This window comes from Microtus oregoni, unplaced genomic scaffold (assembly GCF_018167655.1).
Source record: "Microtus oregoni isolate MIOR12 unplaced genomic scaffold, Mior012 000005F_ref0000423, whole genome shotgun sequence".
NCBI lineage: Eukaryota > Metazoa > Chordata > Mammalia > Rodentia > Cricetidae > Microtus > Microtus oregoni.
The window spans coordinates 32399680-32521691 of record NW_024543064.1 but is presented as its reverse complement, the minus strand read 5'-3'; the positions used below and the strand labels follow the sequence as shown (position 1 = coordinate 32521691).

General features: G+C 42.0%; 10 protein-coding genes and 1 non-coding gene across 11 annotated transcripts; 4 read left to right on the top strand and 7 right to left on the bottom strand.

Moving 5' to 3' along the window:
• The first annotated feature begins 10827 nt into the window (after positions 1-10827).
• On the top strand, positions 10828-11815 carry LOC121448637 (olfactory receptor 2D2-like). The gene has a single exon (XM_041652797.1). It carries the CDS (start codon positions 10871-10873, stop codon positions 11813-11815), a length of 945 nt encoding a protein of 314 aa, XP_041508731.1. The 5' UTR covers positions 10828-10870.
• Positions 11816-23262: 11447 nt separating this feature from the next.
• LOC121448590 (olfactory receptor 2A12-like) lies at positions 23263-24225 on the top strand. Its single transcript, XM_041652718.1, has one exon. The coding sequence runs from the start codon at positions 23278-23280 to the stop codon at positions 24223-24225; it is 948 nt and encodes a 315-aa protein (XP_041508652.1). The 5' UTR covers positions 23263-23277.
• Positions 24226-33564: 9339 nt separating this feature from the next.
• Positions 33565-34512, top strand: LOC121448651 (olfactory receptor 2B6-like). The gene has a single exon (XM_041652816.1). It carries the CDS (start codon positions 33565-33567, stop codon positions 34510-34512), a length of 948 nt encoding a protein of 315 aa, XP_041508750.1.
• Positions 34513-45647: 11135 nt separating this feature from the next.
• On the top strand, positions 45648-46595 carry LOC121448665 (olfactory receptor 2G3-like). Its single transcript, XM_041652831.1, has one exon. The coding sequence runs from the start codon at positions 45648-45650 to the stop codon at positions 46593-46595; it is 948 nt and encodes a 315-aa protein (XP_041508765.1).
• A 4502-nt stretch (positions 46596-51097) lies between these two features.
• Positions 51098-52296, bottom strand: LOC121447836 (olfactory receptor 2A12-like). The gene is made up of 2 exons (XM_041651119.1): positions 52281-52296; positions 51098-52074 (listed from the first exon to the last, which is right to left on the bottom strand). Exons 1-2 carry the CDS (start codon positions 52294-52296, stop codon positions 51098-51100), a joined length of 993 nt encoding a protein of 330 aa, XP_041507053.1.
• A 12731-nt stretch (positions 52297-65027) lies between these two features.
• LOC121448612 (olfactory receptor 2A12-like) lies at positions 65028-65975 on the bottom strand. The gene has a single exon (XM_041652747.1). It carries the CDS (start codon positions 65973-65975, stop codon positions 65028-65030), a length of 948 nt encoding a protein of 315 aa, XP_041508681.1.
• A 10587-nt stretch (positions 65976-76562) lies between these two features.
• On the bottom strand, positions 76563-77550 carry LOC121448616 (olfactory receptor 2A12-like). Its single transcript, XM_041652750.1, has one exon. The coding sequence runs from the start codon at positions 77505-77507 to the stop codon at positions 76563-76565; it is 945 nt and encodes a 314-aa protein (XP_041508684.1). The 5' UTR covers positions 77508-77550.
• Positions 77551-79139: 1589 nt separating this feature from the next.
• LOC121448995 lies at positions 79140-79244 on the bottom strand. Its single transcript, XR_005974455.1, has one exon. It is a non-coding gene; the product is annotated as a U6 spliceosomal RNA (small nuclear RNA).
• Positions 79245-89053: 9809 nt separating this feature from the next.
• Positions 89054-90013, bottom strand: LOC121448604 (olfactory receptor 2A12-like). Its single transcript, XM_041652736.1, has one exon. It carries the CDS (start codon positions 89996-89998, stop codon positions 89054-89056), a length of 945 nt encoding a protein of 314 aa, XP_041508670.1. The 5' UTR covers positions 89999-90013.
• A 9926-nt stretch (positions 90014-99939) lies between these two features.
• LOC121447835 (olfactory receptor 2D3-like) lies at positions 99940-100884 on the bottom strand. Its single transcript, XM_041651118.1, has one exon. The coding sequence runs from the start codon at positions 100882-100884 to the stop codon at positions 99940-99942; it is 945 nt and encodes a 314-aa protein (XP_041507052.1).
• An 11141-nt stretch (positions 100885-112025) lies between these two features.
• On the bottom strand, positions 112026-113013 carry LOC121447834 (olfactory receptor 2A12-like). Its single transcript, XM_041651117.1, has one exon. The coding sequence runs from the start codon at positions 112971-112973 to the stop codon at positions 112026-112028; it is 948 nt and encodes a 315-aa protein (XP_041507051.1). The 5' UTR covers positions 112974-113013.
• Between the last annotated feature and the right edge of the window lie 8999 nt (positions 113014-122012).

Sequence of the window (122012 nt, the reverse complement as noted above, 5' to 3'; positions counted from 1 at the left end):
AAAGTAACTGGATCAGGAAGGGTCTGAATTCAAAATTCCTAAGACTATTAGGAGGTGGTGGATATCCTGGAAGGTGGAGCCTGCTTAGAGGACTTGGGTGCTGGGGTGTGTCTTTGAAGGGAGTATTTTGCCCTGACACTTTCCTGTTTCTGTCTTCCTGATTTGTGGCTGCCATGAGGTGAGGAGTTTTGCTCCAGCACACACTATCTGTCATGATGCTCAACCTCATCTGAGGACCAAATGACTACCGACTAAAAACCTTCGAAACTGTGAGCCAACATCAATTTCCCTCCTCTTTTGCTTTTCCCAGGTAGTTGGTACAGCAATGAAACATGTACCAGAACACATACGTACATGTGTTTTTAACACACAGACTCCATTTAAAAAGGTAGATACACACATATACATACATATGTATATATAAACACATACATATATACACATACTAGGTATCAGTGAGTAGAGTAGTTAGATTAAAATGATTTTTAATCTTAGTCATATTTTACTATCTAAAATTTTTGCAGTCATCACATGTTGGCTTTATAACAGAGAGAAGTAAACATTAATTGAAAATATTTGTTGTAAATAAATAATGATAAGTAAATAAAAAAATGGGAAGTCTCAGTTTGGATCTAAAATGTCCCCTCAAAGGTCATGTTCTGTAGGCTTGGTTGGCAGGTGATGGCCCTTTGGGCAGTGATTGGATTCTGAGGGTTCCGACTTCATTAGTGGATCAATCCATTGATGATTCATAATTTCATGTGCTATGGGGAGGTGTTAGACAACCAGAATTTGGAGGACAGTGAAGAGAGTGGGCCCTTCCTCATTTTCTCTCTGCTTCCCTACTATGATGGCGTGGGGATCTTTGTTCTACTGTGTGCTCCCTGCCATGATGTTCAGCCTTTCCTCAGGACCAGGAAACACTGACTGAGTGTTGAGTATGCTCTGGGGTGTTACTTCAGATGATGGTGACTCCAATGACACATCTTTTGAACCAAGCAAAGCAATGACATTAAAAACACACAGGATTGGAAAGATGGTACAGTGACTACAAGCACTTGTGGCTCAATTGTGAAGACCTGTGTAGACAGAGGTTTCTGTACAGCCTGGTCCTGTAGCCATTCAGTCCCAAAGGATAGTAGAGAGGGTGTCTGAAAGGGCCTTCCCCTTTAATCAGATTAGTGACTACCTTAATTGTCATCATAGAACCTACATCCAGTAACTGATGGAAGTAGATGCAGTGACCCACAACCAAGCACTGAACTGAGCTCCAGGAGTTCAGTTGAAGAGAGGGAGGAGGGATCATAGAAACAAGGGTAGTCAAGAGCATGGTAGGGTAAACCACAGAGGCAGCTGACCCAAGCTAGTGGGAGCTCACAGACTATGGACTGACAGCTGGGGAACCTGTATGGGACCACCGAATGTGGGTGACAGTTATGTGGCTCGATCTGTTGGGTGGCCCCTGGCAGTCACACCAGGACCTATCTCCCAGGTGCATGAACTAGCTTTTGGAAGCCCATTCTCTATGGTGGGATACCTTGCTCAGCCTAGATATGGGGGGGAGGGGCTTGGTCCTGTCTCAAGTTGGTGTCCTGGACCTTGTTGACTCCACAAGGAAGGTTTTAACCCCTCTGAGTAGTGGATGGAGGATTGGAAAGGGGGATGTAGGGGTGAGAGAAGAAGAGGGAGAGGGAACTGGGGTTGGTATGTAAAATGAAAAGTACTGAGAACTCAAGAACAATGGCAATGGGTTTCTGATCCTACTGCACTCACTGGCTTTGTGGGAGCCTAGGCAGTTTGGATGCTCAACTTACTAGACCTGGATGGAGGTGGGGGTACCTTGGACTTCCCACAGGACAGGGAACCCTGATTGCTTTTCGGGCTGAGGAGGTGGGGGGGACTTAATTGGGGGAGGGGGAGGGAAATGGGAGGCGGTGGCGGGGAAGAGACAGAAATCTTTAATAAATAAATAAATTAAAAAAAAACTAAGTAAAAAAGAAAATCTGTCAATGTAATCGACCATATAAACAAACTGAAAGAATAAAGCCACGTAATCATTTAACAGATGCTGAAAAGGCTTTTGACAAAATCCAACACCCCTTCATGATACAACTCTTGGAGAGATCAAGATACAAGGGACAATGTATCTAAACATAACACAGGAAATTTACAGCAAGCCTATAGCCAACATCAAATTAAATAGAGAGAAACTCAAAGCAATTCCACTAAAATCTGGAATAAGACAAGGCTGTTCACCCTTTCTGTATCTACTCAATATAGTACTTGAAGTTCTAGCTAGAGCAATAAGAGAACAAAACGAGATCAAGGGGATACAAATTGGAGAAGAGGTCAAATCATTGCTATTTGCAGATGATATGATAGTATATATAAATGACCCCAAAAACTATCAGAGGGATCTTCTGAAGCTGAAAAACACCTTCATCAAAGTTTCTGGGTACAAGATTGACTAAAAAATCAGTGTCCTCTCCATACACAAATGACAAATTGAGAAAGAAATTAGGGGAATAATATCCTTCACAATAGCCACAAATAATATAAAATGCCTCAGTGTAACTCTAACCAAACAAGCAAAAGACCTGTATGATAAAAAACCTTAAATCATTGAAGAAAGAAATTGAAGAAGATATAAGAAGATGGAAAGATCTCCCATGCTCATGGATCAGTAGGATCAACTTAGTTAAAATGAATATTCTACCAAAAACAATCTACAGATTCAATGCAATCCCCATCAAAATTCCGACAATTGTTTTTTTAGAGTTATGAAAACATCTAAAAGAGTGAATTTATTTTTATAGTTGAAATTATAATAAGCACATATAAGACATTTGAATGCAGGAATAAATAAATGCAATTCATAAAAATATAAAATGTAAAATGACATTTTCTAGTTTTAACATCTACCTGCTTCATTATTAATTTATTTTATTTTTCTTTTTAAAAAAGAAAACAAACTATCTTTTTCATTTTACATACCAATCCAAGTTCCCACACCCTCTCCTCCTCCCATTCCCTTCACCTATCCCCCACCCCACCCTCCATTTATTCCTCAGAGAGGGTAAGGCACATTGCTTTGGGGAAGGTCCAAGGCCCTCCCTACTATATCTAGGCTGAGCAAGTTATCCATCCAAAGAGAATAGGATACCCAAAAGCCAGTACAAGCAGTAGGGATAAATCCTGGTGCCACTGTCAGTGGCGCTGATGTCTGCCCCAGTCATACAATTGTCATCCACATTTAGAGGGACTAGTTTGGACCTATGCTGGTTCCTTTCCTTGTCTGGCTGGAGTTGGTGAGCTTCCATTATCTCAGATAAACTATTTCAGTGGGTGCCCCCATCATGGTCTTAACCTCTTTGCTCATATTCTCACTCCCCCTACTCTTCAACTAGACTTTGGGAGCTAAGCCTAGTGCTCTGATGCAGGTCTCTGCCCCTGTCTCCATCAGTTGCTGGATGAAGGTTCTCTAGTGACATTTAAGAATTCAAGACAGTCATCAATCTAACTGCAGGAAAAGGCCAGTTCAGGCACCCTCTCCTCTATTGCTTAGGGTCTTATCTGGGGTCATCCTTGTGGATTCCTGGGAATTTCTCTAGTGACAGGTTTCTTGCTAGTCCCATAATGGCTCCCTCGTTTAAAATATCTCTTTCCTTGCTCTCATTTCTGTCCTTTCTCTATCTCAACTATCCCATTCCCTCAAGTTTTCCTCTCCCTTCCCCTTCTCCTCTCCTTTCCCCCTTCCACCCTCTTTTCTCCCTCCCATCCCAAGCTCCCAATTTTGTTAGGCGATCTTGTCTATTTCCCCTTTCCAGGTGGATCTATCTATGTATGTTTTTATTAGAGTTCACCTTGCTGCTTAGTTTCTCTAGATCATAAACTAGAGGCCCAATATCCTTTGCTTTACAGCCAGTATCCATTTATGAGTGAGTACATAACAAGTTTATTTTTCTGGGTCTTTATCCATTCTTTGGTTGAGGGGCATCTAGGTTGTTTCTAGTCTCTGGCTATTACAAACAATGTTGCTATAAACATAGTTGAACAGATATCCTTGTATGTACTGTGGGGCAATGGTCTTGCACCCTGTAAAGTTTTGTCACTTGTATTGGTTTAATAAAACACTGATTGACAAGTTGCCAGGCAGGAAGTATAGAAAGGGTGACCAGAATAGAAGAATTCTGGGAAGAGGAAAAGATCAATCTGCAGTCGTCTGTAGGGCTAAATTATGCAGGCCCATATTCCTATATTGTCCTGTGGTCAGAGAATTCTGAGCGACCTACAAGGCACAATTTGCACCTGCCACACAGAAGGTAGTCACCTAGCTCTTTGATAGTGAAACAACCTGACACCCTTCTAACAAATGGTCAGGGTATGCTAATGTTGTTCGGTCCCTTCTATTGTAAATTAGGAGGGCACCTGGGGAAGAGGTGGTTTTTCAGTCTACATGACAAAATGGGCATGGACAGGATGTGACAAAATGGGCATAGATGGGATGTGACCTAAGTCATTCCCCTGCTACCTAGGAAACAATGCTAAACAAGTCTGTGTTACCTCTCCTTAGTTTACCTTGATATAAAAGCTGCTTGGAAAACAAACACGGGTGATTTCAGATGTTAGGATTTGAATGATCCCTGGAACTCCCTCCCAATCCTGTTGTGCGAATTGTACCTCATTTATTCCCACACCTCCACTCTGGTATGAGAAATGATTTATGTCTGGGCTGGTCCCCAACAGTCATCACCCAGACGCAGAGGAAGAAAATTTGAATGCCTCATTGATAAAGAGTACCAAGTCATGTGGCTCACACAGATAATAATTATGGATTAATCTGAGATGTAAGAGTTAAAAGCCTGAGCTAATAGGCTAAACAGTTTATAATTAATATAATCCCAAGGGAGTCTTAGCTGGGGTCATCCTTGTGGATTCCTGAGATGTTCTCTATTACCAAGTTTCTCCCTAAACCCATAATGGCTCCCTCTATCAGAATATCTCATTCATTCCTTTCCCCTTCCCCCAACTTGGTCTTCATGATTCCTCAAGTTCCCATCTCCCATTTCCCCATTCTACCCCCTCCCAGCTTACCCAGGAGATATTAACTATTTTCCTTCCTGGGGCCCTCCACATGTGTCCCTCTTAGAGGCCCCCTTTTTACCTATCTTCTCTGTGACTGTGTATCGTAGCTTGCTTATCCTTTGCTTTACATCTAATATCCACTTATGAGCAAATACATACTGTGTTTGTCTTTCTGAGTCTGGGTTACCTCACTCAGGATGTTTTCTCTAGTTACATTTACTTGCATGCAAATTTCAAGATGTCATTTTTTTCTGCTGAGTAGTACTCCAATGCGTAAATGTGCCACATTTTCTTTATCCATTTTTGATTGATGGGCATCTAGGTTGTTTCCAGTTTCTGTATATTACAAATAATGCTGCTATGAACAACTTGAGCAAGTGACTTTGTGATATAATTGTGCATTCTTTGGGTATATGCCCAAGAGTGGTATTACAGGGTCCTGACATAGATTTATTCCCAATTTTCTGAGAAACTGCCATACTGATTTCCAAAGTAGCTGTACAAGTTTGTACTCCCACCAGCAATGGAGGAGTATTCCCCTTACACCACATCCTCTCCAGCATAAGCTATCATTGGTGTTTTTGATCTTAGCCATTCTGACTGATGTAAGATGGTATCTCAGAGTCATTTTAATTTGCATTTCCCTGATGGCTAAGGATGTTGAGCAATTCCTTAAATGTCAAGCATTGGAGTTTCTTCTGTTGAGAATTCTTTGTTTAGATCTGTATGCCATTTTAAAATTGGATTATTTGATATTTAAGTGTCTAGTTTCTTAAGTTCTTTACATATTTTGGAGATCAGCCCTCCATCAGATATGGGGTTGGTGAAGATATTGTCCCATTCTGTAGGTTGTTGTTTTATCTTATTGACTGTATTGTTTGCCTTACAGCAGCTTCTCAATTTCAGAAGGTCTCATTTATTGATTATTGTTCTCAGTGCCTGTGCTGCTGGGGTGATATTTAGGAAGTGGTCTTCTGTACTAATGCATTCAAGGCTACTTCCCACTTTATCTTTTATGAGGTTCAGTGTGGTTGCTTTTATATTGAGGTCTTTGATCCATTTGAACTTGAGTTTTGTGCATGGGGATAGATGTGGATCTATTTGCATCTTTCTATATGTTGATATCTAGTTATTCTAGCACCATTTGTTGAAGATGCTTTATTTTTTTATTGTACAATTTTGGCTTTTTTTGGGTCAAAAATCGGGTGTTTATAGGTGTATGGATTATTATCAGGGGTCTTTAATTTGATTCCACTGACCAATATGTCTGTTTTTATGTCAATACCAAGCTGTTTTCATTAGTGCAGCTCTAGAATAGAGCTCAATGTCAGGGATGCTGGTGCCTCCAGAAATTTCTTTATTGTATATGATTGTTTTGGCTATTCTGTTTTTTTTCATATGAAATTGAGTATTGCTCTTTCAAGATCTATAAAGAATTGTGTTGAGATTTTGATGGGGATTGCATTAAATCTGTAGATTGATTTTGGTAAGACCGCTATTTTTATTATGTTGATCCTACCTATCTAAGAGCATGGGAGAGCTTTGTATTTTCTGATATCTTTCTCAATTTCTTTCTTCAAAGACTTGAAGTTCTTGTCATACAGGTCTTTCACTTCTTTGGTTAGAGTTACCCCAAGATATTTTATTTGTGGCTATTGTAGAGGGTGATGTTTCTCTGATTTCTTTTTCAACTAATTTATCATTTGTATATAGGAGGACTACTGATTTTCTTGAGTTAATTTTGTATCCTGCCACATTAATGAAAGTGTTTATCAGTTGTAGGAGTTCCCTGATAGCATTTTTGGGGTCACTAATATATACTATTATATCACCTGCAAATAGTGAAAGTTTGAATTCTTCCCTTTCAGTATGTATCACCTTCATTTCCTTTTGTTGTCTTGTTGCACTAGCTAGATCTTTGAGTACTATACTGAATAGACATGGAGAGAGAGAGAGAGAGAGAGAGAGAGAGAGAGAGAGAGAGAGAACAGCCTTGTTGTGTTTCTCATTTTAGCAGGATCACTTACCAGTTACTAATGTGTAAATATATGCATGATGGCCAATGTCATGATTGCAATGCATGCCACTGAACAGTTATTGAGATTACATGTCGTTATATAGTGGTTCAATTAGCAAATGTACCACATTAAACAACTACTATAACACAGAGCACAGGAAATGGAGTTGCTCATCAGGATGTGCAAAGTTCAGAGCTTGGGTTGCCTTTAAAATGATAAGAGTCAAACTCTAGCCTCAGACATTGCCTTTGCTCAGGTGATATACAGCTAAGCCGCTCTAGTGTTGTTTCCAATACAATTTTTAATTGCCATTTTATAATTAAATTTTACTATTGACTGTGTTTAAGGAGCAGCTCACAGTAATTCTTACTCCTTATCATTCAATCACACATAACAGAAAGACTTTTTAGTCCAGTCTTCTCCTTTTGAATCCTTAGGAAACCAAGACACAGACATCAGGCAGGGGTGGAGATTCCAGGGTAGGAAACACTGGACAGAACTTGTAGCAGGGTGGTGACATCATCACGTTTATTCTCTAGCCAGCCTAGAAGGGAAGGGATTACTATTGGAATTCCACAAGAGAGGCAACTGAGGCAGAATTACAGCAAGTTCAAGAGAACATACTCCAGAGCTTGATAATATTTGGACCCAAATTCTTATTTGCATCTAAAATGCAGGAGCCCCTCAGAGAGTTTTCTCACTACACTCTCATGGAGATGTCACTGCTGACTTCCATGCTACTATGTCATGGTTTTTGTTCAATATGTATCAGTATTTTGCCTATAAATGCATACATACCTACCCACATAATACACGTACAGCACATGTATGCCTGGTCTTTGGGAAAGTCAGAAGAGGGTACTAGATCCTATAGAACTGGAAATATAGATGATTTGAGTTGCCATGTCTGTGCTGCAACCCCAACTTAATATTCTGCAAGATTGGCAAATCATCTTTTTCTCATAAGTATCCCCCAACTCCCATTATTGTTATCTCTTTATTAGCATTAGAGGTTCTGGGTAACTTGCTTAGATATTACATGGCAGGAAATGGGGCAGTGCCTATGACTTCTCCAAAGTAGTCGAGGAAGGAATAGGAGTGTGACTCAAACATGGCTTCATTGAGGGTCAGGGTTCATGGTTTGGGCAGTAAAAGAGGAGTCAGAATGAGAACTTAAGTCCTTGACCTGTGTATCAGGTGAAAATATCCCACCTCCTTTTCCCTGAGCTAGCTGATTTTATTCCTCAATTGTCTAGAAAAGGGAAAAGGTCACCACTTCTCCTTCTATGGGCTGTTTCTTCCTGCTCTATGCCCAAGGGTCTCTTTCTAGTGCTCTTGTTGACAGCATTCAGGGATCATCTTAGCATCCCTACAGGGAACAGAGATGGCCCTTTTCCAGCTCCCCTAGGGAAGTTCAGAGAGGATGTAGGGTCATTAAACCTCAGCATCTGGTCCTACTGAGAATAGGTGGAGATGTTTCAGCTTGCCTTTGTTAAGCAGGATTGTATAGGTGCCATCTTCAGGAGCTGGGGCTGGCCTACTTGCAAAGGAAGTGAGAGATTCAGTCCTTTAAACAGCACCTTGGAATGTTTCTGAAGATTGAGTTGCCTAGAATCACTCTGGACTTAGTTGCTTTATGGGGTTTCCTCATAACAGCAAGAAACCGCCACTCAGTGACACAATCCCTGGATTTACAAGTGGTAAGGCAGTCACCGATGTTTGGCTCAGGGGTAGGGTTCAGGCATCTGTGGGTCTAGAGATAATAATTAGTCAAGCATCCATCTCCAGGTCTTCTGTGCATACATCTCAGACTCCTTAGACCTCTTCCCTCATTGGTTGCTTTTCTTTCCTCTCTTTATCAACCTTGTGTCCTTATGTCCTTCTTCCTTCCTCCCTTTTTTAATGAAATAAATATTTACTGAGTGTTTTTCTGTTTTAAATTATGATGCAACATAAAGATATGGAGTCCTGAGTTCAAAGATCTCAAGAGAAGCAAAAAACCATATCCATGAGAAAATAGCAATGGTCAGTGTCTTTGAAGGAGACACCATACCACAAAGGTCCAGCTTCATGCACTTTGTGGACTGTCAAATAATGATTTTTTGTTTTATTTTACTTTGTTTTGGGAAAGGGGGTGGTTAGCTTGTTGTAGCCTAGCTTAGCTTAATGTTGCTATACAGTGAAGAATATCCTAGAACCCCTGAACCTAAATCATCCAGATTTAAGCATTACCTATAGATTGGAGCTAACACATGTAGATTTTTTTTTCGTTTTCTGGCCTGAAACTCCATCCTAATATCTTTATCTGTGAGTTGGGCACGAATAAAATTGGGTCACCATCCTGATGGGACACTCTAAGCAAAATCAAAAACCATCCCTTTATTGTGTGCCAGGCTGTGTTCTCTAAAGTTGACCACATTTAGTATATGTATCCCACTGGATCCAGTTACTCTTGTCAGCACTAGATTCTGTTATTGTAGCCAGGCTGGTAGGGGTGTGGTGATGTGAGACTGAGAAAGGAGGTGGGCGCTGGCGCTGTGCTGTTCTTCTGTAGTTTCCAGATGTAATGATGCTGAGAGCCTCAGCCTCCTCAGTGCTCACTGGACAGCTGCCTGTGAAATGCCCTTGAGATGTGGTTCACTGTTCTATGGGAGCCTCTGCTGTTATGTTTGTGTTTTTCTAACTCTCTGTGTAAGTATTTTGGGTACCATTGCTTATTGTAAATTACCAGTATTTTTCCCTTGAAGGAAAGTGCTCTTTTAGAGAAATCTTACCTTTGCTTCCCCTAAAAGGACAGATAGACACAAAGATACTTATTAGGTTGAATCTGAAAAAAAATTGCTTGCTTTAGATTTACCACTTAAAGCTATATTTCACCCATAATTGATTGTTTGTGTGCAGAGGGAGCAGGGGAAAAAAGGAAGAAATGACTTTCCTGCTTACATACCAAGGTGATCCATCAGCATTCCCTGGGAAGATTACAGTATCTCCAGTGCACTGCTCATGTCACCTTCTGTCACTACTCATATTGTGTGTGCCTGTGTCTGTGTTTGTTCTGTCATCTTCATCTGGTTATTTACTCTCTTTTTTGCATAAGTCAGTGGTGTGTGTGTGTGTGTGTGTGTGTGTGTGTGTGTGTGTGTGTGTCTGGTCAGAGTCTGACATGGGGTGCTTCCTCAACTGTTTTTGCTTTATTCCTTGAGACATGGTCTCTCAGTTAAATTTCATCTAGAGTAGACACCTGTCTTATTCTGGGGATCCCCTGTCTCTCCCTTCCTGAGACGGAATAAGCGTGTGAGACTGTGCACATGTCATGTGTTATGTTCAGGTTCTAGGAGTTATGTGAAAAGACATAGTCCTCATTCTCCTGAGACATTTTTGTTTTCGGCATCATTGGACAGGTGAAGAGACTGAGACATGGGGAGGTTCAGTAACTTGAGAAGATGCACAGAAACTGAACAGTGTGCTCAGAACTCACACCCCACCTTTTCTTAATTAAATAGTACTATTTTTTATTTTATACATATGGGTTTTTGCCTACATACATGTCTGCAAACATGTGTGTGTTTAGCCTGTGGAAGTAAGAAGAGGGAGTTACATTGCCTGGAACTGGAGCCACAGACAGTTCTGAGCAATCTGTCTTTGGAACAGCAGTCAGTCTCTTAACCTTTATGCTACTCAATATCCGTTATCTCCCTGTTCTGCCTGTGTAGCTGGCCTGTGTCAGGTGACTCTTAGATGAATGTGATTCTCTTTCAGCCTCCACTATGTGGGTGATTCCAGCATACAACCAAACCCGGGTTTCTGAGTTCATCCTACTTGGCTTCTCCAGTGACCCCATGACCAATAACATCCTCTTCTTTGTGTTCCTTCTCATCTACCTGAGCTCAGTCATGAGCAATGGACTCATCATCTTGCTGATCTGCCTGGACTCACATCTGCACACTCCCATGTACTTCTTCCTCTGTATACTCGCCATGTTGGATATGGGCTGTGTCACCACCACCATGCCCCAGATGTTGGTGCATCTTCTTGCTTACTCTAAGACCATCTCTTTTGCTTGCTGCTGGATGCAGATGTATGTGTTTGGTGCCTTGGGTATAACTGAGTGCACCTTCTTTGTTGTCATGGCTTATGACAGATATGTGGCCATTTGCTACCCACTGCATTACACTGTCATCCTCAACTGGGGACTGTGCATACGACTGTCAACTGGATCTTTGGTCTGTGGTTTCCTCTCTGCTTTGTTACATACATTCTTTACCATGAGTCTACCATATTGTGGACCCAACAAGGTCAACCACTATTTCTGTGAAGGCCCTGCAGTGCTTAGCCTGGCTTGCATGGATACTCACCTCATTGAGATGGTGGACCAGGTCTTGAGTGTTTTTATGCTTCTTATTCCAATTTTCCTTATTGTGGCCTCTTACATTCAAATTGCCATGGCTATTCTCAAAATCAAGTCCACCCAAGCCCGCTGCAAGGCTTTCTCTACCTGTGCTTCCCACCTGACTGTGGTCTCATTCTTCTATGGTCCAGGCACTTACATCTACATGAGGCCCAACTCCAGCTATTTCCCTGAGCGAGACAAGCAGATTTCACTCTTTTACAATGCCTTTAGTGCCTTGCTAAACCCAATGGTCTACAGTCTGAGGAACAGGGACATAAAGAGGGCATTTCTCAAGGTGATGGCACATGGTAGGGTGGACTAGTGAACCAGGATCCAGGAGACGCTGGAGTGGATTATCCACTTTTTGGTAAAGGGACAGAATCTTAATTTTATTTAGCTGTCTTGTGTATTTGACAAACATAGTCCTTGGTAACTGGTACAAAGCACTATGAAACCAGGGTGACTATCTTGATTTACAGGATACACAAATATATAATACCTAACATGTCAGTAATCTTACTGGGTTAGAAGTGTAAATAATCATTTGTTGTTCATGCTTGTAGCTGTGGGTTGGGAGTGACATTCTTTTCTCTCACATCCATCCTGAAGGAGGAACCTTATGTCTAACATGTCATCCTAGAACCAGAAGGAAAGGAACACTGGGCAAACTCACTATGACTGAGCTTCTCAAGAATGACCTGTGTCTCTTTCTACACATTCTCTCAACCAAAAAGTAGTATGGTTCAGCCTGACATCAGGAGGTGGGAAGTTTTGTTTTGTCTAGAGAGAAGCAATACACATTCTTTGTCCATAGTTTGATGTGTTAGTTTCTTTACTTAGGAATCAGCAAGTCATGTGCATTATGTTCCCATAACACAACAGCATACCTATAAACCAATACAAGCCTGCTAACTGTGGATAGCACAGTAGAGACAGCAGAATGCTAAGTAGCACAGCATGTGTTGTTAGGACAGAGGTAAGCTGATAAGAGTGTGGAAAAGAGGTAATACAGCTCAGAGAATGAACTTCATATGTAAATTCAGTGTGGTCTATAGGGAAATCAGATATTGCCTCTTCTGTCAAAAGTGACAATGCTGGCATTGAAGGAGCTGGGGTCTCATTAGAGCCTTCCCAACTTTTCTCCTCACAGGCAGCCACCAAGGGCATGTCCAGCTGTTGACTGCTGACTGCTGGCTTTCTTTCCACCCTTGGATGGGACTGGATTACCTACTATCTTCAAAGTACCTCTTAACTGACCAATCAGCAGATTACTCTATGATTCAGTGACTGAATTATTCTTTCTTAAGGAGGCCTCAGACCTTCCAGTTCTATTCTGTGGTCAGGTATTTCTAAATAATGGGTACCCTTCATTCATAGTTAATATTCCTTACTATTGTTTACTGTAACATGAAGGCCTGCTTGTTGGGTTTCTGTTCTGCCCAGTTCCCACAGCTGGGAAGTCCCAAAGCAAATCATACAGAAAGTCTACATTAATGATAAGCTGATTTGCCCATTAGCTCAGGCTTCTTATTAACTCTTATAATTTATATTAATCCATTATTATTATCTATGTTAGCCACATGGCTTGGTACCTTTTTCAGTGGGGCAGGTCACATCCTGCTTCTTCAGTGTCTGGACAGGACTGAGGAGAAAGCTTCCTTCTTCCCAGAATACTCTTGTTCTCATTGCTCTGCCTCTACTTCCTGTCTTGTCCCACTTATACCTCCTGCCTGGCTACTGGCCAATCAGCATTTATGTAAAACCTAATTGACAGAATACAGAATTGTCCTGCACCATTCCCCCCCCCCCTTTTTAAAAAAAGAAAACAAGAACATCCATAGTCCATTTTTTTTTTTTGGGAGTGTGGGCATAGTATTCTAGGCTACTTCCTGCTGGTTGGGGGTGCTGATAATCTTATGAGGACCTAAAGAAAATTTTGAATTATGATCAAGTCCTGACTGGAGTATCCTGTAAGTCTTGATCATCTCAGGCAGCAGTCTTGAATCTGTTCTGGATGTAGAACTCAGATATCCAGGCCATCTGTCCCTACTGGAGATTTCTCAGGTGGTCTTCCTTAACCAACCTGATTTTTCTTTACTCAGAATGAATCCACAGCCTCTCATTTCCTGTGGAAACAAAAGCAAAATCTCTTCTCCAAAGTAACATACATTTTGACTTCAATTTTGAAGTCAAGGTATTTTCAAAATACCTATCTTGGATTAATTTAGCAGCATTTATAAACAAATATCTTTTAGCGGCTGTTGCTCCTTTCTCAGCATTCAAACAATTCAAAGAGTGTATAATAACATACAGTATCCAGATTCTCTGTGTGTTTTCCATCTTTATGCAACTGTATTTTAAACTCTATTTATTTTATTTTTAATTTTTGGCTCTTTGAGACAGGGTTTCCATCTTTATACAACTGTATTTTAAACTCTATTTTATTTTTAATTTTTGGCTCTTTGAGACAGGGTTTCTCTGTATCTTTGTCCTGAAACTCACTCCATAGACCAGGTTGTCCTTGAACTCACAGAGATCCACCTATCTCTGCCTCCCCAGTGCTGGGATTAAAAGCCTCTCTCAGGCTTTATGTGGATGCAGTTGTCCACACATTGGCACCATTTGTAAGAAGCAGGATGTGACCTGCCCTGCTGAAAAAGGTACAGAGCCATGTGGCTAACATATACTAGAATAATGGGTTAATATAAGTTATAAGAGCTAATAAGAAACCTGAGCTAATGGGCCAGTCAGTTTATCATTAATGTAGACCCTGTGTGATTTTCTTTGGGACCTAAAGACTGTGGAAACTGGACAGGACAGAAACCCCAACTAGCAGGCCCTCATGTTACAGTTTACTTATATATTTATTTTTGAGAATTATTGCATATCCTTGGCTAGCCTGAAACGTTCCACATTTTGATGATCATCTTGAGTTTTCAATCTTTCTTCCTTCTCTTCCCCAGTGCTGGAATTATAGGATGGGAAACCACACCTGGGAGAATTTTTGCTTCTTTAATGATATCCTTTGTTTTATAAAAGTTTTTACTTTGGTAAAATGCAATTCATATAATTTTAAAAAAAAGGCAGATTCTCCTATGTAGCCCTGTCTCTTCTGGAACTCACTATGTAGACAAGGCTAGCATTAAACTCAGAGATGCTCCCATATCTGACCATGTAGTGCTGGTGTTAAAGGAATTCTCCACTCTACCTGATCAAGCACTTTTATTTCTTGTTATTTTGCAGTAGCTCTAAGAAATTGGTTTTTTTTTTATCCAATGTCATGAAATTTTACTCCTGTTGTTTTTTTTTTTTTTGTAAGGTATGTGGCATAGGAATAATAGGATAAAAGGGTAGATTACTGATTCTACTTTTAAACTAAAAATAAACTATTAATCTCAAATATTTTACACTGGTATGGATTTCTTTATATTGATGGAAATACAAGTCTATTTTTGTTAGAACATACTATATATGTTTCTACTCTCATTTAAGGTATTGTACCTGTGTAGCTCATATAAAAACATAATGTAAAGTTCTAGTCCTTGATCGGTATTATTACAAACTGTTTAGCATAATTAAGAAATGCAGGTTAGTAGTTAGTCATATGTTACAATCAAAATTATAGTCATATTAGGTATGTTTTCAAAGTCAAACAGAGATATATTTTAGAAAGATAGGTGGTCTTCAAACTTTTCAGAGACCTGTATAATATTTAAGATGTTTGAATAAAATAAGGATTTCATAACAGTGAGATACATCTGCTACTGACAGTAACAAGCTATTTCAAAAAGGATGATGTGCAACAAAAATCTCCATATGGAGTTTGCTTTCATTATGACAAAGTTAGTCTCTCAGTAAGAAACTGCTCTTGCCTTGACTATTCAGAACATACTGTCCAAATTGAACAAGCAGCATACAAAAGAGCTTTGGAAAGAAAATGAAGGACAGTCCTTTAAAAATTCCTGCTTTACAGAAAAGTCTATCAGATATTTTAGGCCAGTAGGCTGAATATGAATGCCCCAAGGTTGCAGAGGAACCTTGGGAGGCTGTCCAAGCAGCCATCTGTTCCTGTCATTTCTATTGTTTTGGAAGTTGCTGCCTTGCACTTCCTGTTTATTCAGGTAACATTATACTCTGGTGTTTGATGCGGTTTCACTCTAGATAGTTACAGTTTTGTGGTTTTCTTTGTTACCAAGTTCAGAAAAGAAACTTATAGAAGAGATATAAAGTTTATAAGGTTGAGAAACATAAAAGTTAAAATTATTTCTCTAAGAAAATGTTTTAAGGTCTAAAAAGATATTTTTAGTTTTATAATACATGCAATAATAGGAAGTAGTTAAGGTATAAAACCTGGACTCACCAAGATAGGATTGATAATGGAATAATTTTTCTGAATTTGCCAAAAGCAAACGGACTAGACATTGTGAATGTAATTTTAACTGATAGTTGTTCTTATTATATATAGTTTTACTGTATTAGAGTTAAAACTATTCTTCTTTATTTAGACAGAAGGGGAAATGTTGCATAGTATTTAATCACACCATGTGAAAATGTGTCACTGTTTTATTCTGATTGTTTAATAAAGAGCTGAATGAGCAAAAGTTAGGCAGGAGAAGTTGTGTGAGATTCCAGGTAAAGATGGGGACTCTGGGTTATAATCTAACCCATGGGGGATTCACCAGTGAGACACTTAGGAAGTCAGACATAAGGTACTAAGAAGAGGTAACAAGCTGTGTGTCAAAATGTAGATTAATAGAAATGAGTTAATTTACATTATAAGAGCTAGTTGGAAATGAGCATAAGCTAAGGCCAAGCTTCCATAATTAATAAAAACTCTCCATGTCATTATTTGGGAGCTGGCAGTCCCAAAAGAAAATCTGACTCAAAAGACTGATTTTAGTTAATTTCATGTCTACTTAGGTTGGTAATCAAAATAACAGTCACAAGTATGTCTTGCTTACTGTGGTTCATCTTCCATAAAAGAAGGTAAGGTGCCCATTCCTATATATCTAGTATTTACTTTTTAAACTTTTATTTTACACCCCAATCCCAGTTCTTTCTCCCTCTCATCCTCCCACTCCTCCCACCTTCTCACTACCCTACCTCACCCAACATCTACTCCTCGGAGAGGGTGAGGCCTCCCATAACAAGTCAACAAAGTCTGTCACATCACTTGAGGCAGGACCAAAGTCCTTCCCACTGTATTTAAGCTGAGAAAGGGAATGGGCTCCAAGGAGCCAGTTCATGCAGTAGGGATAACTACTGGTTCCACTGCTAGTGGTCCCACCAATTGCCCATGCCACACAACTGTCACCCTCTTTCAGAAGGCCTCATTTGGTCTTATGCTGTTTCCTCAGTTGTCAGTCTGAGATCAGTAAGCTCCCACTACCTCAATTCAGCTGTTTCTGTGAGTTTTACTATCATGGTCTTGACCCCTTTACTTGCAATGTCATTCCTCCCTCTCTATGACTGAACTCCAGGAGATTGGCCCTGTAGTAATAAGAGCGGTGGGGCTGCATCCCCAGCACCCCAGCTGCCTGCTAGCTTATGCTCCGAAATAACAACACACAAACTGTATTCATTTAAACACTGCTTGGCCCTTTAGCTCTAGCCCTTACAGGCTAATTCTGATATCCCGATCAACCCATCTCTAATAATCTGTGAGCACCGGTCTTACTGGGAAGATTCTAGCATACATCCATCCTGGGTCGGAGCTTCATTGCGTGTGTCTGCCCAGGCGCAGGGAGCATGGCGTCTCTTCTGAGGCGTCTGCTCCCGAGAGGAGAGCTGTCGACTCTGAGCTCACTTCCTCTTCCTCCCAGCATTCTGTTCTGTTTACTCCTCCCACCTATGTTTTAATCTATGAGGGCCAGCCAAGCAGTTTCTTTATTACTTAACCAATGAAATCAACAGATTGATATATGACACTCCCACATCATGGCCCAGTGCTTAACTGTTTGTTATTGTCTTGCAGATGGTTTCAAAAGTGAGAAACATGAATTCTTGCACTTTGTCATTATTTTTAAAGATTGTTAGGCCTTATCTTAGTCACAAGATTATTGTGTGAAGAGACACTATGACCACGACAACACTTTTAGAGGAAGGCATGTAGCTGGGTTCCTGCTTACGGCATCAGCGATTTAGTCCATCATTTACCATCATGGCAGGGGTATGCTGGCACTCCTGTCACTGGAGAGGTAGCTGGAAGCTACATCTTTATCCACAGCCAGAGAGATAGCCATCCCGACATGGGCTTTTGAAGCCTCAAAGCCTACCTCCAGTGTTGCACTTTCTCCAACAAGGCCACGCCTCCTGATCCTTCTAATCCTTCTAAGGAGCTCCACAGTTTGGTAACTAAGTGTTCAAATATATGAGCCTGTGGGGCCATTGTTAGTCAGACAACCACAGGCCTCTTTAGAGACCCTACTACTTTTTAATGAACTGGAGAATCCATTTGGCAATTTCAAAAGACTGACTACTACAATTATGAGAGAGACACATTGAATTTGTGTATCTGTTTAGGGTGTACTGACACCTTAATGATAGAGACTTCTGTTACATGAACCACAGCCTTCAAATGACCTCATAAAATGAATTTAACATATACATACACACAAATTAAGGTTATTATGTACTTATACACACATAGATAATATATTTTGATAGAGAAAAATGTTTTTGTTTTGTTTTACCATCCTTTTTTGTCTGACACTATTCATAATGAAATGAGCCCCTGTGTAGTGGTCCATTAATGAGGCATTGTTATCTGGAGGCCACTTAAGCAGTCCCTGGTTGTCAGAGATGTGGATCTGCTGCCTTCTATTCCTGAGGCTCATCGTACTCAACTGCGGTCTGTGGGTCTTTCTGGTGCAGAATGGAACCTCTAGAATTTGATTTCTCCTTCATGCTGACCTCTGGGTTGATCTCATGATCATTGTGAAACTGGCCCAGTTCTGAGGAACAGGAACATTTTTGGTTAGAGCAGAGGTACAGCCATTAGTTTGAACTCATACAATTAAGTATGTCATAGATATGGCAGATTCAGCCTCACCCAAGCAGCAAGTGGCCAGGCCCTGGCGATCATTCTACCATTCACTAAATGGGTGACATTTGTCAAATAACTCATGTCTTCTGCATCACTTTTCATTATCTGTGCAATGGGCAGGTAGGGCCATGCTTGGGGATCTCTTTGGGCTGCAGTGATTTAAAACATCAGGGGCAGCCAGGTTGCTATATTATGAGTCCTCACCCAGAAAGAGAGAAGAACCACCAATAACATTGTTTTATTTTATTTTTCCTCTGACCTTTTTTTTTTCTTTTGCCAAATAACTAATATGCTCTTTATGATACTCTGGGCTTTTTCACATTTCCAAGTTCTGTCCCCTCATGTGACTGTTTCTCTGCCACTTTGTTGAAATCCATGTTTAATGCTATGGGTGTGTGTGTCTTTTTCCTTTTTGAGTCCCTCCCTATGATTCCATAATAAAATCTCAGAGACTAAAATCAACAGAGCATGGTGGCCGTGTCATTCCATATGTGACACTCAGTGACTTCTGTCTTTTTCTTGCTGAACTGTGTCCTTATACATCCTGGTTAAGAAAACTCTGCCTGGATTCGAATGTACTCAGAGCTGATGAGGATCAACAACAGGAGTGAGGAGATTTGGGGTCAGAGCTGTGGAACAAGGCTTAACAACAGCGCTACAGGGGCCAAGGTGCTTTTGATTAGTGCTGATTGCCAATTACTAAGGTGTAAATACACCTATGATGGCCAATGTCGTGGTTGTGATGCATTCCTCTGAACAGCTGCTGAGATTGCATGTCATTATACAGTGTTTCAACCATCAGATGCGCCACACTAACCAACTGCTAGAACACAGAGCACAGGAAATGGGGTTGCTCCTCAGGAAGTGCAGAGTTCAGAGCTTGTGCTGCCTTTAAAATGGTCAGAGTCAAACTCTAGCCTCAGACGTTGCCTTTACTCAGGTGCTCTACAGCTGAGCCACAATCCTAGGTGCTCTGTCTCTGTTTCCAATACAATTTTATTAAATGATTAGCCTTTACTATTGACTTTCTTTAAGGAACAGCTCACAGGAATTCTAACCCTTTATCAATCAATCACACGTCACAGGAATACTTTATAGTCCAGTCTTCTCCTTTTGAATCCTTAAGAAACCAAGACACTGACAGCAGGCACGGGTGGAGATTCCAAGTCAGGGAACACTGTCAAGAACTTGTAGCAGGGTGGTGACATCATCACATTTATTTTATAGCCTGCTTAGAAGGGGAGAGATTACTATCGGAATTTCACAAGAGAGGCAATTGAGGCAGAATAACAGCAAGGTCAAGAGAACATACTCCAGAGCTTGATACATTTGGACCCAAATTCTTATTTGCATCTAAAATGCAGGACCCCCTCAGAGAGTTTTCTCACTGCACTCTCATGGAGATGTCACTGCTGACTTCCATGCTACTATGTCATGGTTGACTGTTTTTATTTTTTCCCCATGTATCAGCATTTTGTGTATACAAACATTCATACATACATACATGCACACAAACATATGTACAGCACATGTATGCTTGATCCTTGGGGAGGTCAGAAGAGGGTACTAGATCCTATAGAACTGGAAATATAGATGGTTTGAATTACCATGTCTCTTAAGGAAACCCAACTGAATTCTCTGCAAGATCAGCATTCACCTTTTTCTCATAAGCATCCTCCAACTCCCATTATTGTTATCTCCTCATTAGCGCCAGAGGTTCTAGGTAACTTGCTTAGATATAACGCGGCAGAGCAGGGAGGACTAAGATTTCTCCAAAGTAGTTGAGGAAAGAAGAAGACTGTGGCTCAAATATCGACTCATTGAGTGTTAGGACTCAGGGGTTGGGCAGTAAAAGAGGAGTCAGAATGAGAACTTAAGTTTTTGACCTGTGTACCAGGCAACCAGATTCCTCAATTAGTCTAGAAAAGGGGAAAGGTCACCACTCCTCCTCCTATGGGTTGTTTCCTCCTGCTCTATGCCCAAGGGCCTCCTTGTAGTGCTCGTATTGATAGCATCTGGGGATAATCTCAGTAACCCTACTGGGAACAGAAATGGCCCTCTTCCATCTCTCCTAGTGAATCCCAGAGAGGAGATATGATCATTAAACCTCAGCATCTGGTCCTACTGGGAATAGGTAGAGATGTTTGAGCTCACCTTTGTTAAGCAGGATTGTACGGGTGCCAACTTCAGGGGCTGGGGCTGGCCTACTTACAGAGGACGTGAAAGATTCAGTCCCTCAAACGCTACAGCACCTTGGAATGTTTCTGTACATTCAGCTGCCTAGAATCCCATCACTCTGGACTCAGTTGCTTATGGGGTTTCTTCATAACAGCAAGAAACTGCCACTCAGTACACAATCCCTGGATTTACAAGTGGTAAGACAGTCATTGATGGTTTTTTTTTTTTTTATGGGTAGGGTTCAGGCATCTGTGGGTCTAGAGATAAAAATTAGTCAAGCATCCATCTCCAGGTCTTTCTTTCTTTCTTTCTTTCTTTCTTTCTTTCTTTCTTTCTATTTTTTTACCAATCTGTGTCCTTACTTCCTTCTTCCTTTCTCCTGTTTTTAAAGTAATAAATATTTACCGAATATCTGTCTGTTTTAAGTCATGTTGAGACTGAACTCAGGACTCCATATCTTTATGTCTCAAGAGAAGCAAAAAGCCATATCCATGAGAGCACAGCGATGGTCAGTGTCTTTGAAGGAGACACCACAGCACAAAGGTCCAGCTTCATGCACTTTGTGGTCAGACAAATAATGATTTTTTGTTTCATTTACTTTGTTGTGGTAAAGGGGGTAGGTAGTCTGTTGTAGCCTAGCTTGACTTAATGTTCTATATAGTGAAGAATATCCTAGGGTCCCTGAACTTAAACCATCCAGATTCAAGCATATTATGTATGTTGGAGCTAACATATGTAGATTTTTTCTTTTTCTGGTCTGAAACTCCATCCTGATATCTTTATCTGTGAGTCCAGCACTCATAGAATTGGGTCACCAACCTGCTGGGACACTGTAAGCAAAATCAAAGATAACTGGGCTGAAAAACCATAAGAAGCAATGGGTGACTAAATTGTATCCACGTACCACAGAAATTATGCCTCAAATTCTGTTTCCTTGGATCCTTCTACTTTCAGTACAGATCAGGGCATCTCACATTCAGACAGGAGGGAAAATCTCCTCATGAGAGCTGGTCTGTGGCTAGCCATCCAGCTCTGTCCTAGGAGGGCTCTGGCCTGTGCTGAATCTCAATTAACTCAGCTAGATGGACAATGGACTTTGTCTTCTTCACCTCTTCACTCCAGAGCCTGTAAACCAGCATCAGAAAAGGTGATTGAGAGGCAGGCTCTGATGTCACACCCCCTAAACCTACGCTTCCCCCAAGCTGGGCTTGCAATCTGAAACAGACTGCTCCAAGCCTTAGGTTGTCACATAGAACACACAGGTGGAAACGCTTCTTTCTGTGAACTGCTGTTTTGTTAAAATAAAGTTGGTGGATCACTGGAGGGAATACATAAATTATCTAAGACAAATATTAGTTGATTTTATTATTAGCAAGCTTAGGGAAATCACCCATACAGCTACACTCCATCCGAGATAATTTCTCCTTAGTTATATGGGATTTCAGTTAACAAGAGAGAGAAAAAGGGTTTGTCCAAGTGTTTTTGTTGTCAAACCGATATCAGACCCCCCAGGATTCTTCAGATTGCAACCACCCAGTGAAGAAGAAATGCAGGTTGTATCTTATCTGTGTTAGGGTGGGAGTTTGTAGCACAAGAGGGAAGGCTTCCTGGCTTTTCTGAGTCCTGCTGTGGTCACCATTTTGGCAGCACTGTGGAGGTGGTGGTTCTCCTCCATGATGAGAGGCTAGGGGCATCTTAGTGTATGAGGGCGGCAGAGGCATGCAGAATACTGGTAGGGCTTTAATGGGAATATGTGTGTATAGAGAGGCGATGGAAGAGACGGTTGTGTGCCGAGGCTAGTCTCCACAGGGAAGGGGGTTTAGTATTTAATGATCTGTGCATCCCACTCAAATTACAGAGCATGGGAGATCTTAAAAGGTTTCAGCAGGGGCCAAATAGGAGCAGTATAGAAACTTTGAAAAACCACTGCAGCAATCACAAGAAGAACGTGCTGAGGGGTGCTTTCTCAGTTGCGTTTGCCTTGTTCCTAGAGACATGGTCTCTCAGTTAAATGCAGTCCCCTCATTTCAACTAGAGTAGATAGCTTTCTTATTCTGGGGATCCCCTGTCTCTCCCTTCCTGAGACGGAATAAGAGTGTGAGAGTGCACACATGTCATGTATTATGTTCAGGTTCTAAGAGTTATGTGAAAAGATTAGCTATTCCTCATTCTCCTGAGACATTTTTGTCATCAGCCTCATTTGATAGATGGAGAGACTGAGACATTGGGAGGTTCAGTAATTTGAGAAGTGTACACAGAAGTTAAACAGTGTGCTCAGAACTCACACCTCACCTTTTCTTAATTAAAAACTACTGTTTTTTATTTTATACATATGTCTTTTTGCCTACATACATGCCTGTAACCATGTGTGTGTGGCCTGTGGAAGTAAGAAGAGGGAGTTACATTGCCTGGGACTGGAGGCACAGACACTTCTGAGCAATCTGTCCTTGGAACAGCAGTCAGTGCTCTTAACCTTTGTGTCAATTCAATATCTGTTATCTCCCTGTTCTGCCTGTGTCAGGTGACTCTTATATGAATATGATTCTCTTTCAGCCTCCATTATGTGGGTGATTCCAGGACATAACCAAACCCGGGTTTCTGAGTTCATCCTGCTTGGCTTTTCCAGTGACCCCACGACCAACAGCATCCTCTTCATTGTGTTCCTTCTCATCTACTTGAGCTCAGTCATGGGCAATGGGCTCATCATCCTGCTGATCTGCCTGGATATACATCTGCACACTCCCATGTACTTCTTCCTCTGCATACTTGCCATGTTGGATATGGCCTATGTCACCACCACCATGCCCCAGATGTTGGTGCATCTTCTTGCTCACTCTCACACCATCTCCTTTGCTGGCTGCTGGATGCAGATGTATGTGTTTGGTGCTCTGGCTTTAACTGAGTGTACCTTGTTTGTTGTCATGGCTTATGACAGATATGTGGCCATTTGCTACCCACTGCATTATACTGTCATCCTCAACTGGGGACTGTGCATACGACTGTCAACTGGATCTTTGGTCTGTGGTTTCCTCTCTGCTTTGTTACATACATTCTTTACCATGAGTCTACCATATTGTGGACCCAACAAGGTCAACCACTATTTCTGTGAAGGCCCTGCAGTGCTTAGCCTGGCTTGCATGGATACTCACCTCATTGAGATGGTGGACCAGGTCTTGAGTGTTTTTATGCTTCTTATTCCAATTTCCCTTATTGTGGCCTCTTACATTCAAATTGCCATGGCTATTCTCAAGATCAAGTCCAGCCAAGCCCGCTGCAAGGCTTTCTCTACCTGTGCCTCCCACTTGACTGTGGTCACATTCTTCTATGGTCCAGGCACTTACATCTACATGAGACCCAACTCTAGCTTCTCCCCTGAGCGAGACAAGCAGATCTCACTCTTTTACAATGCCTTTACGGCATTGCTCAACCCCATTGTCTACAGTTTGAGAAACAAAGACATCAAGAGGGCATTTCTCAAGGTAATGGCACATGGTAGGGTAGACTACTGAACCAGGATCCAGGAGACACTGGAGTGGATTATCCACTTTTTGGTAAAGGGACAGAATCGTAATTTTATTTAGCTGTCTTGTGTATTTGACAAACATAGTACATGGTAACTTGGACAAAGCACTGTGAAACTAAGCTGACTATCTTGATTTACAGGCCACTTTAACATATAATTCTGAACACCTCTGTAATCTTACTGCATTAGAAGTCTAAATAATCATTTGTTGTTCATGCTTGTAGCTGTGGGTTCGGAGTGACCTTCTGTTCTCTCACATCCATCCTGAAGGAGGAACCTTATGTCTAACATGTCATCCTAGAACAGAAGGAAAGAACATTGGGCAAACTCACTATGACTCAGCTTCTCAAGAAAGGCCTGTGTCTCTTTCTACACATTCTCTCAACCAAAAAGTAGTATGATTCAGCCTGACAACAGGATGTGTGAAGTTTTTGTGTGTGTGTGTGTGTAGAGAGAGAAGTAATACATGTTCTGTGTCCATGGTCTGATATGTTGGTTTCTCTACTTAGAAGTGAGCAAGTCATATGCATTACGTATCCTGGTGTAGTTTCCAGAACACAGCAGCATACCTACAAACCAACACAAACATGCTAACTGTGGACAGCATAGTAGAGACAGCAGAAGCTGAGGCACTATATGCCAAGTAGCACAGCGTGTGTTGTTAGGACAGAGGTTAGCTGAGAGATTGTGGAAAAGAGGTAATACGCTCAGAGAATGAACTTCACATGTAATTTCAGTGTGGTCTATAGAGAAACCAGATATTGCCTCTTCTGTCAAAAGCGATAATGCTGGCAGTGAAGGGAGCTGGGGTCTCATCGGAGCCTTTCCAAATTTTCTCCTATAGGCAGTAGCCAAGGGCATGTCCAACTGTTGACTGCTGACTGCTGGCTCCCTTTCCACCCTTGGATGGAAATGGATTGCCTACCATCTTGAGAGAACCTTTTAACTGGCCAATCAGCAGATTCCTCTATGACTGACCTATTCTTTCTTAAAGAGGCCTCAGGCTTTCCAGTTCTATTCTGTGGTCAGGTATTTCTAGATAATGGGTACCCTTCATTCATAGTCAATAATCCTTACTATTGATATATATATTCTCATATATCCTGGGCTATCCTGAAACATTACACATTTTGAAGATTACCTTGAACTTTCAATCTTTTTTCCCTGTCCTCCCCAGTGCTGGGATTATAGCATGAGAAACCACACCTGGGAGAATTTTTGTTTTTCTGATGATATCCTTTGTTTTATAAAAGTTTTTACCTTGATAAAATGCAATTCATATACTTTTAAATAAGTTAGATTTTCCCTATATAGCCCTGTCTCTTCTGGAACTAACTATGTAGCTCAGGCTAGCATTAAACTCAGAGTTCCTCCCATATCTGACCTAGGAGTGTTGGTGTTATAGGAATTCTCCACTTCACCTGAGCAAGAACATTTTTTTTATTTTTCCATTCAAATATTTACACTTTCTTCCCTCCTCCCAATCCCCTCCTGCTCCCCAACACCCCCTTCTTCCTCTCTCTCCCTGCTTGAGAGAGGGCAGGGAACCCTGCCCTGTGGAAAGTCCAAGGCCCTCCCCCCTACATCCAGGCCTAGGGAGTTGTGCATCCATATAGACTAGGGTCCCAAAAAGCCAGAACATGTTGTAAAAACAAGTACCAGTGCCTTTATCAATGGCTTCTCAGTCAGCTCCCATTGTCAGCCACAATCAGAGAGTCCGGTTTGATTACATGCTCATTCAGACCTGGTCCAGCTAGATTTGGTGAGCTCCCATTAGAACAGGCACAGTTATAATGTGGACCAACTCCTCACGGTCCTGACTTCCTTGCTCATCTTCTCCTTCCTTCTGCCTTTCAACTGGACCTTGGGAGCTCAGTTTGTTGCTCTGATGAGGGTCTTTGTCTCTATCTCTATCCTTCGCAGGATGAAGATTCTATGGTGACATTTGAAATAATCATCAGTGTGATAGTGGGGTAAGGACAGTTCAGGCACCCTCTCCTCTGCTGACCAAGGACCTAGCTGGGGACATCCCCGTGGACACCTGGGATCCCCTCTAGAGCCAAGTCTCTTGTCATCCCTAAAATGGATCTCTTAATGTAGATATCTTCTTCCCTGCTCCTATATCCACCCTTCCTTCATCTCCACCATCCCACTCCCCCAAGCTCTTGCCAGTTTTTCCCTTCTCACTTCCCTCTCCCCCTCTCCCTTTCCCCCAATCTCACTCCCACCCTTGCTCCACCCCCATGCCCGGCAATCTTGTTTGCTTCCAATTTCCAGGAGGCTCTATATATGTTTTTCTTTGGGTTCACCTTGTTATTTGGCTTCTCTGGGCTCTGAGCAAGCACCTTTATTTCTTGTTATTTTGCAGTAGATCTAAGAAATTGTTTCTTTATCCAATGTCATGAAAATTTACTCCCCCCCCTTTTTTTTAGATTTTGACTCTTTCTGAGTAGTGTTATATGGTATGTAGCAAGGGCCCAGTTTTTCTTGTGACTATCCATGTGTGTGTTCCGACTTTCTCTTCAGACTTTCTTTGACCTCCAGGCCCCAAAGAATAACATGGAGCCATATTGCCCATTATGAAGCTTTGCTGTAAGCTTAGGCTTATTCTCAACTAGCTCTTACAACCTAATTCTATTAAAGTCTGCCACGTGATTTTTTTCCTCTCTTCCATTCTGCGTGTCTCACTTGCTTCACATCCTAGCTGGAGTCTCTCTTGTGTACCTACATTCATCTCAAGTTCCTCTCTTCCCCCAGAAGTCCTGCCTATTCTCTTCTGTCTAGCTATTGGCCATTCAGCTCTTTATGAAATCAACAGTAGGCACCTTACGCACAAGGTGAACAAATATCCTGCAACATTTCCTCCTTTTGTCTAAGTAAGTGAAGTGTTTAACTCTAACACAGCAAGAGAAATTATCAAGTAGAAATTACATTCCCAATGCCCAGTTCAGTAGTTTTAACATTTGTAGTAATTATTATCTATACTGTCTTGATGAGTCCAAAGTTTTTTGCCTAAACCACTTCTATCATAACTTGTACTGCCAACCTAAAAATATCTTTTTAGACCTTAAAACATTTTCTTAGAAAAGCATGTCATTTTATGTCCTTCAACCACATAAACTTTGCATCTCTTTTGGAAGTTTATTTTCTGAATTTGGCAGCAAAGAAAATGTAGTTATAATTTTCTAGTTATACAAAGGTACCACTATCTAGTCTTTATGCTCCATCAGTGACACCACAAAAATAAAAATTTACCTGAGAAAACAGGAAGTGCAGGGAAGCAGCTTCAGTATGGGAGGAATGGGGGAGTGTGGAGGGGAAGGGGAGAAGGGCAGTAGGGAGGAGAACATAAAGGAATAGGATGGTCCAGTTGGGGTAAGGACAAAGAAAGAGAGCAAGGAAAGAGAAATCTTGATAGAGGGAGCCTTTATGAGGTTAGATAGAAACCTGGTACTAGGGAAATTCCCAGGAGTACACAAGGGTGATATCTAAGACTCTAAGCAATAGTTGAGAGGGTGTCTGAACTGGCCTTTCCCTGTCATCAGGTTGATGACTACCTTAATTGTCATCATCAAACTTTCATCCAGTATCTTAGGGAAGAGGTACAGAGATCCACACCTAACAACTGGACCAAGCTCCAAGAGTCCAGTTGAAGAGGGGGAGGAATAATAATAAGAGCAAAGGGGTCAAGACCATGATAGGGAAACCCACCAAAACAGTTGACCGGAGCTAATGGGAGCTCCCTGACTCCAGACTAACAGCTGGGGAACCTGCATAGGGCTGAACTTGGTCATCTGAATGTGGGGTTCAGTTGTGTGTCTTGGGCAGCAGGTGGAGCCACAGGCAGAAGTTTCTGTCCTGCTCAGTCCCACAGCTTTTCAGTCCCAAATAAACACATGGAGGCTTATATTAATTACAAACTGTTTGGCCTATTGTTTAGGCTTATTACTAACTAGCTTTTATGACTTAAATTTACCCATAATTCTTTTCTATGTTTAACCATGTGGCTTGATACCTTTTATCAGTAAGGCATTCTCATCTTGCTTCCCCTGCTTCTGGATAATAACTGCATCTCTGCCTTTAATTCTGATCCTGGAATTCTAGTCTGGTTGCCTTGCCTATACTTTCTGCATGGCTACTGATAAGCCAGCATTTTATTAAACTAATATAAATGACAAATCTTTACAACACACAAGAGCATTATCCCAAGCAGTTTTCTCACCTCTAAGATGAGATTTTGGGAAGCATCTAGTTCAAAAATTCTTTTTCTGTGGAAGACCTAAATAGGCCAGAAGAGTGACTGAAAATTGGGTCCTGGTGTTGGCTCCCTTGTGGTCCTTACCTCCAGTGCCAAAATGGAGACTTGAGTTTAAGGACAAGTTTCTACATCCCTCCAGGAGTTCTAGTCTCCCCTCCAGAGAGTTTCCTGCATGATGATTGTACCTATTTGGAATCTTCCTCTGACTAATGGGATCCCTTAGGACTGGAAGGCCCTTGAGATAATACTGGGATCCATCTTGGCTCCAGCCATAGGGACTCTTTGATCCCTGACACCCATGAGCCTCATTAATACAACAGCCAGAGCATCTTCAAGGGAGCTGCTGAGACTCAGTGGCTCTGGAGAGTAACTGAAGTAGAACCCTCTTACAGCCCAGTACCTGGATTATGGAACTGGCTAAGGCAGTTGTAAGACATGGGTATAAAGCAGAGGTGTACACTGCATCTGGACTCAGGAAGAGAAGATAGGTAATGAGCTTGAAGATAAGATAAGGCCCTGAAAAGGCAATTCCCACCAATCTACCAGTAACCACTGCTCCAACACTGTGGTGCATCAGGATGGCACTGGAATACAGAGGTGGATTTTTTTTCTCTGTAGCTGTGCACCATCAGGCAAGTTACTCTCTGTCTCATTCCCCTTTCCTAAACCTTCCGAATAAAAGAGCTTGTAATGATAAACTAATATAATAATAAAAAATATTATTTTTAATACTCTCTTGCAGGCACCACATTAAACACATTTCCATTAATGCTTTAGTTAGTTATTATCAACACCCTTTGAGATGGATTCTGATTTTTAGATGAGGGTGGAAACACAAGGAATTTAGGTAATTTTCCCCAGGCTACTCTGTTAATTATCAGTCAGGACTAGCTTCCAGCTCTTGGTCTACTGCCCATGATCTTTGGTGTAAGGTAGCCAGGTCAGGCCCAGGAAAAAGTTGCTTCTATTGGAGGAGAAGCTCATTTGAGAAATGTAAAAACTTTCAGCATGTTCTTGATAAATTTCTACAAATTTCCACAATATTTGAACAATGCTCAAATCGAACAAGGAGAGACTTAGAAATTCTCTCCGAAGACCACGCTTGAGCAAACCCTTGTATAAAGTGAGAGTGTGGCCCACAGAAAGATAATTTCCAACAGTGGAAACAGAATTCTAAAAAAGTGCAGAAACAGTAGCATTCTTTGAGTGAGGCTCTGCAAAGAGGGTGTGGCTGGAGCAGATGGAGAAGTGAGAAGTGGGAAGTGAGGACTGGGAAGTGTTGAGTGATCTTGAAGCACTCAGGACTTTGGCTTTTCCTGGTGACTCAATAAGCCACTATAGGGCCAGCAAGATGGCTCAGTGGGGAAAGGAGCTTGCTGCTAAGCTTTCTATTCACATTGATCCACTTGACCCACTTGGTGGAAAGAGAAAGCTAACTCCTGTGAGTTTTCCTCTGACCTCACAGGTATGCTGTGGTGTGTGTGTTACCCCACATAAATGTGCACATGCACACACAGATAGATAGATAGATAGATAGATAGATAGATAGATAGATGATAGATAGATAGATAGATAGATAGATAGTAATACTTTTAAAAAGAGGCCACCATAGTGGTGGTGGTTGTTGCTTTAAGTCAATATCTTGTTCTATAGCCCAAGTTGGCCCTAAGCTCACGACTCTGCCTCTCAAGTGCTGGGATTGCAGGTGTGTGTGTGTGTGTGTGTGTGTGTGTGTGTGTGTGACCTCAACCAGCTCCACTGGAGGATTTTAATAAGAGGATTTGCATGATGACCTTTTAAACACATTCATCCTAAATAACTGTGTGGAAAGAAGACTGTGGGGAAAGAGGATGAGAAATGGGAGTATTTGGGGGTGGGTACTGCAACACTTCTGACAGGAAAGGATAACAACTTCGGCAATGGTGGAGATGGTGGGTATGGTGGATGTGGTGGACATGGTAGACATGGTGGATGTGGTGGATGTGGTGGACATGGTGGATGTGGTGGACATGGTGGATGTGGTGGACATGGTAGACATGGTGGATGTGGTGGATGTGGTGGATGTGGTGGATGTGGTGGACATGGTAGACGTGGTGGACGTGGTGGACACGGTGGATGTGGTGGATGTGGTAGACATGGTGGACATGGTGGATGTGGTGGACATGGTAGACGTGGTGGACATGGTGGATGTGGTGGATGTGGTGGATGTGGTAGACGTGGTGGACATGGTGGATGTGGTGGATGTGGTGGACATGGTGGATGTGGTGGATGTGGTGGATGTGGTGGACATGGTGGACATGGTGGATGTGGTAGACATGGTGGACATGGTGGATGTGGTGGATGTGGTGGACATGGTAGACGTGGTGGACATGGTAGATGTGGTGGACATGGTGGACATGGTGGATGTGGTGGATGTGGTAGACATGGTGGACATGGTGGATGTGGTGGATGTGGTGGATGTGGTGGATGTGGTGGACATGGTGGACATGGTGGATGTGGTGGATGTGGTGGATGTGGTGGATATGGTGGATGTGGTGGACATGGTGGATGTGGTGGATGTGGTGGACATGGTGGATGTGGTAGACATGGTGGATGTGGTGGATGTGGTGGATGTGGTGGATGTGGTAGACGTGGTGGACATGGTGGATGTGATGGATGTGGTGGACATGGTGGATGTGGTGGATGTGGTGGACATGGTGGATGTGGTGGATGTGGTGGATGTGGTAGACGTGGTGGACATGGTGGATGTGGTGGACATGGTGGATGTGGTGGACATGGTAGACGTGGTGGACATGGTGGATGTGGTGGATGTGGTGGACATGGTGGATGTGGTGGACATGGTGGATGTGGTGGATGTGGTGGACATGGTAGACGTGGTGGACATGGTGGATGTGGTGGATGTGGTGGACATGGTGGATGTGGTGGACATGGTGGATGTGGTGGATGTGGTAGCTGTGGTGGATATGGTGGACATGGTGGATGTGGTGAGGAGTGATCTTTTTTCTTTCCTCATATTTGAAAAGCAACCAACAATATTTTCTGATGTGTTGCACATGAAGTGTGGGAGAAAGAGAATGTTTGAAAGACTTTGGGGCTCTCTTGTCATTTTAGTCCCCTCCAAGGATGAAATCACCACTAACTGAGTTGAGAAAGATGGTGAAAAGAACAGTACTGCAGAGGGCACTAGAAGTTTGGCTTAGGAAATGACAGATAACATTTTTCATTGCACACCCCAGGGGACATATTAAGAAATCAACTGTATCAATGGATCTAGATGGAACTACATTTCAGACTGATCAGCCTCAAATGCCTGCATTGTGCTAGCAGGTGAGTGTAGATTCAAATTCAGACCCCAACTGAACCCTGTATAACAACATCTGGCCTCTGACACAAATGCTACCTTCATTTTAGGCTGAATTCTGCCCATGGTTTTGTGGAATGTGATTTTAACCTAAATCAAAAATAATCTGCTTTGTACTTTCTGTGCAGAATTTCAGCTACTGTAATCCTGATCCAGAGTTTGAAGGTTTTATATAAAAGAAACCCTTCATTTCCCAATCTGAAATGTGTGCTTTCTGTCCTCTAACACTGCCTAGGTAGATCAGGCTTCCCACACAATGGTATCTAAAGTGGACATGCATTGTATTTGGGACCTTTGCTAAACTCTCTATGAAAATGGATGATGCAGGAGATAAACTTCACACAGTAAGAACATAGGACTTGGAGTTTGCTACCTGGCTTTGCCACATACCAGGCTTCAACTCTAATTCTTTGTAAAGGAAAATAGCGGCTCTGACCTCAGTGGGTGGTGGTGACAATCAGATAACATCACGTGAAGCATTTATTTTTACAGTAATCCTGGATAAATGGCCATTTCCCCTTTCAGGACCTAGAAAAGATGGAAACAGGGGTGGTGGCATTCTGTAGCAGGCATTTAAGAGCCAGCAAAGGGAACAGAAAGAAGAAAAAGTTTGATCAAGAATATCCTCTGTCGTTAGGCTGCCAACCTCAGATTAAGGACTGAGTCCATGTTAGAGTGACCTGCACCCAGCCTTCACGTCTTCTGTGAAGAGGCAGAGCTGCCAGGGTCTCCTCACTACTGCTTAAGGACAGTGTCCAAACACACAGTGATTCCATTCCCAAGTCTGTGCCTTTCATCTTTTTGAGAAATATTAGAAGACAGAACTCTTCTCCGACTTTCAAAATTAGAGTCCCAGTGGTTTTCATTGCGTGTTAATTTGTTCTGCGCACTTGTACTCCTGCAGGAAGGCTTGGGGAGGTAGGACAAGGGACAGAGCTTCAAAAGGAACAGAAGGCAGGGTAGTTTGTTATGTTTTGTTTCATTTGTAAATTTTATTAGGAAGCAAATTGACAAGCATACAGATCAGAAATACAATGTCACTCTTGACAGAGGGCCACACTTGAAGGCATTCAAGGAAGGTCATAAAGTGTTTTTTCTTAAAAATATATGGCATGTGGGTTTTCTACAGAGTCAGAGAGAAAGAAGGGAGAGGGTTAAACTGGGTGCTAGTGATTTTGCCTTTTTCTTACTTTTCTAGGTCTTCTTCTTCTTCTTCTTCTTCTTCTTCTTCTTCTTCTTCTTCCTTGTTTGTTTGTTTGTTTGTTTTACATTGCCTCTTATAGTACCTACTTGTCTTGAAATAATGGCATTAGGGAACAACAGGCATGTCTAGCCTTCTCATTTTGACTGGTTTATGTTTGTGTGTGTGTGTGCATCTGTGTGTGCATCTGTGTGTGTGTGTGTGTGTGTGTGTGTGTGTGTGGCAGGGGTGTGTTCTTCAAAATAAGGCTTCTGTTCTATATAGCATCTCACAGGAACCTTGATATTTATCGGGGATAGTTAGCTGGATAACCCAAAAAGTCCTTAGTGGAATTTCTACTAGGTACTTAAAGTTAGGCAAGGCCAATTTTGATAGACTACTCTCTGGGCATGGAGAGGTGTGTATTTTATCTTCAACTCCCTATCTATGGATTTCACATAGCATTCTATCATGGAGATTGCAAAGGAGTTAGTCATATGTCCTCTTCTCTTTCAGAAGGAAGGCCATGCACAGTAGAGGCTGGAAGAATCACAGCTCTGTAACTGAATTTATCCTCCTGGGCTTCTCCAGAAACCCCAGGACTAATTGGATCCTTTTCTTCCTCTTCCTCTTCCTCTACTTATTTACAGTCCTGGGCAATGGGCTCATTGTTACCCTGATTAGGATAGACACACATCTCCACACACCCATGTACTTCTTCCTTAGCATCCTCTCCCTGCTGGATCTCAGCTATGCTACCACAACAGTTCCCCAGATGTTGGCTCATCTAGTAAGCAAGAACAAGACCATCTCTTACACTGGGTGTGTGATCCAGATGTACATTTTCTTGACATTAGGCATCACTGAGACCTGGATTTTTGCAGCTATGGCCTATGACAGATATGTTGCTATATGTTATCCACTCCATTATGGAGTCAAGATGAGCCAGACCCTATGCATAACCCTGGTGGCCAGCTCTGCCCTTTGTGGTCTCATCTGTGCTCTCGTCTGCACAGTCTTTGCAATGAATCTTCCCTACTGTGGCCCCAATGAGATCAACCACTTCTTTTGTGAAATTCCTGCTGTATTGAAGTTGGCCTGTGCGGACACATCTCTCAATGACCAAGTGGATTTCATCCTGGGTTTCATCTTGCTTCTTATCCCATTATCCCTCATCCTGGCCTCATATGTTCGTATCTTCATAGCCATTCTAAGGATTCGTTCCACCCAAGGGCGGATGAAGGCCTTCTCCACCTGTGTTTCACACATCACTGTGGTCACCATGTTCTGCATTCCATGCATGGTCATGTACATGCGACCTGGCTCGGAAGCCTCCCCAGACGATGACAAGAAGTTGGCCTTGTTCTATAATGTCATCTCTGCCTTTCTTAACCCCATTATTTACAGCCTCCGAAACAAGGATGTGAAGAAGGCTTTTCTCAAGTTAATTGGAAGGGGCGAGAACACTCAGTAGGCAGTGGAGAGAGGCTGTCTGCAGTGGCTCTGGGCTCTTTTGTCTCACTGAGGTTCTTGGAGTGAATGAGAGAGGAGTCCCAGGATGAGGGAGACACAAGAAGAAAAAGATTTTCACATCCATTTGCGAATGGATTCACTAGAAAAAGACTCAAAGAATTGTGCCCAAGATTAGTCATATCATTGACCTTTTACGACTTTGAAAAAGTCAGATTGGTTTGGAACAGTCACCTCATTTCTCTGAAATTTAATTTCCAGCTGTCAAATGTATTTGGTAATACACATTGTGTCCAAATGGTAGTAACCAACATTACATTTGTGTAACAGTCACTCAGTGCTTTATGCTTTCTTTTAGGGGTGGTTTTCATTTCCATTTTTCTTTTCTTCTCCTATGCCACTTCCTCCTTCTCTTTTCCTTGAGCTGGGGTCTCACTACATTGCCTAGGCTGGTTTTGAACTCAAAAGCTTAAGTAATTGGACTCCTGGATATTTGGACCAACAAGATGTGTTCCTCCCTGACTTACTGATAGATATTTATTGTTTTACTTCACATTTTAACTCTAGAGGTGTATGATATCTCCTTAACACAAATAAAGACACTAAAATACAAAGCACTAAATTTTCTAAATGTCATCAAGATGGAAAGCAACACACCTGATGTTTGAACCCAGGGACTAGTTCCAAGGCCCAGGCTCTTACGTATTACAAGACATAACTCAGAAACATCCAAGAGAGAATCTGGGGCTTGGTTGATACAGTGAATGGCTACAACTGAGGAAAGATGAAAAGACTTAAGAATATTGCTCTAGTTGGGCAGGGTGGGCCATGCCTTTAATCCCAGCACTCCGGAAGCAGAGGCAGGTGAATCTCTGTGTATTTTTGAGGCCAGTTTAGTCTACACAGAGAGTTCTAGGACAGCCAGAGTTAGATGGTGAGGCCTTGTCTCAGGGGGAAAAAAAGGATCTTATTCTCAGGTAATAACTGCAGGACCAGAACCTTGGAGTCTAGAGCTATGATGAGAAATCAGCCTTTCCTCGCCAGAGTTCTGCACCTTGAGCTGCTAGATTGTGCATCGCAATAGCAACATTTCTATCGATAGCTGGAGAGATGACTCAGTGGTTTAGAGCACTTGCTGCTCTTGCAAGGGACCCAGGTTCAATTCCCGAGACTCACATGGTGAGTCACAACCATCCGTAACTCCACTTTCAGGGGATTTGGTGCCCTCTTCTGGCCTCTGAAGGCACTAAGTATGCATGTGGTGCACAAACATGAAAGAAAGCAAAACATTCTTACATATGAAATAAAATATATAAATCTTTCCTGTATTAATTTTTCTATTATTCTAGTTTAAAACAAATCATTAAAGTGCATAGCAAAAAGTAACACAAGCAAATCTTTTAAATTAAGCATTCTTCATATAGACACAAGATTAAATTTAAAAATATCCCAGTTGCTTTTAACTGTTTTGAAAGAAGTTTTGTTTTTTCTGTGTGCTTTTTATTTTGTTTTTTTTCTTATTGATTTTTTGTTTTGATTTTTCTCGAGTGAGAAATAACATAAATTTGGATAGGTAGGAAGTTGGGTGAGTTAAAAGTAGGATCAAAATATATTGTATAATTTTTAAACAATTAAAATAGGAAAAACTAAAAAATGTTTTGCCTGTAGACCAAGAATGCCTGAAAAGTTACAAAAGACCAATAAATGCTAAATGTGTGCTTTGTTCATTAACAGTTTTCTCCAGAAGAGAAAGCAACTGTGGCTTACAGTGCTGCTAATATTCCCCAAGCATTAAAGAACCCGGCTCTCAGGGTGATGTGGGACTTTCAGGGGGAAGTCTCCAGGGCAGGTTTACTGCCTCAGAAACTCAGCCTTGAAGGAGGAAAGCCCTGGAGAAGAGGAGCCTTGATTTCCTACAGATAAAAATAGAGTTGTATGGAGCACATGCTCATTGTGTTTCTTGGGGACTTATTAAGAAAAATGCTTTGGGGTCATCAGAGGGGGCTTGCGAGGGGTATCTGTGGAGACAAAGGGGGATTTCTTCTTAGGATTCTCAAAGCACTGAAAACCCACAGCAGGCCCACTCAATTGTCCCATCTCTCAAGAGGTCCCCTGTATTTGGGCCATTGACTTCTCGGGCGTCTGTATAAGTGTGGGGATACCCGCATCCCCCATTTTCCTAATGTCTTTTCACCTATTTATAAAATTGTCTTGTGAGTTTCTCCTGGAAGTTTACTATTTATTTTCAGATCTTGAAAGTTTAAGAACTCATAATACCATTCAACTCCGGCGTCAGAAGCATAAAGAACATCAACCTGTAAAATGGAGACTAGGTATCCCAGAGACCTAGGGTAGAACTAAACAATACTGTCCAAAAAAGAAGTCAATGAAATGATTCCTAATCTTATTCTGCTATACTCATAGAGAGATAGATAGTGCCTCATCCAGTCGTCATCAGAGAGACTTTCTCTGGCAGCAGATGGGAGTGTATGCAGAGACCCACAACCAGGCATTATGGGGAGAGTGAGTCTAAATGGGGATCCTCTCCTCAGAGCCCGGGGAACCCTGCAGAATAGGGGGAGGAAAGATTGTTGGAGTCGGAGAGGATGGAGGACACCAGGAGAACATGGCCTACAAAATCCACTAAGCAGGGCTCACATGGATTCACAGAGACTGAAGGGGCAAGTACGGGGCCTTGCATGGATCTGCACCAAATACTTTGTGTATATGCTATGGTTGTTAGCGTGGTGTTTCTGTGGGACTCCTAATAGTGAGAGCAGGTGTACCTCTGACTCTTTTGCCTGCTCTTGGAACTCTTTTCCTCCTATTGGGCTGCCTTGTCTCATTGTATCTTGTTTTGTTCTGTTTGCTTGTTGTCTCCTGGAGGCCTGCTCTTTTCTAAAGAAGAAAGAGTAAGGAAGTGAATCTGGAGGGAGAGGAGAGCTGGACAGGGGGCTGGGAGAAGTGGAGGGAGGGGAAACTGTGTTTGAGATGTAGTGTAAGAGTACATCTATCTTCAGTAAAAATTTTAGAAAAGAAAGATCAGAAGAAATCTTAGAGTATAGCCTGCATCTTGGCTTTGAATCCCTCGAACAGGAAGAGCTGCTAAGATGTATCAAATACGATTGGGCTCTCTTTTCTCCAGTTCATGGTAGAACAAAAACAAAGCAATAACAACAAAGCAGTTGCTTCTTAAAAAATCATAACCCACTCAAAATTGAGACGAGGGCACGTGAAGGTCATTAGTCAGACCTAAATCACCGCAATTGCAATCTTTCAACAGATAACACTGGCTTCCACCCTTATCAAAGAAACTTCCCTTTGTAGCAGTTGGAGGCCATTACAGAAAACCACAACTGGTCAAAATGCATCGAACTGATTGTGGGTTGTCTAGCCCCAGTCAATACACCTACAGCACAAACTCCACACGTAAGGCTCAGCGGAACACCATGGAAGAGGGGGAGGAAAGATTGCCAGAACCAGAGACTAGGAAATTGCTGTGTGATTGTGTCTCAGAATTGACAGGGAAGCTTTGCCTATGATACCTCAATGAAATGGCTCCCTGTCTTATTTTTTTTTTATATATATAGGATCTCTCACTGAACTTGTAGCTCACCCATTGGCTAGGCTGACTGGCCAAAGATCTGTTTGTCTTTGCCCCCAGCCGCCAAGTATTATGGTTACCGATGTGATACCCAGATTTTACACTGATTCCTGGAATCCAAACTCAGGTCCTCCTGCTTGCTCAGCAGACACTTCAACAAGCGAGCCATCTCCCCAGCCCCTATTTTCATGGCTTGTGTGTCTTCTGAACCATGGGATACTCCAGGGCCCAACACAGCCTTTCTAAGGCCCGAGCATACCTTTCGTCACCTTTTCCTGGCACCCAAGGTCGCCATTCTCAAGACCCTTGACTTTCCCAATCCATTGTCCTTTGGAACTCATGGCATCTTCATAGTCTATCTTGAAATCCAGTGGGGACAAATTCATGAGCATTGGATGGAATAAACCACTTGCAACATCACATCCAGCCTAAATTATATGTATAGTTTACCACATCTACTTCATATGTGCTCATATTTGACCCTGTAACTGTCCTATTCTTCCTTTGGTGTTGTGGACACTGAGGTGCAGAGGGTTGGTGTATGTCAACTATTATCGTTTTGTTAAGTGGTATAATCAGGATTTGATTTCACGTCTTCCTGGAATTTTGCTCTCATCTAGAGTATTAATCTATTGCCTCATCTTGGGCCAGGCTTTGTGAAGGATCCCTTTGTTGCTTAAGTCATATTCCTTTCCCCCCAGAAAACCAAAGTATTTCAGGGCTACAACAATTCAGGACACAACATAGCCCAGTGCCCAGGAGAATATGACAGAGAGAACGAGACACTGGGGAGGCTGAGCGCAAGTGCTCCGGTGCTTGACCCACACAGCTCCTGAGAAACGTGGTCATTGTTTTTATGATCATGGAAAGCTTCCCCAGCGTGTATGTCCAGCCTTCATCCTTACAAGTCTTCCCTGTGTACGAGTGCATGTTCAAACGTATATGCAGATGCGTGTGCACATATGTATGGAGACCAGATTGCAACCTTGGTTTGTTACCCAGGTGCTGTCCGTTTTATTTGGAGGCGCAGTCTCATTGTCCTGGATCTCACCAATAAGGCTAGGCTAGCTGGTGAGCAAACCCTAAAGATCCCACAGTCTCTGCTTCCTTGTCTGTGGGATTACAAGTGCACATCACCACGTCTGACTTTTCCATGGATGGGTTCTGGGCATTAAACTGGGCTCCTCATGTTGGTGGAGCAAGTTATTTACCCGCTGAGCCACCGCCATAGGCCCTGCCCTTGCATTTCTTAGCCCATGCATTTACTCCACTTGATCTTCACACTGGACGGCAAAGGAGGAAAAGGAAAGGACTTAACAACAGGGATCTTGGGCTTGGGAGGATCAAGAACGTTGGCTGTGAGGCTTTCTGTGTCAAGGGATATTGTGAAATGTGTGCTCCAGGTCTGGGAGGGCTGATGTGGGACCCAGAGGACCTGAAGGCACAGAAGTCTCATTAAGGAGCTACAGCTTCCTCTTCCCCCAAGGACTAGGATCAGAATGTTAAAGGAAAACCTAGCCCTCTCCTGGCTCAGCCTTCACACAGAGCCCCGGTCAGGTAAGTGAAGTAATAAGGGCAGCGGGGCTGCGTCCCCAGCACCCCGGCTGCCCGCTCAGCTAGCTTATGCCCCAAAATAATTACACAGACACTGTATTCTTTTAAGCACTGCTTGGCCCTTCTGCCCTAGCCCTTACTGGCTAATTCTGATATCCCGATCAACCCATCTCTAATAATCGGTGAGCACAGGTCTTACGGGGAAGATTCTAGCCTAGTCCACCCTGGGTCAAGCTTCATGGCGTGTGTCTGCCTGGGAGCTGGGAGTATGGCGTCTCCCTGAGGCGTCTGCTCCCGAGAGCAGAGCGGTGGAGTCTCTGAGCTCACTTCCTCTTCCTCCCAGCATTTTGTTCTGTTTACTCCTCCCACCTATCCTCTAACCAATAAAATGGGCCAGGGCAGTTCCTTTATTAGCCAATGACCTTCCTCCATCATTTCCCCTTTTTCGGTTTAAACAAAAAAAAAGTCTTTAACATAGCAAAATTACATATAACAAAACAGTTATCAAGTAAAAGTTACAATAATCTTTATCATAACTAAGGAAAACTATAACTAACTATTCTTAACTCTATCAAAGACACCAGAAAGATATAATATTACCTAAGTAAACAAGAAAAAAAAGCAACTTTTAAAACTCTAGAAATGACAAAGATATCTTGCTGCCTGGACAGTCACCCAAAGTTCTTTTGTACCGTTGGGGCATCCATCTTCAGCCTTCAGGCCCATGGTATCCAGCGGACATTTCCATAAAGCAGGAAAATTCAAAGTCAGTTCAGTCACTATCTGTTGTGTCCTGCAGAATGTCTCGCAGACTCTTTCATGAATCAGGAACCCCGAAAGATCATCTCACCTTTAGGCAAGTTCAGTAGTCCTCTCTCTGCGGGTTCTCTGTGTCCAGTTTATGCAATAGTCCAGGCAAGAGCAGTTTCTTGCCCAAATGACTATCAAACTCCATAAGGATCCTCTTCGATGCCCATCTTCCTCTTGAAGTAGATTGGTGCTGCCAGGAGCAGAGTGTCTCATTGTCATGAAAAGTCCTAAATTATTAAAACATTTAAAATGCCATATCTTTGAAAAATATGAAGAATGCCTATCTAAAATATATCTATGTACATCTAGAAAGTCTTAACTAACTTGACTACAAACTTGACTATTATGATTATCTATTAACAATCTATATTTCTAATTATACATTACATTTTTAAATGAACTACACAATCACAGTTCCTTAATCAAGATCAGAAACACATATACATATAACAAAATTGACCTTAAATCACTAAAACAAAATCCATATCAATGTAAATTATTCATATCTCTATCATATCCCCCTTTAAATGTAAAAGAACATTTATAAACAATATTTGGGAATATGGGCGCAGTTATTTCTCTCCAAACTGCTTCCTGCTGAATGGGGGCGTCGTTAATTAGGTCTTTCATGGTATAACCTGTGTGCTAGTTTCATCTCAGTTGGCAGTTGAGCGAAGCAATTTTTTGAAGGCGTGCACAGGAACCATTCAGGAGGACGTGGTCCATCATACCAAATCGGAATAGAAGAAGTGAACAGCGTCTCATCCTCTGTGAAAACAAAATAAGAAACTCCTTTCCAAAGTATCATATCCTTAGATCCAAATTCATAATATCTATGTTGGATTAGTTCAGCAGTATTTATAAATAAATATCTTTTAGCAGCTGTTACTCCTTCCTCAGCATTCAAATAATTCAAAGAGAGCATAATAGCATACAGTATCAAGATTCTCTGTCTATTTTCCATCTTTGTACAGCTTTGTTTTAACCTCTATTTTGTTTATTTTTACTTTTAACTTTTTGCTTTTTGAGATAGGTTCTCTGTATCTTTGACCTGAAGTAACTCTGTAGACCAGGCTGTCTTTGAACTCTCAGAGATCAGCCTGTCTCTGCCTCCCAGGCATTAGGGATTAAAGGTGTATGCTACTACACCTTGAACTCACAGAGATCTGTTTGCCTCTGCCTTCTAGGCACTGGGATTAAAGGCGTGTGCTACCACACCTTGAAGTCACAGAGGTCAATCTCCCTCTGCCTTCGAAGTGTTAGGATTAAAGGTCTGTACTACCACACACAACAACTCTCTTCCTTTTTTTTTTCTTTAAGAACTTCAACTTTTAGTCTGCATATATTTTTAACACACTTTAAACCATTCAGAAATTTTCTGTCTTTGAATCGCTCTTTACTGTATATCTCTCTGTTTTTCTGATCACATGAGTCTTTAATTTACCAAGCAATCTCAGTAGGATTAAAGGCGTGGCTTTGCCAGCTAGATCCAGTCCATTCCTTAGCTTTCCAGCCTCATGGCAGATATACAGGCTGTAGCCATGTTTACTGCAACAACTGTATGGCATTTCAAGGTCCCTGCCAGCAAGTGAGCTACAACAGACAACACTCAAGTCCTCTCTCGGTAGCCGGCCCTCCTGCCTCAAATAGTCAGAGTTTGCCCTGGCAGGACAGCCCAGAAAGCTGGCATTTTTAAACGGCACAGCTTTTTTCCTGCTACGGCTGAAAACCGAAAAGCATGTGTTCAGCTTTTCGTCAACATCATTTAAGTGTTTCGTGTCAGGACCTCTTAATGAGCTGCAGGGTTTTGTAGCTAAAGCTGAGTCAGGAAGCTTCTCTTAGATGAGAGCGCTTGCTTGCCTCTAGCAAGCAGAGTAGAACCGAGAAATGGCAGCTACCAAGAAAACATGCTTTACTCTTTCCCAAGCTTTCTCAGGCTTTCAGTGGATTTAGTTGTCCACACGTCTGGGTGCCATCTGAAGTAATAGGGGCGGCAGGGCTGCGTTCTCAGCACCCCTGGCCGCCTGCCCGGCTAGCTCAGTCGGTAGAGCATGAGACTCTTAATCTCAGGGTCGTGGGTTCGAGCCCCACATTGGGCGCCATATGAAGTAATAAGGGCAGCGGGGCTGCGTCCCCAGCACCCCGGCTGCCCGCTCAGCTAGCTTATGCCCCAAAATAATTACACAGACACTGTATTCTTTTAAGCACTGCTTGGCCCTTCTGCCCTAGCCCTTACTGGCTAATTCTGATATCCCGATCAACCCATCTCTAATAATCGGTGAGCACAGGTCTTACGGGGAAGATTCTAGCCTAGTCCATCCTGGGTCAAGCTTCATGGCGTGTGTCTGCCTGGGAGCTGGGAGTATGGCGTCTCCCTGAGGCGTCTGCTCCCGAGAGCAGAGCGGTGGAGTCTCTGAGCTCACTTCCTCTTCCTCCCAGCATTTTGTTCTGTTTACTCCTCCCACCTATCCTCTAACCAATAAAATGGGCCAGGGCAGTTCCTTTATTAGCCAATGACCTTCCTCCATCAGGTAAGGAAGGGAGAGGCAGAGATAGCTGCCTGAGACTCACAGTCTTCACAGTCCTATTTGATGCACTCCACCTGTCCCCATCGCCCTCACCCCATCCCTCACCCCCACCCCAACTTCATCTGTTTGCACCACAACTGTCTGCTTCCAATTCCTTTCTCACACCAAGAATTTCCATCCTGGTTTCTGTTCTTCCCACTGATCTCTGTCCTGCTCTGGTCACTGATGTCTCTCTGTGGCTCTCTCTCTTTCTCTCTCTCTGGTCACTGATGTCTCTGTGTGGCTCTCTCTCTCTCGTTTCTTTGCATTTCTTTAGTTGTTGTTTTGTTATTCGGTTGCAACAGAGGAAAGTAGAAGGAGGAGGAGGCTGCGTCTGTGGAGATGAAGCTGTGGTCTCCCTCTCAGCATTCCAGGGTTTGGATTCTTAGATTGAGATATAGGACAAGGGAACTGGTAGTGAAGGGAAAGATGGAGGTGAAAAGTTGCGGTGATGGCTTTAAATAGCGTATTTGAGGCTGTTATCTGGGACGGTGATCTGTAAGTTTTTTCCCCTTTAAATAAATAATCATTCTATTAATCATAATTCCAAACTAGTGTGGGATTGTTGTGACTTACACCTTCGCCTTCATAGGTGGTCATAATTAGGCTGACTCCTTTACCTATCCCTGGTTCTTCTATTGATCTCTCCGTACCACCCTTCTCATTTTCTGTATCATATTCTGATCAGTATTTTTTTTTAAAAAAAACATAGACTGGCATTGAGATGCCTAGGAGCTTCAGCAGTAGCTCAGGCACCAGGTTTAGGGGACACTGGAGGACAAGAGAAGAGACAAATGTGGCCAAGTCTTCTCTTCTCCCTTCTGGAGTGTGCTCGAGACTCTCCCACCCCACCATGGGCAGAACTGGCTGCAGGGCATTTTTGCAGGTGGCTGTTTAGTTTTCATTGAATCTTTAATGGAGTCCAGAATCCCAGGACAGCTGAGCACACCTTACAGCGCTCCCAGTAGCATCATTTTACACTAAATCTTCCTTCTTGATGTGACTCTCAACTTCATCTCTTGGAACCTCCAAGGGTAAGACTCATCTGGGACCACATGCAAAGGTACATCTGTGTCTCCACATGACTTGTAGACTTACAGAGTTCTCTGGTTCTGGAATGCTCTTAACCTTTCAGTGCTATAGGAGAAATGTCCCTCTTTGTTTCACCTCTTTCCCACACATCATGGCCTTCAGATTCTTCTTCACAGTCTGTTTTGACTTTTCTTCAGCCCCCTTTAGGTACAGCCCAGGAATGAGAATGCTATTCAGCATAAGATCTGGCTACTGCAGACACAGACCATGGTACCAGATCTGCTCTATCCATATCCTTTCTCAATGATGGAGCCTCATGCTGTCCTTTTGGATTCTCTCTGTACTGACCTGGTGCTTCCCAGTAACCTGCTGTCTCACCTGGGGCTCACTCCGTAGCTCAGGCTGCCCTTGAACTCTCTGTGTAACCCAGGCAGCCCTGGAACTCAGTATCTTGTCTCAGGCTTCTGAGTGCTGGAATCACAGTGTGTGCCACCATGAATGACCAAGGTTGGATGTTTCAGTCAAGTGTTGCAGGGAGATTTTACACGTGTTCTGTAGCATTTTTGGTGTTGGCATCAGTTAGTCGTTTTATCTAGTCAAGGCAAGGAATCTGGTTTTCAATCCCTGGGGCAGATCTTCTTCACTGTGTACACAGGCGGCCTTGAAGAATGAGCCCTTGAGACTGGGCTGTGAGAATGTGGACCTGAGCTTTCCGACAGCCGTAGTCTCATGCGTCTGTGTCCACCCCATCCTCACCTCTGTCCCTTCATTCCCGTCCTGCTGGACCTGCTACTCAGGAAGTTTGTTATTCCTCACAGTGCTCGCTACATGGCTTCTCTCTCCTTTTGTTATCTCCTCTTTTGGTGTATACATGCTCGACCTCTTTTTCCGCTTTAGCTACCTGCCCCCAAGTCTTGTTTCTGACTTCTCATCTCACTCATTTATATAATCTAGTCCTCTCTCAGAATCCAGTGAGGTTGACCTCTGTCTCAGAGGAGGCTGCTACTGTTCTGTCTTAGGTGAAAGTCAACTTTATAGAGTCCAACAGGGAGACCATCAGGGGATAAGAACAGGAAGAGGCAGAACTGTTGAGTAACTCATCTAAAAGAAAGTGCCAAAAGCTTCCAGAGGACCGACAAACACAGTTACAAGTAAAATTTACTAGTAACTTCCCTTGTTTATGAAGTCGTACATCCTCCCCATTTCTCCAACTCTCTCAGATGTTTGCGTTACCAAAAGAGAGGGCTCTGGAGGGGAGACAGGCCTTCAGACAGGAGGGGGAGGGTTCGTCCTCATCCCCACTCTGTAGGCTGCACCAGAGAGATGAGAAGCAGTACAGTGTGGAAGGGTAGGTTCCAGGAGATGGAAAAGACGGTGACATTTGGGGGGATGATAAAGGAAAGGAGATGACATGTCAGGGGCTCTGACTGAGCTAAATATTCCAAATTCAGACCCGAGTCTCCTAACTGACCTCAACCCCAAGGAGAATTAAGGTCTTAGAATGGGTGAAGCACCTAAACATGCACTCTCAGCTGGACCACTTTGTTCATTTCTTCCTGCAGTGGGAGAAGAATGCAAAGTTTCTCCTTGGAGAACCACAGCTCCATCGCAGAGTTCATCCTTCTGGGCTTCTCCAGGGACTTCCAAGTTAATGTAATCCTCTTCAGTGTCTTCTTTTTCCTCTACCTCTCGACACTTGTGGGCAATGGGCTCATTGTCACCTTGATCTACCTGGACTCCCACCTCCACACACCCATGTATTTCTTCCTCAGCGTCCTTTCCATGCTGGATATGAGCTATGTCACCACCACAGTGCCGCAGATGCTGGTGCATCTTGTCTGCCAGAAGAAAACTATCTCCTATTCAGGGTGTGTGGCTCAGATGTACATCTTTCTGGTGTTGGGCATCACCGAGGGCTGGTTATTCTCCGTCATGGCCTATGACAGATATGTAGCCATTTGCCACCCACTCCGGTACAAAGTTATCATGAGGCCTTGGCTGTGTGGAGCAATGGTGATCTTTTGTGGACTATGGGGCATCAGCTGTTCTCTTGTCTACACTGTCTTCACTATGAGACTGCCCTACTGTGGCCCCAATGAGATCAATCACTTCTTCTGTGAAGTCCCCGCTGTTCTGAAGCTTGCCTGTGCAGACACATCCCTCAACGACCGAGTAGACTTTATCCTGGGTTTTATCCTTCTCCTGGTACCTCTTTCTTTCATCCTGGCCTCTTACGTCTGCATCTTTGCCACCATTCTGAGAATTCGCTCAGCCCAAGGTCGACTGAAGGCCTTTTCCACCTGTGCCTCCCACATCACGGTGGTCACCATGTTCTGTGGACCTGCCATGTTTATGTACATGAACCCTGGGGCCAATGCTTCCCCAGAGAGGGACAAGAAACTGGCTCTGTTCTACAATGTCATCTCTGCCTTCCTCAACCCTATAATCTACAGCCTGAGAAACAAAGATGTGAAAAGGGCTTTCCTCAAAGTGACAGGCTGGGGGCGAACCACTGAGTGAGGCCACTAGAACACAGAAGGCCGCAACTGGTTCCCAAAGAACAGTCTGTGGCTCTGACATCCTATTGCCCTTCATCACACAGGGATGGGCAAGAATCTTTCGCTGAGGGTTAAGGAAGATGATGTGTAAAGGTGGGTTACTGTATGATTTGCTGATATTCCAGAAGGTGGGCTGTTCTCAAGCATCAGGGAATCCACCTGGAGACAGAGTGCCAAGTGTTTGCTTCATTTCTGTTCCCAGGGCCAGCAGAGGCTCTGATACATGTGAAGAATCATTAACATCTGCTGTCGTGTGACAGTGCCTGATAATGGGGCATAGTAAATCAACTCAGGGCGCTAAGACAAGGTAAATGAATCCATAACTTTATGCCATTTTATTCAGGTGCAAGAAAAGTCTTCAGAAGGAGGAAAAGTGACCTCACTTCTCCTTTCATGGTGGTAAAATGTCCAAACAGGAACAGCTAAAGGAAGGAAAGGTTCTAGAGTACCATCCATCATGGTGGGTAACTGATGGCCAGCAGGAGCCAAGGCAGCTGCTCACATTGTAGGAAGCAGAGGAAAAAGAATTCTTGTTCTCAGCTTGCTATCTTCTTTTCATTCAGTACAAAACCTCTACAGGATGGTGCTACCTATGGTTAAGGTGGGTCTTCCTACCTCTGTTAAGCCAATCTAGATAACCCCTCAAGGCATGCCCAGAGGTTTTCTCCTAGGTAATTCCAGATCCCATCAAGCTGATAATACTAAACATCACATTAGGAAGAGGATATAGGGGAGCTGGAGAGATGGCTCAGTGTTTAAGAGCACTGGCTTCTCTTCCAGAGGACCCAGGTTCAATTCCCAGCATCCACATGGTAGCTCACAACTGTCTATAATTCCAATTTTAGGGAACCCAATATCCATAACAAAATACAAAATAAAATAAAAATAAATTAATTAAGAAAGGAATGGATATTGGAATTGGTCATTATCAACACATCACTGTCCAGGGCCTCAGGATGTGTGATACACCGACTTCCTCAGCAGACACTCCAGGTTCACAGTTGATGTTTCACCTGGATTATATCATCAGGATTACAAACTTGTATTCTGTAGACTGACACCTTGTCTGTAGAATTGGGATGATGGTAATAATTATAGCAAACAGCCACCTTCTGGGACTGTTGTGAGGTTCAAATAGGTAAGGGTCTCTGAATGATGCTTGGCATATCGAATCTCTTTAAAAGCATCACTGTTTTATTCTACTCCATGTCTATTCCATCTCAATTGTCAAGCAACATCTGAGACTCTCTCAGCCCAGGGAGAGCAGTCACTCTGCTCTTAAGAAAGGAATGGACAACGACAAACTTAGCATTTGTTTGTGTTCCAGTCTGCTGTGTTTTGTTAGAAACTCATCAACACAAGGCAATAAAAACCCTGAAGAAAACCTGACAGTCCCTCAGGTTGTTGCCTGAAGATACCCTAATAATAACCAACTAGCATTGCTAAGGGCTTTCGTCATTAACGTCCCACTTTTAATAAACCTTTGCTCAAATCTGGATTGAGTAGCAGTGGTGTTTTAAAAGTATTTGATTTTAGAAGTTGCCAAGGCAGCAGGAATGGTGGTCATGTGTATAACCCCAGCTCTGAGGAAGCTGGGGTGAGAAGATTACTGGATATTTTTTTTTAGCAGTATAAAACCCCAATTTGTGGCCCCATAGAGTCCCTGGCACCTTAAAGGAGGCATAGAGCAGTTTGCTCTAGAGAGTCTTTGGAAACCCTGCTGGACTACCAGAGACTTCTCACTCAGGGAAACAGGCTGAATTTGAAGATGGTTTTCAGATGACTTTACCATCATTTTTTTTTTTTGATATTTCAAGACAGGATTTCTCAGTGTAGCCCTGGCTGTCCTAGAACTCACAAAGATTCACTTGTCTCTGCCTCCTGATTAGTGGGATTAAACGTATGTGCCACTCCCAAATTGCAAGGACAGAGAAAAGTAGTAGAACTATTAGAGGAGTTGATTTGTTGCCCGGATGAGGGTGATGCCCTGCAAGATGTGGAGAGCTAAGGGATTTAATGAGTTCAGAGGACAGAGATACTCAGAGTAAGGATGGGGCAGAACCAGGGGGTTGCTGGAAGAGAGTGGGAGAGAGGAAATTCAGATCTCAGAGAGAGAAATGTCCTGTTTACAAAGGTGCCCGTGTAAGAGTGCTTTGATAAAGAGATCATAGATAAAGGGGAATGTATTTTACTAGACCCAGGTCAAGATGCTCACCTCCTGTTTCAAAACAAAGCAAAGCAAAACACCAGTGCCCAAGAGATGAGCACAAAGAATTAAAAAACCAAGACTTCTTATTCTGTGACTAAAGGATGGAGAAGGGCTCCTGAGATGTAGCTCCGTGGCACAGCACGTGTCCAGCATTCATGAGGCCCTCAGTGTAATCCATAGGACTAAAGAGAGACGAGTGGGCAGTTTGCTCACAAATGAGCTTGTCCACTCTGAGTTACAGAGACACAGGAATGCTGAGTGAGGGGGGTGGGAACGGCTTTTGCCAGGGACTAGCTAGAGAGCTTCTAGGAGCTTGAGTTTCACCTTTATAACTTCTTTCCTGCTCTGGGCTTTGAGTACATGGCAGCAAGTAAGATTTCTTAGCCTTAAATTGATGGAACTAGAAAAAGATCATTCTGCGTGAGGTAATCCAGACCCAGAAAGACAAACATGGTGGATATTAGGAGTAAAGTATAGGATAACCAACCTACAATCCAAAGCCCCAGAGAGGCTCAGAGGTCTACAGTGAAATTGGTTAAGGAGAAGCACCTGTGTGAATCCACTTTGAAACTAAAACAGCTGAAGTCTGGTGTCTGTAGGGTGTAACAAATGCATAGGTCACACCCACTCAAGAAAAATCAACCTTTCCTGCTGCTGGTCTGTTGATTTTTTTCCATCTGGGCTCCCAGCCATTAGAGAGTGCCATCTATATGCAGAGAAGATCTTGCCCCTTGGTTGATTGACCCACATGTCCAATATCTGTGGAAGCACCCCAAAGGCACACTGAGAAATATGCTTACAAATTTTCTAGGTGTCTCTCAACCCAGTGACATTGACAGGCAAGATTAGCCATCACCTCTGAGGTCAGCTGGCAACCTGTGCAGCATCTACTGATCATCTCTTCCTCTTCCTCGCTCACTGACAGCTACCTTCTTACCAAGTCTCCACATGGGAGAGAACCGAGAGACAGAGAATGCAGAACTAGAGTCCAAGCAGGCTTTGGAGTCATGGTATTAATTTTATTGATTAATAAAGTGAAATCCAAGCGAAGTAATTTGGCCAAAGTCATTCATATACAAACCATGACAGCAAAGTTGAGATGAGAACCCGGGACAATTAATATCAAGTTTTGTGTCTTTGAGAATACAATGTGCAGTTCACCATATTTGCTCACAAACCACATTGATTTCATGCACAAAGTCACATATCTAAGTTTCACAGGTTAGGCATACTATCGGCTTATTTTAGTGTTGGTAACACATACTGCTTATATACACTACCTTGTTAATATTGCTTGACACTCAACAGTTTCCATTACCATGTCACTTATATGAAACACGGTCAATGTTCCTCATTGCTTTCTGTATGATACTGTTTCTGTGGCACAATGATAGTTTACATTATCTCTGGTCCTTACTGTCCGGGTTGCTTCTAAGTAGGAAGAAAATATCATTGAGCGGTTTGCACCTAGGGTTGACCACACAACTTGTGGTAATCAAAAGGATAGGTGTAAACAATATGTCACTTTTGAGAAGCAGTGAGTCATCATGAGTTTTGTGCATGCTCCCTTCTTCTGTTATAGAAAAGTGTAGTCCTCATAACAGCTAATGCTTCAGGGTGGGTGCTAGAGAACCTACACTCCCGACCTACAGCTAACAAACAACGTGAGCAACAAAAAACCTTTGCAGTTATAATATGTAGGCAAAAGTTTCTGTTCCACAAGCTACTCATAAGTAACCACATAGAGGCTTAATAGTAATTATAAATGTTCAGTCCATAGCTCAGGCTCGTTACTAACTTACATTTTAAATTAACCCATATTTCTTATCTATGCTCTGCCACATGGCTTGGTAACTTTTCTCAATATGGCATGCCCATCTGCTTCTGTCTGTCTCTTCTGGTGACTACAGACTCCACCCTTCCTCCCCCAGCATTCTTCTAATCTGGCTCACCTAGCCAGTCACTTCCTGCCTAGCTATTGGCCAGTCAGCTTCATTATTAAACCAATTACAGTGACATATATTCACACAATGTAATCGAACATTCCACAGCTATAATCCACAGAGATTATTGAGGTTTTTGGTGCTGTACCTTAGTGTAGTCTGTTAACCAAAACAGACACTTTGGTTTCAAGGTGGATTATGTATGTACTAAGTACTATGATGGTTCAAATGGAAGGCCAGTTACGTAAATAAAAACACTGTCCCATTCTTAAACATTGAATACTCTACCTCCAGCTTCTCCTAGATTCTGGTTCACAAGTTCATCCTACCATTTGCCATCACCTTGATAAATGCCCTCTTGATGTCTTTGTTCCTCAGACTGTAGACCATGGGGTTAAGCAAGGCAGTGAATGTATTATAAAAGAGTGAGATCTGCTTGTCTCGCTCAGGGGAGTAGCTAGAGTTGGGTCTCATGTAGATATAAGAGGCTGGACCATAGAAGAATGTGACCACAGTCAGGTGGGAGGCACAGGTAGAGAAAGCCTTGAAACGAGCTTGGGTGGACTTGATCTTCATAATTGCCATGACAATATAAATATAGGAGGCCACTATTAGAGAAATTGGGGTAACAACAACAAAAACACTCAAGACCAGGTCTACCATCTCAATGAGGTGGGTATCCATGCAAGCCAGGCTACGCACTGAAGGACCCTCACAGAAATAGTGGTTGACCTTGTTGGGCCCACAATATGGCAGACTCATGGTGAAGAATGTATGTAACAAAGCAGAGAGGAAACCACAGACTAAAGACCCAGTTGTCAGCCATATGCACAGTCCCCAGTTGAGGATGACAGTGTAACGCAGTGGGTAGCAAATGGCCACATACCTGTCATAAGCCATGACAACAAAGAAGGTACACTCAGTTATACCTAGGGCACTAAACACATACATCTGCATCCAGCAGCCAGCAAAGGAGATGGTCTTAGAGTGAGCAAGAAGATTCACCAACATCTGGGGCATGGTGGTAGTGACATAGCCCATATCCAACGTGGCGAGTATACAGAGGAAGAAGTACATGGGAGTGTGCAGATGTGTGTCCAGGCAGATCAGCAGGATGATGAGCCCATTGCCCATGACTGAGCTCAGGTAGATGAGAAGGAACACAATGAAGAGGATGCTGTTGGTCGTGGGGTCACTGGAGAAGCCAAGCAAGATAAACTCTGAAACCCAGCTTTGGTTCTGCTCTGGAATCATCCACATGATGGAGCCTGTAAGGGAATCATATTTGTCTATGTGTCACCTGTCACATGCCAGTTACACAGGCAGAAAGGGGAGATACCTTCTGGAAAGATGGCTCAAAGGTTAAGAGCACTGACTGCTGTTGAAGGGGATCAGACAGCTCAGAGTTGTGTGACTCCAGTTGTAAGGGATCTGATTTCATTCTCTGGCCTTCACAGTCAAGACATACATGTGGTACACAAACATGTATTTACACAAGTACTCATACACATAAAATAACAAACAATAGTTTTTAATTGAAAAAAGAAAGGCCAGGGTGTGGGTTCTGAGCACTGTTCAGTTTCTGTGCATTCTTCTCAAGTTACTAAACCTCCCAATGCCTCAATCTCTTCATCAGCCAAATGAGGCCGATGACAATCTTGCCTCTGGATTATAATGAATATCTAAATCGTCTCATATAACTCTTGGAAATGCCATGTAACACATGACATGCCACATGTAGTCTCACACTCTTATTCCAGCTCTAGAAATGCAGAGACATAGGATCCCCACAGTAAGAAGGCTAGCTGCACTAGATGAAATGATGGGCTCTGTGTTCAACTGAGAGACCCTGCCTCAACGAACAAGGTGAGTGCAATTGAGGAAGAACCCCAGATTAGTCTCCTACCACACACACAGACATACACACTCACACTCTCTCACACATACCACAGATACATGCAAAAACGGAGAAAAGAAATAGATGAAGATGACAGAGCAAACATCAGTCACACGCAGGCCCTCACACAGGTAGTCCTGTGAGTAATGACAGAAGGTCATGTGTGCAGTGCACTGGAGACACTGTCGTCTTCCCAGGGAATGCTGATGGATCATGCGGATATGTGAGGAGATAAGTTATTTCTTCCTTTTTACTCTTACCTTCCTCTGCATGCAAACGATCAGTTCCAAGTGTGCTGTGGGTTTGAGTGGTAAATCTGTAGCAACCAAATTTGGTTTTTACTTTCATTTTTGTTTGTTTATTTGTTTGTTTTTGTCTTTTTTTTTTGAGACAGGGTTTCTCTGTGTAACAACTCTGGCTGTTCTGGAACTCATTTTGTAAACCAAGCTGGCCTCAAACTCAAGATATCCTCCTGCCTCTGCTTCCTGAGTGGTGGGAGAACAAGTGTGCAGCAACACCCTCTGGCTGCAACCAATATTGTCTCCCCCCCCCCTTTGGTAATTTCTTTTCTTTTATTTTTTTAATAAAAATAAACTATCTCTTTTCATTTTACATAGCAATCCCAATTCCCACTCCCTCCCCTTCTTGCATTCCCTCCACCTACCTGCCACGCACCCCCCAATCTACTCCTCAGAGAAGGTAAGGAACTCTGCTTTGGAAAAGGTCCAAGGTCCTCCCTGCTTTACCTAGGCTGAGCAAGGTATCCATCCAAAGGGAGTAGATTTCAAGAAGCCAGTACAATCAGTAGGAATAAATCCTGGTGCCACTGCCAGTGGTCCCACAGTCTGCCCAGCCATACAACTCTCACCCACATTTAGAGGGCCTAGTTTGGACCTATGCTGGTTTCTTCCTTGTCTGGCTGGAGTTGATGAGCTCCCATTAGCTCTGGTAAACTGTTTTAGTAAGTGTTCCCATTATGGTCTTAACCTCTTTGCTCATATTCTCACCCCTCTTACTCTTCAACTGGACTTTGGGAGCTCGGCCCAGTGGGACTAGCAAGAAACCTGGCTCTAGAGAAATTCCCAGAAATTCACAAGGATAACCCCAGATAAGACCCTAAGCAATAGAGAAGAGGGTGACCAAACTGGCCTTGCCCCGTGGTCAGATTGATGAATATCTAAAATGTTACCATAGAACCTTCATCCATCAACTGATGGAATCAGAGGCAGAGACCAACAGCAGAGCACTGCAACCAGATTTTTAACATCAAGCCTCATAAATTTATTTATCCTCTTATAGTAAGCAAAGGTAAGACGTCTTCAAGGCAAGCCTTTCCTCTTATGCTACCACCTCCTGCCCCTAACCCAGGTTGAATACATCCTGTATTCTTGTTCACTGGCGATTACAATCTATGGAATCCTAGAGGGATCTGATACCAATTTTGATGCCAAACAACATGGACAAAACTTGCTTCTTCTGTTAACTGAGTCCCCATACAACTAAGAAAGAATTATATCTGTTAAGAGTATGGCTGTATGCATGATTTCCTAATGTTTGTAATAACAAAAACAAGTAACATTTATTCGGTAGTTTGTATATTCCAGCCATTGTTCCCCTAAATTTAGCTCAGCATCACAACTCACTCAAGGAATTATTTTTACCTGTGTGTTATAGGTGAATCTACGGCCTGGAGAGGGCAGCTTGTTCCAGATTACAAGGTGTGAGGAAAGTGTGTCTTTAGATGGTTTGTTGCTAGAGCCTGGCTCTCGGTCACCTTCTCTGCTTCTCGCACACAGGCTCTGAAGTGGAAAAGGAGGAAGGCAAATTCTTCACATTGTCCGTCTAGTTGAACTTTTTGAGACTCAGAACAGGACAGAGCTGAATGACTAGCAATAGACTTGCTCTCCTGAGGCAATTTCTCCTTCTGTCTGAATGTGGGAGGCCCTGGGATATACTGAATGTAGGAGGATCCAAGAAAAGAGGATTTTAACTGCAATTTCTATGGCTTGGGGACACTGCTTAGTGACCCACAGCATGTTATGGTTTCCCAGCCCGGTGATCTCTGATTTTGCATACAGGGTCCCACCAGTGCAGCTGTGAGCCCAGCAAAACAAACAAGGACATAAGGATTGAGTTCAAAGCAAGAAAAAGCGACACATGGCAGCCCCAACCTAGGAAGTCAGCATCTGGAAGGCTGAGGATGAGGAGTCCAAGGAAATACTAAACTATATAGTGAGTTTGAGCCCAAATGAGGCTAGAGCAAACTCACACCCTCCCCCCCCCCACAAAAAAAAACCCAAAACAAAATCATGATTGCTCTGCCCACAAAGTGCATCGAGCTCTGACCCTGTGAGTGGGAAGACTCCTTCAAAGACACTGACCACCACAGCTCTCTCAGGAACATGACTTTCTGCTTCACTTGGGATCTTTGATCTTAGGATTCCATATTCTTTGTGTGTCCAACATGATTATAAACAGAAGAACGGACTAAAATATTTATTACACTAATAAACAAAGAAAGAAAATGAAGCAAAGATAGAGGTTGAGAAGAGAGGAAAGAGGAGCAGGAAATGAGGGAAGAGGTCAGGGCAGTTACATATGTATGGACAGGGGACCTGGAGATGGAGGGCTGGACTAATGATTATCTCTAGACCCACTTGCCTGAACTCCATCCAAAGGCCAAATACCAGGGACTTTCTCACCACTTGTAAATTCAGGGACTGTGTCACTGAGTGTTTCTTATTCCTATGAGGAAGCCCCATAAAGCAGATGAGTCCAGAGAGCTGGGATTCTAGGTAGCTCAATCTCCAGAGAAACTCCAAGGTGCTGTTTGAGGGAAGGAATCTCTTGCTTCTTTTACGCAAGTAGACCAGCCCTGACACCTGAAGATGGTGACTATAAAATCCTGCTTAACAAAGGCAAGGTCAGACATCTTCACCTCTTCCCAGTGGGAACAGATGCTGAGGTTTTATGACACTGCCTCCTCTCTGAACCTCCCCAGAGGAGCTAGGAAAGGACCATTTCTGTTCCCATTAGGGATGCTAAGATGATTCCTGGATACTGTCAACAAGAGAACTACAGGGAAATCCTTGGGGGCCAGAGCAGGCAGAAACAACCCACAATAGGAGGAATGGTGACCTGCTCCCTTTTCTAGACTTATTGGGGAATAATAGCAGATCAAAAAGGAGGAGGTGAGACACGAACCTGATAGACAGGTCAAGGGTTTAAGTTCTCATTCTGACTCCTCTTTTACTGCCCAAACCCTGAGCCCTGACCCTCAACGAGAGCACATTAGAGTCACGCTCCTCTTCCTTCCTCAACTACCTTGGGGCAATCAAAGTCCTTCATTCTCTGCTGTGTAAAATCTGAGCAAGCTATCTGCTGTGGAATAGTCTTTTTGTACTCTATGCAGATGTGTCATTCAAATTAGTTTAATTAAAAGCTGAATGGCTAAGAACTAGGCAGGATTTTTGGGGCAGAGAGGATGCTGGGAAGAAGAAGGGCAGAGATGTTGAGAGACAGAGAACAAGCAAGACATGTAAGAGGAGAGGAACAGAGAGGAGCGATGTGGTAGCACACATATGAAAAGATACGGGTTAACTTATCAGAGCCAGTTAGAAGTAACCTAAGTTATTGGCCAAGCTTTCATAATTAATAATGTGTTCATGCCATGATTAGGGAGTTGGCTAAAAAGACAGAAAAAGACTTGCAGCAGTTACGCATCCACTCTGGTGCTAATGAAGAGCCAACAGCAAGGGGACCTGAAGGGTGGTTATGTGCAGAAGTAGATTTTCTGCTCTTTCAGAACACAGTGGGCAGTCCTTGGGCTTCCCACAGGTCAGGGAACCCTGATTGCTCTTCGAGCAGATGAGGGAGGGGGACTTGATCGGGGGAGGGGGAGGGAAATGGGAAGTGGTTGTGGGGACGAGGCAGAAATCCTTAATAAATAAATAAATTAAAAAAAAAAGAACACCCAGTTTGGTTCCTGGCACCTAACATGGCAGCTCACAACCATCCATGTCTCCAGTTCTAGAGGATCTGGTGTCCTCTTCTGACCTCCCCAGGGACAAGGAAAGCAAGGAAAGCATGTGCTATATGTATGTGTGTGTGTATGTATGTATGTATGTATATATATATATATATATATATATATATATATATATACACACAAAGTGCTGATACACATAAACACACTAGTCAACCATAATATAGTAACATGGGAGTCAGCAGAGACATCCCTATGACAGTGGAGTGAGAGAACTCTCCAAGGGGCTCGTGACTGACTCTTAGATGTAAGCAAGAACTTGTGTCCAAATGCATCCAACCCTGGAGCATATTCTCTTGAACTTGCTGTCATTCTGCCTTCATTGCATCTTCTGTAGAATTCCAATAGTCATTTCTTCCTTTCTAGGTGTGATGATGTCAGCACCCTACAACGAGTACTGGTCAGCGTTATATTCCCAGCCCTGCCTTCTGTTGTGTCTTGGTTTACTAAGGATTCAGAAGGAGAAAACTGGATGATAACGTCTTCCTGTTGAGAGTGATAACTGATAAGGGGTCAGAATTCCTGCAAGCTGCTCCTTAAACACAGCCAATACTTAAAGTTAATTACGAAATGACAATTAAATAAGTTGTACTGGAATCAAACACAGAGTGCCTAGGAATGTGGCTCAGCTGTATAGCACCTGCGTAAAAAGAATGCTTGAGGCTAGAGTTTGAATCATAGAATTAAAATAAGTAAAGGCAACAAAATCTCTGAAACCTGCACGTCCTGAGGAGCAACTCCATTTCCTGTGCTCTGTGTTCTAGCAGTTGTTTAGTGTGGCACGTTTGCTGGTTGAAACACTGTATAATCTCAACTGCTGTTCAGTGGCATGTGTTGCAATCATTCCTTTGGTCACGATTGGTGTATTTACACCTTAGTAATTGGCAATCAGCACTAATCAGAAGAACCTTGGCCCCTGCAGTGCTGTTGCTAAGCCTTGTTCCACAGCTCTGACCCCAACTCTCCTCACTCTTGTTGTTGCTCCTCATCAGCTCCGAGGGGCAGTCGAGCCCAGCAGAGATTCTTCCAGGTTCAGAGTGAAGTAGACATAACCCATTAAATGTCACATTTAGAAACAGCCACCCTGGCTCTGGTGGGTTTAGTCTTGGATATTTTAGAAAGGCCAATGTGAGTGCACATGCACGTGCATGTGTGTGTGCATGCGCACGCTCAGACATACACTCACATACACACACATCATTTGAATTAGACATGAAGGTCAGTAACATGTCAGAAAAGCATGTCACATTATAGGGACATGTAAGCAGAGGCTGCTCATTTGTTTCCTGACCACCCAGACCCGAATAATCACACAGAAACTTGATTAATTTCAACACTATTTGGCCGATGTCTCAGGTATATTTCTAGCTGGCTATTACATCTTAAAGTAACCCATTTCTATTATTTTGTATTTTACCATGAGGCTCGTTTTTGTTACCTCTTGCTTCTTATATCTCTGTTTGGATTTTTTGACTGACTTTACTCTGTTAAGCCATTGACTAAAACAGCTTTATTCATTAACCAATGAAAACAACAAATATACAAAAGGAATCCCATAGTTCTTGGAAAAAGTGAAAAAGACCAAAACTCCACAGAAGGTATATTTGAGATCTGTCAAAGAAAAAGACAGAGGAGATTTAAAAAAAATATGGGGGTGGGGAGAAGTTACACATTTCTGAGTGAGGACACAAAAAGGCAGGCAGACATATCCAAGCCTCGTGGCTGCCACAGGGACTGTACACCTTGGGTTTTTAAAGATTGCAGCCCCAAGCGATTGTCAAACATCATTCTACCTGCCCATTGCACAGATAAATAGACAGTGACACAGCAGACATGAGTGATTTGACAAAGATCACCCAACTTGGGAATGGTAGAACCAACTCCAGGGACTGGACACGTGCCTCTTGGGTGAGGCTGAATCTACCATGTCTATGGAATGCTTAATGTGAGGGTTCAAGCTAATGGCTCTACCTCTGCTCTAACTAAAGTGTTCCTGCTGCTCAGAGCTGGGCCTGAGCCCACAGTGGTCATGGGATGACTCCAAAATGTCAGCATAAAGGTAAAAATCAAACTCTTGAGATTTCATTGTGCACTAGAAGGACCCAAAGGTCTAAAGGAAAAGATAGTGAGCTTGGAGAAAGGAGAAGCCAGCAGACCTACAGCTCTCACGAGCAGGGATTCCTTAATTGGTCCCCAGATGACAATGCCTCATTAATGAATTATGTGAGAATTGGCTTTTTTGGTGAGATGAATACTTCAAAAGTTTTCTGGTTTTGTATCTGGAGAAGGAAGTGAAGATGGCCATGAATAGCAGTGAGAGGATGGATGGCCTGGGAAAGGGGCACACAGGTGTCTGCAGAGAATTCCATCCCATCCACTTAATTCTTCACACCCTTTCCTCTTGAGGACACCTTTGATGGGATCCACATGAGACAGAAACATCGACCCACAGGTCTGTCCACACTCATTCTATCCAATTTTACTATTATATTCCATGGATGTTAATGACCATGTAACCAAGCCATGGCCATAATGTGCTCATCAACACAGACTATTTCTTGGAAGGCATTCCTCTTTCTAAACTAAATGTCATGGACAGTGCTCTGTTTCCTAGAAGGGTTTCTTCTCATCCTGAAACAGGACACAGTACTCTCATGGCCACTGTCATGTGGGGCACACATGTCACACAGAACTTTGTATAAAGTCAGCATGAGTTTGTTCCTTTTCCTTAGTCCTCCCTAGGCATCTGCCCTTGAAGACCACAGGCTCAGGCTTTGGAAGGGATGCATCTGGAGTAGATTACTTGGACCACTTCCTCATTAACCTACTTGTGCCTTCATGAACTGCTAGAGATATCTCTGTGTACACTGACATTTGCTGATGTTAGATTTATGACTCAGTACATTGGTACCCAGTTCATTTTAGACATCAATGAGAAAAAAATAGTGATAAAGGATACAAAAGCATTTCATCCTTTAATATATATATATATAGTATATATATATCTATATCTATGCATATATACAGTATATATCTATGTACATATAACACACACACATGTTAGCACCACCTGTTCAAAGACCAGGTATCCTGGGAGTTGTAGTTCTTGGAAAATATCAAAGTCACATGGGAAAATATGGTGCCTGTATTGTTTCTTTCTCAAAAGCCACTACAACAGGTATCCTGTGGTAGTTACTGGGAATTCCAGAGATTGGTCCTGGCCAAAGTCCATCTTGGTCAGTGTTTAACTAAAGGTTACTTCAAGTTTGTTTCAAAATTGTACAACTGATTTTTTTCTTGTGGATCTCAGGATTAACATTTGGAGACCCCAGTGAGAAAATAAAGACCATTGCACCCCAAATTCTGGAGCTAGGCTCTTTACTCTGGCTCTGGCAACCCTCCCTTGTCTTGAACAGCCTTGATGAAAAAAGGAGATAGCAAGAGTGGCTTTTGTTTGTTTGCTTGTTTGGTTGTTTTTTTTTTTTTTTTGGAGGACTCCTTTTTGGTATGTCATGGGTGCTTTTTTAAAACTAGCTTCATATGCCACTTTCTTATGCCTGATTTTTGGATTCTGGTTGTGGGGTACTCTATCTGGGAACATGGAGGACCTGTTGAGATCTGTGCTTCCCCAGTCAGGGCAAAGGGATATGTCCCATGACCCACTGGTAAGTTCTGGTTAATTGAGAATTCAACCAGAACTATCAGATTCTCTGTTCTGATCTTGGAGCCCTGAGGAACCCCTGGTGACATGGGAGGCCAATATGTTTGATAAAGAATGCAATGTCTGGGGCTTGTGGGCAGCTTTGAAAAACCCAAAGTCCCTGCATGGAAGCCAGGAGCTGCTTTACCTCAGCAGCACTGTGCCTGTGGGGCAGCTACAAAGGCACCCCCACCCCGAAATTTCTCTGTACTTTCTGACCATTGGATCTGATGTAATAGAGACTCAAATGTGATTTGGGAATGGATAATATTATAGTTATTTATGCTGTCCTACTTTATTGAAAGGCTGCCAGTGGAAATTGGTTATGACACCCTTTTTCAGACCCAGGCATACTTCAAGTCTCTATGTCCATGATAAAAAAAAAAGTGTGATAGGGGAAAAAAGCAGAACAGCTAAAGAGATTATTGGTTTATACATTTATTGGATATGGTTAAAAATCTGTAGTATCTGTAACAAAAGTTAACTTGAACTTCATAACATGGGGTTGAGAGAAGTCTCTGTATAGTTAATTTTAAAGAAACCATGTGGCATGATTACATCTGGGATATAAGCAACATACAGCATGCTACCTTAGGCAGCCACGTGGATGGAAGCCATCTTTGCTATTGGCTATTCAGATTTTTATTAGACTATCAGGTGTTCTAGATAGGCAAAGAATCACAGCTTCATAGCTGAAATACAAACAAAAGTTCTACGGCTTAACAAAATATTCCCCACCAGAGGTTATCATTCCTCAGAGTGCAGCATGCCTCCAATCAGCATCTCAGGATCCTCATGGACCCTGCCTCTGCCCTGTCCTGTGATTCATCTCTGTCTCTCCTACATGCTCTACATGCCTATGAGGGCCTTCCTCCAGCATGTGTGTGTGAGTGTGCATGTGATGGGGGGAGGAGGTGGGAGGGAGTGTTCAGTGTGTAGCCATGACTGGCCTGGAACTCTGTGTGCAGACTAGGCTGGCTTCAAAATCTTAGAGATCAGCCTGTCTCCGCCTCCACAGCACTGGGATGTGTGTCACCACTCCCAGCAGCCCTCAGCTATTTGAGCCAGGGGAAGTCATGTCCTAAATTAGACTTATCCTTGTTTCTTCTGCTCTTTCTATATAGCCAGGTCCTTCTCATCAATAACTATCAGTTAAACATGAGTTCCTTAACTTCAAGACCTTACTTGTTCACTCTTGATATTCATGCTTCTGTCCTCCATTCTTCTCTAGCAGAGAACCCTCTCCATTCACTTAACAGACTACATCCTCATTTCTAAACAATTGATTTGATGTGTGCTTCCAGCTCATATCGTGTTGCTGGTGGAAATCTGCCAGCTCAGAGGTAGGTCTACAGTGAAACAGGCTAAGAAGAAGTGCCCTTGTGAATTCACTTTGAAGACTAAAGCAGCTGAAGTCTGGTAGTGCAGGGTATGACAATAGTATAGGTCACACCCACCCAAGAAAAATAAAGCTTGCCTGCTGCAGGTCTTTTAGTTTTTTTTTTTTTGTTGTTGTTGTTCCATCTGTGCTCCCAGCCATTAGAGATTGCCACCTATATGTAGGGAAGATCTTTCCCTGATGTGGAATTCCCCTCTGTTTGCTATGAATACCATTGGTTAATAAAGAAGCTGCTTTTGGTCAATGGCCTAACAGAATATAGACAGGTTGGAAATGATATACAGAGAGAATAAGTTGAGATGGCGAGACGTAATGTAGTCACCAGAGAAGGAAGAGGCAAGCCATGCTCTGGTACCAGTAAACTACAAGCAGTGGTAAAATATAAAATAATAAAAATGGGTTAATTTAAGATGTAAGAGCTCGCTGAAATACACTGAAGCTATTGGCCAAACAGTATTGCAAATAATGTAGTTTCTGTGTAATTATTTTGTGTCTAGACAGCTGAGAACAAACGAGCAGCCCTCACCTACATAATGGTGCCCAGTGTGGGGCTAACTACATCCACATAAAACCTGAGAAAGCTTGTAAGGAGTTCTAATCACAAAAGAACAGTTATGCATGGCTTCTTGGTAGCTGCCACTTCTTTTTTAGATGGGCTCTGTTTGCTGTAGGCAAACAGGGGTGCCGCAGCTCCTTTAAGAGAGGTCTTCCTGATTTAGCTTTAGCAGAACCCTCCCCTGACCCTGCACATTTCGAAAAGGCAGCTTATTGATTTGTGCTAGTTGCAGGGACAACCTTGGCTCTTTCAGGAGGCTGAGCACTTAAATGGAGTCTGTGAGCAGCATGCTACAATTGCTTAATGGTGACACAGACCCGCTGCAACCATGGAGCTGGTGCAATGTGCATGGCTCTCAGAGACAGTGAACATGTCTCTGCCATGTTGGACTGGGCAGAGCCAACAGGCAGTGCCATGGAGTTGGTCCTAACCACACCCACTTTGCATTTAAAAAGAAAAGCACTCCTGGTCAAAAAATAATTACAGATGCACACACAATAAAGACAAATCCATATGGAAAAGGCATCTAAATGGGTCACAGTGTTGGATAAATGTATGTAGGCTTGGGAGAGAGAAGAAATAGTTATAAAAATAAGTAAATAGTTTTTTAAAATAAATAAATAAATAAAACAAAGTCTTCAAAAAGGCAGAGTACAGTCAGTCATAGATTAAAGGAGTAAAGAAAAATAAACTATGCAAATATGGAAAATAAACATAGGGTCTGGATTATGTATATTGTGTTTTCTTTGAATTTTTGACTGCGAATGAGTTAAGTACAAAGAGACATTTCATTTTACAGACTATTAAGCTAAACCAACATAAATATTTTAAAGTTATCTTGAAATTAAAATTTGGGTCTAATGATGTGTTGCTTTGGAAAAGAGGTTTTACTTTTGTTTCCTCAGAGATTTCTTCCAGGCTATGGTTTGATGTAAGAGCTAGCTGACCCTTAAGCTATTGATCAAACAGTACTGCAAATAATGTATTTCTGTGTGATTATTTCATGTTTGGGTGGCTGGGAATGACGGAGCAATTTCTGAATACATTGTCCCTTGGGTGATTGACCCACATGCCCAAGGCCTGTGGAAACACCCCAAAGGTACACTGAGAAATTTGATTATAAATTTTATAACTGTCTCACAACTCAGTTACATTGACAGACAAGATTAGCCACCACCTCTGAGGGCAGCTGGCAGCATGAGCAACATCTACTGAGCATCTCTTCCTCTTATTAGCTCACTGACAGCTACCTTCTTACCAAGTCCCCACATGGGAGAAAACCGAGAGACAGAGAATACAGAACACCAGAGTCCAAGCAGGCTTTGGAGACACAGTCAAGGTGTTAATTTTATTGATTAATAAAGTGAAATCCAAGCGAAGTAATTTGGCCAAAATCATTCATATACTAACAAAGTCAGCAAAGTTGAGATGAGAACCCAGGACCATTAATGTCAAGTTTTGTGTCTTTGAGAATACAATGTGCAGTTCACCATATTTGCTCACAAACCACATTGATTTCATGCACAAAGTCACATATCTAAGTTTCACAGGTTAGGCACACTATTGACTTATTTTAGTGTTGGTAGCACATACTATTTATGTATACCACTTTGTTAATATTGCTTGACACGCAACAGTTTCCATTACCATGTCACTTACATAAAACACGGTCAATATTTCTCATTGCCTTCATGTATGACACTGTTTCTGTGGTACAATGATAGGTTACAGTATCTCTGTTATTTACTGGCCATTGTAGAGAAACGACATATACCAGACTATTCCATGCGATCCTAATTGCTTCTAGGTAGGAAGAAAATAGCATTAAGTGGTTTACCACTAGGGTTGACCACATAATTTGTGGTAATAAGTGGAATGGATGTAAACAATATGTCATTTTTGACAAGCATGAGTCATAATGAGTCTTGTGCATGCTCCCTTCTGTTATAGAAGGTGCAGTCCACATAACAGCTTCAAGGTGGATGTGAGAGAAGAGAAGGTCACTCCCAACCTACAGCTAACAACATGAGTAACTAATGAGCATTTTCACTTATAATTCACAAATATTATTGAGGTTTTTAGTGTTGTTTCTTACTTAAAGTAGCCTCCTAACAAATATAGCCATCTGTAGTAATTGGAGCGGCGGGTCAGGCTGCATTCCGCCACCCGGCTAGCTTTTCCTGAAATAATTACACGGACACTGTATTCTTTTAATCACTGCTTGGCCCATTTCTATCTAGCCTCTTCTAGGCAACTCTCGCACCTGGACTAGCCCATTTCTAATAATCTGCTGTAGCCCACGAGCTGGCTTACCAGGAATGATCTTAACCTGTGTCTGTCTGGATTGGGAGATTCATGGCGACTCCTTGACTCAGCTTCTTTCTCCCAGCCTTCTGTTCTGTTTACTCCACCCACCTAAGGGTGGGCCTATCAAATGGGCCTAGCAGTTTCTTTATTGCTTAACCAATGAAATCAACAGATTGATATATGACACTCCCACATCAGCCACCTTGGTTTCACAATGGTTTGTCTACCTACTGTTAAGTACTATGTTGGTTCAAATGTACAGGGCAGTTACATAAATAAAGACACTGTACCTTCCTTAAATAGAATATATTCTACTCCAGCTTCTGCTGGATTCTGGGTCAGTAGTCCACTGAACTATGCCCAATCACCTTGAGAAATGCCCTTTTAATGTCTTTGTTCCTCAGACTGTAGACCACAGGGTTGAGCAAGGCTGTGAAGACATTGTAAAAGAGTGATATCTGCTTGATTTGCTCAGGAGAGTAGCTGGAGTGGGGTCTCATGTAGATATAAGAGGCTGGAACATAGAAGAATGTGACCACAGTCAGGTGGGAAGCACAGGTAGAGAACGCCTTGCAGCGGGCCTGGGTGGACTTGATCTTGAGAATTGCCAGAGCAATATGAATGTATGAGGCCACAATGAGAGAAATTGGGGTAACAACCAACAAAACACTCAAGATCAGGTCTACCATCTCAATAAGGTGGGTATCCATGCAAGCAAGGCTACGCACTGAAGGACCTTGACAGAAGTAGTGATTGACTTTGTTAGGCCCACAATATGGCAGACTCATGGTGAAGAATGTATGTAACAAAGCAGACAGGAAACCACAGACTAAAGACCCAGATGCCAAACGTATGCACAGTCCCCAGTTGAGGATGACAGTGTAATGCAGTGGGTAGCAAATGGCCACATATCTGTCATAAGCCATGACAACAAAGAAAGTGCACTCAGTTATACCCAGGGCACTAAACACATACATCTGCATCCAGCAGCCAGCAAAGGAGATGGTCTTAGAGTGAGCAAGAAGATTCACCAACATCTGGGGCATGGTGGTGGTGACATAGCCCATATCCACCACGGCAAGTATACAGAGGAAGAAGTACATGGGAGTGTGCAGATGTGAGTCCAGGCAGATCAGCAGGATGATGAGTCCATTGCCCATGACCGAGCTCAGGTAGATGAGAAGGAAGACAATGAAGAGGATGCTGTTGGTCGTGGGGTCACTGGAGAAGCCAAGCAGGATAAACTCAGAAACCCTGGTTTGGTTCTGTCCTGGAATCATCCACATGGTGGAGCCTGGAAGAGAATCACATTCATCAATGAGTCACTGGACTGGTGAGATCGCTAAAAGGTTAAGAGCTCTGACTGCTGTTTCAGGGAACCAGATTTCTCAGAGCTGTCTGTGACTCCAGTTCCAAGGATTTGACCTCTACCTGCATGACACATACATGATGCACAAACATGCTTGTGAACAAAAACCTACATTCATAAAATGAATAAAAATAGTACTTTTGAATTAAGAAAAGAAAGACTGGGGTATGTTTCTGAGCACACTGTTCAGTTTCTGTGCACACTTCTCAAGTTACTGAACCTTCTCATGCTTTAGTCTCTTCATCTATCAAATGAGGCTGATGACACTCATGTCTCTAGCTTATTATGAATATCTAAAGCATCTCACATAACTCCTGGAAACACCATGTGACACATGACATGTCGTATGTAGTCTTATAGCCTCATTTCACCTCTGGGAAAGTAGAGATTGATGCTGAGAGCGAGCAGGCTAGCTACACTAACTGAAATGATAAGCTCTGGGTTCAGTTGAAAGACCCTGCCTTAATGAGTAAGTGGAGAACAATTGAGGAAGGATCCTGTGTTAGTCTGTGAACACACGCATGCGCACACACACACACACACACAGAAAGAGAGAGAAACACACATACTTCACAGATATACATAAAGAGAGTAAACAAGTAGACAAAGGAAACATAGCAGCACACAGAATCATATGAATAATAATATAGTTCATGCGTGCAATGCACTGGAGACACAGCAGTCTTCCCTGGGAACACTGATAGACAAGTGAGCAGGAACATTCTTTCTTCCTTTTCTACTCTTATCTCCCTCTGCATATACACAATCAATTCCAGATGTACTGTACATGTGAGTGCTGAATCTAAAGCAACCTATTTTTTTTTAATTTTGGTTTTTTGAGACAGGATTTCTCTGTGTCACAGCTCTGACTGTCCTGGAACTCATTTTGTAGTCCAGACCGGCCTTGAACGCACAGAAAGCTACCTGCCTCTGCCTCCCTAGAGCTGGTATCACAGACATGTGCTCCCACCATTTGGCTGCAACTAAATTTCTAACATCCAGCCTGATAAATGTTTTTATCCTCTTAGAGTAAGCAAAGGCAAGATTTCTCCAAAGGAGAACTTTCCATGGAGGAAAAAAGCAATGATAATCTAGAATAAGGAAAAAAAAGAACTACTAAAAATATTTATACAAAGATGTAGAAAAAACATAAACATAACAGCAGAGGCTCCCATAGAACAGTGAACCACATTTAACGGGCATTTCACAGGCAGCTGTCTAGTGAGCACTGAGGAGGCTGAGGTTCTCAGCATCATTACATCTGGAAACTACAAAAGAACAGCACAGCGCCAGTGCCCACCTCCTTTCTCAGTCTCACATCACCACACCCCTGCCAGCCTGGCTACAATAACAGAATCTAGTGCTGGCAAGAGTAACTGGATCTAATGAGAGAGTAAATAAAAATGATCCCTTTAGTGTGTGCCTGGCCATGTTCCCTAAAGTTGAACGTATTTAATGTTTTGCTCAACAATATAGGTGTCAACTCTATTTCTGAAACAATCTGTGAACATCTAGGCACATACAAACATATGCTCAAGGAAAGATAAGTAAAGGAAATTTTTTAACACTGTTCAAAATTGCCTGAACTATGGTGTAATTCATGTTAACCAACAAGATAATGGATAAGGTGGGAATACCTTTTGATGGGAGCAGAAATATGAAAGAGACTCCTAGACATCCTCAGTCTTCTCTTGTCCCTGTCCCAACTCCCTCTCCTGTTGAGTCTACTGCTCATAACCCTCACAGCTCTGTTCTTCTTTCCACCCAGGGCAGGAGCCCATCATCTCTCCTGACATTTCTGCATCAGCGTCTCCATGTGTCTATGACTCTAACATTTCCTCCATTGATACAGTCTTATTTATGCTAATTTAAAAATTGCTTTAATATAATATACTTTGGTCATATCTCTCTTCTCTCCCAACTTCTTCCAGCTCTTCCCCACCCAAGTTCATGTTTTCTCCCCTACTCTCTCTTTCAAGACAAACCAAACAACAAAAATGAAAAAAAAAACTAACTAAAAAATAAAATCAAAACAAAAGTACTGAAAACAAAGAAAATGTGGAGTCAGTTTCCTGTTGGCCAACTACTCCTGGCATGTGGCCTACTCTGGAGGGTGACCAATACATACAGTGACATTCTATTGGGGACAACTGGTTTCCCCTTTCATAGCAGGTATCACTGCAAACTGCTTCAGTTTTAGGGGTGTGTGTGTCCACTTCCCTTTCTCTGTGCGGACCCTTTGTCTTCATCAACACGTCCTCCATGTTTCTGTTGCAGCAAATTTTCAAATGTTCCGCACAGTCTTACCTGGCCACTGCTGGAAGTCTTTTAAGAGTCCCACGCCCTGTCCTCTGAGGTGGGTGCACAGGTCATTCCTAAACTGTTTATCTGTGGACACTACACCTAGGCTCACAACTGTCTCCTCCATCTCCTCTCTCCCCTCACACAAACCTCCACGCAGGTCCTCCTGGTATCCTACATTCTTTTCCTCTCTCACACCTGAAGAGATTGCTTAGATACTCATCATGGAGAAGGGAAACCAATGCCTGCACTGTGTGGCCCACACCGTGTCCACAGCAGGACTCAGCTTGTCCAGGAAGCTACCACCCACAACCCTAACAAAGGTAGGGTACATCCTGCAACCTTGTTCATTGGCTGGTTACAATCTGGAGAATCCTAGAGGAATCTCATATCAATTTTGACACCAAACAACATGAACAAACTTTTCTTCTTCTCCCGTTAACTGAATCCCCACAGAACTAAGAAAGAATTATCTCTGAAAGAATATGGCTTTATAGGTGATTTCCTAAAATTTGCAATCATAGAAAACTAGTATTTATTAAGTAATTTGTATATTTTAGTCATTGTCCCCCTACATTTATCTCCACATTCCAACAGCTCACTGAAGGAAGTATTCTTACCTGTGTGTTATAGGCGAACACCTAAGGTCTGACACAGGAGCTTTGTTCCAGATTACAGGCATGGACAAGAAGGAGTTTATGTGGTGGGATGCTAGAGCCTGACTCTCGTCACCTTCTCTGTTTCTAGCACACAGGCTCCGAAGTGGGGATGTGAGGAAGGCAAAGGCTTCACATTGTTCACCTAGTTGAACTTATGGAGATTCAGCACAGGACAGAGTCCTCCCGGGACAGAGCTGGCAGACTAGCCACAAACTAGCTCTCCGGATGAGATTACCCTTCCTGTCTGAAACTGGGAAGTCCTGGGCTGTACTGAATGTAGAAGGATCCAAGGAAAGAGGATTTGAGGTGTGATTTCTATGGCATGGGGACACCATTTAGTGATCCACAGACTGTTATGTTTTCCCAGCACAGTGTCCTCTGACTTCACTTACAGTGACACACCAGGCCTGTTGGCCCAAGTCTTTGATGTGAGCCCTATGCCACAAACAACATCATGATTGAGTTCCAAGCCAGAAAAAGCTACACAGTGCAGCCCCAACCTAGGAAAGTTGAGGATGAGTTCAAGGAAATATTCAACTTTATAGTGAATTTGAGGTCAAGATAGGCTACAGCAAGTTCACACCTCCTCCCAAAGGAAAAGTCCAAACAAAATCATGATATCTTGGCTCACAAAGTGCATCAGGCAGGGACTCTGTGTGTGGGAAGACTCCTTTAAAGACATAGATCACAGCTGCTCTGTAATGGATATGGCTTTCCGCTTCACTTGATACTTTTGAGCTCAGGACTCCATAGTCTATTTCTTGATGTGATTTTAAAGAGATGAACCTGTAAATAATTATTAAATTAATAAACAAAGAAAGGAAAAAAAGCAAAGTCACAAAGCTGAGAAAATAAGTAAGAAGAGCCGGCAGTGAGAGAAGAGGTCTGGGGAGTTTGAGATGTATGCACAGAGGACATGGAAATGGATGGCTCAACTAATTATTATCCCTAGACCCACAGATGCCTGAACACTACCCACAAGTCAAATACTAGTGACCATCTTACCACTTGTAAATCCAAGGACTGTGTCACTGACTAGCTGTTTCTTTCTCTAATAGGAAAGAGACTAAAAGGTGAAGGCCCCTAAGTCCAGAGAGTTGGGATTCTCGGCAGCTCAATCTCCAGAAAAATTCCAAGGTTCTGTAGAGTTTGAGGGGCTAAATCTCTCACTTCCTCTGCAAGTAGGCCAGTGCTGGCTCCTGAAGGTAATGACTATAAAATCCTGCTTAACAAAGGCAAGCTCAGACATTTTCACTTCTACCCAGTGGGTCCAGATGCTAAGGTTTTATGGCCCTGCCTCATCACTGATCCCTAGGAGAGCTGGGAAAGGGCCATTTTTGTTCCCAGTAGGGATGCAGGATGATGCCCAGATGCTGGCAACAAGACTACTACCAGGGAGACCCTTGGGGACAGAGCAGGAAGATACAACCCACAGGTGGAGGAGTGGTGACCTTTTCTAGACTAATTGGAGGTATGAGCAGATCCGAGAAGAAGAGGTGAAGCCTGGTCACCTAAGACACAGGTCAAGGACTTAAGTCCTCATTCTGATTTCTCTTTCATGCCCAAACCCTGAGCCTTGACACTCCATGAGACAATGTTTATGTCATAGTCCTCTTTCTTCCTTAACTACATTGAGGTAAATCAAAGTCCTCCCTTATTTGCTGTATAATATCTTCACAAGTTGTCTGTTGTGGAAAAACCATTTTTACACTGTGAAGATGTGTCTCTTAGACTGGTTTAATAAAAAGCTGAATGGCCAATAGTGAGGCAGGGTTTTAGGGTAGAGAGGATGCTGAGAAAAAGGACAGAGATGCCAAGATATGGCGAAAAAGCAAGACATGCAGGAGGAGAGGTAACAGTCATGTGTCACGTGGAACACATAGATGAAAAGATATGGGTTAATTTAAGTTATAAAAGCTAGTTAGAAATGGGCCTAAGCTATTGGCCAAGTTTTCATAATTAATAAAACGTCTCCATGTCATGAATTGGGAGCTGGCTGGCGGGATAGGAAAAGACTTGCAACACTTACCCAGACGCTGTAGAGCTAATGAAGTGTAGTTGGAGGCTGCTCATTCATTTCCTGGCTGCCCAGACCTGAGATAATCACACAGAAGCTATATTAATTGCAATACTGTTTGGTGGATAGTTTAAGTGTACTTCTAGCTAGCTCTTACATCTTAAATTAGCCCAATTCTATTATTTTATATCTTACCATGAGGTTTGTGGTTTACCAGTACCAGTGCTGTGACATCTTTCTCCTCCAATGGCTACATGGTGTCTCCCTGACTCTGCCTACTTTCTCCTCTATCCCTATCCCTGCTTGGAATATTTGCTTTACTCTATTCTGCCCTGCTGGTGTAAATAAATAAAGCAGCTTTATTCGTTAGCCAATGAGCCACAGCATACAGAGGGCAATCCCACATGAATAAAGAGTCAACAACAATGGGGGCTGGGCTATGAGAAAAAGTGAACTTCCTGCTCTTTCAAAACACCAAGTTTGATTCCCAGCACCCAATATCGCAGCTCACAACCATCTATAGCTCCAGTTCTAGAGGATCTGGTGCCCTCTTCTGACCTCCCCAGGGACCACAAATGCATGTGCTGTACAGCAAACATGCATGCAAAATGCTCATATAAATAAACAAACTAAAAGAGTAAAGCATTACATAGCAACATGGAAGTCAGCAGTGACATCTCCATAACAATGGAGTAAGAAAACTCTCTGAGGGGCTCATGTTTCTTGGATGCCAATTAGAATTTGAGTCCAAATACATCTAACTCTGGATCATGTTCTCTTGAACTTGCTGTCATTCTGCCTCAGTTGCCTCTTTTGTATAATTCTAACAGTAACCTCCTTCCTTCTAGGCTGACTAGAGGAATAAAATATGGTGATACCCGTAACCTGGCCACAAGTTCTAGCCAGTGTTCCCTGACCTCATATCTCCATCGCTGCCTTCTGTCTGTGTCTTGGTTTCCTAAGGATTCAGAAAGAGAAGACTGGATGATAAAGTCTTCCTGGTTAGAGTGATTGATAAGGGGTAAGAATTCCCTTGAGCTGCTTCTTAAACACAGCCAATAGTAAAGGTTAATTATGAAATGACAATTACATAAATTGTATTGGAAACAAAGAGTCCCTAACAATGTGGTTGAGCTGTAGGCACCTGAGTAAATAGATTGCTTGAGGTTGGAGTTTGAATCTTAGCATTAAAAAAAGTAAAGGCAACAAAATCTCTGAACTCTGCAGTCCTGATGAGCAACTCCATTTTCCTGTGCTCTGTGTTCTAGCAGATGGCCAGCTGCCTTCTCCTTTCTGAAAGCTCACCTTCTTCTACTTTAGGCCTGTGGGTTCACCTACTGCAGGTGGAAACTCATTTAGTTTGATGCATTTGCTGGTTGAAACACTGTATAATGACACGTGATCTCAACTGCTGTTCAGTGACATGTATTGCAACCATGACATTGGCCATCATGGGTGTGTTTACACCTTAGTAATTGGCAATCATCATTAATTAGAAGCACCTTTGCCCCTTCAGGGCTATTGCTAAACTTTGTTCTACAACTCTGACCCCCAACTCTCCTCACTCCTGTTGTTGATTCTCATCAGCTGTGAGAGGCAGTCAAGTCCAGGCAGAGATTCTTCTCCACTAGGACTGATAAGGAAACAGAAATTCTGAGAAGAGGAATACAGAACCCGTTGAATTTTGAACATTGAATGTCACATATAGAAATAGCCACCTTGGTTCTTTTGGGTTTAGTTTTGGATATTTTATTAAAGATGTATTGGTTGGAGCTCAAGAAAGACACAGACATAGAGACACACACTCTATTGGAGTCAGGCATGTATGCCAGCAACATGGCAGCAAAGTAGTTACATGCTAGAGACAGAGCTTGGAAAAAGTGGAAAAGCCCAAAGTCCCACAGAATATATATTTTGTTTCTGTTAAAATAAAAATACAAGGAAGATTTAAAATACATGGAGGTTGGGGGAATGTTACACCTTTCTGAGTGAGGACATAAAAAGGTAGGCAGACACATCCAAGCCTCATGAAGGGTACAAATGACTGCACACCCTGTTTGTTTGTTTTTTTTTTTTTAAAAAAAAAAGACTGCAGCTCCCAATAGTTTCCCAAGCATGATACCACATACCATTTGCACAGATAAATGAGCAGTGACCCACAAGACAGGAGAAATTTGGTAAGGGTCACCCGACTAATGAATGGTAGAACCAACTCCAGGGCCTGGCCACTTGCCTTTTGGGTGAGGCTTAATCTGCCATGTCTTTCACATATTTGTGTGAATTCGGGATAATGGCTGTATCTCTGCTCTAACCAAAAGGCTCCTGTTACTCAGAGCTGGGCCCATTCCACAATGGTCATGGCACCACCCAAGAGGTCAGTATGGCAGAAATGTCAAACTCTAGAGGTTTCCACCTGCACTAGGTGGACCCACAGACCTAAAGAAGATGGTGAACTTTCAGAAAAGAGAAGGCAGCTAGCTGATCCTCAGCTCTCAAAACCAGGAACTTCTTTTTAAAAATGATTTTAATGAGCTGTAATTTTTCTCTGCTTCCTCTTCTCTTCTCCCTTCTCCTTCAATACTCTCCCAAAGTCCATGCTACCATTTTACTCAGGAAATATTCTCTTCTTCTAGTTCCCATGTAGATTAGATCCTTGTATGTCTCTCTTAGGGTCCTCATGTTGTACAGGTTTTCTGGGATTGTGATTTGTAGGCTGGTTTTCTTTGCTTTATGTCTAAAAGCCACTTACATGTGAGTACATATTAGGAAAAAACTTTTTTGGAGATCCAGCAATACCACTTTTGGGTATATATCCAAAGGATGCTCAAATGTGCTCAGCTATGTTCATAGCAGCATTGTTTGTCATAGCCAGAATCTGGAAACAACCTAAATGCCCCTTGACCGAAGAATGGATAAAGAAAATGGGGTACATTTACACAATGGAGTACTACATAGCAGAAAAAAAGTAATGACATCTTGAAATTTGCAGGCAAATGGATGGATCTAGAAAACATCACATTGAGTGAGGTAACACAGACCCAGAAGGACAAATATCATATGTACTCACTCATAAAACCAGGAACTTCTTAATTGTCTCCTAGCTGACAATGCTTCATTAATGGAGCATGTAATAAAATACTCATTTGGTAAAATGAGTACTTCAAACAGTTTTCTGATTTTGTATTCAGAGAAGGAAATGAAGATGAATGACCATGACAATCAGCGAGAGGATAGACAGGGAAAGGAGCAGACAGGTGTCTGCAGAGAACACCATCCCATCCACTTAATTCTTCATATCCTTCCTGTTGAGGACACCTTTGATGGGATCCACATGAGACAGAAACATCTTACCATTCTTATCCATCTCTAAGAAGGCTACCCACAGATCTCTCCACACTCATTCTCTCCAATTTGATTTTATATTCCATGGATGTTCGTGACCATGTAACCAGCCCATGGACCACAATATAGACTCTCACCTGGAAGACATTTCTCTTTCGAAACCAAAGGAACAACAAATGTCATAGGCAGTGTTCTGTGCCCTGGAAGGGTTTCTCCTCAGCACTGTTTTCAGGCACATCCTGCCAGCGCTCAGCTGTCCACTATCAGGTGGGGCACTCATGTCACACAGAACCATGTGTAACCAGCATGAGTTTGTTCCTCTTCCTCAATCCACAATAGGGAACTGTCCTTGGGTTCAGGCTGTGGAAAGGGTGTAGCCAGAGTAGTTCACCTGGGCCACTTCCTCATGTAACTACTTGTGCCTACATGAAAAGCTAGAAATATCTGTGCACTTTGACAGCTCCTTCCCCCAAGGCTGTAGCCACCTTGTTACTTCCCTTAGAGCTACTAGGTCTCTTGTTAAGAAAAAATAGACAGAATTTAAGAAAAAAATAGACAGAATTGCCATGCTAAAAGGCTTCACATTAAAGAACAAATAGGTTTCAGGTGTAACTTTTCAATAAAGGAACATGCCTTGTAATGACTGTTCTCAAGAATAACCTCTCATGTCTTTGGTAAGTTATTATATGGAAAGAGAAAGGTTTAAAGTCCGTACAAATTCTGAGGGTCTAAGAAAATGATTACAGATGTGTAAGTGCAAGGTGTAAAGGTATAAGAAGGAAATTTAATGCGTGTGAAAACTGGGAATTGTTTCAGAATTCTTTCCTCTTCTATGCTGCTGTTGCATTAAGATTTCAAAAGTTCAGCGTTTTAACATTGATCAATGGAGTTCTGATAAGCTGGCACAGCACTTCATTCATTCACAAGCTCAAGATTTTAAATACTTTGTTTTCTAAATATAGACTTAAAGGTGATTTTCATCAGGCTAAAATTATCTCGTCCAATCAATATTCTGGACAAAGGAAAAAATCAACTCTCTGGACAAAGGAAAAAATGTTCATGTTTTTTAATCCAAGCCTATATAGTTTTTGATGGTACCCAAAGGTGTGAGCCTACTTCAGATATTTTACAACGTGGATTCCAGTAATGATTAATGCTAACATATCTAGAAATTTTACTTTTTGTGAGCTAAAAATTCATGTAAGCTTCATGGGATTAAAGAGGTCATATGACCTGGATCCACCTGTCACAGGTCAATGGACTCCTGATAAGTACAGTCTGAGCTCCCCCACTTGTCTATTCCAGAGGAATAGTCTTGGGGCTCTTTCCCTTCCCTAATTACTAGAACTATGGGCCTGAAAGTTACAAATGCAAGGTTTTCCTCTAAGTTCCTAAATTTTAACTTCTGTCCCCAGTCTCTATTTGTTTCAGCAGATTTCCACTAGGCTGACAGACACAATCCAGCAAGCACGTGTGGACTGCAAGTTGTTGAGCTCTGGACTTGCTGAAAGCTGATGTGAACCAGTCCAGCTGATGAGATTGTTCCCCATCTCTTCAGCTGGGGCAGAGTACCAGATGATTCTGATGAGCGCTCCATTTCCCAGCCTTTGACTAGCATTTCAGCTTTCCTAGTTCCTGACGAATATGTCCTAGTTTCAGCTGGAAGTAGTTCCAGAAGATAGTATACATCCTTCCCTCCCCTCCACAGGTGAAATACTAAGTCAAAATTCCCTGGCATAGGAGACAAAATGACTACTTATATTGCCAATTGGCATACTAGGAAAATGGGCACAGATTTATCAACAAGAAGATTTGTTAACTGAAATAGTTCCACAGTATGATAGGGCATTTGGCCTGATTTGTACAAAACAAATATGTATTTAAGAAAAATTATTTCTATACAAATCATCCAGGATTATAATCTAGACACATAAAAAAATTACAAAAGGAGACATTAGATTAATGACTGGGACCCCATCAATTTCCAGGTTCCTTCTAGGTAATAATTCTGATGTCAGCCATCACAGGGCATTTGGCCCTTATGTTTCTGCTTTCAAATTTGGCTCAAAGTTGGGGTTTGTTCCAATTAGTAAAAGTTACCTTGGTTGAAAGGCACAGACCAGTTACATAAGACACTACTATCCCTGTGAATATTCCACTCCAGCTTCTCCTGGATCCTGGTTCACTAGTCCACCCTATTGTGCCCTATCACCTTGAGAAATGCCCTCTTGATGTCCTTGTTCCTCAGACTGTAGACCACAGGGTTGAGCAAGGCTGTGAAGGCATTGTAAAAGAGTGAGATCTGCTTGTCTCGCTCAGGAGAGTAGCTGGAGTTGGGCCTCATGTAGATATAAGAGGCCGGACCATAGAAGAGTATGACCACAGTTAGGTGGGAGGCACAGGTAGAAAAGGCCTTGAAACGGGCTTGGGTGGACTTGATCTTGAGACTTGCCATGGCAATATGAACGTAGGAGGCCACTATGAGGGAAATTGGGGTAACAACCACAAAAACACTCAAGATCAGGTCTACCATCTCAATGAGGTGGGTATCCATGCAAGCCAGGCTACGCACTGAAGGACCTTCACAGAAGTAGTGATTGACTTTGTTGGGCCCACAATATGGCAGACTCATGGTGAAGAATGTATGTAACAAAGCAGACAAGAAACCACAGACTAAAGACCCAGATGCCAACCGTATGCACAGTCCCCAGTTGAGGATGACAGTGTAATGCAGTGGGTAGCAAATGGCCACATATCTGTCATAAGCCATGACAACAAACAAGGTACACTCAGTAGTAGCCAGAGCACCAAACACATACATCTGTATCCAGCAGCCAGCAAAAGAGATGGTGTGAGAGTGAGCAAGAAGATGCACCAACATCTGGGGCATAGTGGTGGTGACATAACCCATATCCAACATGGCGAGTATGCAGAGGAAGAAGTACATGGGAGTGTGCAGCTGTATGTCCATGCAGATCAGCATGACGATGAGCCCATTGCCCATGACTGAGCTCAGGTAGATGAGAAGGAACACAATGAAGAGGATGCTGTTGGTCGTGGGGTCACTGGAGAAGCCAAGCAGGATAAACTCAGAAACCTTGGTTTGGTTCTGTCCTGGAATCATCCACATGGTGGAGCCTGGAAGAGAATCACATTCATCTATGAGTCACCTGACACAGGCCAGCTCTAGAGGTAGAAATGGAAGATAAAGGCTGGTGAGATGGCTCAAAGGTTAAGAGCACTGACTGCTCTTCTAGGGAATCAGACAGCTCAGAGATGCATGACTCCAGTTTCAGGTGATCTGACTTCCTTCTTGGACATCCACAGGCCTGACACACACATGATGCACAGATATGCATGTAGGCAAATAGGTATATACTTAAAATAAATAGAAATAATACTCCTTAATTAAGAAAAGAAAGGAGGGTGTGTGGTTCTGAGCATATTGTTCAGTTCTGCCTGTTCTTCTCAAGTTACTGATCCTCCCAATGCCTCAGTCTCTTCATCTATAAAATTAGACTGATGACACTCACTTCTCAGGATTATGATGACTATCTAAAGCATGTCACGGAACTCCTGGAAACAGCACATAACACATAACAGGTCATGTGCAGTCTCACATTCTCATTCCAGATCCAGTTAGCAGAGACGTAGGATCCCCAGAATAAGAGGGCTACCTACACCAACTGAAATGATGAACACTGGGGTCAACTGGGAGACCCTGACTCAATGAATAAGGTGAGAGCAACTGAGGAAGGATCCCAGGTCAGTCTCTGGCCACACACACACACACACACACACACACACACCACAGACATATGTAAAATAGAGTAAACAAGTAGATGAAGAAGGTAGACCAAATGTCAGTCAGACACAGGCCCCCACACAAATAGTCCTGTGAGTAACACAGTAGGGTCACGTGAGGAATGACTGGAGACATTATAGTCTCCCCCGGGAATGCTGATGGATCATGTGGATATGTGAGCAGGAAAGTTACTACTTTTTTCTCTTACTTCCACCTCTGCTCACAAACAATCAATTACAGGTGTAATATTGCTATAAGTGATAAATCTAAAGAAACTACATTTTTCAGATTCAATTTAGATAAATATATCTATCATTTTAGGGGAAACAACGGTAAGATTTCTTTAAAAGAACATTTTCCTTCAAGGAAAAAGTAACGGTAATCTAGAATAAGCAAAAAAAAAATACTCAAAATGTTTATACAAAACTTAAAAAACCAGAAACATAACAACAGATGTTCCAGTAGATCAGTGAGCTGTATTTAAAGAGCATTTTTTTTTTCAAATTTTAACTATTTTTATTTAAGGAGTGCCATATACATCACCTTTTAAAAGGTTTCTTTTGGGAACAGCCTACATGAAGTGGCACCTTGGGGATCTTTGGATCCAAGTTCTAAAAATTCTCTTGCAAATCTGATGAAATTGGAAAAAAAAAGAATATTCCTGGACCAAGTCAAAATAATCTGAAAAATAGCTGTGCCCCAGTAGAAAGCCTCAAAGTCCTCTCAAGTTCCTCCAAAATGCCACCATCCCCCACTTACTCCAGGTGAAGAGTGCATATCCATTACTGCTGACAGTCTATGGTCATCACTGGTTACTGCGCATCATTTCTTGGAGATACACTGTATTAATCTGGTAGGCAGCCATCCAACTGGGATGTCTCTGAGCATTCCAATAGTACGAGTGGGAAGCAACAGCATAATATTCTTGCCACGCCCTGTAATATGCCCTCCAGTACTAAAAGTATGGAACGCTTCACGAATTTGTGTCATCCTTGCGCAGGGGCCATGCTAATCTTCTCTGTATCGTTCCAATTTTAGTATATGTGCTGCCGAAGCGAGCACTTACAGAGCATTTCAAAGGCAGCTGTCCAGTGAGCACTGAGGAGGCTGAGGTTCTCAGCACCATTACATCTGGATATTGCAAAGAACAGCACAGCGCCAGCGCCCACCTCCTCTTCTCGGTCTCGCATCACCACACCCATACCAGCCTGGCTACAATAACAGTTCTCTACTAGTGACTAGAATAACTAGATCCAAATGAAGAGTAAATGAAATGATCCCTTTAGTGTGTTCCTGGTTGTACTCCCTAAAGTTGAACACATTAATACATTGCCCAGCAATATAAATATCAACTGTACTTCTGAAACAATATGTAAGCACATAGACACATACAAATACATGCTCAAGGAAAGAAATGTAAGGGAAATTTCTAAACACTGCTCACAATAGTATGAACTAGGATGCCACTCATGTTAACCAGCAAGACAATGACTATGGTGGGAATTGTTTTTGATGGGAGTAGAAATATGAGACTTCAAAACATCTTCAATCTCCAACTTCCCTGTCCTATCCCCCCTCCTGACCAGTCTACTGCTCATAACCCTCACGGCTGTACTTCCTTTCCACCCAGGTCAGGAGCCCATCCTCCCTCACGGCATTTCTGCATCAGTGTCTCCATGTGCCTCCTGCCTCTGCATTTTCCTCCAACACATTCTTTAGTTTTTCTTTAACTGTTAAAAATTATTTTCATATAATGTACTCCGATCTTATCCCTCCCCTCCTCCAAATTCTTCCAGACCCTCTCCACATAACTTTATGTTTTTTCTGTACTATTTTAAAAACATATTAAACTACAGAAATTAAAGAAAAAAACCTAAAAGCAAAACAAAAATATCCAGCGGAAACCAAATCCCTGCAGTCAGTCTCCTGTTGCTTAGCTGCTCCTGAACATGCTTCCAAGAGTAGAGTGTCACTGATTAGCACACTCCAGTTTACTGGAGAAACTGATTGCCCCTTCCTGACAGGGATCAAATGCAAATAATTTCTTCTTTATGGGCAGAACTTTGTCTCCACTTCCCTTTCTCAGTGCTGGCCATTTTCTCCTCAACGTGTTCTTCGTGTTTCATGCAGGGGTTTTTCAAAGTTTTCCCTTTTGCTCCTATCTGGACTGCCAAAAGCCTTTAATGAGCTCCCATGCCTGCCATTTGAGGCCTGCTTCTGGCGCACAGACTCTTAAGTGGGGAGGAGAAGAAGATTAAGTCTTCACATTGTCCATCTAGTTGAGCTTATGGAGACTCAGCACAGGTCAGAGCCCTCCTAGGACAGAGCTGGATGGCTAGTCACAGACCAGCTCTCATGAGGAGATTTCCTCTGGTGTCTGAGTGTGGGAGGCCCTGGGATGTACTGAATGTAGAAAGATCCGAGGTAAGAGAATTCAAGGTTTGATTTCTATGACATAGGGACACCATTTAGGGATCTGCAGCTAGTTATAGTTACTTCGCTTACAGTGTACCAGCAGGAAGGTGACCCAATTCCATGAGCCCTGGACTCACAGATAAAGACATCAGGATTGAGTAACAGGTCAGAAAATTCTGCATGTATTAGCCACAACCTACAAAGCGCAAATCTGGAAGGTTTAGGATCAGGTGTCCTAGAATATACTTGAATACATAGCAAAATTAAGCCAAGCTAGGCTAGAGTAGACTAACCACCGACCTTCCAGCAGGAAATTAAAACAAATATGATTTCCCTGTCTTCAAAGTTCATTCAGCTGTAATTCTGTGGTGTGTGAGAACTCCTTTAAAGACATTGATGATCACTGCTGTCTCAGGGATATGGCTTTCGACTTCACTTGGGATCTTTGAGCTCGGGACTCCATATTCTTTATCAACATGATTGGGAACAGAAAATCTATCTGTAAATATCTATTATCAGGAGGAAGGAAGAAAGAAGTAAGGACGCAAGGTTGAGAAAAAGAAGAAAAAGGGCAGGCAATGTGGGAAGAGGTCTGGGGAGTTTGAGATGTATGCACAGAGGATCTGGAGATGGATGGTTAGGCTAATTATTACCTCTAGACCCACTTTCCTGAGCCCCACCCACAAACTAAACACCAGTGACCACTTTACCACTTGTAAATCCAGGGAAGGTGTCACTGATGGCAGTTTCTAGATGTTAAGAGGAGGCCCCATAAAACAACTGATTACTGATTCTTGGCAGCTCAGTCTCCAGAAATATTCCAAGGTGCTGTAGAGTTTGAGGGACTGAGTCTTTCACTTCCTCTGCGAGTAGGCCAGCCCTTGATCCAAAAGATGGCCCCTATAAAATCCCGCTTAACAAAGACAAGCTCAGACATCTTCACCTCTTCCCATTGGGACCAGTTGTTGAGGTTTTATGACCCTGCCTCCTCTCTGAGCTTCCCCAGGAGTGATGGGAAAGGGCCATTTCTCTTCCCAGTAGGGATGCTAAGATGATTCCTGGATGCTGTCAACAAGAGCACTACAGGGAGACCCTTGGGGACAGAACAGGAGGAGACAATCCACAGGGGGAGTAATGGTGACCTGTTCCCTTTTCTAGACTAATTGGGGACTAAGAGCAGCTCAGAGAAGAGGAGTGGGATCTGGTCACCTGGTTACACAGGTTTAGAAATTAAGTTCTCATTTTGATTCCTCTTTTGCTGCCCAAACCCTGAACCCTGACACTCAGTGAGTCCATATTTGAGTCACAGTCCTCTTCCTTCCTCAGCTACCTTGTGGCAATCCCAGTCCTCTCTGCTTAGCTATGTAGTATCTGAGCTAGTTACCCAGTCACTCTGGTGCTAATGAAGAGTCATCAATAATGGAGCCAGAGGGTGGCTATGAGACAAAGTAGATTTACTGCTTCTGCAGAACACCCAGTATGTTTCCAAGCACACACATGGCCCGTTACAACCATCTATATCTCCAGTTCTAGAGGATCTGGTGTGCTCTTCTGACCTCCCCAGGAACCACAGATGTATGTGCAATATGTACATTCATGCAGAAAAAATGCTCATATAAACCAACGAACAAACAGAGTCAACCATGACATAGCAATATGGAAGTTAGCACTGACAGCCCCATGACAATGGAGTGAGAAAACTCTCCGATGGGCTCATGTCTTTTAGATACAAATGAGAATTTGGGTCCAAATACATCAAGCTCTGGAGTACATTCTTTGAACTTGCTGTTATTCTGCCTTGGTTGCCTCTTATGTAGAATTCCAATAGTAACTTATGTCCTTTCTAGACTGGCTAGAAAGTAAAATGTGGTGATGTCAGCCCTCTCTCACAAGAGCTGGCCCATGTCCTATGACTTCTAATCTTCATCCCCGCTTCTGTCTGTGTCTTGGTTTCCCAAGGATTCAGAAGGAGATGACCGGACTAAAAAGACTTCCTGCTGAGAGCAATTGATTGATAAAGGGCTAGAATTCCTGTGAACTGCTCCTTAAACACAGTCAATAGTCAAAGGTAATTATAAAATGACAGTTAAATAAATTGTATTGGAAACAAGACAGTGTGTAGGTATGTGACTCAGCTGTATAGCCTCTGAGTAAATAGAATGCTTGAGGTTAGAGTCTGAATCAGAGCATTAAAAAAAAGTGAAGCCAAGGACCGCCCACCTCCATCCAGGTCTAGTAAGGTGAGCATCCAAACTGCCTAGGCTCCCCCAAAGCCAGTACGTACAGTAGGATCAAAAACCCATTGCCATTGTTCTTGAGTTTTCAGTAGTCCTCATTGTCTGCTATGTTCAGCAAGTCTGGTTGTATCCCATGCTTTTTCAGACCCAGGCCAGCTGGCCTTGGCAGGGAACCCTGATTGCTCTTCGAGCTGATGAGGGAGGGGGACTTGATCGGGGGAGGGGGAGGGAAATGGGAGGCGGTGGCGGGGAGGAGGCAGAAATCCTTAATAAATAAATAAATTTAAAAAAAAAGTGAAGCCAACAAAATCTCTGAGCTCTGCACACCCTGATGAACAACCATTTCCCTGTGCTCTGTTTTCTAGTAGTTGTTTAGTGTGGCACCTTTGCTGGTTGAAACTGCTGTTCAGTGTCATGCGTAGCACCATGACATTGGCCAGCATGGGTGTGTTTACACTTTAGTAATTGCCAACCAGCACTGGATCAGATGCACCTTGGTCCCTGAAGTGCGATTGCTAAGCCTTGTTCCACAGCTCTAACCTCAGCTCTTCTTACTCCTGTTGTTGATCCTGGTTATCTCTGGAAGGCAGTGGAGTCCAGGCAGAACTTCTTCTCCCCCAGGATTGATAAAGAAACACATTTATAGAGAAGCAGACAGAACTGATTGAGCATCATATATCGAAACAACCATCCTGGCTCTGTTGAGTTTAGTCTTAGATATTTTATTATGGATTTTTAAGGATGGGCTCAAGAGAAGAGACACACACAGACCATTTGCATTAGACATGGAATTCAGCAACATGGCAGCAAAAGCAGTTCCATAATGGGGACAGAACTTGAAGAAGTGACAAATCCCAAAGTCTCACAGAAAGCGTATTTGGTATCTGGCAAAAGTAAAAGACAGAAGAGTGAACAAAAACCTAGGGTAAGGGAGGAATGATACACCTTTCTGAGCGAAGACTCCAAAAGGCAAGCAAACATAACAGAACTCATGGCTGCAACTGAGGGACTGCACACCCTCTCTTTTTAAAGGACTGCAGCACTAAGATATTGTCAAGAATGGGCCTACCTGCCCATTGCACAGACAGTGTGCAAAGACCCAGAATATCGGAGTGATTTGGCAAAAGTCTGTCAGCTAGCAAATGATAAAACTAACTCCAGGGTCTGGGCACTTGCCTTTTGAGTGAGACTGAATCTGCCATGTCTATCACATGTTTAATTGTGTGAGTTCAACCTAATGATAGTACATGGGGTCCCCCCCCAAAAAAAAACCACTACTGTTATTCAGAGCCTGGCCTACTCCATGGTGGTCTTGTTACTACCCCAGAGGTCAGCATGAAGGAACAGTCAAACTCTAGAGGTTTTCATCTGCACTAGGTAGACCCACAGGCCTGAAGGAGAAGATGGTGAGCTTGGAGAAAAAGAGAAGACAGCAGGCCCACAGCTCTCACAACCAGGGACTTCTTAATTGGTCCCCAGCTAACAATGCCTCATTAATGGACCACGGAAGAATATACTCATTTGGTAAGATGAGCACTTCAAAATGTGTTCTGGTTTTATATCTAGAGAAAAAATGATGAGGACCATGACAAGCAGTGGGAGGATGGCCTGGGAAAGGGGTACACAGGTGTCTGCAGAGAACACTGTCCATGACATTTGATTTGGAAGAACAAATTTCTCCAATTTCTGCAGAGAATGCCATCCCATCCACTTAATTCTTCACACCCTTTTCTCTTGAGGACACCTTTGATGGGGATCCACATGAGACAGAAACATCTTACCATTCTTTCCATTTCTAAGTGGCTACCCACAGATCTCTCCACACTCATTTTATACAATTTACTATTATATTCCATGGATGTTCATTACCAATATAACCATCCCATGAACCAAAATGCACTCATCAATATAGACTCTTACCTTGGAGAAATTTGTTCTTCCAAATCAAATGTCATGGACAGTGTTCTGTCCCTGTATAGGTTTCTCCTCACTTCTGTCTTCAAGCACATCCCAGAAACAGGGAACAGTGCTTTGCTGGCCATGTTCAGGTTTGACAGAAATGTCACACAGAACCATGTATTACCATTATGAGTTTTCTAACTTTCTCTTCTTCCTCAATTCACAATAGGGACCTGCTCATGGGGACCACAGACTCACCTGTGGAAGGGAAGTAGCCACGAAGACCACTTGGGCCATTTGCTTGTATAACCTACTTGTGCCTTCATGGACTTGGAGATAGCTGTGTGTCCACAGTAACATTTTATCATAACAATTTTGAGATCCAGTAAATGTATGCTCAGTCAAGTATGAGGTGACAGTCCATGCAGCCAACTGTCCCTGTTTCCTCCATAGTTTTGGAAGTTTCTTGCCATGTACTCTCTGTTTACTCAGGTAAAATTTTATCCCATGGGTAGCTGATGGGAGTTAAAGACTCTATAGTTACACGTTTGTATAACTAGATAGTTACAGCTACATTTTTTTTTGCTACCAAGTTCAGAAAAGAAACTTACAAAAGAGCTGTAAAGTTTATGAGGTTGAGAGACATAAAAACTCACTTTTTTTTCTAAAATATTATAAGGTCTAAATATTTAGAGGTTTGTAATAAAAGTCAAAAAAGAAGTGGTTTAGGTATAAAACTTTGAATTCATCATGATAGGATGGAAAATAATTTCTCTGCATTTGCCAAATACTAACTGATTGGACATTGTAAATGTAATTCTTTCTTTTCTTTAAAAATTGTGTACATCTCTTTATTTTCCAGTCTATCAAATATCATTGTTTATATTGTTATACAATAATCCTAACTTTTTATTTTCATATTTGTATTAAATAATTTACTTTTCATTTTACATACCAACCCCATTTTCCCCTCCCTCTCCTTATCTCACCCCTCCACTTCCCCACTTCCTATACCCATCCACTTCTCAGAGGGGGTAAGCCCTCCCTCAGGGAGTCAACGAAGTCTGGTGTACCAACTTAAGGCAGAACCAAGCCCCTACCCTCCACATTAAGGTTTAGCAAGGCATCCCCCTATAGGGAATGGGCTCCAAAAAGCCAGTTCAAGAACCTGGGATGCTACTGCCAACTCCCTCCACCAACAAATAACTGTTAGCCACATTCAGGGGGTCTAGTTCAGTCACATGCAGGTTCCTTAGCCATCAGTTCATAATCTGTGAGCACCCCCTAGCTCAGGTCAGTTGTCTCTGTAGTTCTAGCCATCTTGCTCTTGACCACACCCCTTGTTCACATAATCCCTCCTCCTTTTCCTCAACTGAACTCCAGGAGCTTAGCCAAGTACTTGGCCATGAGTCACCATATCTGCTTCCATCAGTTACTGGATGTAGGTTCTGTGATGATAATTAGGATAGTCACTAATCTCACTAAAGGGAAAGGTCCTTTCAGACACCTTCTCCACTATTACTAAGAGTCTTAGCTAGGCTCATCCTTGTGGATTACTGAGAATTTCTCTAACACCAAGTTTCTGCCTAACTCCATAATGGCTCCTTCCTTCTAGATATCTCTTTCATTACTCTCCCCCTCTGTACCTCCTGCAACTCTGTCTTCTTGATCCTTCATGTTCCCATCCTCTCCCTTCTGTCTCCTTCCTATTTAACCAGAAGATCTTAACTATTTTCCTTCCTGGGACTCCACATGTGTGTCCCTCTTAGGGTCTCCCTTTACTCAAGATCCTTAGCCATCAGTTAAATGCAAATCAAAATGACTCCAAGATACCATCTTATACCTATCAGAATGGCTCAGATAAAAAAAAAATCACTGATGGCATATTTTGTTGGAGAGGATGCAGAGTAAGGAGAATTCTCCTTCATTGCTGCACATACTTGTACAATCACTTTGGAAATCAGTACGGTAGTCTCTCAGAAAATTGGTAATCAATTTACCTCAAGACTTAGCAACACCACTCTTTGACATATAACAAAATGATGCACAATCATCCACAACGATGTTTGTTCAACTATGTTCATAGAAACGTTATTTTGTAATAGCCAGAATCTAGAAACAACCTAGACACCCACCAACTGCAGAATGGATAAAGAAAATGTGGTGCATTTACACAATGGAGTACTACTCAGCAGTCAAAAGCAATGGCATCTTGAAATTTGCAGACAAATGGATGGAACTAGAAAAAAATCCTGAATGAGGTAACTCAGACACAGAAAGGCAAACATGGCATGTCACTCGTGCATGCATGTGATGTGTAAAGCAAAGGATAACCAAACTCTAATCCACAATCCAGAGAAGCTAGGTAAAAAGGAAATGTAATTCTTATTTAATAATTGTTCTTATTGATATAGTTTTATTGTGTTAGAATTAACATTTCCATTTAACTTAGATAAAAGGGAGAAATGTTGTGAAATATTTAATCACTTTATTTGAAAGACATCTCTTTATTGGTTTAATAAGACCTGAATGACCAATAGCTAGGTAAGAGAGAATAGACAGGATATCTGGGGAAAGAGAGAAACTCTGGATGAATGCAGGCTCACAAGGAATATGCCGGCAAGATGTGAAACATGTCAAACAAGAGAGAAGAGATGTAAAAGGCAACATGGAAAAATTCAGATTAATAGAATCAGTTAAATCCAGATTAATAGAATCAGTTAATTTAGGTTATGAGAAGTAGTTGGGGAATAAGCCAAAGATAAAGGACAAACTTTCATAATTAATAATGAGGCTCCATGACATTGTTTGAGGGCTGGCAGTCAAAGAAATTCTGAAGAAAAAGTCTAATTGCACACATAGATATCCACATGAAGAAGAATGTAACTAGGCCCTTGCCACATACCATTATAAAACTATTAATTCAGAAAGAACCAAAATCTAAAAGAAACTTTAAAAACAAAACATGGGAGTAATTTTCATGACATTGGATAACGAAACAATTTCTTAGCTCTACTGTAAAACAGCAAGAGAGAAAAGTGCTTGGTCACGTGGAGTGGAGTATTCCTATAACACCAGCACTAGGTCATATGTTGGAGGATCTGTGAGTTTGATGCCAATATGTTCCACATCGTGAGTTCTAGAAGAGACAGGGCTACTTAAGGAGAATCTCTGTTTTTTAAAATATGTGATTTGCATTTTACCAAATATCATCAAAGGATATCATCAAAGATGCAAAAATTCTCCTAGGTGTGGTTTCCTATCCTATAATCCCAGCGCTGGTGAAGACAAGGAAGAAAAACTAGAAGTTCAAGGTTATCTTCAATAATGTGTAAAGTTCCAGGCTAGCCCATATTTACAAGAATTCTCAAAAATAATTCTAAGAGTAAACAATAGTAAGGAATATTAACGATGAATGTAGGGTACCCATTATCCAGAAATATACCAAAGAATAGAACTAAAGGGCCCGAGGCCTCCTTAGGAAAGAATAGTTCAGACACTAAATCAGAGAGGAATCTGCTGATTGGTCAGTTAAGAACTTCTCTGAAAATGAGAGGCAATCCATACCCTCCATCAGAAAATGGTAGAAAGGGAGCCAGCAGTCAGCAGTCAGCAGTCAATGGTTGGGCATGCCCTTGGCTGCTGTCTATGAGGAGAAAAGTTGGGAAGGTTCTGATGAGAACCCAGATTCCTTCACTTCCAGCATTGCAGTATTTGACAGAAGAGGCCATCGGGTTCCCCATAGACCACACTGAATTTATGTGTGAAATTAGTTCTCTGAGCTGTATTGGTTCTGTTCCATAATCTATCAGCTCACCTGTCCTGACAACACTGCTGTGCTACTTAGCATACAGTGCCTCAGCTTCTGCTGTCTCTAATATGCTATCCACAGTTAGCATGTTTTGTGTTGGTTTGTGTGTGTGCTTTTGATTTCTAGAAACTATATCAGATTATAAAATGCATATGGCTTGCTGTCTTCTAAGAAGAGGGGTCAATATATTAGACCATAGCCACAGAGCTTGTATTACTTCTCTCTACACAAAAACTTCCTGCTTCCTGCTGCCAGGCTGAACCATACTACTTCCTTTGGCCAAGAGAATGTGTGGAAAGAGAAGCAGGTTGCTCTTGAGAAGCTGAGTCATTGTCAGTTTGTCCACTGTTCCTTTGCCTCAGATGTAGGATGCCATGTTGGATATAAGCTTCCTCCTTCAGGATGGGTGTGAGAGGACAAAAGATCATTCCACAGAACAATTAAATCAAGATGCTTTTCCTTTACCAAAAAGTGATAATTCACTCAAACGTCTCATGGATCCCGGTTCACTAGTCCACCCTACCATGTCCTAGCACCTTGAGAAATGCCCTCTTGATGTCTTTGTTCCTCAGACTGTAGACCACAGGGTTAAGCAAGGCAGTGAAGGTATTATAAAAGAGTGAGATCTGCTTGTCTCGCTCAGGGGAGAAGCTAGAGTTGGGTCTCATGTAGATATAAGAGGCTGGACCATAGAAGAATGTGACCACAGTCAGGTGGGAGGCACAGGTAGAGAAAGCCTTGCAGCGGGCTTGGGTGGATTTGATCTTGAGAATAGCCATGGCAATATGAATGTAGGATGTCATAATGAGGGAAATTGGAATAAGACACATAAGAATACTCAAGACCTGGTCAACCATCTCAATGAGGTGGGTATCCATGCAAGCCAGGCTAAGCACTGCAGGGCCTTCACAAAAGTAGTGGTTGACTTTGTTGGGCCCACAATATGGCAGACTCATGGTGAAGAATGTATGTAACAAAGCAGAGAGGAAACCACAGACTAAAGACCCAGTTGCCGACTCTATACACAGTCCCCAGTTGAGGATGACAGTATAATGCAGTGGGTAGCAAATGGCCACATATCTATCATAAGCCATGATAACAAACAACATGCTCTCAGTAGCAGCCAGGGCACCAAACACATACATCTGCATCCAGCAGCCAGCAAAGGAGATGGTCTTAGAGTGAGCAAGAAGATGTATCAACATCTGGGGCATGGTGGTGGTGATGTAACTCGTATCCAACATGGCGAGTATACAGAGGAAGAAGTACATGGGAGTGTGCAGATGTGTGTCCAGGCAGATCAGCAGGATGATGAGTCCATTGCCCATGACTGAGCTCAGGTAGATGAGAAGGAAGACAATGAAGAGGATGCTGTTGGTCGTGGGATCACTGGAGAAGCCAAGCAGGATAAATTCAGAAACCCAGCTTTGGTTCTGCCCTGGAATCATCCACATGGTTGAGGCAGTAAGAGAATCATTTCTTCTCTGTGTCACCTGACATGGCTATAGAGGCAAAAAGGGGAGATACAGCCTGGTGAGCTAGCTAAAAGTATAAGAGCACTGACTGCTCTTCCATAGAATCAGACAACTCAGAACTATCTGTACCTCCAATTCCAAGCCAAGTGACTCCCTCCTCTCACAAGTACAGGTCAGACACTCATATGGTCATAAGCATGTATGTAGGCAAAACACATACACATAAAATTAAAAAAAACTTTTTAATTAGGAAAAGAATGGTTGGCATATGAGTTCTAAGCATTTTTCCCAAGTTACTGAACCTCCCAATGTCTCAGTCTCTTGGCCTATCAAATGAGGCTGATGACAAAAATGTCTCAGGAGAGTGAGGAATATCTAAAGCATTTCACATAACTCCAGGAACCAGAACATAACACATGACATGTGCACAGTCTCACAGTCTCATTCCATCTCTGGAAGGCAGAGGTGGGATCTGCGGAATAAGATAGCTAACTACTGAAATCATGGGCCCTGGATTCAACTGAGAGACTTTGTCTCAAGGAATAAGGTGAGAGCAGTTGAGAAAGAACACCATGTCAGTCTCTCAACACACACATACACGTATACATACACACACACACACACACACACACACACACACACGCACATGTACTGCAGACATATGCAAAAGAGAGTAAGCATATAGATGAAGGAGACAGAACTAATGTCAGTCAAACACAAGCTCTCATACTTCTAGTCCTATGGGCAATGATAGAAGTTTGTGCATAATACAATGGAGACTCTGTAATCTTCCCAAGGAATGCTGATGGATCGTGGAGTATGGTAGCAGGAAAGTCACTTATTCTTTTTCCACTTCCATCTCCCTATGTACAGAAACATTCAATTCCAAGTAACTCTAAAACATCCATTATTTTATTTATATCCAAGCATGATAAATACATCTATCCATTATTTTGCGGGAAGCAAAGGTAAGATTTCCTTAAAAGAACACTTTCCTTTAAGGGAAAAATAATGGTAATTTAGATAAGCAATGGTACTCAAAATACTTATAGAGAGAGTTAGAAAAGCACAAACATAACAGCAGAGGCTCCCATAGAACAGTGAACCACATCTCAAGGGCATTTCACAGGCAGCTGTCCAGTGAGCACTGAGGAGGCTGAGGTTCTCAGCATCATTACATCTGGAAACTACAAAAGAACAGCACAGCACCAACGCCCACCTCCTTTCTCAGTCTCACATCACCACACCCCTACCAGCCTGGCTACAATAACAGAATCTAGTGTTCACAATGTAACTGGATCCAGTGGGAGAGTGACTTAAAATGATCCTTTTAGTGTGGGTCTAGTTGTGTTCCCTGATGTTGAACACAGTTGGTGCATTGTCTAGCAACAGAAATATCAAGTATATTTCTGAAACAATATGTAAACACAAAGGTTCCTACAAACATATGCTCAAGGAAAGACATGTAAAGGAAATTTCCTAACACTACTCAAAATAGTCTGAACTTGTGGGATCCTAGTCTGTTTGGATGCTCACCTTCCTAGACCTGGATGGAGAGGGGAGGACCCTGGACTTCCTACAGGGCAGGAAACCCTGACTGCTCTAGGACTGGAGAGGGAGGGGGAAGGGGAGTGGAGGAGTGGAAAGGAAATGGGAGGAGGTGGAAATTTTTAATAAACAAATTAAGGGCTGGAGAGATGGCTCAGAGGTTAAGAGCACTGACTGCTCTTCCAGAGGTCCTGAGTTCAATTCCCAGCAACCACATGGTGGCTTACAGCCATCTATAATGAGACCTGGCGCCCCCTTCTGGCTTGCAGGCACACGTGGAAGGAATGCTATACACATAATATAATAAATAAATAAATATAAAAAAATAAACAAATTAAATAAATAAATAGTCTGAACTTCAGCACCACTCATGCTAATCATCAAGACAATGGTTAAGGCAGGAATTGCTCTGATGGGAGCAGAAATATGAAAGAGACTCCTAGACATCGTCAGTCTTCTCTTTCCCTGTCCCCATCCCCTCTCCTGACCAGTCTACTGCTCATAACCCTCACCGCTGTCCTTCCTTTTCACCCGGGTCAGGAGCCCATCATCTCTCCTGGCATTTGTGCATCAGCATCTCCATGTGCCCCTTGCCTTTTAATATTCCTCCTCAATACAGTCTTTTCTTTTTTTGAATTTTTAAAATTTATTTTCATATAATATACTTGGATCGTATCCTTCCCTTCCCCCAACTTCTCCCAGACTCTCTCCACCCAACTTTGTGTTTTTTAACCTCTCATACTTTCCTTTAAGACAAAACAAAACAATCTACAGAAATTAAAAAAATAAACTAAAAGAAAGAAAATAAAAAATCTACCACATCTATGGAGGCAGTCTCCTGTTGTCAAACTAATCCTGAGCATGAGTCCAGCCATAGACTGTAACTGGTATGCGTAGTGAAATGCTATATAAGAAAACTGAGTGTGCCTTTCCTGATAGGAATTAATTGCAATTAAATTATTATTATTATTATTATTATTATTATTATTATTATTATTTTAGTGGCAGAGTTTTGTGTTTACTTCCCTTTCTCATTGCTGGGTATTTGTCTTCCTCAGCATGTTCTTCATTTGATTGCTGCAGTGGTTTTTCAAAATGTCCATATCGCTCTTGTCTGGCTGCTTTTAAAAGCCTTTTATGATCTCCCATGCTCTGACATTTGAGTTGGACGCACTGGTCATTACTAAACCACTGCCCTGTAAAGGCTAGCCTCAGCACAGAACTTTTTTTTTTTTATCTTCTCTCTCTCTCTACACACACAAATCGCCATGCATGGTCTCCTGGTATTCTGCATGCCTCTGTCTCTCTCACACATTAAGAAGTCCCTAACTTCTGGAGGGGGTACTACCATGCCCACTGTGTTGCCTAATTGATGACCACAGCAGGACTCAGATAATCCAGGAAGCCTTCCCTGTTGTGCTACATCCTCCACCCTAACACAGGTAAGATACAACTTGCATTTCTTGCTCACTGGGTGGTTGCAATCTGAAGAATCCTGGGCGGGGTGGGGTGGGTTCTTATATCAGTTTTGACAACAAAAACACTTGGACAAACCCATTGTTTCTCTCTTGTTAACTGAAACCCCACAAAACCAAGGAGAAATTATCTCTGATGGACTGTGGCTATATGGGGGATTTCCTAACCTTTCTAATAATAAAATAAACTAATATCTAGTTTAGATAATTTATCTATTCCATCCAATGATCCACTAACTTTAGTTTAACAACACAGCAGTTCTCTTAAGGAAGCGTTTTTACCTGTGTGTTATATGTGAAATCCTAAGGATCGGAGCAGGCTGTTTCAGATTGCAAGCTTATCATGGTGGAAGTGTTAGTTTAGGGGTGTGATATCAGCCCCTGCCTCTCACTCACCTTCTCTGCCTCTCACTCACAGGCTCTGAAGTGGGGAGGTGAAGAAGATCAAGTCAATTGCCCATCAAGTTGAGCTTATTGAGATTCAGCACAGGCCAGAGCCCTCTTAGGACAGAGTTGGACAGCTAGCTATAGATCAGCTTTCCTGAAGCGATTTTCCCTCTGTCTGAATGTGGGAGGCTCTGAGCTGTACTGAAAGTAAAGGATCCAGGGAAACAGGATTTGAGGCATAATTACTATGGCATGGGGAAACAATTTAGTCGCCCATAGCCTGTTATGGTTTCCTAGCCCAGTGGTATTTGATTTTGCTTACAGTGTTACAGCAGGGTGGTGACCCAATTCTATGAACCTAGGATTCACAGATAAAGATATCAGGAGGGCGTTGTAGGCAACCCTCACCAAAAAACTATCCGTATTAGTATCAACCTACAAAGCCTGAATCTTGACGGTATAAGATCAGGGGTTCTAGGATATACTTGACTATACAGCAAGATTAAACTAAGCTAGGCTACAGCAGACTAACCATTCCCCTTCCCAAAATAAAAAAAAACAAAACAAAAAATATGATTTCTCTGCACACAAAGTGCATGAAGCTGTGTCTCTGTGGTGTGATGTCTTTTTCAAGACATTGACCTTCACTGCTCTCTCAGGAATATGACTTTCTGCTTTACTTGAAATCTTTGAGTTCAGGACTCCAGACCTTTATGTCTCAGCAAGATTTAAAACAACAAACAATCTGTAAATATTTATTAAATTAAAAATTGGAGGAAAAGAGAAGGAAGTAAGGATACAAGGCTGAGAAAAAGAGCAAAGAAGAACAGCCAACTAGGAAACAGGTCTGGGGAGTTTGAGATGTATGCACAGAGTACCTGGAGATGTATGCCTTAACTAATTATTATCTCTAGCCATGAGAAAAACATTGGTGGTCACCTTACCACTTGTAAATCCAGGGATTGTCACTGAGTGGCAGTTTCTTGTTGTTATGAGAAACTCCATAAAGCAACTGAGTCCAGAGTGATAGGCAGCTCAATCTCCAGAGAAATTCCAAGGTGCTGTAGAGAGTGTGAGGGACTGGATCGCTCTCTTTCTCTGAAAGTAGGCCAGCCTTGGCTCCTGAAGACTTTACCCATAAAATCCTTCTTAATAAAGGCGAACTCAGACCTCTTCATCTCTTACCAGTGGGACCAGCTCCTGAGGGTTTATGACACTGCCTCCCCTCTGAGCTTTCCTAGGAGAGCTGGGAAAGGGCCATTTCTGTTCCCAGTAGGGATGCTAAGACGTCCCTAGATGCTGTCAACAAGAGCACTATAGGGAGACCCTTGGGTGGCAGAGCAGAGGGCAGCAATTCACAGAGGTAGGAGTGATGACCTGTTCCCTTTTCTAGACTAATTCGGGGAATAAGAGCAGCTCAGAGAAGAGGAGCTGGGACCTGGTCACCTGATACACAGGTCAAGGACTCACGTTCTCGTCTGATTCCTCTTTTACTTCTCAAACCATGAGCCCTGACCCTCAATGAGATTATGTGTAAGTCACACTCCTCTCCTTCCTCAACTACGCTGGGGCAGTCATAGTCCTCTTTTCTCTGCTGTGGAATACCTGAGCAAGTTGTCCAGAACTTTGGTGCTAATGAAGAGATAACAAGAATGGGGGCTGGAGGATGCTTATGAGAAAAACAGGATGTGCTAATCTTGCAGAACATTAAGTTGGGTTCCTAGCACAGACATGGCAGTTCAAATCATCTATATTTCCAATTCTAGAGGATCTAGTACCCTCTTCTGACCTCCCCAGGGACCAGGAATACCTATGCTGTACATATGTATGTATGTATGAATGTATATATAGGTAAAATGCTGATACACTTAAAAAAAACAATTAAAAACAGTCAACCATGACCTAGCAGTGTGGAAGTCAGCAGTGACATCTCCATGAGAGTGCAGTGACAGAACTCTCTGGGGGGCTCCTGCCTTTAGATGCAAGTAAGAATTTGGGTCCAAACATATCAAGCTCCTGAGTATGTTCTCTTGACCTTGCTGTTATACTGTCTCAGTTGCCTCTTCTGTGAAATTCCAGTAGTAATCTCTTCCCTTCTAGGCTGGCTAGAAAATAAATGTGATGATGACACCACCCTGCTACAAGTTCTGTCCAGTGTTCCCTGACTTGGAATCTCCATCCCTGCTTGCTGTCAGTGTCTTGGTTTCTTAAGTATTCAAAAGGAGAAGACTGGACTATAAAGTATTCCTGTTGAGCATGATTTATTGATAAGGGGTTAGAATTCCTCTGAGCTACTACTTAAACACAGCCAATAGTAAAGGCTAATCATGAAATGACAATAAATTGTATTGGAATCAGAGGCAGAGCGCCTAGGATTGTGGCTTAGCTGTATAGCATCTGATAAAGACAATGTCTGAGGCTAGAGTTGGAATCATGGCATTTTAAAGGCAACATAAGCTCTGAACTCTACACATGTTGAGGAGCAACCCCATTTCCCTGTGCTCTGTGTTCTAGTAGTTGTTTAAAGTGATATCTTTGCTGGTTGAAACACTGTATAATGACTTATAATCTCAACTGCTGCTCAGTGGCATGTATTATAATCATGACATTGGCCACCATGGGTGTATTTACACCTTAGTAGCTGGCAATCAGCACTAATCAGAAGCACCCTGGCCCCTGCAGTGCTGTTGCTAAGTCTTGTTCCACAGCTATGACCCCAACTCTCCTCACTCCTGTTGTTGATTCTCATCAGCTCTGAGAGGCAATGAAGCCCAGCCTAGATTTTTCTCCACTTTGATTAACAAAGAAACAGATCCCCCCCCCCCCAAAAAAGACAAAAGTCATTGAGTATCACGTATAAAATGACACAGCCACCATGCTCTGTTGGTTTTAGACACTGAGATTTTATTATGGAATCACAGGGAGGGGCTCAAAAGGGAGAAAGACACATGCAACATTTGTATTAAACATGGATTTCTACAACATGGCAGAGAAATAGTCACATGTGGGGACAGAAATTGGAAATGTGAAAAAAACCCCAAACCTCATAGAACACATATTTGGGATCTGGCAAAAGAAAAAAAAAAGGTCAGAGGAAAAATAAAATAAAATGAAAGAATGTTATTGTTGGTTCTTCTGTCTTTCTGAGTGAAGACTCAGAAAGGTAAGCAGACTTAACATGGCCTCATGGTGATTCAAAAGACTGCAGCACGAAGAGATTCCCAAGCATGGCCCTACCTGCCCATTTCACAGATGGTGAAAAGTGACCCAGAAGACATGAGTTATTTGACAAATGTCACTCATTTAGTGAATGGTAGAACTATCTCTAGGGCCTGGCCGCTTACCACTTGAGGCTGAATATACCATGTCTATGGTATGCTTAACTGTGTGAGTTCAAGCTATTGATTGTACCTCTGCTGTAACCAAAAATGCTTCTGCTGCTCAGAGCCGAGCCAATTTCACAAAGGTCATGAGACCAACCCAGAGGTCAGCATGAAGTAAAGGTAAAACTCAAGAGGTTCCATTCTGCACCAGAAGGACCCACAGACCTAAGGAGAGGAGAAGAAAGCAGATCCACAACTCTCACAACAGGGATGCCTTAACTGGCCCCCAGATACCAATGCTTCGTTAATGGTGCACTACATGGCTGCTCATTTAATTATGGATAGCATAAAAAAAAAGGATGGTAAAACAAAACAGAAACATTTTTCTCTATCAAAAATATATTTTTATATATGTATCTAAATAAATAATAGCTTTAATGTGTGTATGTGTGTGTTTTATGGAGGTGATTAATTTCACGAAGTCATTTGAAGATGATGGTTCATGTAATAAAAGACTATATCATTAATGTGTCAGTACACCCTAAATAGATACACAGATTCAGTGTTTCTCTCTTATAATTTTAGTAGTCAGTCTTTTGAAATTGCCAAATGGGTTCTCAAGTTCACTGGAAAGTGCAAGGGTCCCTAAAGAGGCCTGTGGTTGTCTGACTAACACTGGTTCCACAGGCTCATATGTTTGAACACTCAGACTTTTCTTGACAGTGAGGCGTGTCCACTTCTGGTAGCATCAATTACTTCAGAGTGGTTGATGGGTTTTGAAGAAACTCGTTATGGGAATTTGCTTTCAATGTGAAAAGACTAGTCATTTGGGCAATAAACTTCTTTTGCTTGGACTGCTTTTAGTGTGCTGTATGAAATGAATGTGCAGGACCCACAGAAAAATGGCTGCTAAACTTCAAAAGATGGGATATTCTTTCAGAGTTTCTGACTCATGAAAGAGTCTGCCAGACATTCTGGAGGATACAGAAGAAAGTGACTGACAAACTGTTAATATAGGTTAAATAGTCTTCCAAATTTCCTGCTTCATGGAAATGTTTGCCAGATACTAAGTCCTGTAGGCTAAAGATGAATGCCCCAACATTGCAGAGAAACATTGGGTGACTGTCCTGGCAGCAAGATGTCTCTGTCAATTCTAAAGTTTTGGAAGTTGCTTACATTGTGCTTCTTGATTACTTAGGTAATATTATACCTTTATGGATTCTTTGAGGGAGTTGAAGAAGATAATGATAATTTTACTTAGTTATGATAGAGGATAAATTAGGTACAAAACTTTAGGCTCACAAGGATAAAATAGAAGATAGAATATTTTCTTTATTTTTGTCACATATGAATAAACTAAATATTGCAAGTATAATCCTTGTTTGATACCTGTATTATTATGTGTAATTTTACTATGTTAAATTTAAAACTTTCCATTTTAATTAGACTAAAAAGGGGAGATGATGTGGGATGTCCTTCTGTATATGTGTTGCATTTATTCATTGATGAATGAAGCTGTTTGGGTCAATGACTTAACAGAGTAAGACCAGGTGGGAAATCAGAACAGAGATAGAGAAAGACAGAGAAAGAGGGGGAGGGAGAGAGAAGTAGAGAAAGTAGGCAGAGTCAGAGAGATACCATGTAGCTGCCTAAGGAGAAGGATGCTGGAACCCTACTGGTAGGACACTACCTCATGGTGAAATGGGTTAATTTAAGATGTAAGAACTAGCTAGAAATATACCTAAGCTATTGGCCAAAAAGTGTTGTAACTAATATAGTTTCTGTGTGATTGTTCAGGACTGGGCATCCAGGAAATGAATGAGCAGTCTCCATCAACATAGGTTCTGTTCCACATACTATCAGCTTATTTCTGTCCTGACAACACCTGCTGTGCTACTTAGAATAGAGTGCCTCAGCCTCTGCTGTCTGTACTACCATGTTGTTCTCAGTTAGCATGTTTTTGGTGGTTTGTAGGTTATGCTATTGTTTTCTGAAAATTATATCAGGTTATATAATATACATTACTTGCTGTCTTCAAAGTGCAGGAACAAACAAAACAGACCATGGCAAAAGACCTTGTATTAATTCTCTCTAGGTAAAAACTTTCTACCTCCTGTTCTCAGGTTGGACAATACTGTACTAAGCTTTTTCTTTAGGGTCAGCAACCAGCACCCAAATCATCACACAGAGACTTCATATTAGTTTTGATTGCTTGGTTAGTTTATGCTCATTTCTGGCTAGTTCTTTTAACTTAAATTAGCCTGTTTCTCTTTATCTACTATTTTTCTCAGGCCTTTTTAGTTTTCTTTCCTTCTGTATATTTAAGATTCACTTTTTCTTGTATCAGCTAGCTGGTGGCAGCCTGGCTTCTATTCTTGTATGTATACCCCTCTTCTTCCTTGTTCTCTTTCCTCTTCTTTTTTCTCTTTTTTTCTCTTTTTTTCTCTTTTTTCCTCTTTCCTCTTCTTGTCTTTCATTCCTAAATCTCTCCTCCTACTTATTCTTTCTGCATGCAAAGTTTGCCTTTCCCTTTTCTGCCTTGCTATTGGCCATTCAACTTTTTATTTGAATAATCAGGTGCCTAAGGCAGGCAAGGTAAAACAAATGCACCACATCTTTACATAATTAAACAAATGCAGGACAAACAAGTGTAACACCTCATAACATCATTTAGCAAATACAGCAGAAACAAATGTAACACACCTTTACACAGTTAAAACAATATTCTACAGAATAAACAAAAGTACTACATCTTATCCAGTTAAAACAATATCCCACAACACCATGCTAATTGCTTTGGCCAAAAAATATGTGCACAGAGGATCAGGTCACTCTTGAAAAGCCGAGTTATTGCGAGTTTGTTTAACGTTTCTTTTCTTCTGCTCTGGTATTACATGTTGGGTATAAGGTTTCTACTTCAGGATGGATGGGAGAGGATATAAGGTCATTCCCAACCTACAGCCACAAATATGAGAAACAGATGAATTTATTCTGCTATAATCCAGTAAGATTACTGATGTATTTGGAATTATGCCTTTGTATATCAATCAAGGCAGCCACCTTGGTTTGTCCCAATTACGAAGTGCAATGTTGGTTCAAATGCACTGGTCAGTTACACACAATAAATAAACTGTCCTTTTCTTAAATAGTGAACGATCCACTCCAGGTTCTCCTAGATCCTGGTTCATCAGCCTGCCTTACTATGCCCTATAACCTTGAGAAACGCCCTCTTGATGTCCTTGTTTCTCAGACTGTAGACCACGGGGTTGAGCAAGGCTGTGAAGGCATTGTAAAAGAGTGCTATTTTCTTGTCTTGCTCAGGAGAGTAGCTGGAGTTGGGCTTCAAGTAGATGTAAGAGGATGGACCATAGAATAAGAAGACCACAGTCAGGTGGGAGGCACAGGTAGAGAAAGACTTGCAACGTGCTTGGTTGGACTTGATCTTGAGAATTGCCTTGGCAATATGGACGTAGGAAGCCACAATGAGTGAAATTGGGGTAAGACCCATAAGAACATTCAAGATCTGGTCCACCATCTCAATGATGTGGGTATCCATGCAAGCCAGGCTACGCACCGCAGGACTTTCACAGAAATAGTGGTTGACCTTGTTGGACCTACAATATGGCAGACTCATCGTGAAGTAAGTATGCAACACAGAAAAGAGAAAACCACAGGCACAAGACCCAGCTGCCAACCATATGCACACAGCCCAGTTGAGTATTACAGTATAACGCAGTGGGTGACAAATGGCCACATATCTGTCATAAGCCATAACAGCATAGAAGGTGGCCTCTACCATACACAAAGCACTAAACACATACATCTGAAGCCAGCAGCCAGCAAAGGAGATGGTCTGAGAATGAGCAAGAAGGTGCACCAACATCTGGGGCATGGTGGTGGTGACATAGGTCATATCCAACATGGCGAGTATACAGAGGAAGAAGTACATGGGAGTGTGCAGATGTGAGTCTAGGCAGATCAGCAGGATGATGAGTCCATTGCCCAGCACTGAGCTCAAGTAGACGAAAAGGAAGACAATGAAGAGGATGCTGTTGGTTTTGGGGTCACTGGAGAAGCCAAGCAGGATAAACTCAGAAACCCAGCTCTGGTTCTGCCCTGGAATCATCAACATGGTGAGGCTGTAAGAGAATCACATTCATCTCTGTGTCACCTGACACAGGCCAGCTGTAGAGGCAGAAAAAGGAGATACAGGCTGGTGAGATGGCTCAAAAAGTTAAGAGCACTGATTGCTGTTGAAGCGGATACCTAAGCTCAGAGCTGTGTGACTCCAGTTCCAAGGGATCTGAGTCCATTCACTGACCTCCACTGGCAAGACACACACATGTTGCACAAACAAGTATGTAGGCGAATATCTATACACATAAAATCAAAGAAATACTTTTTAATTAAGAAAAGAAAGGCTAGCATGTGGGTTCTGAGTACACTGTTCAGTTTCTGTGAAGCTTCTCAAGCTACTGAACTTCCCAATGCCTCTGTCTCTTCATCTACCAAATAAGGCTGATGACATTCATAAACTATGATGGACACATCAGGATTATGATGGACATCTAATGCATCTCACAGAGCTAACTCCTCTAAATAACATGTAATATGTGATATGTGGTATGCAGTCTCACACACTCTTATTTTATTTTTGGGAAGGCAGAGACAGAACAAGAGGGCTACACAAAGCTACGAAATGATGTGCACTGAGTTCAACTAAGAGACCCTGTCTCAGTGAGAAAGGTGAGAGCAATTGAGGAAGGATCCTATCAGTCTACAACCACACACACACACACACACACACACACACACACACACACACACACACACGGGTACATGCAAAAGAGAGAATAAACGAACAAATTGAGATAGCATAAAAAACATCAGTCAGACTCAGGCCCTCACACATGTAGTCCTATGAGTAATGACAGAAGGTCACGTGTGCAGTGCACTGGAGACACTGTAGTCTTGCCAGGGAATGCTGATGGATCATGTGGATCTTTGAGGAGATAAGTTATTTATCTATTTTTTTTAACTGTTACCTCCCTCTACATGCAAACAATCCATTCCAGGTGTACTGTGGAGTTGGGTGGTAAATCTATAGTAAACAAATTTGTTATTTACTTCGGTTCTTCAAGACAGGGCTTCTCTATGTAACAGCTCTGGTTGTCTTGGAACTCACTTTATAGACTAGGCTGCCCTCAAGCTCAAGAGATCTGCTCACCTCTGCTTCCTGAGTACTGGGAATACAGGCATGCAGCACAACCATCTGGCTGCAACCAAAATTTTAACATCAAGCATGATAAATATATTTATCCTCTTAGGGTAAGCAAAGGTAAGATTTCTTTAAAGGACACTTCCCTTGGATGAAAAAAAAACCCTCTGTAAGCTAGAATAATGCAAAAACAAGCACTCAAAAGTTTATACAAAGATTTAGAAAAAACAGAAACGTAACAACAGATGCTAAAGTGGAGTAGGTAATCATATTTAAAGGTCACAAGGCAGCTGTCTGGTGAGCACTGATGAGGCTGAGGTTCTCAGCACCATTGCTCATCTGGGAGTTGAACAAGAGCAGCACAGCAGCAAGGCCCACCCTCCTCTTCACAGTCTCGCATCCCCACATGCCTACCAGTGTTGCTACAATAACAGTTATCTAATATCAGCAACAGCAATTGGATCCAGTTGAAGAGTAAATTAAAATGATCCTTTCAGTGTGTGCCAGGCTGTGTTTACTAACACTCTATACATTTAATGCTTTTCCCAGCAGTACAAATCCCAACTTTATGTCTAAAACAAAATATGAACACATAGTCATATATAAATGTATACCTAAGGAAAGACATGTAAAGAAAATTTCCTAATGCTGCTCAAAATAGTCTGATCTAGGTCACCACTCATGTTAATCAGCAAGACAATGGTTAAAGCAGGATTGCTCTGATAGGAGAAATATGAACAAGACTCCTAGACATCCTCAGTCTTCTCTTTCCCTGTCCCTATGCCCTATTCTGACCAGGCGAGTGCTCAGAACCCTCACAGCTGTCCTTCGTTTCAACCCATGTCTGGAGCCCATCATCTCTCTCAACATTTCTGCATCAGTGTCTCCACGCACCTATGCCTCTAAATTTCCCCCATACAGTCTTATTTATTTTAATTTAAATAATTATTTTTATATAATATAATTCAGTCATTTTTCCCCTCTTCCAACTTCTCCCAGATCCTCTCCACCCAACTTCAAATTCCCTTTTCTCCCATTCTCTCTTTCAAGAAAACAAACAACAAACACTATTTAAAAATTAATAAAAAAGAAAATCAAATCAAAAAATACTAAAACAAAACTCAAATGTGGAGTCAGTTTCCTATAGGCCCACTACTCCTGACATGTGGCCTGCTCTGGAGGGTAACTGATATATATATATATATATATATATATATATATATATATATATATAGAATTCTATAGACAACTGGTTTTTCCTTTCTCAGTGCTGGTTCTTCGTCTGCATCAACACGTTCTCCCTGGGACTGCTGCAGCAGCAATTGTTCAGAAATTTCACATTCATCCTATCTGGACCAGTTAAGATCTCCCATGCTCTGTCCTTTGAGGAGGGTGCAGAGGTCATTCCTAACTTGCTTTCTCTGTGGACACTAAGCCTCAGTACACAACTTTCACCTCCATCTCCTCTTCCCCATTCACAAATCTCCATGAAAGCACTCCCGGTATCCCACATGCCTCTGCCTCTCTCATATGTTAAGAAATCGCCTAGCTTCTTATCATCATCATGAAGGGGGAACCACCACCTGTACTGTGTTGCTCACACTGGGGCTACAGCATGACTTAGCTAGGCCAGGAAGAATTCCCTGTTATGCTACCACTTCCTGTCCTAACCCAAGTAGGATACATCCTGTATTTCTTATTCATTGGCTGGTTACAATCTGAGGTGTCCTAGAGGGGCCTGATATCAATTTTGAGACAAAACAACATGGTCAAATCTTTCTTTTCCTGTTAACTGAGTCCTCACACAATTAAGGAAAAATTTTCTCTGATAGAATATTGCTGCATGGGCCATTTCCTAAGCTTTTTTAAATAAAACAATAAACTAACATTTATTGAGTAGTTTGTACATTCCAACCATAGTTTCCCTAATTTTTGCTCAACATAACAATTCACTGAAGGAATTATTCTTACCTATATGTTATAGGTGAACACCTAAGGCCTGGAGAGGGCAGGTCATTCAAGATTACAGGGAATGGGGGAAATGGGTGTTTGGGTGCTGTGATGTCAGAGCCTGACTCTCTGTCACCTTCTCTGATTCTGGCACACAGGCACTGAAGAGGGAGGTGAAGAAGGCAAAGTCTTCACATTGTCCATCTAGTTGAACTTAATGAGACTCAGTCAGTCCAGAGCCCTCCTAGGACAGAGTTGGTAGTCAGGCAACAGACCAGTTCTCCCAATGAGATTTCCCATCCTGTCTGAATGTGGGAGGCCCTGGGATATACTGAATGTAGGAGGATCCAAGAAAAGGGGACTTGAGGTGTGGTTTCTGTGGCATGAGACACCAAGTATTGATCCACAGTCTATTATGGTTTCCAGCCCAGTGGCCTCTGACTTTGCTTACAGTGACACACCAGGATTGCTGGCCCAATTCTATGACACAAAATCACAAACAAAGACATTAGAATTGAGTTCCAAGCCATAAAATGCTACACATTGTAGCCCAAATCTAGGAAGCCAGCATCTGGAAGACTGAGGATGAGGAGTACAAGAAATAATCAACTATATCTGAGTTTGATGCCCACCTAGGGTACAACAGATTCACACCTCCTCCCAAAGGAAACATCAAAACAGAATCATGATTTCTCTGCCCACAAAGTACATCAAGCTGTGACTCTCTGTCTGGGAAGGCTCCTTAAAAGATATTGACCACCACTGCTCTGTAATGGATGTGGCTTTCTGCTTCACTTGAGATTTTGAGCTTAGAACTCCATAGTTTTTATTTCTAAACACAATTTCTCTGTAAATATTTATTAAATTAATAAACAGAGAAGGAAAAAAGAAGTAAAGACACAATAGGGAGAAAAAGAAGAAAAGAGAGCAGGCAATGATAAGAGAGGTCTGGGGAATTTAAGATGTATGCACAGATGACCTGCAGATGGTTGGCTTGATTAATTTATTTCTAGTCCCACAGATGCCAGGACCCCACCCACAAGCCAAACACCAGTGACCATCTTACCTCTTGAAAATCCAAGAAATGTCTCACTGAGTGGCTCATATGAGGAAGTCCAATAAAGCCAAATAATTCAGAGAGTTGGGATACTAGGAAGTATCTCCAGAAAAATTCCAAGATGCTGTAGAGTTTAATGGACTGAATCTTTCACTTCCTCTGCAAGTAAGCCAGCCTTGACTCTTAAAAATTTTACTCATAAAAATCTTTCTTGATAAAGGTAAGCTCAGACATCTTCACCTCTTTACAGTGGGAACAGATGCTGAAGTTTTATGACTCTGCCTCCTCTCTTAACCACAGGAGAACAGGAAAAGGGCCATTTCTTTTCCCAGTAGTGTTGTAAAGATGATTCCTGGATGCTATCAGCAAGAGCACTAAAGTGACACCCTTGGGAGCAGAGCAGGAGGAAACAACCCACTGGAGGTGGAGTGGTGACCTGTTCTCTTTTCTAAAATCACTGGGGAATCACAGCACCTCAGAGAAGTGCTGGAACATGGTCACCTGATAGACAGTTCAAGGACTTAAATTATCTTTCTGATTCTTCTTTTATTGCCCAAACCGTGAGCACTGACATTCAATGAGACCATGTTTGAGTCACAGTCCTCTTCCTTCCTCAACCACCTTGGTGTAATCAAAGTCCTTCGTTCTCTGCTGTGTAATATCTGAGCAACTTGCTCTGTTGTGGAATAACCATTTTTTACACTGTGAAGATGTGTCACTTGGATTGCTTTATAAAAAACAAGCTGACCAGCCAGTATCTATGAAGGATTTTGGGGACAGAGAGGATGTTGGGAAGAAAAAGGGCAGAGATGTTGAGAGACAGTGAACAAGCAAGATACGCAATAAGAGAGGTAGCAGTGATGGGATAATTGGCAGCACACAGATGGAAAGATATGGGTTAAGTTATAAGAGCTGGTTAGAAGCAAGCCTAAACTATCAGACAAGCTTTCATAACTAATAATTTGTCTTTGTGTCATGATTTGGGTGCTGACTGGTGGAACACAGAATGACTTGCAAAGTTACTCAAACTCTCTGGTACTAATGAAGGGTCAAACAACAATGGTGATTGGAGCATGGTTATGAGCAAACTGGATTTGTTGATATTTCAGAACACCCAGTTTGGTTCCCAGCATATGATATGGAAGTTCACAACCATCTGTATCTCCAGTTTTAGAGGACTTGGTGCCCTCTTCTGACTTCCCCAGGGACCAGATATACATGTGCTGTATGTATATACATACATTCATATATGCAAAATGCTGATAAACAGAAGCAAACAAACAGAGTTAACCATGACATTATAATGTGGAATTCACGAGTGACATCTCCACGACAACGGAATGAGAAAACTCAGAGGGCTTCATATCTCTTGGATACAAATAAGAATTTGAGTCCAAATGTATCAAGCTCTGAGCATGTTCCCTTGAACTTGCTGTCATTTTATCTCAGTTGCATCTTCTGTTGAATTCCAATAGTAGCCTCTTCCCTTCTTGACTGATTAGAAAATAATTGTGATTATGTCATCCCCTACAATGACTACTGATCCATGTTCCCTGACCTTGTATCTCCATTCCTGCCTTCTCTCTATGTCTTGGTTTCCTAAGGATTCAGAAGGAGAAGACTGGATGACAAAGTCTTCCTAGAGTGATTGATTGATAAGGGGTTAGAATTCCTGTGAGCTGCTCCTTAAACACAGTCAATAGTAAGGTTAATTATGAAATGACAAGTAAGTTGTACTGCAGAAAAAAAAAACCAGAGTGCCTAGGAATGTGCTCAGCTGTACAGTGCCTGAGTAAATAGAATGCTCAAGTCTAGAGTTCACATCATAACATTAAAGAGTGAAGGCAACAAAATCTCTGAACTCTGTACATCTTGATGAGCAACTCCATTTTCCTGTGCTCTGTGTTCTAACAGTTGTATAGTGTGATGCATTTGCTGGTTAAATACTGTGTAATGACATTTAATCTCAATTGCTGATCAGAGGCATGTGTTGCAGCCATGACATTGGCCATCACAGGTGCATTTACACCTTAGTAATTGGCAATCAGAACTAATCAGAAGCACCCTGGCCCCTGCAGTGCTGTTGCTAAGTCTTGTTCCACAGCTCAGACCCCAACTCTCCTCACTCCTGTTGTTGATCCTCATTAGCTCTGAGAGGCAATCGAGTCCAGGCAGAGATTCTTCACCAGGATGTATAAGGAAACAGATTCAGAGAGAAGCAGACAGAAGTCACTGAGTGTCACATATGGAATGATACAGCACCATGCCCTGTTGTTTTTAGTCACTGAGATTTTATTATGGAATCACAGGGAGGGGCTCAAAAGGGAGAAAGACATACACACCACTTGTAATAAACATGGATTTCAACAACATGGCAGAGAAATACTCACATGTGGGTCAGAACTTGGAAATGTGAAAAAAAACCAAAGTCTCAGAGAAAGCATATTTGGGATCTGGTATAAGAAAAACATCAGAGGAAAAATAAAATAACATGAAGCAATGTTGTTGTTGGTTCTTCTGTCTTTCTGGGTGAGGACTCAGAAAGGTAAGCAGACATAATATGGCATCGTGGCTGCTCCTGGTGTTTTAAATCACTACAGCATAAAGAGATTCCCAAGTATGGTCCTACCTGCTCATTGAACAGATAGCAAAAAGTGACCCAGAAGACATGAGTTATTTGATAAATGTCACTCATTTAGTGAATGGTAGAATTATCTCCAGGGCCTGGCCACTTGTCACTTGGGTGAGGCTGAATCTGCCATATCTATGACATACTTAATTGTGTGAGTTCAAACTAATGGCTGTACCTCTGCTCTAACCAAAAATGTTCCTGCTGCTCAGAGCTGAGCCAGTTTCACAGTGGTCATGAGATCAACCCAAAGGTCAGCATGAAGTAAAGGCAAAACTCAAGAGGTTCCATTCTGTATCAGAGGGACCCACAGACCAAAGGAGAGGAGGGTGAACTTCATGAAGAAAAGGCAGCAGATCCACAGCTCTCACAAGCAGGGACTCCTTAATTTGGCTTCCAGATAACAATACTTCATTAATGGACCACTACATGGATGCTTAGAAAATTATGGATAGCATCAAATAAAAAAGGATGGTTAACAAATCAAAATCATTTTTCTCTATCAAAATATATATTTTCAATATGTATCTAAATATATAATAGCTGTAATGTGTGTATGTGCATGTTATAGGAGGGGATTGATTTCACAAGGTTATTTGTAGGCTTTGGTTCAAGTAATATAAGGCTATATCATTAAGGTGTCAGTACACCCAAAATAGATACAGAGATTCAATGTGTCTTTCTTATAATCTTAGCAGTCAGACTTTTCAAATTGCCAAATGGATCCTAAAGTTTCTTGGAAAGTGCCAAAGTTCCTGAAGAGGCCTGTGGTTGTCTGACTAACAATGGCCCCACAGGCTCATATATTTCAACACTTAGTTACCAGACAGTGGAGCTCCTTGGAAGGATTAGAAGGATCAGGAGGCGTGGCCTTTTGGAGAAAGTACATCACTGGAGGTCAACTTTGAGGTTTCAAAAGCCCATGCCAGGATTACTGTGTCTCTGGCTATGGATCAGGATGTAGTTTTCAGATACTGCTCCAGTGACAGGAGTGCCAGCATACCCCTGCCATGATAGTAAATGATGGAGTAAACCTCTGATACCATAAATAGCCACCCAGCTACATGCCTTCCTCTAAAAGTGTTGTCGTGGTCATAGTGTCTCTTCCCACAGTAATCTTGTGACCAAGACAACACCTAACAATCTTTAAAAATAATGACAAAGAACAAGAACTCATGTTTCCCGCTTTTGAAACCATCCACAAAGTGATACCAAACAAAAAAAGATGACACCAGCCTGAGACTGACATGGAATTCAATAGACTAGGATTGTCACTCCAGACAGAAGCACTGAAATGTATTGACTAATCTTTTGGTCAGGTACATAAAGAGTGTTCAATGGGGAAAGAATAATGTTTCCCAAAAATGTGAAGGAGACACATGGATATCCACATGACAAAGAATATAATTGGTTTTTTTGCATATTTTATATACAAAAGTAGTTCTGAATGAATCAAAACCTAAAAAACTTTAAAAACAAAGTACAGGAATAAATTTTCATGATACTGGATCAAGAAACAATTTCTTAGATCTGAGATCTACTTATCAAAATGACAAGGGATAAAATTGCTTGGCCAGGTTGTGTGGAGTATGTCTTCAATCCCAGCAATCCTAGGATAGAAACTAAAGCATCTCTTTTAGTTTGAAGCCACTTGGTCTATATAGTAAGTTCCTGAACAGCCAGGGATACCCAGCATGAATCTTTCTTTTAAAAAAAGTGTATTACTTGAGCTAAATAATTTTACTACTCTCTTTCCTTCCTCTCTTCTCCTTTTTTACCCTACCCCTTCCACCCCTAATTCCCAGTTCTCTGGAGCTGTGGATTGTAGTCTTGTTATCCTTTGCTTTCCTTTATATCGTCTATCTACTTATGAGTGAGTACATACTGTGTTTGTCTTTCTGAGTTGTGTTTCTTCACTCAGGATTTTTTTTTCTAGATCCATCCATTTGCCTGCAGATTTCATGATGTCATTGCTTTTTACTCTGCAATACTCATTGAGTAAATGAGCCACATTTTCCTTATCCATTCTTCAGTTTATGGGCATCTAGGTTGTTTCCAGGAGTTGCCTATTATGAATAATGCAGATATGAATATTGTTGAGTAAGTGTCCTTGTGGTATGATTAAATATCCTTTGGGTTTATGTCCCAAAGTGATATCATTGTGTCTCGAGGTAGATTGATTCCCAATATTCTGAGAAACCGACATACTGATTTCCAGAATGGTAGTGCAGGATTGCATTCCCAACAGCAACCTTTGTGGGAGCCTAGGCAGTTTGGATGCTCACCTTACTAGACCTGGATGGAGGTGTGTGGTCCTTGGACTTCCCACAGGGCAGGGAACCCTGATCGCTCTTTGGGCTGACGAGGGAGGGGGACTTGATTGGGGGAGGGGGAGGGAAATGGGAGGCAGCGGCGGGGAAGAGACAGAAATCTTTAATAAATAAATAAATTTAAAAAAATAAAAAAATATTATCAGAAGAGTAAACAGTAGCTGTGTAGGAATGGAATCTATACCTTCTATTATGGAAGATGAACAATATTAAGCAAGACACACTTGTGACTTTTATAGTTGGTTCCCAACTTAACTAGACAAGAAATTAACTAAAATCCTAAAATGGAGGTCACAACTGAGACAAATGTTTTCCTTAATTCGGAGGTAAAAAGACACAAAAAATCCAGATCCCAAGGCTTAAAGATGCACACCTTTAACCCAGATCCAGAGGCTGGAAGGCACACACTAAATTGGGTTACACCATCTTGGAAGCATATAAAAGGACTTGGAAGAAGGAATCTGTTGTTCTTTGACCTTGCCTTGTGGTGAAATGGGTTAATTTAAGATGCATGAGCTAGCTAGAAATACACCTAAGCTATTGAGCAAGAGTTTTGTAGCTAATATAGTTTCTGTGTGATTATTCAGGTCTGGGAAGCCAGGAAATGAATGAGCAGTCTCCATCAACATTGGTTTTGTTCCACAAACTATCAGCTTATTTCTGTCCTGACAACACCTGCTGTGCTCCTTAGGATATAGTGCCTCAGCCTCTGCTGTCTCTACTAACATGCTATCTACAGTTAGAATGTTTTTTGGTGGTTTGTAGGGATGCTTTTGTATGTTATTTTCTGGAAACTATAGCAGCTTATATAATGTATGTCACTTGCTGCCTTCAAAGAAGAGGAGTTAACATAACAGACCATGGAAAAAGACCTTGTATTACTTCTCTCAGATGAAAAAACTTCCCACCTCCTGTTCTCAGGTTGGACAATACTGTACCAGCCTTTTTCTTTGGGTCAGCAACCAGCTCCCAAATTATCACACAGAGACTTCGTATGAGTTCTGATTGTATGAGATCGTATTAGTTTATGCTCATTTCTGGCTACCTCTTTTAACTTAAAAGAAGCCTGTTTCTCCCTTTCTACCATTTCCTCAGGCCTTTTCAGTTTTCTTTCTTTCTGTATACTTTATTTTCACTGCTTCTTGTATCAGGTAGCTGGTGACAGCTTGGCTTCTGTCTTGCACGTGTACCCCTCTTCCTCCCTGTTCTCTTTTCTCTTGTCTTTCATTTCTAAATTTCTCCTCCTACTCATTTTTTCTGCCTGCAAATATTGCCTTTCCCTTTTCTGCCTTCTCAATGATCATTCAACTATTTTGTTTTGTTTTGTTTTGTTTTTTGAGACAGGGTTTGTGTAGCTTTGGTGCCTGTCTTGGAACTAGCTCTCTTGTAGACCTGGCTGGCCTTCAACATACAGAGATCTGCCTGCCTCTGCCTTCCAAGTGCAGGAATTAAAGGTGTGTGCCACCACGCCCTAAACTGACCAATCAGGTGCCTTAGGTAAACAAGGCAAAACAAATGTAACACATCTTTACATAATTAAACAAATGAAATACAAGCAAGTATAACACCTCCTTACATCATTTAAGACATGCAGCACAAACAAATGTAACACACTTTTGCACAGTGAAAATAATATTCTATAGCATAAACCAAAGTCACATATCAGCACCTAGTTATAACAATACTCCACAACACCATGCTTTGGCCAAAATATGTGTGGACAGAGAAGCAGGTCACTCTTGAGAAGCTGAGTCATTGTGAGTTTGTCCATTGTTTCTTTCCTTCTGCTCTAGTACAAAATGTTGGATATAATGTTCTTCTTTCAGTATGGATGTGAAAGGATAGAAGGTCATGTCCAACCTACAACCACAAATATGAGGAACAGATGAATCTATTTTGCTATAATCCAGTAAGATTACTGATGTATTTGGAATTATACCTTAGTGTAGATTATCAATCAAGGTAGTCACCTTGGTCTCACAGTGGTTTGTCCCAGTTACTTAGTACAATGTTGGTTCAAATGCACTGGTCAGTTACATGTAATAAGGAAACTGTCTTTTTCTTAAATAGCGAATGATCCACTCCAGGTTCAGCAGTCCACCTTATGATGTCCTAGCACCTTGAGAAATGCCCTCTTGATGTCTTTGTTTCTCAGACTGTAGACCACGGGGTTGAGCAAGGCTGTGAAGACATTGTAAAAGAGTGCAATCTGCTTGTCTTGCTCAGAGGAGTAGCTGGAGTGGGGCCTCAAGTAGTTGTAAGAGGATGGACCAAAGAATAATGAGACCACAGTCAGGTGGGAGGCACAGGTAGAGAACGCCTTGCATCGTCCCTTGGTGGACTTGATCTTGAGAATTGCCTGGGCAATATGAACATAGGAAGCCACAATGAGGGAAATTGGAGCAAGACCAAGAAGAACATTTAAGATCTGGTCCACCATCTCAGTGAAGTGGGTATCCATGCAAGCCAGGTTACGCACTGAAGGACCTTCGCAGAAATAGTGGTTGACTTTGTTGGGTCCACAATATGGCAGACTCATTGTGAAGAATGTATGTAACAAAGCAGAGAGGAAACCACAGGCGTAAGACACAGTTGCCAACCATAGGCACAGTCTCCAGTTGAGGATGACAGTATAACGCAGAGGGTGGCAAATGGCCACATATCTGTCATAAGCCATGACAACAAACAAGGTGCACTCAGTAGCAGCCAGGGCACTAAACACATACATCTGCATCCAGCATCCAGCAAAGGAGATGGTTTTAGAGTGAACCAGAAGATGCATCAACATCTGGGGCATGGTGGTGGTGACATAGCCCATATCCAACATGGCGAGTATACAGAGGAAGAAGTACATGGGAGTGTGCAGATGTGAGTCCAGGCAGATCAGCATGACAATGAGCCCATTGCCCATGACTGAGCTCAGGTAGATGAGAAGGAACATAATGAAGAGTGTGCTGTTGGTGGTGGGGTCGCTGGAGAAGCCAAGCAAGATGAATTCAGAAACTCTAGTTTGGTTCTGTCCTGGAATCACCCACATGGTAGAAACTGTAAGAGAATCACGTTCATTTATGTGTCACCTGACATGCACAGTTATAGAGGCAGAAATGGGAGATACAGGGTGAAGAGAAGTCTCAAAAGTTCAGAGCACTAACTGCTTTTGAAGGGGACCAGACAACTCAGAGCTGTGTGACTCCAGATCCAGGGGATCTGATTCCATCTTCTGACCTCCACAGGCAAGACCACACATGGTACATGAGCATGTATTTAGAAAATACCTAAATACATAAAATTAAAAATACTTTTTCATTAAGGAAAGGAAGGCTGGGATGTGGATTCTGAGCACACTGTTCAGTATTTGTGAATCTTCCTAAATTACTGAACCTCCCAATGCCTCAGTCTCTTCACCTATCAAATAAGGCCGATGACACTCATTTCTCATGATTAAGATGAACATCTAAAACATCCCACAACCTCCTAGAAACAAATGTGACATATGGTATGTCACATGCAGTTTCACACTCTCATTCCACCTCTGGGAAGGCAGAGCCAGGGGATCCCCAGAATTAGGCAGCTAGCTACACTAGATGAAGTGATGAACAGTGGGTTCAACCAAAGATGCTCCCTCAATGAATAATGTGAGAGCAATTGAGGAAGGATCCTGTCAGTCTATGATCACACACACACACACACACACACACACACACACACACACACACCCACCACAGATACATGAAAAACAGGAATAAATAGATTAAGATGACATCTAAAACATCAGTCAGACACAGACCCTAACACATGTTGTCCTATGAGTAATGACAGAAGGTCATGTGTGCAGTGCACTGGAGACACTGTAGTCTTCCCAGGGAATGCTGATGGATCATGTGGATATGTGCAAAGATAGGTTATTTCTTCCTTTTTACTCTTACCTTGCTCTGCATGCAAAGAATCCATTTCAAGTATACTGTGGATTTGAGTGGTGAATCTATAAAAACCAAAGTTGTTTTTTTTTTTTTTTTACTTTGGTTCTTCAAGACAGAGTTTCCTAGTATAACATCTCTGGCTTTCATGATACTCTAACTTTATAGAAAAGATTAACCTCAAACTCAAAAGATCTCTCCACCTCTGCGTCCTGAGTTTTGGGAATACAGGCATGCAGCCAATGGTCTGGCTGCAACCAAATTTTTAACATCAAGCATGATAAATATATTTATTCTCTTGGGATAAGCAAGAGTCAGATTTCTTTAAAGGACACATTCCTTGGGGGAGAAAACCTTCCATAAACAAGAATAACAAAAAAACAAATACTCAAAATTTATACAAAGACTTAGAAAAATAGAAACATGAAAACAGATGCTACAATGGAGTAGGTAATCATATTTAAAGTCACAAGGCAGCTCTCTGGGAGTTGCACGAGAACACCACAGCACCAATACCCACCCTGCTCTTCACAGTCTCGCATCCCCACATGCCTACCAGCCTGGCTACAATCACAGTTATCAAGAGTAATTGGATCCAATTGAAGAGTAAATTAAAATGATCCTTTTAGTGTGTGCCTGACTGTGTTTATTAACACTCTACACATTTAATGCTTTGCCCAGCAGTACAAATATCAACTATATTTCTGAAACAAAATGTAAACACATAGGTGCATTTAAACATATGCGCAAGGAAAGATATATAAAGGAAATTTCCTAACACTGCTCAAAATAGTCTGATCTAGGTCACCACTCATATGTTAATCAGCAAGACAATAGTTAAAGCAGGAATTGCTCTGATGGGAGCAGAAATATGAAAGAGACTCCTAGACATCCTCAGTCTTCTCTTTCCCTATCCCCATCCCCTCTCCTGACCAGTCTACTGCTCATAACCCTCACCGCTGTCCTTCCTTCCCACCCAGGTCAGGAGCCCATCATCTCTTCTGACATTTCTGCATCAGTGTTTCCATGTACCTATGCCTCTAAATTTCCCCCTTTAATACAGTCTTATTTATTCTAATTTAAATAATTATTTTCATATAATATACTTTAATCAGATTCTTCTCTTCCTCCAACTTCTCCCAGATCCTCCCCACCAAAGTTCAAATTCTCTTTTCTCCCACTCTCTCTTTCAAGAAAAACAACAAAAATTTAAAAAAAATTACTAAAAGAGAAAATCAAAACAAAAAAAATACTAAAAAAAAAACAAACAAACACTCAAATGTGGAGTCAGTTTCTTGTTGGCCCACTACTCCTGGCATGTGGCCTGCTCTGGAGGGTAACTGACATATATATATATAGAGAGAGACATTCTAATGGAGAAATGGTTCTCTCTTTCATAGCAGGTATCACTGTAAACTGCTTCGTTTATATGTGCAGGAGCTTGTTCACTTCCCTTTCTCAGTGCTGGCCTTTGTCTGCATCCACACGTTCTCCATTGGACTGTTTCAGAATTTTTTCAATAATTTCACTTTGGTCCTATGTGGACCAATTAAGATCTCCTATGTCCTGTCCTTTGAGGCCGGTGTACAGGTCATTCTGAACCTGCTTGCTCTGTGAACACTAAATCTCAGACAACAGCTGTCTCCTCCATCTCCTGTCCCTCATTCACAACTATCCATGAAAGCACTCCTGGTATCCCACATGCCTTTGCCCCTTTCGTATGTTGAGAAATCGCTTAGCTTCTTATCTTCATCATGAAGGGGGAACCACCACCTGCACTGTGTTGCCCACACTGGGGCCACAGCAGGACTCAGCTCAGCCCAGAACCCTTCCCCGTTATGCTATTACCTCCTGTCCTAACCCAAGTAGGATCCATCCTGTATTTCTTATTCATTGGCTGGTTACAATTTGAGGAGTCTGATATTCATTTTGAGATCAAACAACATGGTCAAATCTTTCTTTTCCTGTTAACTGAGTCCCCACACAATTAAGAAAAAAATTATTTCTGATAGAACATTGCTGTATGGGTTATTTCCTAACTTTTTAAATAAAAAGTAAACTAACTTTTATTGAGTAGTTTGCATATTCCAACCATAGTTCCTGTAACTTTTGCTCAATATCACAATTCACTGAAGGAAGTATTCTTACCTGTATATTATAGGTGAACACCTAAGGCCTGGAGAGGACAGTTAGTTTAAGATTACAGGGCATGGGGAAAGTGGGTGTTTGGGTGCTGTGATGTCAGAGTCTGACTCTCCATAACCTTCTCCATTTCAGGCACACAGGCTCTGTAGGTGGAGGTGAAGAAGGCAAAGTCTTCAAATTGTCTATGTAGTTGATATTATTGAGAATCAGCACAGGCCAGAGCAATTCCAGGACAGAGCTGGATGACTGACAAAAGACCAGTTCTCCTGATAAGATTTTCTCTCCTGTCTGAATGTGGGAGGCCCTGGGATACACTAAATGCAGAAGGATCCAAGAAAAGAGGATTTGAGGTGTGATTTCTGTGGCATGAGACACCATTTAGTGATCCACAGCCTGTTATGGTTTCCCAGTCCATTCTTTGCTGACTTTGCTTACAGTGACACACCAGGACTGCTGGCCCCATTTTGTGAGTCTAACATCCCAAACAAAGACATCAGAACTGAGCTGCAAGCCAGAAAAAGCTACACATGGCAACCCCAACCTAGGAAGCCAGCATCTGGAAGGTTGAGGATGAGGAGTCCAAGGAAATACTCAACTATATTTGAGTTTGATGGCAAGCTAGGTTACAACAGACTCATATCCCATCCCAAACAAAAAACAAAAATGAAATCACGATTTCTGTGGTCACAAAGTACTTCAAACTGTTAACTCTGTGCACGGGAAGGCTCCTTCAATGACACTGACCACCACTACTCTGTAATGGATATGGCTTTCTGCTTTACTTGAGATTTTGAGCTCAGGACTCCCTAGTTTTTATTTCTAAACACAATTTGAAACAGACAAAATCTCTGTAAATATTCATTAAATTAATAAACAGGGTAAGAAAAAGGGAAGTAAAGACATAACAGTGAGAAAAGAAGAAAAAAGAGCAGGCAATGATGGGAGACATCTGGGGAGTTTGAGATGTGTATGCTCAGAGGATCTGGAGATGGATGGTTTGACTAATTATTATCTCTAGACCCACAGTTGCCTGAACCCCACTCACAGGCCAAACACTAGTGACCATCTTACCATTTGTAAATCCGAGGACTGTCTCACTGCGTGGCTCTTCTGAGGAAGTCCAACAAAACCAATTACTTCAGCGAGTTGGGATACTAGAAGCTCAGTCTCCAGAAACATTCCAAGGTGCTGTAGAGTTTGAGGGACTGAATCTCTCACTTCCTCTGAAAGCAGTCCAGCCCTGACTCCTGAAAATTTTACCCATAAAATCCTTCTTAATAAGGGTAAACTCAGACATATTCACCTCTTCACAGTGGGACCAGATGCTGAGGTTTTATGACCCTGCCTCCTCTCTTAAATTTCCCAGGAGATTAGGAAAAGGCCATTTCTGTTCCCAATAGGGAGGCAAAGATTATCCCTGGGTGTTGTCAACAAGAGCACTACAGGGAGACCCTTGGAAGCAGAGCAGTAAGAAACAACGGACTAGAGAAGGAGTGGTGACCTGTTCCCTTTTCTAGAGTAACTGGGAGATAAGAGCAGCTTAAAGAAGAAGAATTAAAACCTGGTGACCTAATGCACGCCAAGGACTTAAGTTCTCGTTCTGATTCCTTTTCCACTACTGGAACCCTGAGCTCTGGCACTCCATGAGACCACATTAGAGTCATAGTCCTTTTCCTTCCTCAACTACCTTGGTGCAATCCAAATCCTCCCTTCTCTGCTGTGTAGTATCTGAGCAAGTGACTTGTTTAAAATAAACATTTTTACACTGTGAAGATGTGTTACTTGGATTGTTTTAATAAAAAGCTGACCAACCAGTATGTAGAAAGGGTTTGGGGGGCAGAGAAGACACTTGGAAGAAAAAGGGCAGAGATGTTGAGTGATGGAGAAGAAGCAAGATATACAAGAAGAGAGGTAGCAGTGATGGGATAATTGGCAGCACACAGATGGAAAGATATGGGTTAAGTTATGAGAGCTGGTTAGAAGCAAGCCTAAGCTTTGGTCATGCTTTCATAACTAATCGTTAGTCTTCAAAAGCCATGATTTGGGTGCTGACTGGTGGGACACAGAAAGATTTGCAAAGTTACCCAACAACTGTGGTGCTAATGAAGAGTCAACAACAATGGTGATTAGAGCATGGTTATGAGCAACATTGGATTTGTTGATATTTCAGAAGACCCATTTGTTTCCAGGCATAATATGGAAATTCACAACCATCTGTACCTCCAGTTATAGTGGATCTAGTGCCCTCTTTTGTCCTCCCCAGGGACTAGATGTGTATGTTCTCTATGTTTATGTGTGTATATATAAATGCTGATACACAGAAACAGAGTCAACCATGACATTGTAACATGGAATTCACAAGTGACATCCCTATGACAATTAAATGAGAAAACTCTCTAAGGGGCTCATATCTCTTAAATGCAAATAAGAATTTGGATCCAAATATATCAAGCTCTGAGCATGTTCCCTTGAACTTATTGTCATTCTACCTCAGTTGCATCTTTTGTTGAATTCCAACAGTCACTTCTTCCCTTCTTTACTGATTAGAAAATAATTGTGATGATGTCAGCCCCTACAGAGTACTGGTCAATGTTCCCTGACTTTGTATCTCCATTCCTGCCTTATGTCTATGTCTTGGTTTCCTAAGGAATTCAGAATTGTCTGTGCTATTGGTGTTATATTTAGGAGGTGGTCTCCTGTGCCCATGCATTGAAGGCTACTTCCCACATTTTCTACTATCAGGTTCAGTTTGGCTGGTTTTATTTTGAGGTCTTTGATCCATTGGAACTTGAGTTTTGTGCATGGGGATAGATATTGATCTATTTTCATTCTTCTTCATGTTGACTTCCAGTTAAGCCAGAACCATTTGTTGAAGATCCTTTTCCCCCCATTGTATAATTTTGGCTTCTTTGTAAAATATCAGGTGTCCATAAGTATGTGGATTAATATCCAGGTCTTTGATTCGATTCCATTGTTCAACCTGTCTGTTTTTATGCTAATACTAACCTGTTTTCATTAATGTAGCTCTATAATAGAGCTTTATGTCAGGGATGTAATACCTCTGGAAGTTCCTTTATTGTATGTTGTAATATGAGTGGCGGGGCTGCGTCACCAGCACCCCGGCTGCCTGGCTAGCTTATGCCCCGAAATAACAACACACAAATAATTTCATTTAAACACTGCTTGGCCCTTTAGCTCTAGCCCTTACTGGCTAATTCTGATATCCCGATCAACCCATCTCTAATAATCTGTGAGCACCAGTCTTACCGGGAAGATTCTAGCCTACGTCCATCCTGGGTCGGAGCTTCATCGCGTGCATCTTCCCGGGAGGGGAGCATGGTGTCTCTCTGAGGCATCTGCCCCCGAGAGGAGAGCTGTCGAGTCTGAGCTCACTTCCTCTTCCTCCCAGCATTATGTTCTGTTTACTCCACCCACCTATGTTCTAAGCTATGAGCCCAAGCAGTTTGTTTATTACTTAGCCAATGAAATCAACAGATTGATATATGACACTCCCACATCAATTGTATAGGATTCTTTTGGCTATACTGGGTTTTTGTTTTTCCATATGATGTTTATTATTGTTCTTCTGAGGTCTGTGAAGAATTGTATTTTGATTTTGATGGGAATTGCATTGAATTTGTAAATTGCTTTGGTATGAGTGCCGTTTTTATTATGTTGATCCCACCTATCCAAGAACACGGGAGATCTTTCTGTTTTCTGGTTCTTCAATTTCTTTCATCAAATATTTAAAGTTCTTATTGAACAGGTCTTTCACTTCTTTGGTTAGTATTACCCCAAGATATTTTGTGCTATTTGTGGCTATTATAAATGATGATGTTTCTCTGGTTTCTTACTCAGCTTCTTTATCATTTGCATATAGGAGGGTTACTGATTTTTTTTGAGTTTATACTGTATCCTGCTGCATTAGGGAAGATGTTTATCAGCTATAGGAGTTCCCTCATCTGATTATCGGGGTTGCTTATGTATACTATCATATCATCTGTGAATAGCAAATGTTTGCCTTCTCCCTTTCCCATTTGTATCTCCTTGATCTCCTTTTGTTGTCTTATTGCTCTAGCTAGAACTACAAAAACTCTGTTGAATACATATGGGAAAGGTGGACAGCCTTGTCTTGTTTCTGATTTAGTGGGATCTATTTGAATTTTTCTCCATTTAATTTGATGTTGGCTGTCGGCTTGCTGTATATTGCTTTTATTATGTTTAGATATGTTGTTGTATTCCTTATCTCTCTGAGTCCTTTATCATAAAGGGGTGTTGGTTTTGTCAAATGCTTTTGCAGCATCTAATGAGACCATCATATAGCTTTTTTTTCTTTCAGTTCATTCATACAGTGGATTACATTGATAGATTTCCATATGTTGAACCATCCCTGCAATCCTGAAATGAAAGTGATTTGATAATGGTGGATGACTTTTTTCGTTGTATTCTTGGATTCAATTTGTCAGTACTTTATTGAGTATTTTTGCATCAATATTCATGAGGGAGATTGGTCTATAATTCTCTTTCTTGTTTGAGTCTTCCTGTAGTTTCTGTATCAGGGTAACTGTGGCCTCATAGAAAGAGTTTGCCAATGTTCCTTATGTTTCTATTTTGTGGAACAATTTGAGAAGTATAGGTAGTATCTCTTCTTTGAAGTTATGGTAGAATTCTGGGCTAAAACCATTGGGCACTGGACTTTTTTTTGCCAACTTATGTCGTTTAAAAATGTCTTAAATTCACAATGTAATTAAAAAATGTATTACATGTGGAGAGATGTTATGCTTTTATTTCCCCAGGAAATGAGAGGCTGTGGATTCATTCCAGGTTGATATGATTCAGGTTTGACCATGGAAGACCTCCCAAAAATCCTGGTGACAGACATAAGAAATAAACCTAGAAAAACTACAAAACATGTGACATATATTTTACCTACTCAAACAGAAAACAAATAATTATCTTTGGCTAATGTGTTTACAAACACTGTCTACACTTGTATTAATGAAGATATACATGCTACCTTTATAAGTTTAAGTATTTTCAGAGGAAGGGGACTAGCCACCAATAAAAATGAATAACCCAGATGATTCAGCATCTCAAAATGCCTCTGTTGCTATTTCATCATAGTTCTGCAGTCAGAACAGCTTCCAGGCTGCTGGCTTAGATGGTCAATGCTTACATACTACTACAGGCAAGATTTAACCATAATCCTAATCCTCAATTTTCTTGATGTTCCCCTGAGATGCTATCACCTCCCCTAGACAACAGGAAGCAGTCTAGAGAAAACAACACCCATTTTAACCAAAAGTTTGGCTGTGGATGTTTGTCAACATTTAAAGTGGGCTGGTTACAAATTGGTCATAGTCAGGAAAAAAAAAAAAGGCTAAAGAATGCAATTAAATCCTGAGATCTCTTTCTAAAGGAAAAAAGGTGTCACATGTCATAGAAATGATGAGACAAAATGATAGATTATACAATGTTGCAAGAGAGGCCACTTGTTGATCCCAACCACCCAGCTAGCTTAACCCTGAAATAACACACAGAAACTGTATAAATTAAGTCACTGCTTGGCCCATTAGCTCTAACTTCTTATTGGCTAATTCTTACATCTTAATTTAACCCATTTCTATTAATCTGTGTATCACCACGTGGCAGTGGCTTACTGGGTAAAATTCCCAGCATCTGTCTCCAGTGAATCCATGGCATCTTTCCCCCATTCTGCTTTTCTTTCTCCCAGCATTCAGTTATGTCTTCCCTACCTACCTAAGTTCTACCCTATCAACAGGCCCAAAGCAGTTTCTTTATTAACCAATAAAAGCAACACAAAGACAGAAGGACCCCCTACACCATTTCCCCTTTTCTGTTTAAACAAAAAGGAAGGCTTTAAATTTAACATAGTAAAATTACATATAACAAAACAGTTATCAAGCAAGACTTACAATTACAATATTTATATCTACTTTATCTTTTATCATAAATAAGGAAAACTATAACTATAAATTCTTCAACTCCATCAA

Coding starts and splice junctions, on each gene's coding strand:
- LOC121448616 (XM_041652750.1), bottom strand. CDS start 77,507: ATGTGGATGATTCCAGGACAGAACCAAACCAAGGTTTCTGAGTTTATC.
- LOC121447835 (XM_041651118.1), bottom strand. CDS start 100,884: ATGTTGATGATTCCAGGGCAGAACCAGAGCTGGGTTTCTGAGTTTATC.
- LOC121448651 (XM_041652816.1), top strand. CDS start 33,565: ATGCACAGTAGAGGCTGGAAGAATCACAGCTCTGTAACTGAATTTATC.
- LOC121448665 (XM_041652831.1), top strand. CDS start 45,648: ATGCAAAGTTTCTCCTTGGAGAACCACAGCTCCATCGCAGAGTTCATC.
- LOC121447834 (XM_041651117.1), bottom strand. CDS start 112,973: ATGTGGGTGATTCCAGGACAGAACCAAACTAGAGTTTCTGAATTCATC.
- LOC121448637 (XM_041652797.1), top strand. CDS start 10,871: ATGTGGGTGATTCCAGCATACAACCAAACCCGGGTTTCTGAGTTCATC.
- LOC121448612 (XM_041652747.1), bottom strand. CDS start 65,975: ATGTGGATGATTCCAGGACAGAACCAAACCAGGGTTTCTGAGTTTATC.
- LOC121448604 (XM_041652736.1), bottom strand. CDS start 89,998: ATGTGGATGATTCCAGGGCAGAACCAAAGCTGGGTTTCTGAATTTATC.
- LOC121448590 (XM_041652718.1), top strand. CDS start 23,278: ATGTGGGTGATTCCAGGACATAACCAAACCCGGGTTTCTGAGTTCATC.